The 114,494-nt window shown below is 41.4% G+C and overlaps 2 protein-coding genes across 6 annotated transcripts; one reads left to right on the top strand and one right to left on the bottom strand.

Annotated features, from left to right (window-relative positions):
• The first annotated feature begins 1,808 nt into the window (after nt 1-1,808).
• Nucleotides 1,809-77,658, top strand: CFAP92 (cilia and flagella associated protein 92 (putative)). 5 transcript variants are annotated; one of them, XM_048491771.1, is made up of 21 exons: nt 1,809-1,855; nt 8,563-8,858; nt 14,460-14,650; nt 17,113-17,175; nt 18,283-18,490; nt 20,094-20,225; nt 22,215-22,338; nt 31,896-32,071; nt 37,435-37,596; nt 50,591-50,775; nt 52,460-53,346; nt 58,159-58,353; nt 65,425-65,704; nt 68,628-68,792; nt 69,875-70,087; nt 71,101-71,245; nt 72,168-72,340; nt 72,643-72,806; nt 73,842-73,942; nt 75,985-76,021; nt 76,702-77,658. In XM_048491771.1, exons 1-21 carry the CDS (start codon nt 1,836-1,838, stop codon nt 76,706-76,708), a joined length of 3,924 nt encoding a protein of 1,307 aa, XP_048347728.1. In that variant the 5' UTR covers nt 1,809-1,835; the 3' UTR covers nt 76,709-77,658. The 5 variants fall into 5 exon arrangements, with proteins under 5 accessions (XP_048347728.1, XP_048347730.1, XP_048347726.1 ...); XM_048491773.1 differs by lacking the exon at nt 75,985-76,021; XM_048491769.1 differs by lacking the exons at nt 75,985-76,021; nt 76,702-77,658 and having other exon boundaries at nt 73,842-74,034.
• On the bottom strand, nt 73,775-113,483 carry ACAD9 (acyl-CoA dehydrogenase family member 9). Its single transcript, XM_048491790.1, has 18 exons — nt 113,306-113,483; nt 109,223-109,316; nt 108,405-108,506; nt 107,849-107,955; nt 106,952-107,052; nt 105,977-106,055; nt 105,435-105,609; nt 100,672-100,745; nt 99,130-99,205; nt 95,843-95,913; nt 93,385-93,504; nt 89,738-89,866; nt 84,456-84,535; nt 83,520-83,655; nt 77,959-78,036; nt 77,334-77,462; nt 76,431-76,503; nt 73,775-75,037 (listed from the first exon to the last, which is right to left on the bottom strand). Exons 1-18 carry the CDS (start codon nt 113,429-113,431, stop codon nt 74,937-74,939), a joined length of 1,851 nt encoding a protein of 616 aa, XP_048347747.1. The 5' UTR covers nt 113,432-113,483; the 3' UTR covers nt 73,775-74,936.
• Between the last annotated feature and the right edge of the window lie 1,011 nt (nt 113,484-114,494).

The following is a 114,494-nucleotide window of genomic DNA, read 5'->3' as shown; positions in this document are numbered from 1 at the left end:
CATTGTTTCCAATGGGAGCTAATAGGAGATGGGAGCTACACCTTTGAGGGTCCATAACTTTGGACCCCCTGAACCAAACTTCACCAAACCTGGGTGGTATCATCAGTAGGGTATTACGAAGATACTTTGAAATTTTGGTGCTGCTATCTTAATAATTGCACCCCTGACAGCAGGCACCCCCTAAATTTCCCCAGATTCTCTTTTTAAATCCCCCCCCCCGTCCTGCCAATGCTTGTTTTCTTTCTTTCTTTTATTCTCTCAATGCCTAATAAGGTTATTATTAATATTATTAAATCCATCCCCTTCTGCGTGGATTTAAAGGGAGACTCTGAGGTTTCCAGTTTAAACATTGAAAGTGATGCTGTTTCAGGGTGGGGAAGAATCCATCCCAAAACAGCATCACTTTCAATGTCGTTTAAACGGGGGACCCCAGATTCTCCTTTAATCCTTAAATCCACTGATTTAAAAGGAGAATCTGGGCTCCCTAGTTTAAACACAATTGAAAATAATGCTGTTTGGGGGTGGATTCCAGCATCACTTGTTTAAACTAGGGAGCCCAGATTCTCCTTTTAAATCCACCTTAAAGTGAGAATCTGGGGTGATGCTGTTTTCCCCAATTGGAGGGACTGGATACAACACTATAAAATGTTTTCATAGCAGTAATAAAACATTTCGAAAGTATTTTGAAAATGTTTTCAAAAAAATATTTCTGCTGTGTTCAGATTTGTGAGTTGGGGCATGTTCTATGACGTGACAGTGACTTTGAAACAACCTGGTGGAAAAAATCATTGTTTGGTTACCGTGGGAGAGGTTGGCTGCCCATGGGGGGGGGGGGGCATCAAACTCAGGTTTTGCCCAGGGCTCCAGTTTGCCTAGGTACGCCCCTGATATACCCACTACTGGTTTAAAACATGGCAAAAAGCTCAATGGCAGAACGTGTGCAGGAATTGTTGTTTGAAAATAACAATGTCAAAATATTATAACAAGACAGTGGAGCTAATAAGAGATCCAGTGTATGACACTTAGCTTCTGTAAGTAGAGGACAGTGTTAACAACTCATGTGAGATGGTCTCAATAACTCCAAGTGCTCAAAAACAGTTTCTTTCAGTCCAAGTAATACCTTTAAGCCTCCCTTTGTATTCAGCAGTTGGAAGTGAGTCACATCTTGCCATAAACATTAAATGTCTATGTTTTGGATTTTTTTTATATAGTAACCAAATAACTAGCAACTGTACAGGGTATTTTACAGACTCCTATTTTGTTATTGCTTAAGGACTAACGTTTTGTGTGTAAAGTCTATTTCGGACTGAGCGTTTTTAAAAAGGAGAAAATCTTTATAATGTACAGTACCCTGAATCAACCAATCACATTTTCGCGATCGATCACGATAACAGTCTGAGCGTGCCTTACAAGCTCCAATCATTCTCTGCCCGTGAACAGAACGTGTTTGGAACGCACCGACTGGACATCAGTGAACGTATAACTTTGCAGACTCTCTAGCAATGCAATTCAATGCTGGGGGCCGGAGGGGGGGCGGATAATGCGTCCGTTGATCTTTACATCCTTGAATTGCTCCCTGTTCCCTAGGATCGTCTCCAGTCCCCTCCTCCTTAGCGTCTAGAACACAAGTTGCTATGACTTTTGCCTAGTTCGTCTCAGCAGAAAAGCAAACGATTTCCTTAGCAACTTCTCCCACCGCCTCTCTTGGGATCCCTACGCCAAGAACAATCAAAGAAAGCTCTAGTCGCTCAGTCAGCGCCGCTCGACTGCCAACCAAGTTTCTTGCAGCACTGAAAAAGGGAGCAGGACTCTTTGGAGAGGCGGAAGGAGATGGAATGTTGGTCACAAAGCACAAGTGAGACGAAATTTGTTGCTATTGTGCGCTGGCCGGGGGAAATAGTTTGTGGCCGTGTTCTGTCTTGGCTCCATTTGGTGCAGGTAAAATCGGGGCTTGCTCCTGCTTGTTTTGTGTGTGTGTGTGTGTTCCTTTTTGTACTGGCCATTTGCTTGCTATGAAGGAATCTAGAGGAAACCTTGCTGTGGCATTGCCCCCAAAGCCGAACTCATGCCATGGCAATTGTGCTGCAGCCATAGTCTATGCCCATTTCCTCAGAAATAAGCTGCACAGAGTTCGGAGAAGCTTCCTTCCAGGTAAAGTATGCATTGGATGATAGCTTTCTTGTGTGCCTGCTGGACTTCCTCGAATTTAATACTCACACCTTTCTCCATGTCTGCTCCACTCTAGTCTGGGTACATTTTAATTAAGATTAGATACTCTCCCACCACATGCTTTTGGTCTGTTTTTTCATTTGTCACCACACTTTTTTCCCCTATGGTTTTAATACTGGACTGGAAAAACCAACATGGACATTATCAGACAGCCAGTACAGAAATCAAATATCACATAATTGGAAGCAGAAGATGGAGAAGCTCTATTTTCTCTGCTAAAACAAGACCAGGAGACCATGAATTGTTGATATCGGAAATTAACTAAAGCTGAAGAAAGAGACCAGAGCATTCATAGTGCCAAAATACAAATTAAGCAACATTTCTGAAGGGTTAAAGACCATGTAAAGAACTAATTTGCATTACTAAGTTCAAGTGAACATAAACCAGAAGAACCATGGGTTGAAACTAGAAATATTATGAGGGAAGAATCTTTGTGCAAAAGAAATGAAAAGCCTCCATAGATGACTGAGAAAACTCTTAACATATGACAAATAAAATCAAAAGTCGTAAACCACCGTTCCAGCGACTTGGACACAGAGACAAAGAAAACTATTATAATAACAAGTGCAAAGAAATAGAAGAGAGCAACAAAAGAAGAAGAACAGTCGTGTTCCACAAGATCCAAGAGATCAAAGGAAAATTTAAAGCACAATTAGGCATGAAAGATCAACATGGAAATATATTAACTGAACAGGACAAAATAAAGAAAAGGTGCACTGAAAAACTGTACATTGAAAAACTGTACCAAAAAGGTTGTATTTTAACTCCCTGTCTGTTCAGTGTATATGTAGAACACATAAGGAAAGCTGGATTAGGGTTAGGTGAAGGTGGAGTGAAATTTGTCAAGGAGGAACATTGACAATGTTCCTCCTTGTACTTTACAATGTACTTTACTGGCAGAAAATAGCAAAGACTTTGCTGCTGAAAGTTAAAAGGGAAAGTGCCAAAGCCAAACATCAAGAAGACAAAATTATTGACTACTTGGAAATCACACAACTTTAAGGGTGATGAAGAAATTGTTAAAAAAATTTATTCCTTGGCTCAATCATAAACCAACCAAAAGGGAGACTGCAACCAAGAATTCAGAAGGAGACTGAGACTAGGAAAGGCAGCCATGAAGGAGCTAGAAAAGATTCTTAAGTGTAAGGATGTGTTGTTACTGGTAACCAAGATTAAGTTAATTCATGCCATAGTATTCCCCATTACCATGTATGGGTGTGAAAGTTGGACAGTGAAGATAGCTGACAGGAAGAAAGTAAATTCCTTTAAAATGTGGTATTGAAGGAGATTTTTAAGGATATCACCAACTGCAACCCCCCCTCCCAAATTAATGGAGAATCCAGAATGAATCAAATCAATCCTGAACTGTCATTGGAAACTAGAACGACATATCTGAGGCTGTTGCATTTTGGTCACATAATAAGACTCACTGGAAAAGACAATAATGTTAGGAAAGGTTGCTGGGAAAGTTTAGATTCTCCGTGCCATTTCCATGCCTCTGTCCCTGTGATAGCCATTTCCTTCTATCCGTCACATTTTTGTGTTTTTAATCACTCACTGAACATTGTTATATCATTACAAGTGGTGACTCACAACATTTCCGTGGGGGATCCTATCTTCCCTTCTACTTGCCCACCAGGTCAGTCATTTGCCTGGCAGCCCACCTGCGGGCAGCATAACCACTACCACTCTCCCTTTCTTGCTCACTCACCTGGCTCACCTATTCATGTTCTGGCTCCCGGTGGATGGGCAGTACTGGCAGCTTTTTCTCACCCTTGCCAATGTGTATCTGGACTTCTTCCTTCCCTGACCACCTCACCATTCCCTCAGTGGTGGAAGGGGGAAGCGGAGGCTCCGTCTCCTTCGCTCCACCTCCTGGACTAAAGCAGTTGGAAATGGCAACAGTTTCTGATGCCTGTCTGCAGTGTGACCTCATTGGTGGGAGGAAGGTGGATTCTGTCTTTTCCCCCTGCAAGCCAGCCTTCAGAGAAGAGAGTATTGGGAGGGGGAGGGGAGGTGAGCTGTGTCAGAGTGCACTGATAAAAGTTCATGTTGCCTGCATTTAAATCTCCCTCTATTTTTTAAATCAGACTTTTTTGTAAACTCAGGGTGGAGGTTCCCCTCAAATTGTTAACATATTTCCATTCTCTCGAAATGATTCTGATCCACACATTTAAGTATCTGCAGATGAGATCCTCTGGAGAATTAGATATATTGATGTTTATCAGCATATGTATCAGATTCCCTGAATTCCCAGCTTTCATTCCCAGCCTCTTTTTTGGAGATCTGTGTCTTCATCTGTGTATCAGTGCAATTAAAGGGCCCAGAGACATTTTTTTGTAAAAAAGAAACCTATGAATTCTGGGAATATGATACACAGTTTGTAGCATTATGCTGATACTCAATTGCCATTTTAAAAAAAACCCAAGAAAAATCCTCCAAGATGCAAGGGTTGTTGTTGTTATGGTACTAGGGCATGGAAACCTGCCATGTGGACGTCCTGTTGGTGCTGTATTGCATTGGCAGCCTCATCAAGGTAGTACAGGACAAAATTGTACCACAAGGTGACAGCTTAATGCTGACAAAATAAGGCCTTCTGGAGTGTAATAACTGGAGTGTAATAATAACAACAGACTTTTTACTTATGTTTTACTTATATGGAAATGTACACAAGTTTACAAGTATGTAACAAATCAGCCATCTATACAAGAACAAGCTACCCAGAAATCTAGACTCAATGCCAACCTTGTAATGAAACTTCAAGGCTCATTAAACTGAATAATACTAAGAAACACAACTTGTTACAATGAAATAGGATCAAATCTTGCCATGTTACACGGCGTGATTTACGTGCAAATGTTTTATTTTGCATCCATTGGTAAACATATCCCTTTAAATAACCACTGGAATCCCTATTAAATTTCCATTTTAAAAACTCATGAATGTTATCTTCAAAAGTTTTAATTTCAGCCTCAATTTTACATAATTTTGATTCAAATTCCTCTGATGAAATAGAAATGTTTAATTTAGACAACACAGTATCCAACTCCTTGTCAATAGTAGTCATTTCTCTATTAACAGTAACATCAAAGCATGAGAACATTTATTGAGGGTTGCTGCCCATTTATATTTAAAGACCTCATCCTCACTAAACATAGCAGGACCTTTTTGTATTCATAGCCCTCTTGGTATCATATTGTCATTAACATAGTCATTCAAAATTAAGGCATGTAAGCCACATTGGCAACAGGGAAACTATACAAGCCTGTTGTGTGCAAATCACCTCAGTGTAACTTCAGTTGGCGACTACAGTAGGAATATAAAGGATGGATGTAGAGTGAGAAACATCACATTTTGCCTTCTGAATGGCAAAACTGAGGAAAAATCTATGCTCTCCCTGCACCTATATAGTTTACCAGGTAGTCACACAGTCTTATTTTCTGCACTTGCATATTGGGAATTTGATGATGAATTATTAGGTAATAGTGGTGAATTCACAGGGTGATGGGACTGCTAAATACAGTAGATATCCATACTGGGAGCAGTCCAGGGAAAACCAAGTCAAGTGTGATTCTTATTGAAGCTGGGAGAATTTAAGTCTAACCATTTTGTTAATATCCACTGAGTTCAAATGTAAATGTATTTAGCATTTTCTGGCGTTCATCTAATGTTCATGTTGGCAATATTCAACAGTTCTCTGACTTTTGAGCTTAACATTTAAAATTATGCGAGTCGTGCTACAGAAGTATGTATAGACCTGAGCCTGTGCAGATTTACATTTTGGTAAGGGAAGTAATGGAAGCTTCTTCTCAGTGTGAGTTTCAAAGGTTTAATGACTACTCTATGACCATAAATTGTGTTCCCAATGTCCATGTAGCCTAATGTCTATGTTGATTCCATTGTTTGGAGAACAATTGTGGAATTTTTTAAACATAGCAGATCTGTTCCTTAAAGATGTTAGCTTCATTCTAAGGATACATATTTTATCATTGTGAAGCACCTAGCTGCCCAATAAGTTTTTTGCACTGTCTTCTTTGACAGAGCCAGCATCTAGTTTGCAGGGTAAAAGAAGTCTTGGGTACTAGGTACAGAGCCACAATCTTGAAACTATGTTTGCAGAACCTTTTTGGGTATGCATTTTCTGATAAAATATGGATATCTATATGGAACCTGACTTTAGAAATAGGCATTTCTCTTAGTAGTTTGAGATGCTCAGGTAGAGAGGTCAGCTTGTACAGCTTTTGCCTTTTACTGTTTGGTGGTTCCCTTTCCCTCTTTGCACTGAAATCTTGTAGACTGGTCATCCACTGCACAAATATATACTATGAAGTTTGAAGGTAGAAAGCTAAACGGCTGCAGAGCACTGCCAACTGTGGTAAACTGAAGGGTTTTTTTCTACTCTTGAGCCCATCTTATTTACTTAATTTACTTTATTCATAGCCTGCCTTTTTTTGCTGATACTCAGGGTGGATTACAAAATGTGGAACAGTAAAACAATAAAATAATATAACAATACAATAAAATAAACAGTGTGATAAAAGAGAATAATACATACAGTGAACAATGAAGCAAAACTGCCTAAATTTTTTCACAGTCATTAAAACTGCAACCTTATTAAGCTTCATGAAAATGGACTGCTGAACAATTCCTTTGTACTACAACCCTGTTTCCTTTCAGTAAACTGTCGTAGGCATAAATTGGCAGGTACGCTCATTGCTCACCTGGCTTTACAAAGGCTGGAGTAGCATTGTGGTTTAAAAGTGAGCTGAAAGCCAGGAAGTCCCTAGATCTAATCTTAGCACAATCTGGACCTGTGCTGGCCTTAATCTAATGATATTCATCAAGCAGTGAGCATACTTGGGTGGATTTACCCTTTGATTAGTTGTATGAAGCACTGTAATCACTGAAGGTGCTATGAAAATAACAACAAAATTAGTATTATTAATAATTGAATGCACACATGTCACATTGGTGTTCACCTGGCAAACTGTTCAGTATTATTTCCGGTCAGAGACACAGAACAAAACCAGGCATTCTTGTTTATAAGTGGAGGTGTGAATTGGTGGTTGGTGATATGTCAACTAGCAAGTGAAATGTGGTGGAGGGGGAATACTGGGAAGCAGGGATGTAGGTATAGATTTTTTGTGGGGGGATTCGAGGGTGGGGCCACACACCCACATGCCCCCAGGGGCGTGGCCATGCATCTCCAAGCCATGCCCCCAGCCTCAGTGCTTATAAAAGCAGCCCTCCAAGGCCAGGGACTGCAGACTCCCCTGTCCTGACCCACCCATTGGCTGGGCTCCCAGCCGACAGTCCCTTCTGCCCTCCCCTCCGGGCAGAGGCATAGCTAGGGAAAATGGAGCCCTGTGCAAAATCTGAATTTTGCACCCCTCCCCCCCCATGGCGGCTGCTGTGATGCTGGAATTCACCTCCAAACAGCATCACTTTCAATGGTGTTTAAACTAGGGAGCCCAGATTCTCCTTTTAAATCCACCTTAAAGGGGGGATCTGGGGCCCCCAGTTAAAACAACATTGAAAGTGATGCTGTTTTGGGGTGGATTCTCCCCACAATGAAACAGCATCACTTTCAATGTTTAAACTGGGGATCTCAGATTCTCCCCTTAAATCCATGGCGAAGTGGGTGGATTTAAAAGGAGAACGGGGGGAATTTGGAGGGTGCCTGCTGTCAGGGGTGCAATTGTTAAGCTAGCAGCACCAAACTTTCAGGGTATCTTTAGAAGACTCTCCTGATGATACCACCCAGGTTTGGTGAAGCCCCATCTCTTATTATCTCCCATTGGAAACAATGGTGAATGGGGGCACCTCCTTTGGGAGTCCATAGCTTTGGACCCCCTTGACCAAACTTCACTAAAACTGGGTGGTATCAGTAGGAGACTCTACTGATGATGCCACCCAGGTTTGGAGAAGTTTGGTTCATGGGGGCCAAAGTTACGGACCCTCAAATGTGTAACCCCCATCTCCTATTAGCTCCCATTGGAAACAATGGGGGATGGGGGCACTCCCTTTAGAAGTCCATAACTTTGGAGCCCCTGAACCAAACCTTACCAAAACTGGGTGGTATCATCAGGAGAGTTTCCCAACAAATCCCTGACATTTTGGTGCTGCTAGTCTAAAAACTGTGTTCCCTGCAGGCCAAAAATAAAAAACACAAAAATACAAAAAAACTTACAAACGAGGGGCAGAGCTTTGGACATGTAATGGGGGGGGTTGAACCCAAGGACCCCCCCCTTTACCTACATCCTTGCTAGGAAGTGTTCTTGAACCTCCTTTTTAGGGCAGAAACCCAAATAATAATTAATTGTTCTACCTCAGGATGACAGAGAAAACATCAGCAGATGGAGTTGATGGAGAAACGGAAGAAGAGAGGAAGAGGGAAGAACACCTGACAACACCGGTGAAAACACAAGAGAAAGAAGCAGATTTAAACACTATGGGGCCAGAGAGTCCCAATGAAATTGGTAGCCCAGAGGCAGGTGGAGCTTGTGACCTCTTGCCTGAAGATGAAAGCAGAACAGTCCCTTGTTTAGAGGAAAGTCAGGAATCTGAGCCTGGGCACCCGATCACCTGTATGTTCGCAGTCTCATTGGCTGTCCCACTTCCTCCTTTAAGTAAGTGAAATATATGTTTTATTGGGTTTTTTTCATTTTGGAACATGCCATACAAATTCATGAATTGTCCAACAGAGAAGAGGAAATTTGGCCCAGATTTTTTTTAATTTGATTATGCTGCTTTCCAGGATAGTGACATAAAAATATCTTAATTTCATGCTTACCGACTACAGTGCTAGATTTATGGATTGCTGTTTCATTTAAATGGCAGTGATGCAGACAGAAGTGGGATCCAGCAGGTTCTCACCAGTTCCCGAGAGTGGGTTACTAATTATTTGTGTGTGCCGAGAGGGGGTTACTAATTGGATCCGCTTTTCCGTCTCCTTGCCCTCGCCTCCCCCTCTCTTCTTCTTTCTCGTAGCCCGGAGCTTGCCGGCTAGTAAGAGAAGGGACCCTTTAACTACTGTTGGGTCCAGGGGACTCTTTACTTGCTTGGTAGGCTATTTATTTTGGCACTCTGTCTGTTCATTTTATGATAAATTGTGATTTACCATGATGCTTGGCCACTTAAAAGCTCTGTATTCCTGTATGTGAGAATGTTATGCTAATCTGTGTCTCTAATCCTGGATTAATTAATGTGAAATATTTGCAGAATATACAGTATGGATTGCGAATTCTAGTTCACAATGGATGATGTTCTGGTTTATTTTTTACTTTAAACAGAAGAAGAAGGAGAGTTTGGATTTATATCCCTCCTTTCTCTCCTGCAGGAGACTCAAAGGCGCTTACAATCTCCTTGCCCTTGCCCCCTCACAACAAACACCCTGTGAGGTGGGTGGGGCTGAAAGCTGTGACTAGCCCAAGGTCACCCAGGAATAAAAAGGGAGTGTTAATGACTGATTTTAGGTATTTATGGGGCTAAAGGATTACAAAGCATTTTGTATAAGTGAAAGGTTAAAGGTACTAACTACTAATGCTTACTCAATTTTTAAAAAAGTCATGACCTGTGTATCCTGGCAGTAGCCTTGATATCTAGCTCTTGAATATGCCTATGCCGTAGGAATGGTCCATTAGATCCATGTTTTAATGAATTTGTGTCTTAATCTAAAGTGCAAATTATTTTGAGTATTGAATGTATTAGCCCTTCAGAATATAGTTAACAAACAGTGGTGATGGTGAATCTTCACTAAACTGTAGTGACCACTCATGATTTCATAGTTGGCATAAAGTCCTGTTGTTTTTTATGTGGCTGGTTAGCGAAAGTAGAAAACGGGATAATTCTCCCTGTTGGGCTGTTTTGAAAACATGTTTTAGAAATATGGTAAAGTTCCTTGTTTAAGGAAAGTATCCTTCTTTTGATTTCTAGAAACAAAATAAAGTATTTGAAAGCATTAAGTATTTGACAGGCAGTCAATTAGAGGAGAAGTAGTTGTTTCTGTTGGCAGTAGACGATAGGACTTGCTATAATGAGTTTAAATTATGGACAGAAAGATACCAGCTGGAAATTAGGAACTTTTTTTTTTACAGTAAGAGTTTTTGCAGTAACAAAGAAATTTTTAATGCCCCACCCCCGGAATGCCCGGCCACGCCCCCGTCGTGCCCCGCCCAGCCCCATTGGCGCTACACCACTGTTTGAATCTCACCACCATGGGAACCTGTTACTAAAATTTTTGGATCCCACCACTGGATGCAGACCCTTTTCCACTTTTAAGTGCTTGCAATCTTTTGGTGCAGGGATGGGCACCTAGTTTGTGATGGGCCTACTATGGCCTGTTTACAAATGTGTGCTGAATAATTCCCAACAAAAATCAAAGCATAGGATACTGCAGTTTAACTAGAGTGGCAAAACTGTTAATGGAACACAGGGTAATTTCTTTGGTGGAACAAAAGGATAAAGGAGCAGTTAGTCACAGTGGAAGGAGTCTGAGGGGCTTACTCTGGTTCCATTCCTTGGGTGCACCCTAGCTTTCCACTGAGGCCCAGTCCTGGAGGCAGGAACTGTGGTTGGAGGCTGCCTGGACAGGGTGGAGTGACCCCCAGGAGCCCCCATCTTTAGAGACCCAAGGACCCAGCTGGATCTAGCAATGGAGTGGCAGTGGAAGCTCTGGCATGCCTCCTGTTCACCCTTGGGTGGTGCTGCTAATGAGGGGCCAACCCCAGAGCGGAAGCTCGAGTGCTGAGGAGTGCTGTATTGTGGACTTGCCCCCTGGAGCTCATGCTGACCTGTAGCATACCCCGGAAGTACCCCTATTCATCCCATTTTCAGGGGTGGGAGCCTTTAATTTCTGTGGTGTGGCAAGCCACTGTTTCCACCCTGCCACTGCCTTTTTGGAGCCACGCCTGCTTGCCGAAAACAAGCAAATGACTGCCCCCTCAAGTACATTGATGCAGTGGCTAATGCCACCCTGAAAAGAAGGGGGGTTGTAGTTAGCCCAGACCTGCAACGCCTGCAGCTCGCCTGGAAAGCATCCCCTCTCCCAGCCAGGGGTTACTCAAGCTACTCTGTTACCACAAGGGCCTGCAAATGTAGATCCCTGACACCTGCTGCTACTGCCTGAGATCTGGAAGGAAATGTTTTTGTAGCTCCACCCTGTTGCCCACAGCCTCAGCATGCTGGCAGAGCAAATAGTTGAGCCGCAAGGGTCCCGACCAAAAAGCACATGTCGCTACTGCTGCTCTTCCCCACTCAGTTCTCAATTAGGAGCAAAGATATTCACTACCACCACCACTGCTTCCACCATCTCCTCATCCTGGTCCTGCTTCGGGGGCTGAGAAGGAGCACTGAACCGTTGAGTTGCCAAGCTGAGTCTCTGAAACCACCGCTGGTGTTTTCTGAAGAACAGGCTGAACAATGAATGGGGCCTCCTTTTAAACCTTACCCAGCCTGAGCCCCACCTTTCTGGTTTGATGTGATGATGTGCTCAACACCTAGCTGGCCTTCCCAACAGTTCTGCCCTGAAGGAGCCATGCAGCCAGCTTTGGCAGGAGCTCTTCATCCATCACTGCCTCCTGGATGGCAATGTTGTCTCTGGAGATGAGTCAGAGCCGTATTTGCCCATCATTCTTTCAGTACCCATTGGTCACCCATGAGGCTAACAAACAAAGGTTCAGCTCCAAACTATCCAGAAAGTAAACTGAAATGGATTCTAATAGTATCATCCCAAAATATCTGGACCTGAGTGCCATCAACTGCTCAAGCATCTGGTTCAAATCAAGAGCTTTGGAGCAAGCAGTAGAGTCCAAGGAGAGTTTCCTTCTGGTTTCAGTTGTCAATACCACTTTCTTCTTTAAATAGAGAGCTACTGCCATGATGTTACAAGTCAGAAAGGGTAAGTATTGAGCATCACTAAACATTTTATTTACTGCCTTAGGCAGCAGTAACCAAGGTAACATAATGTGACACAATGATGTTCCAAGTGACATCTACAAGATTTCACCTGCAAAACAGTCATTCACTAAATTGCAGAAGACTGCTGAATGTTCATTAGAAACACTTTGGGGACACACCAGCAGTAGGCACCTCACCACTCAAAAATAGGACAAGACTGTGCAGATGAACTAGTGGTAGGAAAATTTTCCTTCTTTACTTCTATGGTAGTAAAGAGAAATGCCCAAAATACTTTCTAGCCTGAGTTTGGTCAGTTTTTTCCTTTTATACCCTTGACCGAAGAATTGTACTATCTGGAATAAGCATCCTCTTTCACCGATCAAGCAGCTTTGGGGGGGAGGGGAGAGAACGCACATGGAGCAGTAAGAGAGGCAGGGGACACCCACCTAGCCAGCCAAATCAGGTGAATCAACCCTGGCGATCAGTGGGGTGACAAATGTCACAGACAGATTGCCCTCACATCCATATAGTGTTTAGTTACTGGGGAGGTGAAAGGACGTTCTTCAGTGGGAGAAATTGCTTGAGATCTTGAAGGTGAAGCATGCAAACTAGATTAAATAGTTCATGTAAAAAGAACTTTATTCTCCTATATTTTGTTGTGATGATAAATTTTTAAAATAATTTATTTTTCATTGAAAATGTAGGTTTTTCCTGTTAAAAGAAAATAAATGAATAATATTCCAGCTTTTCTTTGACAGTAGGCAGTATTTTTAATTGTTTGTTTTTCTGTGTAATGATACAAATGTTAAGTCTGCTGGATGATTTTATGGACCAGCAGGGGGAGGGTGTGAATCCCCCTGTGCCCAATCCAGGGGGAGGATATGAATCCCCCCGTGGAGCCAGCTCATGCCTGTTCCAGCAGAAATACCCTTTCCGCCAGTGCAAGGGGCAAATTCACCAGTTGGGGGCAACTTACTTGGGTTGCTGGGCACTGTATGTCTCCACAGTGACTGACCCAGAAGCTGGCTCCATTACCTAGGCTCCATTACCACCGGTGCAAATGCTGCACTGGCATGAATTGGGATGGACTGGGGGGCATGTTTCCAGAGCTCGATTGGCCATTTTTTGTGGCATAGCTCTGTTCCCCACTGTGGGGGATTTTTGCTTCTTTTTTACTTTTTAGGACTTCCTGGGCTGCAAGAAAGCCCTCTGGAGCGGCAGAGCAGTCCCAGAATGATGCCATTCCTGCCTTCCCGCCAGCTTTGGATTGCACTGCAGTAGAAGATAAAAGAAAGATCTTTTGTGAATTTAAAACAATTTGAAAACAAATTTGAGTGAAAGATTGTTAACATATGTGATAGGGCATAGTTATGTCTAAAGTGATGTGTATATATATAAAAATCTTTGAAAATCTTAAAAATCTTTAAAAATGTTTAAAAATCTTATTTCTGTTTCATATATATACATATATGTTTCATGTATACATAATATTATATATATATATATATATATATATATATATATATATATATATATATATATATATATATATATATATATATATATATATATATATATATATATCATATAATTATATAATTATAATTTTTATGGAGGTGGTTTTAAGCAGGTGGTTAGATTACCTGTTTTTCATTCAGATTTGTTTGTTCTTTGATGCCACCTTAACTCTGAGAAGATAAGGTGGAGCATAAATATTTTAAATGAATAGACAAAATTGACAGATACCTGAATAATCTTATGCTTTTAACAGCCCAATCCTGAGAGCTCCAGGGGATGGGGATATTGCCGCCGCTGCACCCCCTCCAGAGGACTTCCAAGAAGCAAAGGGAAGCAAACAGCAGAAACTCCCTGGCTGACTGAAAGTAGTCCAAAACAGACTTACACCACCCTTTTTGGTGGTGTAAGGCCAACACCCATGTTGGGGGTGTTCCTAACTCCAAAGCCTAGTGGTAGCCAACTAAAGTAACTTCTACTCCCAGCCATACCAGCATTCAACTTCAGGCCAGGACAACTCTGCGGTGAGCAGGCATTTCCAGGTAGAGTGCTGCTAAGTTCTATGGCACCCTCCCACCTCCCAATGTGCCCTCCCCACCAGCATGTGCTTCTTATGCTGGCAGGGTGGGCAAACAAACCAGCGTAGCCCCACACTGGCTCCAAAGTCAGATTTAGAAGTATCCTCTCACTATGGTCTCTCTCTGGAGTGAACATGTATCTTTATAGTAAGTGTGAGTCTTGGAACATTTGGTTATGTAAAATAGAGAAAATGATCTGTATTGTTTAAAAATCTTATTTCAGTTTCAATATTTGTCTAGGGAAATCTTACTCTACTTCAGGATATGATATCTCAAGAACTGCATCTAAAACGAAAGTAGGACCAATTCCAAAAATGCATCGTTTTTATCATGTGGAGTATTTTCTTCTACCAGATGATGCAGAGCCTCGAAAAGTAGATTTGGTGATGTTTGGTTCAATAGCTAAGATATTTCTGGACAGTGATAAGGAGGTAATAATGAAAAACACTTCTGTTTTCTGTCATTGTACTGCAATCTAATAAATGCAAAATATTCCTTAGACATAACGAGTCTAGAACTGTAGTAGTCTAGCACTATATTCTTAACTATATTAAATACTGCCTTGCATTCACAGGGTGATTGAAAGTGTTTGTTTTGTTTCTTCTAAAGCTTACACAAGACTATTTATAGATGGCTTGTATTAAAAAAATGAATATTGTTCCCATTATCAGTACATTTCCTTGGACTATATATGGGTATCATGGTTTCCAAATTGATCTTGTTTGAAGTCCTAGGAAAGTGGGAATCCTAGTGCTATCCACTTATAGCTTCCATCTAGCTTCCTTACACTTGTTGCCAAACTAATTTCAGAGTGTTCAGTTGAAGTTTGCAAGAATGCATTGTCTTGCACCTTCTCTGACACAGACTGAAAGGAGAAAGTTTGTTTCCAGGCATTTTTAGGTCACTTAATACATTAGTTTCATTCATCTTCCGGGGAGCTCTGAGTGGCTTATGTGGAAATCTCTCAGACAGACCAAACCTGCCATAAATCTCATCCATTTTCTAATTTAACTGGTATATTAGCTGGAGTATACGAAGTATTCTACGGCTAGTGAAGTAGCTGCATAACAAGAGCAGCTTGAGAAACATTCTAATAGTGCTTTATTTCTATTATTTCTAATTTACACTGGTACATCTGTTATACAGCTTGGGGAGAGCAATATTATCATCTATCTAAAGCAGTGGTTCTCAACCTTCCTAATGCCGCAATCCTTTAATATAGTTACTCATGTTGTGGTGACCCCCAACGCTAACATTTATCCATTTTACAGATGGAGAACACTGATGCAGAGAGTCTTAGGCAACCTCTGTGAAATGGTCGTTCGACTCCCAAAGGGGTCCCAACCCACAGGTTGAGAACCACTGATCTAAAGTTATAAAACATTACGATTCTATTGCTTATAAAACAGATATAATTTGTCACATCAGTGTGAAATTTGATGAGGAATATATCTTTGGTGGGTCATGGAAGCTATCTAAACCTTAGAAAGCAGATGGTGACACTTTAAACAACTTGGCTGAAGGATTGGTTTTCAGTGTTTCTGAAAATATTTTGCCAGTGAAGTACTCACTGCCTACTTTACAAAAGCTCAAGCAGAGATGTCATCAGCTTTGCAAGGAAAATAAGATGTTTTGAAAAGAATCTCTTTTATTGATGTCATGATTTTATTTTTTGCCCATTTAACCTAGAGTAAATATTGTGTTGCATTATTCTAAATTAGCTGGTTGGATAACTAGTTGTCTATTAAACTGACTGCATAAGTTATTTCATTACTATTATCCAAGGCCCTTTCCGCATGGGCAGAAAGCAACAACTGCAGCCCAGTAAAACACTGTTCCTGCCAAAACTGTGTTTTCAAAACTCGCTCAGGGAGCGAGGTTTTCTGCAAACTCCAGCTTCCATCCACTGCCATGCGAACGGCAGCGGGTGGAAGCCGGCGTATTCCCCTCCCCTCCCCGGCCCCAAATGCCTCCTTACCTCCTGCTGGCTGCCGTCGCTCTGAAGAGCCCAGGGGACAGCCCTGGCCTCCGTGGCCTGGCCCGTCCTCTCTGGCCATAGGGGGGGGCATGTCCCCTGGCCTCCTCGGGCAACAGCAGAGCCAGGCTGCCAGCAGGAGATGCGGGGCTGTGGGCTGTCTTGGCCTGCTCAACAGCTGGCCCATGGAGACGTTTGTGTGCGAATGGCCCCAGAGCCTGCATCGGCATGATTAATGCTGATGCAGGCTCTCTCCCTTGACTGTGCGGAAAGGGCCTTAATTTTTTTTAAAAAATCAAAGCTTTCCTTTTTATTAGGGAACTTCGTTTTTACTTACCATGTTAGGTTTGATTCCCCCCCCCCCCCACTACTGTTAACTTGTTCTTGAACCCTGTGGGAATTCTGGGTAACAATTCTGTTGAAATCAAGAGTATTTGGAAAAGCCCATTTGGGGCGAGAAAGAGAGGACCCAGTGGAGGAAAGTGGGTAAAGTTGTGGGCAATAGTCTGTGGCTAGGACATGGCTGTTGGTCCAAGAAAAGTGGGAAAGCAATGTATGCTGAGATATAATGAGGGGAAATGTTCTGTTTAAAGCTGTAAATGGTTATCTGGACAAAAGAAGTATCACTAGCTGGAATGATGTCTTAAACATTTTGCTTTTGGTCCTATCATGCCAGAAGTCTTAAGAGCTGGTGATACGTCTTGAAAGCTTATTATACTTGGGAATTAAGAAGATTTTACATAAAGTATAAAATTATTCTGTACTAAAATAATGATACGTTAATAGTTGGAAAGTTACTGAATTATTAGTTTGTATGAAATGTTGGCCTGTCACTTTACCTCTTTTCAATTTTCTGTTTTCTCTGTTGATTTGTTTTTTCTCTTTTGCCCTTGCTTTTTTTCTTCTATTTGCCATCAGTCAGGAACTCCAAAGGAGAATGAGCGCCTCAAGTTGAAAAGGCATAGCAACCTGCACACCTCAGTGAGTGATAAGATCTTAAGAGAATGGTAGTGATACATTATATCACAGATGTAATGGATGACATGGATGCCCACTATCAAATGTTTTTAAAAGTGGGTGGGACCAGATGAGGATCTCGCCCTGCAGGATATTTATTTGACTGCTGGAGATTTGAGTGGCCATGCACATTAAAATAATGTTGTTAAAGCAGCCACTGCTACTATAGTGTTAATTTTATTGTCTTTCATTCCTATTTCCCAGAACATTTTTAAAATTACCCCTCTTCTCCCTTGCCGATTCGATTCGAAAGCTTTTATTGGCATACAAAACAGACTAATTTAAAATACAATTAAAATAATAAAGATAACTTCACATTGATCAAGAGTTCAATTTACAGACCTCGGACAGGAACTTTGCCACTGTGAGACATCCATTAAAATCACTACAGTTTAAAAGAAGAATTACTTTATCTGACTCTGGTAGGGCCTCGATAGGATCGATGACCTGGGTGTTCTCCCTTGCACTTGGGCTTCCTTTGGATGTGTGGCTCTGCCTCCTGATGTGGCCATTTTTGAAAAGCTCTGATTCAAGCAGCAGTCATTGTATGGCTGCACACACGATCTTTTGTCAAAATTCCAAAGGTGCTCACAGGCTCAAAATGATCGGCGAACGCTGAGCTACATGGTGAGTTCTGTGTCTTGACAAACCAGAAAGTGCAGGCTCGGATGCTGCTAGCCTGGGCTCATAGATTGTTGCCTGTGATGTCCCTGACTAATACAGAGGTTGCCACTCAGTGACAGGTGATATGTGGATGGTTTGAAAGAATGTGACCATCAAGAACCTTTCTCTCTGTGTGTTTTATCAGTGTGAAAGACTGAGGCAAATGTTTTTGATTTCTTAACTCTGGTCTGCTTTTCTAGTGATCTTGTAAACCCTGCCCTTGTATTAATTATCCTATTGTTTCTTTGAGCTTGCACAGTGTCTTGTTCTAAAACCTAAGGAGAATGTACTTGTAATTTATATATTTATCTGTGGCGTTTTAGAAAAACCACCGCAAGTATAAACCTTGCTGTAAGAATATGTTATGTCAGTACTTCTAATTTTGGAAAATATTCTGTTTTAAAATAGGCTGTAAAACCATGGCTTGAAAATGACAGACTATGGGTGTCATGGAGTCATAATATTGAAATTAATGTCACCAAAGACTTTCTAGTGAAACTGAAAGATCACAAAATAAAGTTCCGAATATGGGATAACAGGGAAAAATTATGTGCAAAAGCCAGGTTTTGTAAACCAAAGGTATTTGGAGCATCACATTCAGAACAAATTGATGATGGTAAGTTGATATTTAAGACCAAAGTAATCAAATACTTTATAAGCTCTTTATGAAGATAAAAGCATTACAGTCCCTACTCCATGCAGTACATTGATAATTCATCAACTTGCTAAAAATGCTAATTTAACTGCCATTTTCCCAGGGTTTTTTCCTAAGTGAATAACTGAGGAATACCTGAGGTAATATGTAATATTATTACTTTGTTAAATGCCCAGATAGGATAGGAGGATACTTGGAGGCCCTCTCTATGGCCCCTTCCGCACACGCAAAATAATGCGTTTTCAAACCACTTTCACAACTGTTTGCAAGTGGATTTTGCCATTCCGCACAGCTTCAAAGAGCACTGAAAGCAGTTTGAAAGTGCATTATTCTGCATGTGCGGAATGAGCCAATGCCAGTCAGAGTTACAATATTCCCACCAGATTTTGTCAGTTTTATCTGAAATTTCCAGGGAAGGAGATTCCAGAGTCATTGCAGGTAACATGTTATAATGCTCTGTCATCTGAGAAATTCTTCCGATTTGTATGCCAAAATCTCTTTTTACCTTTTTAATGCTGTTGGATCTGTACTGTCTTTTAAATACAGTGTGAGAGATTGTGCTGAGCTCTCTAGTGGAACAATGCTGTTATTGCTTCCTGAATCCAAGGCCCTTTCTGCACGGGGCCAAAAACAGTGGCCCAAGGACAGAAAAACACCGGTCCCTGGGGAGCTGTTCTCACAGGCAGTCCTGTGCGGCCCCGAGTGGCGTGAAGGCGCCGCTTTCCACCTCCCTTCCTGCTGTGCGGAAAGGGCCCTAGTGTAATGATCATGTTGTCTTTAATAGATGAAAACCCACAGATCTCTCTACGGACAGTCAAATTTTGTGTGGTAGCGTATAAAATACTTTGGTAGATTAAATATGAAATACTTTAGATGGGGAAAGGTTTTAACTATGAATTGCTGTTAGTTGTATTATGCATAAAGCATTATGCAAAATATTCCGCTTATGTAGGTTATTGCTATGTTGTCATGGGAACTCTTTGGTCAATGACCATATTAATACATTGATTGCTTGTCATGAGCCATAATCATACCAGCCTTTTAGATCAACAACATTTCAGTGGAATAAAAAGTGTGTAACTCTGTTTAGAACTGTGTTGCCAGTGGGCTGGGTGTGAATATTCTCTGAGAATGGAATGACTCATTGCTGCAAGTACTTCTGTGAGTCTTTTTCCGAAATTCAGCAGCTGTAATTGCAGTTTGGAGGCAGGCTTAGGGTGAAAGGATCTTAAATATTTTCCCTTATCCTGATTTCTTGCTGAAAATGGTTGCTCCAAACCTGGTTTCACTCCAATTCCATATTTGAACCCAACTGCAATTTGACACAAAGAAAACCTCACCGGATTGGTTGCATGTGTGTTTCTTTGTGAACTCAGAGAACACATCTGGCAGAAAGGAAGAACATAAAGTAGATCAAAAACATTGCTTCCCTATAAGCATCTATTCTAAGAACTGATTAAGGAAATTATGTGGTAATAGGAAAATATAATTATACTGTAAAATATAATTATTATGTAAGGCAGAGCCTTGAGCCTTAAATGTACTTTTTTGTTCCTTTCTCAAGATTGGGTAAAACGTATCGTTTTGTTTCAAAGAGAACACCTACAACGTACACAACCAAAACCCAGTAAAACAAAAGTTAGAACTGCAGAAGTACTCCCAGTACAAGAAAAATCAGCAGTCAAAGATATGTCAGGTAAGAGCACAAAGGCACTCATCTTTTATACCTTCTGTTCCCTCCAAAATTCTCTTTGTGACTTTTAAAAAGCTGATAATTGTAGTCAGGAGATCCTCATGGACAACATTACACAGAATACAAATGTCATTTGTGACGAGAGGCCAAAATTTTGTTTGCCTTGTTAGCAGATGTTGCATTTGTGTGAGAGACTCCTGGCACAAGTAAGTGGAGGTGACTTTGTTTAGGTACCCGTCCCATTACAGCTGATTAGTTAATCATAAAAAGGGCAAATTTAATTTTACAAGCCTGTCGTGTTACTAAATTGTGACTATATGGTTCTGACAGGGACTTTGACAGACAGACTGAAAGGGCTCTTATCTAAATACTTGAACAGATTACAGACAATTTGTGTAAGGAAAGAAACTGCCAGGCGATATTTGATGAGCAATAAATATAATATATAAAAGCATTATAAAGGGATATTTTATCAATACAGACAAGGCATTTAATAGAGCTGAGTAGTCATACATAGTAAAAGTCATGAAATATTTTTATTTGGCCATTAATTTTATAAAATTGAATGAATAATCTGCATAGATCTAAAGGTTATATTAGCTGTCAATGGAAATATATCTGATTAATTCTCCATAATCAGATGAATGTATAAAGGACCACAAATGGGAGGAGGCTGCAGGGGAAAGATAAAACCACACACACACACTAGCCTTTGTGTGAGTTCCTTCTGTGTGCCAGAGTTCACACAAGATGGAAGCGTATTCTGTGTTATGCATGTGCATTTCCTGCTGATTTTCCCTTCTTGACTGTCAAAAGAGTAGTAGTCTCTGCTCTCGAGCATGAATAAAGAATGTGCTGGTGAGAGGGACTGCAGACCTAATCTGGACACAATCTGATGTTTGTGGATTATTTGTGAAACCTTTTATATGTAGAAAAAGAAAGAAAATGCAATCTATTGTTGAGATATATGTAACCAGGAGAAGAGAAGAGTTTGGATTTATGCCCTGCCTTTCTCTCCCAGGCGGCCAGGTGCTCTTGACCCTGCCCATGTTGATGATCAAGGGTGCCCGAAGACGATAAGGCAGCAGGAAGTCCTGCTGTCTTACTGGTCATGTGGGGGGCAGGGACAAAGCCATCTTCCTGGTCACGTGGGGGCCAATTTTGTGCTGACCATGCACTTCAGTTATCGCCAGGGGGACACATGAGGTACCCCCATGTCACCAGGCAGATATGCCTCTGACAGTAATCCTCACAGGTTGAGGATTAAGGGCAGATAAGCAGATGGCCAGTGATTTCTGGGTATAGCTGGAAGGAAAATGGAGGCAGGACCTGGTAATGCAGGGGTAGGGAACCTGCGGCTCTCCAGATGTTCAGGAACTACAATTCCCATCAGCCCCTACCAGCATGGCCAATTGGCCATGCTGAAAGGGGCTGATGGGAATTGTAGTTACTGAACATCTGGAGAGCCGCAGGTTCCCTATCCCTGTGGTAATGAGAATAGCTGAGATGGAGTCAGACCAACTGTAAAAAATAGAGTGCTTGTGAGATGTGAGGACTAACTGCATTGGGCGGCTTGTGTAACATGCTATGCTGCCTTTAAAAAGAGCCAGGGAGCAGGTTGAAGAAGAGTTTTCTGGATCACTCCACTAGCAGCAAAGAGAAGGATGTATAAGGTGCTAGCTACTCCTTCCCCAGTTCAATCTGAGGCCTTACAGGCTTCTCCTGCAACACAGCAAGGGGGCAGACAAATACTCATTGGCCCCATATTTGTTTGTTTGTTTGGTACTTGAGAGAATTTTTGAAATAAATGTTGCAACTGTGATTCAATTTTTTTCAGATTCTTCCCTGCAAATTTAGATTTTGATTAAATCTTGCCAGTTAGTAACTGAAAAAAAGTCACTACAATTTTTCCATCTTTCTTGTTGCCAGTAGCTTTATTTTGTTTTCTTTATCATGACAAGGGAATACATATAAATATCAGGTGTCTGTCAGGTCTTATTTCAGCCACCAGCAAAGACCAGGAAGAAGAAGGTGATGCTACTGAAGTACAAATGTCTGCAGTTGGAGGTGATTCCTCTCCACCAGCTTCAAAGTTTGAAGAGTTAAAATCTTTGAGGTAAACTTCTCTACATCCATTGAGGGTATTTCTGCTTGTCCTGAGGCATGTATGACTGAAGGCAGCTGTTTCTTCAAGGAAGTACCATGATTCAACTTTCTTGTCAATTCTGACCTTTACGTCTATTGAAGTTGTTTGGAAGTAAAGGCAATTTCAAATTCAAGGCCATTAGTAAGCATGGGTGGCATATTTGGGGGGAAGCTAATTTGTCTTGCTTGCAGAATTATGGCCAACTATTGGCAGACTTTGTTACTTTTCAACTTATGACATTAGTTCACAACATTTTTCTGTGAGCACATTAAGCTGTTGAATTTAGCTACTCTCTGATTATATTGGTTTAAAAATACAAGGGGGGGGATTAGATTATGAATCAGCCAGTGTATTAGAGCATGGAATTATTGGCCTGTTAGTGAAAATTGCATCAAGTACAGGAATAAAAGGGTAAAATAACCTGCTAATCTTGTGTGTCAAGATAATCTTTCCAGAAGAAAGACAAAAGGGGCAGGGGTTTTTCTTTGATTTGCTGTTTTTTTCAATGACAGTTGTATCTTTTGTTGAAAGATTGTAGTGGGTGGGTGTCTGACATATCAGTAATTAAGAAGCACATTGCTAGTAGAAAACAGCAAGTTCAGACTGTTTTGATTAATCACCTCTCTTTCTCTGGCTTTGATATATTCAACTTGGAGTAATAGTTAAGAGTGTTGAACTAGAATCTGGTAGACCTGGGTTCAAATTTCCACTCTGCCATGGAAACCCTCGGGTGACTTTGAGCCAGACACCATCTCTCAGATTCACCTATCTCACAGGGTTGCTGTGAAGCTTAAATGAGCAAGGGAAAGCCATAGGTGCCACACTGATCTTGTTGGAGAAAAGATAGGATAAAATGCATTATTGATATCGATCACTGGGTCATGAGCAGAGGTGGGATCCAACCAGTTCTCACCACGTCTCTAGAAGTGGTTACTAATTTTTTCTGAGTGCTGAAAAGGGGTTACTAAAGCAACCTCCCTGCCCAATAGGGACTGGAGGTGCGTGTGTGCGGCAGCGCCACTGTTTGAATCCCACCACCATCGGAACCTGTTATTAAAATTTTTGGATCCCACCACTGGTCATGAGGCATGCTTTGCTGACATCAACCAGCTTGGCAGCTAAATACCCTGGTAGTGGATAATCCCTGCCTTCTTGCTTGGTACTCAGCTCCTCATGCTTCTCACCCCAGCTGCTCTCATAGGTTTGGAAGCCAGGGAGTGAGCAAGGCTGCCAGTTGCTGTTGGCATACTTTTCTTCTCTGCTGTTAAAGACTAAGATGGCTGCTCTCAAGTCTCTTCTCACTTCTTGTAGGCTAAACAGAGAAGGAAGCCAGAACAGGGTAGACTTCTCTCTAAATCATCTGTGACTTTCTTCTGCAGGAAAGAGACGGAGAAAGGCAAACACAACAGCCACAGCTTTTAAATTATTGCTGCTGCTAGATTACAGAGCCCTTAAACATTTGTTCCTTTCTCTCTTTGAACGTAATTATATGATATTGTTCAAGTGATCTTAATTTTTTTAATAAACAAAGAAAATTGAATTTCTTAAAATGCTCTCTCCATTTCAGGCATGTTCTGAGCCTTAAATTATTGTACTGTAATCATGTCTGCATGTTCGTAGAATCAGCTCATCACTGGGATACTGTAAATACAGCAGGCTAATAGACCTAGAGAAAAAGGAGTCTGGATGGTTTTATTTCAAAGATTTTTTTTTAATTTGGAGACATTCAGAACATCAGAATGATTTTTTATATTTGTGCAGACTTGCTGCTTCATCTAAATATACGGGCTCAAATCCAGAGGAGCACTTAACATGCACACAAGAGGTCATGCACACACCCTGGGACTTTTGTAAAGATATATCTCATTACACAGTGTGTAACAGACTTCCCTCTGTGATACACCTCTGAAGATGCCAGCCACAGATGCAGGCGAAACGTTAGGAACAAGATCCACCAGACCACGGCCGCACAGCCCAGAAAACCCACCACAACCAGTTGAATCAGACCGTGAAAGCCTCCTTTTAACTGTTTTAGTTCATACTTTGTAGGGTAAATGGACATTTATTTTGAAATTTTTGCCAGTGTAACAATTTCCTCCTATTTGTTAACTCCTTACTAGGAAAACACTCACGTAATGATAAAATGCAAATCTTAAGAGCTTCAGAATTATAGTCTGTGGGCATTTTACTGTATAATGTTCCCCAAACAGGTATTATAAACAGACCATTAATTAGAAAATCATTTGCAGACGGAGGGTCTGTATCCAAAGTTACAGTCATAAGGCTTGGCAGCCACAGCATGGGCAACATCCAAAAGCATGTTATTTCAACTGGACGCTGCAGGAATGTTGTCTTGTAATTGTGAACAAGTTTACTGACAGAGATGTTAAGAACAGAGTGCCAGAAATTAAACTTGAATTAAATTTCAATTCTTAGACTATGGATGCTATTTTAGCTTGAAAGATGCACTGGTTGAATTGTATATTCTAATAGCCAAGTTGGCAGCATCTTTGGATACTTAACTCAGGTGACTAGAGCTGTAACTTGGCAAGACAGATTTTTCTACAAATATGAAAAGGGACCTTTGTTTTCAGAAAAAGTATGAAGTCAAAACAAAAATATATTGGAGGATTTAAAAACCCGAAAATGATAAAAAGAATATTTGTAGCTTTAAGCAAGATATTGCATCAGTGGCTTTTGCTAGGCAACCCAATTATTCCAGGCTTCAGTTTCTGTGTAATAGGCCGGAGCGGGCATGGCCCTTTCCAGGTCTATTTTGGCCTTTGAGGGAGGACTTAGGACCCGTCTGCATGGGCCAATAAACACGGGACACTAAAAAAAAGTTTTGGGGAGTGTGGTGAAGCCTCGCCTCTGCCCTAGGGTCAGGGCCTCCTGCCATCACTCCTTCCCCTGCCTGGGCGGTGTTCTGCCCATCCTTGGTCCTGCTATCCTGGAACCAAGTGTTTCCTAATAATTTTTTGATCCACAGTTTGCGGGGGGGGGGGGCACTAACACTACTGTCCCCTCCTCTTCGCTAAGACTTCCAGCTTCACCACCCTCCTGCCCTCAGCTACCTCTCTCTCCTCCCAGCTCTTAACGTTCTACCTCCTTCGTCTCTCCTCCTCTCTGCTCTTTCCTCTCTCCCTCTACCATCCATACCACCACCCTTTCCCTTCCCTCCTCCCTCCCTTTTATCCCTTCTCCTCTGTGCTCCACCCTTCCCTGGCTTTTTCCCCCAATCAGGCCTCCTGCCCCTTCCCCTCGGACATGCTCACCCGACCCCCCAGCTGGGCTCCACCCTCCCCGACACATCTGCCTCTGGGGTGGGTGGCCCTTCTTGCTTCTACTTCCGGGTCTTCCCTGGTGTGTCAGGGCATGGCTGGCTCTGCTGGCACCCACCTTGACTCAGGTTGGGCGTCTGCTGTCATAGGGTATCCCCTCCCTCTGTCTCTTTCACCCGCTCTGCTGCGGGCCAGAGGCTAGCAGGATCACCTGGCATCAGCTCCAGCAAGGGCCGTACATCTCGGGCTGCGCCCTGACCCCCAGTCAGCCGCGCCCCCTCGCCGGGTTTTGCCACAGCTGGGGATTGCCGGTGTCAGGTGGAGAAAGCCTCACCAGCTGTCCCTCCTTTGGCCATCTGCCACAGGGCCATGATGGCTTCGAATGGCTGACCAGGACTTTGGCCGAGGAAGCCGTTAGGTCCGGGGAGGAGCGGCAACCCCAACCCCAGACAGGAAGGTACTTTGCACAGATCCCGTCCCCAAAATGAGTCTGCCCTGTGTTATTTCCCTCAACCCTGGTTTTTTGAAAATTACTAAACAAGTGATGTTCTGTTCTCCAAGCCAACTAAAAATCAGGTGTCTTGCACTTGGCCAGAACAGAGTGTAAGACCCACAGGCAAATAAGTAACAGTTCAAAAACGGTTTAATAATAACTCCTCCCATGAAGTCTATCTAAATAAAGAATACTTGCAATGCTGGAAACATTTGGAGATGGTTTGAAGAATTTGCAGACATCAACTCTTTCCTTAACTGCTTCTAAGGAAGTCTGTGCTGCTTGCTTCTTCTTCTGCATTCTCCCAGTGTCCTCTAACTGTTTCCTTGCAATTCTGTTGGAACTGGATTACTTAAAATATCATGGATCTTTTACATCTTAAACATTTGAGATATTGCTGTCTCCAGCCTTCCTAGACACCTGAACTAAAACAAACTGTAAAGCAGGAACTGTTAACCAATAAGAATGCTATAGTGCTTTGCCTCTAGAAGGCTTCATAAAGGGACAGGTTCTAACTAAGGTTCCCTCCCACAGAAAACTGTACAAAAGGCAACTAAACCCATTCTAACGCAGGGTACAACTGAGGCTGAAATAAGGAAAATAGTGAGTGCGTCTCTGGAGCATGACAAGCGATCCTTTTCAAAAATTGTGGGTTGCAGCTTCTCGCGAGTTAATGGCCAGGCAGGAGGCGCTTTATTTGCCCCCCTTTTCCTTTTTGTGACTTGCACATTGTGTTACACACTAGACACAGTGTGTAACAGACTTCTCTCCATGATACACCTTTGAAGATGCAGGCGAAACATTAGGAACAAGATCCACCAGACCACAGCCCGGAAAACCCACATATTTTGTTCATTTTACCTGTTTTGTTAGCTTCAAGAAAAATCTTAATAGGGTTGTAAACTCCTACAGAGATGGTCTTGCATCTCTTAATCTGTGACCTGTGTTTTTCATAATAACATTGCTCACATAGGTATTATAAGTTCTTGTGTGAGTTTCTCTTCTCAGGGACATGGCAAGATAAGATGTATACTTCCCGTGCTCACACTGGTGCAATATCACCATGCAAAAATGGCCAAGGTCTACTGAATTCTTTCTTCCAAGTAGATGGGCATAGTTTTGCAGCTCAGAATTGTTCATTACAAATGTCTTTACAACAGGTATAACATTAGTGTAAGGAGGAGCTAAAATATGTCAATGGCGCTTTCCAACTGCAATCAGTAGTAGTAAAAGAACTTGATTTTGATTGGGTCATTCACATTGTGAATTGTGAACAGAATTTTTCATGTGTGTCTGTGTTTCTATACATGCTACAGTGGTGGTGGTGGTGGTGGGGTGCTGCAGCATTGTGTACACTATCATTTTCTGCATTCAGCCGACAGTCTGCATGAAGTCTAGATATGTACTTCTTCTAGTATCTAAATCCTTCTCAGCATAGTTTAGATTTTGATTTTACCAATCTTCTTCCTTGTAGAGACAACCCTGTACTCATGTAGTTGTGCCCATATAGCCTTGATTCAGATACTTTATTGAACTCACGGAGGACAGTGTATCTGAATCAAGGCTATACGGGCACAACTACATGAGTACAGGGTTGTCTCTACAAGGAAGAAGATTGGTAAAATCAAAATCTAAACTATGCTGACCCGCCCCCATGTTCATAGTGCTTTTATAATAGGGGTTATGTCTTCATTTTCCAAAGAAGCATATTTTAGTGCACCTTGGCAATCTCAAAGTCATTGTAAAAAGCATTGATTATCAGCATATTTATGGAGGTCCCTATTTCTTCAACCTGGCAGCTAGATTTTCATCTTCCTTCAGAAAATTACCCTTATCATTGTTTAATTTTACAGCCAGTTGAACCTGCATATTTGTGCCTCTACTGTCAGAAACTGAAAAGTTTAAAATTTGCCTCTTCTGATGATTGTTTGGACGTATTGAAGGAATAATTTGCTAGATTCCAATATTGGGTCAGTGCTGGTTGTCCTGATAAGCTACTATTTTTTCATTCGTTTTTGGCTGTTCCACACATTGTGTGACACAATTATTAGCTTGACTGACATTAATATAACTCAGTTTTACTTGATTAGTTGATGTGTCATGTTCTGCAAAATCTCATTGCACTGGTCATTTTTCATCTATATTATAAAGCTGTTCTATTTAATGTCATAAGCCACTGTTCAGTGATGATTAATTACATAGTAAATTTTAGCCAATAAATAATATAGCTCCTAGGTCTCTTTTGCCAGAATCTTTAAAATAATCCTTTGCCTATGGCTGCCACAAAATATTATAAAGTGATATTTAAAAGTAAGCCTTCCTTGTTATGCATGATTTATCTCATAGATAAATTAGAAACCCAGCTTTAAAAAAAATACTTTATTAGTTTTTTTTCAAAAGCTATGCATTTTCCGAAAGGCAAGAAAAGAGTTATTTTTTAAAATGTAACAGCTTTGAACACAATGGCACCTTTAATTAAAGTAAACACCATGCCTTGTATCTCTTCATTTATTAATACCCTGTTTCCCCTAATATAAGACATCCCTGAAAAATAAGACATAGTAGAGGTTTTGCTGAAGTGCGAAATATAAGGCATCCCCCGAAAGTAAGACATAGCAAAGTTTTTGTTTGGAAGCATGCCCGACGAACAGAACACAGGAAAAATAAGACATCCCCTGAAAATAAGACATGGCACATCTTTTGGAGCAAAAATTAATATAAGACACTGTCTTATATTCGGGGAAACACGGTAGTAATCTGTATTAGATAGATTCATGGAACAGTTACAGGTTATTAGTCCTTGATATTCTTTTCAATTTGATGTTTCTATTAGTGAAGCATTCAAGATCAACCTAGCAAGATGACATATATTCAAACTATTGTATTACAAAGTTACACTGGTGACTGCTTGTGGGTTCCATAGGGTTCAGTCTGTATGGGAGAAAAAATTATTTGTTGAATGTTGTCCTTGGTGCAGTTTCATGTACACTAGGTGTGCACCATTTTTTGAGTGGGGCACGATTTGGGTTTAATAAGTCTGAAAACAGAAAGAAGGGGGAGAGCTGGGGGGAGAGGGAGTAAGAGAGCCGGGATAAGTGGGCAGAAAGAGAGCATTGGGTAGTGGGGCAGAAAGACAGTTGGGGTAGGGACAGAAAGAGCTGGATAGGGAGAGGGAAAGAGAATTGGAGTAGGGGGGCAGAAAAAGAGAACTAGGCAGATGTGGGATCCAACCAGTTCTCACCACTTCTCTAGAAGTGGTTACTAATTTTTTCTGAGTGCCGAGAAGGGGTTACTAAAGCAACTTCCCTGCCCAATAGGGACTGGAGGTGCGTGTGGGCAGCGGCACCACTCTTTGAATCCCACCACCATCGGAACCTGTTATTAAAATTTTTGGATCCCACCACTGGAACTATGTTAAGTGGGCAAAAAGAGAGCATTAGGTTAGAGGGGCAGAAATAATTGAAGGGTGAAAATAAAAAGAGCTGGGTAGGGGTGGGAAAGAGAAAGTTGTGGTTAGTGGGTGGAAAGAGAGAATTGTTAGTGGGACAAAAAACAATTGGGGGAGGAGGAAGTAAGAGACATGGGCTAGGTAAAGAGGAAAAAGATGAGTAAGAGAAGGGGTGATGGAGAGTGAGAGGCAGAAAAATAGGGAAAGAGGGAGAAAACAAAGGTGGAGGTAATACCCCCTCTCCTCAAGTTTCTTGCATGCCACCTCTTGTCGTATATTTTAATTGTGAAGTCGAATAATTATTTGGATAGTTAATTCCAGTGACTGGAGCTACCTACTTTTGTTTTTAAAGGTCAAAAAGGAAGCTTCACAGTGACAAATGAGTGTTGTGTCCATACTGCTCTCTGTAAAGCAACAGACATATTTCATATTCTTTATGATAGAAAACTCTGCTTCCTCTTTGCTCAGCCACATTCTGTGAGATGTTCAAATGTTATAGTAAGAGTCTGTGCCTGTTTTGCAAATGTGTACTTTCATCTTATTTATTTATTTTTATGCAACTTTATCCCACCCTATACCCGAAGGTCTCAGGGCAGGTTACAACATAAGGTAAACTCATAAAATACTAATAACCTAAAACCAATTGCAATCTCTAACAATAAAACCTATTTAAAGTCCATAAAACCTATTGCCAACAGAGGGAAGGATTTGAGACACCTGGAGTAAATGAGACCCCCTATCTGCATTAAGCATGACAAGACAACTTTATTGTGGTGAATAAAAATTGGCCATAGCTGATAGTTTTATTGGCACAAGGAACAGAAGCGTAAGGTGCAGCAGGGGGTCTGATCCCAGCACCCAATTTTCTCAAACCCCCCTATTTGAGGAAAAACCCATAAAACCACAGCAGCAACAGGGGAGAGTTCCAGATGGGCAGTGCGCCACTGCCTGAAGGTTCCTCATTGCTGGGGGTGCAAGCCTACTTAGCCCACGTCTGGGCATCCTGACCCCAGGCTTGCTCCACCCCAAACCTCATAAGGAGGTTCCATCAAAAGGATTAGCACGCAGCTACCCTCACCAAAGGATCAGTCCCCCATTCGCAACCCGTCCTCCTGGCTATGACTAAGCAAACAAATAAATAAACAAACCATAAAACAGGGAGAGGTAGATAGGGAACATCTCAAGCACAGCGATGCAAGAAGGCCTCGATTAGCCTGGTCCCGCCTTTTAAGGCACCATCGGGCCTTTGTGACATCAGGACGTTGCATCCTGGTGCCCAGCACCAACCAATTAGCAGCACCGAGCCACACATGCTCAGAAGGGCTCCCAAACCCCATGCTTCTCAGAGGGGGGAAGAGACAAAGAGGTGCCATCCCTTTCCCCAGTCAGCAAGGGCAGCTGTGTTAAGTTGCAGTCACTCCTTTAAAATTCATAAAACCTCTTTAACAATTCATCTGTAAAATACATATTATAAGAAGGGGGAAACCATCTCTTAAGCCAAGGGCCTGGAAAAATTGGTGTGTCTGTACCAGTTTTCTGAATGCATATAAAGAAGATGCTTGATGCATGTCAGTGAGGTGACTGTTCCACAGTTTTGGGGATACTACTGAAAAAGCCTTGTTTTGGGGTCTCCAACTTACTTTGAGTTTGATATCATCAGCACCAATCCTCAAGTGCAATTCAAAAATTTTGTACGACCTCAGGTGTTTATGGCCACCTCAGGCATTGCTTTGATAATCTTGACCACAGTGCATCTCTCATTACTCATACTAAGACATTCATCCCTTTCCTTTGTTGTTTCTCTCCATCCCTTTCCAACTTTAGATTGCAAGCTCCTTATATATTTGTGGCATTTGTTGGTAGAGCATTAATAATTTCAAGATTCAAAGACCCATGAAATTAGTTCTGTGAACCTGTAGGAGTTTCAGGCTTTGTTATTGATGATCAATCTCCTGACCCATTTTGAAAATTGCTCTTATTTATCTATGTAGTGCAGTGGTTGGATTAAGACCAAGGAGATCTGGGTTCAGAAATTCACCTGCCATGTCCTTGGACCTGGCACTCTCCATTGCCCTCAGCTTCTCAGAGTTGTGAGGTTAAAGTGGAGGAGAAATGGAACCGTGGATGTCATTCTGAGCTTCTTGGAAGTTGGAAGGGATAAAAATATATGGCAGAAATAGAGAGACCAACCCTATATCAAGGAATCTAAGATGGTGTTTGGATCCCACTTGTAATGATATTCATCCAATTATCTTGAATAATAAATTTATTTTAAAAGATTTCAAATCTTGCCTTTTTTAAATAGTGTCGTCAGTTTTTCTGGAAGCATATCCTCATCTCTTCAAGAAAGAACTATCCGGGAGGCTAAACATATAAAGCAGAAATACAATTCTAATAAAACCCCTAAACAGTCAAGTTCAGCAAAATCTGATGGGGAAAAGGATGCAGAACCAGGACACAAGAGGAATAGACTAAATTCAGGTGAGTATAAAAATGGTCAAACTGAAATATTTAATGGGGTGCTGTGTGGTTTCCGGGCTGTATGGCCGTGTTCTAGCAGCATTCTCTCCTGACATTTTGCCTGCATCTGTGGCTGGCATCTTCAGAGGATCTGATAAGAAAGAATGCTGCTAGAACATGGCCATACAGCCCGGAAACCACACAGCACCCCAGTGATTCCGGCCATGAAAGCCTTCGACAATACATTGAAATATTTAAGACAGCAGAAACTTGAAAGATACCTTTAATGTTGACAACATTTTGTGAAATATGTAGATATTAGCTCAGTTTGTTAGAGGAATTTCTGATTCTCTCCTAAATGAAAGCCTGCTCACAGAGCAGAACTGCAGACATCTCTCCTGTGTTCATCTTTTCCCAGTGTGCCAGACTGGAATGTGAGTGTGTAGGATGTTTTGTAAATTCCTTAGGGTCACAACAGACAGGGGTGTAGGGCGAGCCAGGGTTCGTTCGCTGGGCCCCATTTGACTGGGGGTGCCTGGGCCACCCCTTCGTGAGGTAGGAAGACTTGTGTAGGCATTGGGCAGGCAACTGCATCTCTGGGATGCAGCAGAAGAGCAGTAGGCTGTAGTAGGTGCCTGACTGAGAACAAGAGCAGCAAGGCTAGGGTCCAACATTCCTGCCTCCACTGTCAGCTAATCACCGCCCTGTTCTTGCTGCAGTGTAGGGGCTACTTTCCTGGACTTGGGTGCTCACAGGCTGCCTGTGGTACTCCTGCTCAATGGCAGGATAATAGCAGTAAATGTGTTTTTGTCCTGCAAAAGCCAGTCCTCTGAACCTTTGGCCAGGGTGCCATTTTCTACAGATACACCCCTGACATTGGACATTCAGAAATATGGTGCAGGACTCTTAGTACAGATCTCAGTGAACCTGTGAGAATCTCAGATATAAAGGAGGAGATTTATATCCCCCCTTTCTCTCCTGTAAGGAGATTCAAAGGGGCTGATAATCTCCTTTTCCTCCCCCCCTCCACCAAACACCCTGTGAGGCAGGTGGGGCTGAGAGAGCTCAGAAGAACTGTAGCTAGCCCAAGGTCGCCCAGCTGGCGTGTGTTAGAGTTCACAGGCTAATCTGAATTCCCCAGATAAGCCTCCACAGCTCATGTGGCAGAGCAAGAAATCAAGCCCCGTTCCTCCAGATTAGAGTGCACCTGCTGTTAATCACTACGCCACTGCCCCCAGTGTTATAAAAGGAAGAACAGCAGAGCCTTGGTTGGGATATCTATCAGTGCTAAAAGTAGCACTAGAACTAGCAGATAATGTTTCCTGGAGATAGAAACAAACCCTAATTTTAATGGTCAGTCACACAGGAGGACTCTAGAGGAGGGACCCTTCCCAGAAACATTCCTCAAGGTAGAACTGCCCCTCTTCTTAAGCCACTCACAATATATGGGTGGAATACCTGGCATGATTTGCGTGTGTGTGTGTACTGCGTTCAGCATGAATGAGATTCTGGATTAAAATACCAGGGTTGCAGCTGGATCCTTTGTGTGCCCTCTGAGTGAGTTCTTAGTTGCCGGTGTTCATTCTGTTGCTGTGTATTCAATATTCCTTGTGCTCTGTAAATCTAGTTAATTAGACACATGCCAAAGTGGGTCCTTCTTGTCCACATAGAGCCAGCGAGATTCTGTTGCCGCTCAACAACCCACAAGAGCTGATCAATTTTGCAGGCTTTGTTTTTGGCATAAGAATTGGGTGAGCTACAATACGTAATACCCCAAACCCTAGTTCTAACAAGTTTATAAGGATAGATTCAGTGATCTGTGGCAGATTGTTCCACATCCGTAACTAACCTCCCAATATATATATATTGTACAAATTGTCACCATATCATGCTTAATTTACATATTTTATTTGGATTACAGTTTTTTTGAGTGGTCATACAAGATGTGAGAGTTCTTTAGTTTCTTTCAAGGCATATTAGTAAGAAAGGAACAATGGAGCTGTAGGCAGTCAGGGGTCATTAATTGCACAGTGGTTTTAAAATGGGTGACATTAATAGAACTGGGGAAGCTATGCTCCTGAGCATAGAATTCTTGTGTAGTTTCAGAAGTTGCTTCTGCTTTTGCATTTTAAAGTTTCTAAATCCCATGTATTTTTATTGTTTTCTTTAGCTTGATTAAAATGTTCTCTAAGAATATTTTTTTCCCCTTGTAGTTTCTTTCTTGGAAGTTGCTGCTGAAGCCTGCTAGTGTTAGCATACTTCCTGTTGGTGAGGTGTGACCATGACTGTATTTGAAGTAAGGGAGGGGAGCATCAGGGTCTCTCTGAAGCTTGCTCCCATGCATACTGATTAGGAGCTGGCATCCCTGCATGCCGTAAAGGAACATTCCTCCTTGAGGAGCTCCGCTCTTTGCCACACTTGCCCTTCTTGTCTTGCAGCTCTGCTTCAGTGCCTCTTTCTCATAACTCTGGAGACCCGTGACTTATGGGATCAGTTCCACACAGTGGAGCTTAATCTTCAAGTTGCTCTTTTTTTTACAGATGAGGCAGTTGGAACCTTCTCTTCTGTATATTCCTGATAACCGTTTACATACTTAATAGGGACTTTTGCTTGCTTGTTAAAATTTAAGCCTGTTGAGTCGTGGTTGGATTCCTTCCTCACAGAGCTGCTCACTGTGCTATTTTTCCTTGCTTTTGACAAAATAATACTGATAATTCCTGTGATTTGTGAGCTCAACTAGCAGGAAAAGATTAACTTTTTGTTTAATTCAGAACCAATGTACTTCTGAGTCCTTACTTTCTTATATAAACATCTAAGCACTTTTGGTTTATAGGATGAGTTCCCTGGCATTTTGTTTTAAGGTTTCTGAGGGACTGCTCCCATAACATTGGTAACAACCTTTGCAGTAAAGCAATACAGCAATATAAAAATGAGGTAAGAAATCCTACTTTCTGCAAAGAGAAGCTTTGCACATTCCAAGATCCCAAGAACTAGTCAAAATATAAATTTTGACCATCATGGCCTCTAAGTAGGAGTTTCGTGCAGAGGGCCTATTCAGATGCATGCAGGGGTTTGAAAATATGCAATGTGGCATTTGACTTTGACCCCTTCTGCACATGCACTTTAAATCCACTTTCAATGCACTTTGCAGCTGTGTGGAATATCAAAATCCACTGCAAACAATGTGAAAGTGTTGTTGAAAGCTTTCACAGCCGCAATCATCGGGGTGTTGTGTGGTTTCCGGACTGTATGACCATGTTCTAGTAGCATTTTATCCTGTTTCACCTGCTTCTGTGGCTGGCATCTTAAGAGGATCTGATGGTAGTAAAGCAAGTGGAGTATATATACCTGTGGGTATACATGGGAAAACTACACAACACACCAGTGTGAAAGTGGATTGTAAGTGCATTATTCCACATGTGCGGAAGGGGCCTTTGTTTAACAGCAATTCCTCAAGATTGGGAGTATGGGTAGCACTATTTATTCCTGCTCAGGGTTTCCAAGGTGGGTAGTTTGAGCTGGTAATTGGAGCCTGAACTACTGCAAGTACTGCTCTGTTAACCACACAAAGTCAGAAGACCAGCCTCTTGGTATTTATGGTATTTATGCCAAGCCTAGCCAATCCAGAAACTGCATACCATCTGCTGGTGGTTGCTTCAAGCATACCTCTACAGCACCTGAGGTCCACACACACACACACAGTCTATGGTAGCTCACTAAGTGAAGCCTCAGGCTCTGGTTCTGAGGTTCTCACGTCAAGCCCCAGAATCCTAGCAGCATGTGTTCAACAAACCTCAAAGGAAGGAAGAGGCAGTGGATGCAACACCAAAGCCTCACTCTAGGGATGTATGTATAGATTTTTAATGGGGTGGGTTCAGGGGGAGGGGCCATGGCCCCACCCACCCCGGGGGCATGGCCATGCCTCCCCAAGCCCCACCCCCGGCCCCACTGCTTATAAAAGCAGCTCTCTGAGGCCAGGGATGGCAGACTCCCCTGCCCTGCCCTGCCTACCCCACCCTGCCCACTTTCACTGGCTGGGCTCCCAGCCGGCAGCTGGCAGACCCTTCTGCTCTCCCCTCTGGGCAGAGGCTTAGCTAGGGAAGATAGAGCCCAGTGCAAAATCTGAGTTTTGCACACAAACACACAAACCCCCAGGTGGCCACTGTGATACTGGAATCCACCCCAATACAGCATCATTTTCAATGGTGTTTAAACTAGGGACCCCAGATTCTTCTTTTAAATCCACCTTAAAGGGATAATCTGGGGTCCCCAGTTAAAACAAACTTGAAAGTGATACTGTTTGGGGGTGGATTATCCCCCACCCTGAAACAGCATCACTTTCAATGTTTAAACTGGGGACCTCAGATTCTCCCTTAAAATCCATGCCGAAGTGGGTAGATTTAAAAGGAGAATCTGGGGAAATTTTGGGGGTGCCTGCTCTCAGGGGTGCACTTGTTAAGCTATCAGCACCAAACTTTCAGGGTATCTTTAGGAGACTCTCCTGATTATACCATCCAGGATTGGTGAAGTTTGGTTCAGGGGGGTCCAAAGTTATGGACCCTCAAATGTGTAGCCCCCATCTCCTATTAGCTCCCATTGGAAACAATGTGGGAAGGGGCACCCCCTTTGGGAGTCCATAACTTTGAACCCCCTGAACCAAACCACATTTGGGTGTTATCATCAGGAGAGTCTCCTGAAAAATCCCTGAAATTTTGGTTCTGCTAGTCTAAAAACTGCGCTTTGCAGGCCGTAGAAACTGAAAAACACTTAAAATAGTGTAAAAAATCCTGGCTGGAACAAACGGGCGGAGCTTCGGACATGTTATGGGGGGGTTAAACCTGGGGGGGGGAAACCCTTTACCTACGTCCTTGCCTCACTCCCTTAGGATGTAAACTCCTGCCTGGTCTCCCTTTCATTTCAGATATTTCATCATATGTTGCTCAATATTATGTACTTGAACATTTTAAAAAGAGAAATAAAAGCAGAGATTGTTGGGTTAGTTGCACAGTGTGATTGGAGATGTTTATTTATTTAAAACATCTATTTGCCACGCTTTCATCAAAAAAATATTCCCCAAGGTGGAAAATATAAAGTCATTAACATTTGAAACATTTAAACAACGTTTTGTATATACAACAAAATATGCAAGGAGGAAGGATGGCCAATAACAGTTTGCTGGGGGTATGTCAAATGAAGCAAAAAAAGTCTTCGCTTGCTGCTGGAAGAGGATGACAGAGCGAGATTGTGATGGACACTCTCTTTTTTGTTTCATCTTCCTCTTTCATCCCTTTTCTACTACAACTTACCTCTCATTTAATGAAACACACATTTAAAATCGTCACAGTTATTGTTGGGGGTTTTTTGCAAATCTTTTTTTCCTGCAGTAAGTGTACCTGAAAAGAGAAGAAAATCAAAAAGCCTTCCTGTTGCTGTGGAAAAGAAACCGGCACCTCGAAGAACACCCCCTAAAGATATTGCTGGACAAGTCCATTCGAGGAAATTTGGAATAGCGTTTATAGAGCTGAACCTCATGCCCCTCCTGTCAGGTATTTTAATTTTTTGTTCAATATTGGATTTTTTAAAAAAAAAAACTGTTCATTAGGCTTTTTTTTAAAAAAAGTTCTTCAGAAAGCAGAGGGGAAGTTATTGAGAATAATAATTTCTCTGGATGAATAAATATTTCTGGCCAAGAGATTTTGACAATGTAGGAAACTGAAATGGAGACAGATGAGTGGTATGGGTGGTTCCATCTTCTTATGCGACCGCACTTGGAGTATTGTGTCCAGTTCTGGTCGCCGCATCTCAAAAAGGATATTGAGGAGATAGAAAAAGTGCAGAGAAGGGCAACAAAGATGATTGCGGGACTGGAGCACCTTCCCTATGAGGCTGCAGCGTTTGGGACTCTTTAGTTTGGAGAGGAGGCGGCTGAGGGGGGATATGATTGAAGTCTACAAAATTATGCATGGGGTAGAAAATGTTGACAGAGAGAAATTTTTCTCTCTTTCTCACAATACTAGAACCAGGGGGCATTCATTGAAAATGCTGGGGGGGAAGAATTAGGACTAATAAAAGGAAACACTTCTTCACGCAACGTGTGATTGGTGTTTGGAATATGCTGCTGGATAGCTTTAAAAGGGGCTTGGACAGATTTATGGAGGAGAAGTCGATTTATGGCTACCAATCTTGATCCTCTTTGATCTGAGATTGCAAATGCCTTAACAGACCAGGTGATCGGGAGCAACAGCCGCAGAAGGCCATTGCGTTCACATCCTACATGTGAGCTCCCAAAGGCACCTGGTGAGCCACTGCGAGTAGCAGAGAGCTGGACTAGATGGACTTTGGTCTGATCCAGCTGGCTTGTTCTTATGTTCTTATGTTCTTAAATGAAATGGAACAGGCTTGGATATTTTTCTTCAGAATGTGCTGCTCTCTATTCAGTGTAGAATCGATTCTCCGCTGCATAGCTTAATCTGGCACAGAAAGAACGTGCTGCACAGAGGAAGACCACCTCTGACAACAATGCAGACATAAAGTATAAGAGCTAAGTCATAGTCTGCAATCGAATGATGACATATGCAGAACCTCTGCTTTGAGCCGTGTGTGTGGAAGTAAAATTTACTGCACTTGGGGAAATTAATTTACGTCTGCCTAACAAAGTCTATCTTTGCCCATCACTTGTTAGATATCTTGTTAGACTGGTGCAGATGACAAAGTAAGCAGTTAATTTGGGGCTTGAAGGAAGAATGACAACTTTATATTGTATACATTACTGTCAAGGGGGTATCCATCTTGAAGGAATTATCCAGCCCAAGCTACTTTCTGCCTCACTTAGGTACAGAGCACACTTCCACATAGCAGTTTTTCTCAAAGACATGTCCCCAGACAGGCTTAATTAGAATGTTGGCTTCAGTATTTTACTTGGGACAGGGCAATTGATTCATTCCCTAAAGACAGCACTATGATTGGTTGAGAGGAGTCAGCAGGTTAGGGCCAGGTTTATTCATAAGAGTAGCTTATGAATAGCTTCTATTCCTTCCCCCTCCTTCCTGCCAGAAAGGCATTTGTATTTAGCTCTGGAAACTTTATGCCTCAAGAACCAAATATACTGTATTAGGACTGTATTAGTAAGCAGTCATCAAGTTAGCTTTGTTATTTTTCTATGCATCCTGTCATCACTGAACTGTATGCTTTGTTTTAACATCTTTTTTTCTAATGTTGTCTAATAGTCAGCAAGTTAGTTTTGTTGTTTTTCTTTGCATCCTATTATCACCAAACAATATGCTTTATTTTAGCATCTTTTTTTCTAATTTTCTCTAGTAAAGTTCTTTTTAGCTTTTTATGGTTTGAGTTTACTGGTACTAAACCCAGGTGAGTTAAATTACATTACCGACCATACAGCAGCTGACCTGCCACCACAACTACATTTTTCTCTGTTGGTAATTCTGCACTGCCAAAACATCACATTGTTGAATTTATTGATGATTGTCTAACACTCATTCTCAATACTTCTGGACCTTCATTCTGTACCAGGAGTGTGCCAGTTTCTGTACAGAATACAGAAGCAACATTGTACATATTCAGTGGTCCAAATGAAAAAGATAGGACAAAGGTAAAGGCTGAGGTGATGCTCTGGTAGGTAATGAGGAAAGAGTGAGATTCAGATGGCTATTTCCTAATGAGCAGATTTCTCTCTGAGATCTGTGTGTGAAAGCAGTGAGCCATTGACCCCCACCATGAATGGGCTTCAGATCAGAACTTAAGGACAAGTGTGTGGGGGAAGATCAGAAATGGAGATCAGAACAGGGTGACATGGTTCTCACAGAAATGAGGACTATAATTAGGTTGGTTAAAGTTAATTGGATGATGCTCTAGTGTGCCAAGTGAGAGAATATAGAACAATGTTTATAATGAAGGTTGAATAACATATCCATCTCACAGAAAAAAGGTAGAGAAATGGGCCTGTATGGTTAAAATTTACATATCATTACTACAAATAAAGCCACAAAGCTTACCAAGGGAAATTTTAATTCTGGTTCTTCTACTTTAGGAGCAGCAGTGGCGTAGTGGCTAAGAGCAGTGGTTAAGAGCAGGTGCACTCTGATCTGGAGGAACCGGGTTTGATTCCCAGCTCTGCCGCTTGAGTTGTGGAGGCTTATCTGGGGAATTCAGATTAGCCTGTGCACTCCCACACATGTCAGCTGGGTGACCTTGGGCTAGTCACAGCTTATCAGAGCTCTCTCAGCCCCACCCACCTCACAGGGTGTTTGTTGTGAGAGGGGAAGGGCAAGGAGATTGCAAGCCCCTTTGAGTCTCCTATAGGAGAGAAAGGGGGGATATAAACCCAAACTCTTCTTCTTCTTTACGGTATTAGCACTCTTAAATTTCAAACTCAAACACAGTTTGTATCAGGTAACTGGTGCAATAAAGGGAAAGGAAACGTTTTTGTGATCTGAAGCTCTGGAAGAAAACATATGAACATTAAAAAGAGGCTCACAGCACAGTGAAGGCCCTCTGGGCTTTCTTTTTAATGTGTATGTGACTGTACATTATAAGTTAATGAAACATATGTGACTGTACATAAGTTAATAAATAAGTTAATGATAGGCCACTATTTCACTGCCACCTCCTCCACTCCCCACTTCTGTTGACAAATGAAGTGCCCCCTCCGGTCAGTTGCTTGAGTTCCATGGGGCCTGTCTCAGGCAGCCAGCTGAGGAATCCTTAATTTCCCAGCAGGAGGAGGTGAAAGCTGAGGAGTGGCTAACTGCTGGCTGTAGCATATACCAATGTTAGATGCATAGATATACTGCAGCCACACCTACATCTAAAGAAGCACAATGTGCTTTCATAACACTGGGAGTCTAATGCACATCTGTTGTTACTTTGTGTTTTACATGCAGTGAACTAAGGGCAAATCTATGCCACTTAATTTACAGCAGATCCATTTATAAAAAAACACATCCTATATCTTTAAGTAAAAGTGTAGTATATTTTTTTCTGCTGTGTGTGTGTAATATTTTGTGGGGGGTTGTTTAGTGCCATGTTCTCTTTTTCTAAAATCTGATTAGGGTAGCACTTTTAATGAAATATCACAACCTTTGATAAAAAAAATGCCTGCTGTGACATAGTTTAAGGGGATTTTTGAAACTTCTTATAAAGCAAAATGATCAGAAATATATGTAACACATCATTCTCAGTGTTTGGACTCCTAGAAATGTAGGGTTTGTTCTGTCTCCTTACTGTGCTGTAAAAGTAATATTGTTTTCAGAGGTGTACTTGTCCTTTTTGACATCTTTGCTGAGCAAACTGTGAGCTCCTGGTAATTTCACTTCTATTAGGAATGCAAGAGTACACAGCAGCAGCAGACCCTTGGGACTGCAAACAGCCTGGGCTGGTCCAGCTGACAGCTTGCATACCAATGATCTCTCCCCTGCATTCTTCCTGATGGTTTCCCTGTAATTGAAGCTGAGTCTTCAAGGGCATTGATACATTAATTGAATGCCTGCCTGGCATATTCAGAGTTTGCTCAAGTTTACTTGTACTTCGTAACTGTTGATAGCAACTCTGTATTGCTGATGACTTTTGTACATTTTAAGTAATGGGCTGACTTTCCGTTTTTCCTCCTCACTGCATTTTGAATTAGTGAACGCTTGTAAAAAGACGTGCTACAGTGAATACTAAAAAAGTTCTCCTTGCCAGATTTTCCCGAATGAAACTGGCATAGATTCATGCTGAAGTCTGTAAAAACCATTGTCTTTCACCTCCACTCCTTTTTAAGTATTGCCTGTTGTGCTGCCCTGGTACTTAATGTAGTTCTGCAGCTGATATGTGGGCTCCTCCTGCTGGTGACCTACACCATGTCCAAGCCAGATGATAATTTCTGAAATGGCCCTTTGCAAATTAGATCCTCTCCTTTTCTATTCCAGTATTTTCTGTCTGATTACTCTGTTCCCCCACATCCTTCATAGGAGGATGAGGGACACCAAAGAGAGAGAAAAAGATCAACATTTCTAAAATATGTAATGTTGGGGAGACTAGTTTTAGAACTCAAAGTATTAATTTTACTGTGAAGGTATATGGAAGCCTCCCGTGAACTGGATTGCTCAGCTTACTCTGATCTGGGAAGCGAACAGGGTTAGTACTTCGTGGGCGACCACAAAGGAAGTCCAGGGTTGCTATTCAGAAGCAAACCAACTCTGTATGTTTCTTGCCTTGAAAACCTTATGGAGTTGCCAGAAATTGATTTGATGGCATTTTACACACACACACACACACACACACACACACACACACACACACACACACACACACACACACACACACACACACACACACACACACACACACACACACACACACACACACACACACACACACACACACACACACACACACACACACACACGGAAACCTTCATAGAGATTAGACACATGCATCCCAACATCATTAGCAAAGTAAATAACAAAGCAACAAAAGCAAAGGCTTGGGTAAAAATTGAAAGTAAATAGGTCAGAGAAGGTCATCTTGCATCAGAAGATAAAAATCATACCTCCAAAAAGGAATATTGACACTCAAAACAAATAGATCAACTTACAATAAAATATTCTGTAACATAAATTTGGGGGAAAGAGAACTAGCATCATGACTTCTCCCCCTCCCCATTTGTGCTTTATCTGTAGGAACTAATAGCCAAATATGACATCTGTATGGATCAAAAATCCACTTGGGAAAGCTAAGATAAATGTTGCTGCAAACCATGGGCAATTCTCAGGTTTGAAGAAAAAATACTAAGGTAACCCTCCCACCATGGAACCATGAAATGTGTACATGTTGGGGGTAACTGTGGGTGGCATTTTGAGTTGTTAAGCATTTTCAGATGCTGTAGCCAAACTGATGGTTTATCTAATTGTGAAGTTGCAGTCTGAATCCATTAACCGCCCCCCCTGCATTTAAATTAGTGAATACTTGTAAAAAGGTGCACGAACATTAATAAAGCCATTGTTTTCCTTGCCTTGTTGTCATTTAATTTAGGGCTACACAGCCACCCAACATGACACTCAGGAAAGTAGTGAGGTGAATGGGGTTGGGCACAAGAATAAGGAGGGAAGGATAGGGGGAGTGTAGGGACTGGCAAGGGAAAAGGGACCATTTGAAAGGAGGTGAGTTCGAGGGGGGAGCAGGTGTGGGAAGAGGACAGAGGGTGAAAAAACTGTGGAAAGACAGAGAGAGTGAGTTAAGCAGCTTTGGAAGAAAAGACTGGATGGGTGATGGGTGGTTGGGCAAGGGGATGGGGAAGAGAATGACAGGGAGGATGAATAATTAGGGAGAGGAACAAAACTGTTTCAGAGGGGAGGAAACCAAGATGGAACAGGGCAGCAAAGCAAGAGAGGGGGATGTGGGAAGCAAGAAGAGGTAATGGAAATTCCACTTCCACCAGAGTTCTCATGGAACTCTTCAACAAAATCTCATATCTTCAACAAAATCTCCATATTTTGTGGAAGGATACGTGACTCTCTCAGATTTCCAGATAATTTGTTTCTCAGTCGTATCAAAAGGATTTTGAGGTGCCCTTTTTGTCATTTGAGTTACCATCTGGCTTAAAGAGTGTAGTGATGGACATGCAATATTGGTGTTCTTCAAAAATGGTATTGTGAATATTAACTAGATTCATAAAATTTGTCATCTATATATTTAATTCCAAAGTGTGCCTCTCTGCCTGTGAATCTGTCCTCCAACAGATGTTTCTGCAGACTTGGAGAACACTCTATGTCTGAAATTTAAAAAGTCAATTTTCTTACCTGTAGAAGTGATGCAGGTGCCACTTCGGGGACTCAGATTGGGTTTGTGCAGTTTGGGGCAAACTGCAGGACTCCCTCACTCATCAGGAGTGGCTTCAGATGGGCGAGGCCTCCCCACACACAAAGCCCCTCTCTCACCATCTTGTCCAAAGCTGCTCTGGGCAAGTGAATGAGACCCCCCCACTCTTGCCAACTTACCTGAAGCCACTCCAGGCAAGCAAGTGAGTAAGGGAGGCCTCCCCCTGACTCTCACCTTGCTCACCCAAAGCCACTCTGGGTTCACAAGGCCTCCCTCCCAGCCCTACTCTAAGATAAGTGGTTGCAGGGAATGGGACCCCCCTGGAGTTTTGAAAAGTGAAAATGAAGCTCTTAAATGGCACTGCATCTCCATGGTGGACTTGGAGCTGCAGTACTGTCTAGTCTGTCCCAGAGATGCACTGAACTGTGGTTTCTTTTTTTACTTCTGTAGAGTATCTGGTTTGCTGTTAAACACAAAGATTATTAGAGTCCTTTATTTCTTCTCGCCAGGTGGTTCTTGCAACATGAAAATTATTTTACAGAAAAGTGAAGTTCCTTTTGATTCCTTTATACAATAGAATGCATAGTAGGTGATAATCATATTCACTGTGTTTTTATCTTGTCTGATTTTCATTATATTAATGAAGGAAGAGCCAAAATTTTTGACAATAATTAATCTGGGTTACTCTCTCTTTGCCTCATTGTTCTTATTATTGAATCATTTCAAATGTAGTTCTACAGTTGTAACAATGACTTTATTCTTTTTTGTTGTTAAAGCTCAAAAGATTCTAACAAGGGCCCCAGAGCATACAATTCTGCCTTGGGGCACTGTAGTGCCTCTGTGATTGTTAGGTCTCAAACCTTAAGCCAATAAACAGACTCTGTGTTGGTTGTTGTGGGTTTTCCGGTCTGTGTGGCCATGGTCTGGTAGATCTTGTTCCTAACGTTTCTCCTGCCCCTGTGACTGGCATCTTCAGAGGTGTATCACAGAGGGAAGTCTATTACACACAGCCTGGAAAACCCACCAGTTGAATCCGGCCATGAAAGCCTTTGACAAGACTCTGTGTTGTTGATCAGTAGTATTTATTGATAAGTGTCAGAGCACCAAAGCTTGAATAAGCCACTTCTGACAAACCTGGCTTTTGCCATCCCTTTTATCCCCTATGGATCCTCCCTCCCAACAAAGAGTGAAAAACAGACTCTGGACCTGAGGTGCCCCAAGATCAGTGGCAGTTAGTAAGAGAAAGCCATCTGGCTTCCTGTCCCCACAAGATAACAGATGCAGCTCCATTTCCTATGGGACCTGGGTGTCAGGGAAAAGCCTAGTTATCTACAAAGCTTGTGAAGCCATAAGTAAAGATCAAGGAAAGAATGCCCCAGATGACAGTGGTAACATATAGCAGGCTGGTTACATATATCTTTCAGCAGCAGTGTTTTGTAGCATTAAACAGTTACAATGAAGTAGGAATGCATCTCAAACACCTAGACACGATTCCCCATGACAGTGCTACTCCAAGTGATTTTATAAAATAGTGACAGATTTCCTGAAGATCTTTTTTGATACAATTCAAACTGTGTGCTTGTAGATTTGTAACAATAGAACCTTGAAGCATTGTTAGACAGCTGAAAATCCAAAAGTATTCATTAATTGAATTAAAAGGCTTAGGCCTTCATGCATGTAAGACCATTGCACTGTGTGAAATCAAACAAATCTTTTTATTGTCAGACTTCTTGCAGTTGCTTTGTGCACCAAAGTGTAATTGATGGAATGAGACAGGAAGTGCAATTCATGGAGGGGGGAGGTTTTTTGGCAGCTCTCCTGCCAGCATGGTGTAATGGTTAAGATCAGGTGGATTCTAATCTAGAGAACCAGCTTTGATTCCCCACTCCTCCACCTGAGTGGCAGAGGCTGATCTGGTGGGTGGAAGAGGCTTATTCCTGCTGGGTTACCTTGGGCTAGTCACAGTTCTTTAGAACTCTCTCTCTCTCTGTTGTGAGGAGAGGAAAGGAAAGGAACTTGTAAGCCACCTTGAGTCTCCTTACAGGAGAGAAAGGTGGGCTACAAATCCAAACTCTTCTCTTCCTTGCACTGGCATCCCCTCCTGCCACTCCCACTATGCTTTTGCCCCCCACTCCCTTAGTTTGCACTGTTACTGTCCAAGGAGTAGGTTGCTGTTCAAATCAAATAGATCACCCAGTGAGTCCCTTCTTGGGGTACCTCCACCTGGAACTCCTTTCCCAGAAAAAACTTGCTTGGTGCCTTCTCTTTAGGCTAGCACAAGAAGGCCAACTTTTGTCCAAATGTTTTAAGATTCAGCTGTTTTAATACTGTTGCTTTTAATTATTCTTTACTAGATTGATTTTATTGTTAGCTGCTGACTTTTCTTGCTGAAATTACTAGATTTTATTAGTTAGCCACTTTGGACATTATGTGGGGCTGCAAGATGAGGTATAAACACAGAGCATATAAAACCAGTAAGTAACACTTATTTAGATTTAGATACATGTCTGATTACCATTTGTAGCCTTAGAAGTTCCCTCTTTGCCTTTGAACCATGTTTCAGTGGTATAAGTTTTTGATTAAAGTATTTAAAACTGCTATTGTAGATTAAAATTATTTTTTCTTTTCTCAAACTACTGATCCACTGATATAAAATTGATAATATAATTTCGTACACCCACAAATTCCACAAAAGTGACTAGATCAACAATATAAAAAGACTGGCTTGGTGGGCAGTTGTTAATATAGTAGCTTTGAAATTTAGTTCTCTAGACCATGGGATGAAAAGGATGGAGTATATTGCAACTCTCCAAGACATCTGCTGCAAATGATTTACTCATTAATAAATTGAGTTAGTGCCAATAAAAGATTCTGTCGGTTACAATAACAGAGGCTCATTCCGCACATGCAGAATAATGCACTTTCAAACTGCTTTCAGTGCTCTTTGAAGCTGTGCGGAATAGCAAAATCCACTTGCAAACAATTGTGAAAGTGGTTTGAAAACGCATTATCTTGCATGTGTGGAAGGGGCCAGAGTTATCAGTTATAAGGCTGGTAACATCTCTCAGGTCATCTCTGCAGGAATAAATGGAAAACCAGTACTACAGTAGCATAGAGACATTTTATCTTAAGAACAAGCATACAGATATATTTAAGGTAAGACAGGGTTTCTAAGCACTTGGTTGTGAGGGAATGTTATATAAGAATGCGTAACATGGTTTTGTTTTTGCAGTTCTGTAAACTAACCACTGGGGAGATGTAAAACATTCCTGTGCTGCCTTTATGAAGTGCAGACCTAAAGACTTAACTAAATCTTTTGCAATTGTAGTGTTTTCAGAATCTTACACATCTCTGGTGTGGCAAGAAGGTAACATACCATACACATGCCTGTTGTATGTATTTGTCCAGAAGATATCAAGATGGTGCCCGGAGCTGGTCATTAAGGATAATCTCCGGTATTTTTAGACCTAGTTAATTGGATAGACATAGATGGAATTTTAGTGAACTTTTAGTGAACTTCTAAACAATTTTTAGTACCTGCCTTGGTGTTGGAGCCTGCAGCAAAGTTGATACTGTGGCAAATCAGGAATGCTTGGAGTGCTGAGCTGTGGAATGTCTTCGACCTTGCTTTGCTGAGCTGTTGTGCTGCTGAGCCACAGCGTTACTGCCGAGAGTCGACGCTGACTCCAAGGACTGATAACTGGCCCCAAATTCCATCTAAGGGGAGCCCGGTTGGAGGATGGCTAGTGGAAGGCCTCCCCACCCAGCGGACTGGGCGGACTGGGCAGTGGGGAGTTAGTGGCAGAAACTCCTTCAAGGCACTGGATGTGAGGAGATAGTGGTGGCAGTCGCATTGGTGAGCTGAATGGGAGGGGGTCAGTGGCAGAGTCCCCCTGCAGCAACTAATGCGAGATCCATCAGAGTGGTATGAGCGAGTGCAAGCCAGTAGGAGGTCCACCCTGTTACACCGAGGAACGAGGAGCCAAACGACGGGGAACCAGTGGCAGAGGTTTTCCCGCAGAAATAAACTTGGACCTTCAATAATAGTGGAGATTGCCAGCAGTGGACTAAGTTACAGGAGATGGTATCAGGAATCCCCAGCAGTTTGGTTGAGGGAGAAGAGACAGTGGCCTTTTTCGTCCTGAGTTTTTACATTATTACTCTTCATTACTCTCCATTGGCCCTTGTTTAAGGTAGTTTATTTTAGGAGTATAGGCTACTAGGAGTTGTTAGCAAGTAGCTAGTTGTTAGTTTTGTACTTGTGAATTAGTCAGTTTCCCCTGTGTAAGTATTCTTTTGTACATTGCTAGGTGTAGAGGTAGGAGTAGCCAAATCCTTTAACTAGGTAGTTTTGTTAGGTTTTTCAGCAGTATAGTTTAATGTGGGGTAGTCTCAGTTATTGCTAATGATTTCATTGCACTGTTTAATGTATTGCATTAGTTGATTGTTATGTATTGTTTGTTGAGTTAATGTATTGATGCATTGGAAACATATGGTTGTAAATGTATCAACATATTTTGATTTAATTGTTATATACTGTTATTCTGATGTTTTTTATTATTGCTATGTAGTTATGTATTATTGCTACTGTATTGACTTCTGATCAATATCGTGGGTATTATGGATTTAGTGGTATACCATATATACTCAAGTATAAATTGACCTGCATATAAGTTGAGGCACCTAATTTTGCCTTGAGGAACTGGGAAACCTTATTGACTCGCGTATAAGTCGAGGTTGGGAAAGATCCATGGGGAGGTGGGGCACTGAGCTGGCAAAGGAGCCTCAGTTGGGGGAAAGGAGCACCCCAGAAGCCTTTAAGAGGGTTTTTTAAGAAGGGCAAGGTGGGTCTGGGGAGAGGGAATAAGCTAGGGGCTGTGGAGGGTGAACGGGATGGGAGGTGGTGGTGGAGGAAAAGTCAGAGGAGAATGAGGCACAGAAAGCGGCTGAAAGGGGGTGGCAGAAAAGAAGGCTGGAGACAGTGAAGCAGAGAAAGCAGTCACTAACTCACCCTTTCTTTCCTTTCCCCCGCAGGGTCTAAGGCTTGGTTTCAGAGAAGCTGCCTGTTAGGCAGCCTGTCTCTATGGTTTTCTTAAAAGGGCAATGCTGCAAAGGTTGCTTATACTCGTGTATAAGCCGACCCGCATAAAAGCTGAGGCACCCAATTTTACCTCAAAAAACTGGGAAATTTTATTGACTCACGTATAAGCCAAGGGTGGGAAAGATCCATCAGGAGGCAGGGTGCTGAGCTGGCAAAGGAACCACAGCTGGAGGAAAGGAGCGCCCCAGAAGCCTTTGGGAGGCTTTTTAAGGAGGGGCTTGTGAAATCTACATATTTGATCTGCTCACCTTGCTCTGCTTTGTAATAGAGTGTGACAGTGTTGGTAAACAGAGCATTTCTGGGGTTCAGGGGCTCAGGGTTTTGGGTTGTTTTCATGAAGCCTATCACCCCCTCGTCTGTCCTTTGTCGTGTTTTCTCACTCATGTTCCCAAATTTCCCTAACGTGAAACCCTAGCTGCCTCAGTTCGTCAGCCCTCCACCTTGTTGCGGAGTACAGGGTGCCAAACATTTTGCCAGCAACTTTATTGAATGACTGCAAGTTATAACAATTTTAATACCCGTGGAAATAACACCCTTGGAATTCATACGCTATTTTTTCCCATCCTGCACCACATAGCCATCTATGTAATCATTTCCCTCTCTTAATTCCCTACCCCTTATAGCGTGTTTGATTTGGATGTTTTCTGACTGCTCAATATAGCTCAACCATTGGATAGATGCTGTCGAGAACCTCTTTGTTTGGCTATGATAGAGGTCCAGTGGTGGAATAGCTATAGACGGGCGGAATAGCTATAGCGGGCAGAGATAATTGAAATGGTACATTGCTAGGCATATGCTGGCGACTGTGATATATTGTAAAGGATCTATAGAGAGAGAGTCATCCTTAACGGTCATGTCTATGATTTCCTGCCTGTAAAGAATGCAGACATTTTCTAGAATGTCAACTCTTTCTGTAGATCAAAAGTCACATCTTTGTTTTCCTCATACCATTCCTGGAAGGCTGCTCTTTCTTTAGCACCCATGGTGTTTGGACTGTAAAAATTTTGGTTGGGCATGGGTCCTACATAACACTGATTTTCACTTGTGTTGAAAAAGTGTCCAAAATGCCCCTTTTGCTCTTCAAACCCAAGAGCCGATAGAAGCTTAGCTAACACTAGAGGTAGATGATTTAAAGAATCTAAAAATTTTATACCGAATGCCTTGATGCCTATTAATAGGGTTATAGTATAAGGATAAAATGGGAGGCTTGTATGTCCACCTGAGCTTCTTTCAGATTCATTTTCCATGTTAATTCTTGGATTGTGGCTCTTTCTCCTTTTATAATTCTAAAATTGGGGTTAGCCAAGCTGAAAGCTTCAGTAGTCTTTGTCTCTTTTCCTTTAAACTCTTGGCATTTTGTATAGATGTTAGAAGTGTTTGCATCATGATGTTGATGATGATGATGATGATGATGATGATGATGATGATGATGATGATGATGATGATTATCATCAGACTTATATGCCGCTCTCCCTCATAGGGCTTTAGTGAGGGCCACCTGGAGGATTAAGGGATTAAGCATTGAAACTACACATCATATATCTTTAGTATATCTCTTTGAATACATGCTCATAAAAGTATAATGACAAACTAATCTATTTCCATTCCCTTCTTGTTTTCAGGAGAACCTTGTGTGACCAATCAACTGGAAGAACAATCCTCCAAAATTTCTGAATTGTACCTAAGTTTTTCTTTGGAGGGACCTCTCATGACTGACAAACAGAAACAAGATTTAAATCCACTGGTCATTAAAATTATGAGTGCAAAATGTTTACCAGACACCCCAGTTTCCATTGAAGAGTTGCAGGTAATTCAGTGTTTCTCTCTTGGTTCTTCACATAAGACTACCAAGGATTACTTTCTTGGGGAAAACAAAACATAGTTGTAAAGGTCTTGTTTTACATTTTTTATTTACAGGATGCTGGTAAGAAACAGGCTTTCATAAATGAATATTAAATCTTTCTATTTACATGATGAATAATGATGGACTTGGGAATGCCATCACATTTAGACTGGCTCTTAGTCTCAGCCCAAACCTGTTATATGGGGTTGTTGTGAGGATGCAGTGAAGGAGAGGAGACATACCAGTCTCCTTTGGGTTGCACTGGGGAGAAAGGTGTGGTAGAAATGAATAAATGAGAATTTGTTAATGCTAAGGAAGGATAAAGGACATGCTTGCTTCATGCACAAATACAGGAAGGTTACTGTCTCACTTCATATTTGGTAAGAAAGATTCATTATTACTGCATGAGCAAAATGTGACTAGCCATTTATTTATTCGTTTACATTTTAGATTTAAATTCCACCCTCTCTCACTACAATGGGTCTCAGGGTGGGTAACAACAAGACAACAGTGGCTGAGATAGCTTTGGTATTAATATGGCTTCAAAGGCCATAAAATTATGATATCAGAGCATTTTGAACTATAATCAAGAGCAGCCCCTCTCCTCTTTTGATCATAAAATTCTCTAAAGTGGACATATATTATCAGCCAGTGGAAGTCTGACCAATTTATCTGCTTGTTTTCAGAATTACTCTGAAAAATATTGGAAGCGTACAAAATGCTGCTCAAAGCTTTGTAATCATTGTACTGATGAAGGCTTTCATGGCTGAAATCAACAGGCTGTGTGGCTGTGGTCTGATAGTTTTAGCTCTTAACATTTCGTTCACATCTATGGCTGGCATGTTCAGACGCATGTCATGGTAAGATGGGTTTCTCTCCATGGCACAGTGTGGAGTATTTGTTTCGACCATCTCTGAGGTAGGAAGGGGTGAAGATCATTTGCATGTGTCTAAGAGTTCATGTCCAGTTGCATTTGTATGTGTATGTCCTGGTGATTTGAATGTGTGTGACCAAAACCCAAAAAACTTTTCAAACACCATTCAATAATCCACCAGATGCTACAAAACTCCTTTTCTTCTCCCTCCCCCTAACTCTTCCTCAGCTCACTCCAAAGTCTGAGATGTGTCACAAATGTCAAATCATCAGGAGATACACATACAATCCAGTCTCATGCGAATGATTCTCATGATCCTCCCACTTCAGAGATAGACAAAGGAAATACCCAGCTACACAAAGTACTCCACACTGCTATGGAGAGAAACACATCTTACCATGACATGTCTCTGAAGACTCCAGCCATAGATGCGAGCGAAATGTTAGGAGCTAAAATTACAAGCGTGCTGCTCCACAGCAGCCAGCTTTGTAATCATGTTATATTGTGCCAGCAATGTAATGCCATTGCTTTCAGCTCTCAGTCAAGTTCCCAAGCTTTGTCAGGAAAGTTGGCCTGTGCTCTGTGATGATGCCATTAACCATATGTTCTTGAAATCCTGTCCTTCACCCCTAAGGAATTAGAGTAGTAATTTTTCCTCCATGTAAGTTTTGTTGAGAGACTTTTTCTTGAAGCCACCCAGTGACTAAATAAAGAGATATGTTGGAATGCCTTTAAGAAGGATCCTCTGGCACCTTTTTCTTTTTCTTCTGATAGCGTTGGTGTGATCCTGTGTACTGCAAGTACGCATTCCACAACTTGCCTCCCCATCAAACACGAGGTTGCAGTCATGGAACTAATGTCTTCTTTATGGACATCTATGTGATTCTGGCAGGGACAATGGAAACTCAAGAATTGCGTGAATATCTAAGAGGACCTCCATTGGAGATTGAAGTTCATGACCGAGACAAGAAAATAGAAACGATCACAAAAAAGCCTTCACTGTTTGGCGATGAGCTAGGTGACAGTAGGCTAGCTCATTTACATTCTCCCACTATGGTCCAGAACTCTGTGACAGGCAAGGAGAAAATATGGCATCCATATGGGGTAGCTAAAATCAGCTTGACAGAATTATTGCTGGGTGAAAAGCATTTGAATATCTGTGTACCAATTCACTGTTGTTCAGTTCAAGATACAAGCATCTGCCCAACAGAAAATGCTAACGCGAAGTCCAGAGCAACTGGTGGCTCTTGGCCTGCTCAGCTACCAATGGGACATTATTTAGATACAGAAGCTCATCTTAAAGTGAGAGTTGATATCAGTATACCCTTAGATTCTGAAGATGAAATTGTTGACACAGGATATTGTCCTTATGGTATCATCATCTATATTTTTGACTACAAAAACAAGTCACTGCTCAATTATTTGCTGCAAGAGATCACAGAAATTAATGCAAAAGCTTTGCAACTTGATTCTTATCCCCTCCATATAATTCAAAAATCTCTTAATACATTAAAACTGGCTGGCAAGTTTTCTCCAGAAGAGATTTTACAAATGGACATTATTACTGGATTTCACATGATGGATGAATCCATTCACCTACTTGTTGTGGAAGGTTTGAAGGACAAAGCACTTGAGAAGATGTGGAATAAAAGAATAGATAGGTAATGGAAACCATTTGAGTTCTTAAACCTACATTCCTTTTGCAGTATTCCCACAAAGGTGTTTAGTGGACTCACCCTCCATATGTTAAAAAGAGAGATATCATATATAGAAAAATACAGTAGTCACTCTTGGTTTCTTGCTAGGACCTCTACCTACAGGGGGATTTGCACACCACAACCTGAGAGCATAACAAACATATGGTGGGACTTCTACTGGGCTGTCAGTTCTGCCTATTAATAGAGATTTTCTGTTGAATGCTCTTCCCAGATTTTTTAAAAAAGTTCCATATGCAAGTTTATTATGTCAAGGAGAGCATGAGGCTAGAATTCTTTCCTAAATTGAATAGTACCCCTACATTGTGATAATCAGCAACTTTCTTCCTGGTATATCCTCTGTCCTGCTTGTTCATATGCGAATAGGGGACAGGATTTTCATGCCTGATATCCAACTGTCCTGCTTCAGACAGGATAGCTCTCCATTTTTAAGAGTTGTGCCTCAGAAAAAACAAAATCATCCCCTTCTTAAATCAGTAGCTCAGTTTATTTATTTATTGAGGTCTGAAACTCAGTGATGCAGTAGAACTGAAAAAAGGAGTTTCCCAAAAGTGTATATGAACTTTACAATTTTGGTGCCAAAAAAATTACAAAATTACAATTTTGGTGCCAAAAAACATAAAATTTGGTCACCTAATTATAAAAGTTTTCATTGAATTAAGCAAAGAAATGAGCATAAAAACATTCTTTTAAATGCATTTGAATGTTTTTTCCTGTCCCCAGGAGTAATATTTCAGGGGGTGTTTTGGGCTGTGGCAGGAGGAGGAATCCGATAAAAGTCCTTGTGCTCTTCCTTGTCACATAGACCTGTAGGTGAGATTCAAGCCGCTATTTATTTAGGGAATTGTGATTCTACCTCTCCACTCCACATATAGTCCTCAGGGGCTGCCTTAAAGAATGAGGTCAAATTGTTATTCTATCAAAAGAACTGTGGTGATGGAAACCCTTGCACAACCCAAGTGGCTATTGATCCCTGTGGGCCTCAGCTTTGAGCACTAATGAAAAACCCTTTGGTGATTTTGTTATTAGTACTTACTGTACAGTGGATAATGAATTCTTCTCTCCAAAGTTTTTGTAATAATTGCATGCCCTGTCATGCTTACATAGCCCTTTTGAAAAGTGTGTATGTGGAGGAGTGGGAGTAATATTTCCTATAGAAGTTGCTGTTTACTTGACTAGAAGTTTTGTGCAATTTGTTCTAGTCAATTTGTTGTGTCCTTTGAAATGTGTAGTAACTATTAGTAACATGGTAAGCATACAGCTGCCATGTGGAAGCCTGCTAACTCTACTTTTCTCACTCTATATAGAGACAGCAGCAATTAGAAGCCAGGAAAGTAGAGCAAACAGGCTTCCATGTGGTACTTGTATGCTTACCATGTTACTAATACTTAGATGGTGGTGTTGTAGTAATAAATGAGAAATTATATAGGTTCTTTAGATCAGTTCATAAGATTGGCACATTATTTACCTGCAAGAGGAAAATTACATGTTGTATCTAAAAATACAGCTTCAACAAATACTGCTTCGACAAATCTGCCTTGAGGCTTCTTTAATTGTATGATTCCCTTAGAACTATAAACATTTGGCATTTCAATCTTGTTCAGATAATAACCGTAATGAAAGGATAATTGCCTTGTCCTGAGCAAGATAAGTACATGTAATTCCCATTGATCATTATGGGTTAGATAATGAGACAGGTATTTTACTTGCCAAATAATGTGGTTGGGTTGTTCTACCAGGACTGAGACTCCAATTCATGCTCCAATGAATTTCTGCCTCTAAGGAACAGAACATTTTCTTTTTCATGCTCTATGGCATAGATGCATGTTAACATATATATCCTGTTTTTGTTTTGTTTTTATTTTTTGCTGTCAAGTTACAGCTGATTTATGGCAACCCCTAGTGGGGTTTTCAAGGCAAGAGACATTCATAGGCCACCTATAACCCTGGACTTCCACATCATAACCCTGGACTTCCTTGGAGGTTTCCCATCCAAATACTAACCAGTGCCAACTCTGCTTTATTTCTGAGATCGGATGAGATCAGTCCAACCTGGGCATATATTCTGTAAAGATTTTTAGTAATTGATTTATTATATTCTGTAAAGATTTTTAGTAATTGATTTATTATATTTATTTAAAGCCCTCTGTCCTGCCTTTCTTCATCTTACTAGATATCCAAAGTGGTTAATTTTAAAACTTCTTATCAATTTAAAACAGCACAAAATTTCAATTATCTGAAACTTTAAAAAACCCAATAGTATAAAAGCAATCAGTCAGAAATTAGGAAACTACCAAATCTGAACACTGCCTGCAGATTGACTAATTTTGATTAAAAGCTCACTTAGCTTTTTACTTTACTTAAATGGTTGAAAGTAGGGAGAAGTTGAGACTGGAAGCCCATTTCAGAGCTCCAGAGATATCACTGGAAAATTATTTCATAGAATCATAGAGCTGTAAGAGACCCCAAGGGCCATCAAGTCCAACGCCCACAATCAAAGCACTCTCTCCAGCCTCTGTTTAAAAACCCCCAAAGAAGGAGACTTCACACTCTCTGAGGCAGTGAATTCCACTGTCGAGCAGCCCTGATAGAAAGTTCTTCATAATATTTAAGTGGAATCTCTTTTCCTGCACCTTGAATCCATTACTCCGAGTCCTAGTCTCTGAGGCAGCAGAAAACAAGCTTGCTCCCTCTTCAACATGACATTCATTTTTTTTCATTTCATTTCAATTATATTTGTACCCCGCCCTATCCCTGAAGGGCTCAGAGCGGCTGACATGATAAACAATACATTTCAGCAATATAACAATAACAAACAGTAACAGTAATAAAATATATAAGACTAAATAGAATTAATTTCAGATGGCGACTTGGCATTTCAGGCTATACAACGTATAAGAACAAAAACAGCAGCATTAACAGACAATTCAGGTATCAACTAAATCCATACAATATCTAATACATAATATTAGCAACATCAGAGTAGCAACACACAACAATCAAGTAGAAATATATTGAAACATTTCCAACCAAATGTTTTCAACGCATCAATATATAAACTTCATGACAATACATAACCAATAAGCTAAATTAAGCAACAAGGCAAACCAATAACAATACAATATAAAACATTACCAATTAACTAAAATACCCTGTAAGACTAAACTACCCTTCACTATAACTGCTGCAAGAATAACCTAGTCGAGCTACCTAGTTCCTACTCTACTCCTGACAACATACAAGAGAAAACTACAATTCCTAGCTAAATACAAGAGAACTAACCAATTCACAAATACAGACTAACAACTCCTGGTAGCCTATACACCTAATAGTAAACTATACTTAGGCAGGGCCAGCGAAGTAGTGATGTAAAGGTTCAGCACAGGAAAGCCAGCATTTCTTCTGGTATTCCTGCCGCCAACCCTGTTATTTAATCTGTTGTTGGCAAGCTGTTGGGAATCACAGTCAGTATAATGCCCCAAAGCCCCCCCCCCCGACCACAAACAATACAGGCCAATTCAAAAACGTCCACAAAAATGTCCACCATGGGAAATCCAAGTCCATCACTTGGGAAAACCTCTGCCACCGGTTCTTCTTTGCTCAGCCCCTTACTCCTCAATGTGACAGGGTGCACCTTTCACCAACTTGCACCCGCTTGTACCATTTCAGTGGGGCTTGTTCTTGCTGTTGCAGGAGGGTCTCTGCCACCGACCCGCTCCCATTCCACTTGCTATCATCGCCAGCTCCTTGTATCTGCCGCCATGAAGGGAACTGCCGCCGTCATAAAGCTCCTGCCACTAGCTCCCCACTAAAATATTCCTTCAAATATTTAAACATAGCTATTATGTTCCCCCCTTAACATTCGCTTATCTAGACTAAACATCCCCAGCTCCCTAAGTCTCTCTTCACAGGGCATGGATCAGTGGTGTGGGGAGGATGGTAGCCGGGGCCAAAATGGTGCCCAGGCCCTGCCTCCCTGTGGCTCCCCAGTGGTGCCCCACCCCCACACTTCCTTCACTTACCTGAGTTCAGTCTGCTGCAAAAAGCAGCTGGCTGAAAAAGTAGTCTGATGGGAACTACACTTCCCAGGAGACCTTGCGAGCCCTAACTTCTGCAGAGGCCTCCCTGGAGGGACTCGCAAGGTCTCCTGGGAGATATAGTTTCCACTAGGCTACTTTTTCAGTACTCAGGGCTATGAAAACATTAAACACTTGTTTTTACTTTTTTTCTTTACTAGTTACTTCTGCCGAAATCAGCCCAGTTTTTGGTCCAAAAATCCAAAACGAAAACCATAACACAAGCAGCTTAAATGGTTATTTGCAAGAGGAGCATTGTTTCTTTTTTTGCCCCAAGGAAGAAGAGTAAAGCAAAGCAATGGGAAAGGCTTCAGCAAATCAAGGAAAGGACAGATTATAAATCACTTGTTTTTCTTTAGCAGGATATTCAATTCACATTTTAAAACAGGATTGCCTTGAGAAAAAAAGTCCTGTCCAGGTGGTAAACAATATACCATTATGCCTTTGCTAAAGGGTTAACATCAGTGATGTTAGTTACCTCCATGTTATAAAAAGCTTTGGCAGGCCATTTCCACTCACAAAGGCTCTATTAAAGGGGCAGGGTATTTTTCTGCAGGCCTGATGACAACCCTAGAATTAAATATATAATTATTTTAAAAAACTTTATAGGTATTATAGAAATTCAGAAACATGCAATTTAGACATATTTTCCTAACACAGTCTTTTTTCCCTTCTGTTACAGAATGCAGGAAGCTAAGATTGGACAATTAAAAATATTTTATAATTCCCAGCTGCCTTTCCATCAGCGCTTGTATGTAGAACTTGAAGCAATCTTGTTTCATATTCATCTCTGCAAACCACTCTCAAATATCACAAAACAGCCTTTGCTGTATATCAGGGACATGGTTCCTCAGCCCTGCTTCCAAGCTCTGTCCAGGTTAGAAAATTTAAAAAATTTTTTTAGCAGGGAGTATCAGTAGACTTTAAGGTATGTGTTATGGTGTGGGCGACCCAGTTTACTGATTTTCAGAAAGCAGTTTAGTTGCCGTTTGTAAGCACTCATCCTATCAGATACCTCAGTTCCATTTTTTACTTTGTCAATATGGAAATAATTTGTTTCCCTACTCCTTCACATGGAGTCTGCTGGGTGATCTTGGACTAGTTGCAGTTCTATCAGAACTCCCTTAGCTTCACCTGCCTCACCAGGTGTCTGTTATTGGGAAAGGAAAGGCAATTGTAAGCTGCTTTGAGATTTTAAAGGTAGAGAAAAGTGGAGTGTAAAAACTAACTTCTTCTGAAAAAACAATATGTACAGGGATAGAAAATCCCTCCTGACTCTCCTAGTTAATAGGGGGGCCTGCTTCCTTAACCAATGGATTTTTCGTATTTGCAAGAAGCATTTCCTGTGGCTTTTCTGACAGAGAAATAGTCTGCAATGCCATTTTTTCTTTTTACAATTAAACATATATTGATTGGTGTACAACATACTCACATTAGTTCCGTAACATTTTAGTTCTTTTTTTGCCCTAGCCTCTTTGGATAGTGAAAGTTGAAACTATTTTTTAAAAGACACATTACAAATGTCGTGCATTAATATTCTACAAATGTTGTGCTTACTAGTTCCTGTGGCCACTACATCATGATTGTGACTTTTGGTTGTCCAAGAATCCATCCAGACTACAATTTAAGTCAGTTTGGTGCAGTGGTAAGTCTAGAAGAGCCACTAGTTCAATTTTCCACTCAGAAAGAAAATATGGCTGCACTGACATGTAGGAGGAGAAAAAGGAGGAACGAGGGCAAGACAGAACTGCTTATTTGACCTTTTATCTTCCAGTGCATTTTGGGATGAGCTTTGTCAGGGGATCTTAAGTTTCTGATTGAGATTCCCTAACAAAACTTATTGTGGAACATGTTGGGATCTAAAAGTCAAACAAACTGCTCTCCCTTGCACCTTGTTCCTTCCCCCCCCCCCACCATTTAGAAGAAGAAGAAGAGAAGGAGGACTGGTTCTGGTAGGTTTTCCGGGCTGTGTGGCCATGGTCTGGTGGATTTTGTTCCTAACATTTCACCTGCATCTGTGGCTGGCATCTTCAGAGGTGTATCACAGAGAAAAGTCTGTTTCACACTGTGTCTGTGAGAAGGGGAAGTGTAGTGGGGTATATTGTTCATGTCCCAGGGTGGGGAACCAATCATTAAATGTTTGGGTGGAACTTGCTATGCAAAGGTGTGGTTGAGTGCATTGTATTGCGGGTGGGGTTATCAGTCCATTTTTTAAGTACTGGGAGCCAGGCTTTGCTAATTTTTCTCCAATAAAATATTATGTCCAGTTTTGTTTAACACATGTTCTGCAACTGCAGATTTTTCAGGATGGTTAAGCCGACAGTGTCTTTCATGTTCCTTAATACGAGTCTGAATGCTGCGTTTTGTGGTTCCTATGTAGACCTTTCCACAACTACAGGGTATGCGATATACTCCTGCAGAAGTGAGGGGGTCTCTCTTGTCCTTTGCTGAGCGTAGCATTTGCTGTATTTTCCTGGTGGGTTTGAAGATGGTCTATAGGTAATGCTTTTTCATCAGTTTCCCTATTTGATCTGTGATTCCTTTGATGTATGGTAGAAATATTTTTCCGGTGGTTGAGAACACTGAAATTCTGGACAATTCAAAAGCTTACTATGTCAGACTGCACAGGGAGGCCATTGAAATTCACAAACACCAGGACAACTTCAATAAGAAAGAAGAGACGTTAAAAATTAGCAAAGCCTGGCTCCCAGTACTTAAAAAATGGACTGATAACCCCACCTGCAATACAATGCACTCAATCACACCTTTGCATAGCAAGTTCCACCCAAACATTTAATGATTGGTTCCCCACCCTGGGACATGGACAATATGCCCCACTAAACTTTCCCTTCTCACTTAGACACAGTGTGAAACAGACTTTTCTCTGTGATACGTCTCTGAAGATGCCAGCCACAGATGCAGGCGAAACATTAGGAACAAAATCCACCAGACCACGGCCACACAGCCTGGAAAACCCACCAGAACCTGTTGAATCCGGCCGTGAAAGCCTTCGTCAATACAGAAGAAGAGGAGCTTGGATTTATATCCCCCCTTTCTCTCCTGTAGAAGACTCAAAGGGGCTTACAATCTCCTTGCTCTTCCCCCCCAGATAAGCCTCCACAGCTCAAGTGGCAGAGCGGGGAATCAAACCTGGTTCCTCCAAATCAGAGTGCTCCTGTTCTTAGCCACTGGTCTTAGCCACTACGCCACTGCTGCCAGTGTGCCACAGAGTTTGATTGAGATCTTGGGCTCACAGGATTGCTGTGAGAATAAAAATAAAGCAGAGGAGAACTGTAGTCTTTTTGAGAGACTGGGTAGCACATTTTCCTGTACTCAGTCATTCTGAGGGCCTCCTCCCAAATAAATTCAGCAAAGATTTTGTTCCAGAAGTTGGCATATCTCAAGGAGGAACGTAGTCCATTTCTCTTTTTGTTTTAAGTTATCGCTTCCAGGATGAACCATGTTTCTAAAATCCAATTTACTGTTGGCATCCCCCCCGCCCAACCCCCCACAAGTGCCATATCATAAAAATGATGGTGTCATTATTCACCTTTCTATGAGCCCTGTCTCCTTTAACATTTTTGAACAAAAAATTGATTCCCTCCATCATTGATTTATCCTGTATTCTTGATTTTTCTTCCCTTGAATGATAAATGTTTTTTCAAGACTAGCTGTGTTGAAGCTGTGCCAGGACCCCTTCGTCTTATAGTTGGGCAGAAGAAAGAAAAGCACGTAAAGCAAATATACATTTCTATTGGCAGGTTTTTAATTCAGTCCACATTTGCTTCCTTAAAGCAAAATTAGCATGTGTGCATAGAAGGGGGGTTTCATGTGCATAATTCCTGGACCAGGAACAGTGCACAAAGGACCAGTGACACAACCTGTGCTGGAAGGTATGTGTGGATTCATCAGCCTGATCATTGACATTACAAGGTACTGCGGGGCATCCTGAGTTGTTCACACGTATGTGCACACATCCATTACTGCACTCTGTGTCAAAATTTCAAAGATACCAACAGGCTCAAAAGGTTTGGGGACTCCTGCATTACTGCATACACATTGCTCTGGATCAGGGCTATCATGACTAGAAGCCAAGAGAAAACAGAGAGCAGTGTTCAGTTACAAATCTCCTGTTACAGTTAGATAATGTGGTCTGAGGGAAAGGGTGGAATATAAATCAAATGAAATAAAAAATAATACATGGTGTGTCTGGGAAAATATCCATCCTTGTCCCCCCCCCAATCTATCCTGTCAAGGGGATGAGGTGGTGTTCCTTCCCCCAACTGCCAACAGCAGCAATTGACAGCAGCATGCTGGAAAACAGAGGAGCTAGCAGAAACCTGTGAAAGTGAATGGGTACCGGTAGTTGTTGGAGCTGCAGCAGGAAGCAGCATGGCTGCTGGCAGCAGCACAGGGATGGACATGGCCAAAATTCTAGCCTCTTGACCTGTGGGTGGCAGCAGACACTTCTGGTGGTAGGGAGATGGTGGCTGATGGGAAACGGGTAAGGACCCAGCCAACTGAACAGGTGACAAACTCTGGGCCTGAGTCCAGATCATGCTGGGAGGAGGTGGAATATGTAGGGAGAAGTTCTGTCCTTCCTAGGCCTGAATGCACCTGTAGTGCCAGATATTGAAAGTGTGCTGGGTAGAGGCAGAAGGTAAAGATGAGTGTTCCCCCCCGTATCTCATAGGCCCAGGGCCTTGCCAGTTGAGAGGACCCCACCTTAGGGGAGAAAAGAGGGGCAGAGTCTGAGGGTATCCTTGCCCTGGGAGGGCCTTTTAAAGGCAAATTGAATGGGGGAGGCCAAGGAGGAATGGCCAGATAACATCCCAGAAGCATATGGGAAGGTCTTGGAGGAAGCAGGGGCAGGGGAGCTGGGTGAAGTTGAACCCCTTTCCCTGTTTTGCTTTTCTGAGGCACTCTTGTAAACTACTCTAAAGAAAAAAAAATTCTGGAGGGGATCGTGGGCCCAGGCTCATTCTCAGAATATCTAGAAGGGGACCATGTAGAAAAAGATAGGTAATTGCCCAAGGAAATTTGGGAAAAGATAGGTAATTGCCCAAGGAAATTTGTTTGCTGTCTGCTTTCTACATTTATCCATGCAAGACAGAATATTTCTGTCAGGGTTTTTGTTCTTTATTCCTTTACTTCCTTTACTACCTAAAAATATCTTTGTTGCTACTTCCATGCCCTGTTTCAATCAATTATAATAGGACCTTTCCCACTTTCTTCAGAACAAATGGTAGTTGATTTTTTTCCCTAACCAGTTTTAAAGTGTGAAAATACCAGCAAAACTATGGAAAAACAAAGCTAGTGTAACCCCTGTGTAAGAATGGGATGACCCAGAAAGGGGTGGAGTCTGAAAAGAAGCAGAATGCCGCAGAACTCATGAGGTTGGAGGAAGCAAAGCTACGAGGCTGGGACCTTGATTGATTTTATTAAGCCCTTAACACCTTGTTTAAGGGTTTTTGTGTATGTAAATGGTGAGAGTTTTTCTGGGAATCTTCATCATCTTGAAGCCCGTTCACCTAGCCTCTGAAGTCTTCAAAACCAACCACCAGCAAAGAAGAATTGGACTTGGCAATATCAGTAGACTGTAAATATAAGGACTTGAAAATGCAAACTTAACAGGACTGCAAAGTGTAAATGTTAAATGTTTTAAGAGTGTTATTTGTTAAGAGACGTAAACTGTTTTGTTTAAATTTGGTTCTTTGCAACTCCTTTCAAGTACTGCCCCACAGAACCCACAGAAAGAGGTTACACTAGCACACTATGGTACAGAAATTACTCTTCATACATACACCCCCCTAAATAGATGCATCTAGTTAACATGCATTCTCCTAGTGATCCAAGTTGATTTATAAATCATGGATAACATGCCCCCTAAAGCTGATAGAGGGAATAATTTCATTTTCTACAAGGTGAGAACAGGGTAGGATAATGGCTGCACTAGCATCTGAGGCATAGTTATGAGCACATGGCATTTATTAATACTTTCATAAAGCTACATCATTCCCACACATTTGCTGCCAGAGCTGTGGCAAAGGCTTGCAAGTGATTAAAACTATCAAGACTTCCGTCTTAACTGTTGCTTACTGACTGGTGCTAAATGAAACAGTCAACACCACTCCATTTTTTGTTTCCAGAGGGTGTCAGGATCCTGAATGTTGTTCCAAACAACTAAGATTTATGCAATAAGGGGAGGTAGAACTTCATTACTTTTTCCTGTACCTTTTTCTAAAAGGGCTCAGGCAGCTGACTATTTAATAACTGAACTGGTGTTTTCCCCTGATCCCAGGATCAAGAGTTCATCGCTATTTAGAAAACCTGGGCTTATTCTTAAGGGTGTCCAAAGCCGTAACAACTATGAGGCGATTAGGCCATGAATGATAAAGGAGATGTGATCAAGGAGATGTGTGACTGCTGTGAGAAAGGCAAATTCCATGCTGGCCATAATTAGACAAGGAATGGAGAATAAAATTGCAACTGTCATACTGCCCTTATACAAATTTGTGGTGAGACCACATTTGGACTACTATGTACAATTCTGGTCACCACACCTAAAAAGGGATATTACAAAGCCTGAGAAGGTGCAGAAAGGAACAACCAAAATGATCAGGGGGCTATAGCAACTGCCCTATGAGGAGCAGTTAAAATGCTTAGGACTGTTTAGCTTTTAAAAATGGTGGGTAAGGGAAGACATGATAGGTATAAAATTATTCATGGTATGAAGAGCGTAGACAGGGAAATACTAGAACATGTGGTCATCTGCTGAAGCTGAAGAGTGAGGGATTCAAAACAGACAACAGGGAAGTATTTTTTACATACAATGTATATTTACATTGTAGAACTCCCTGCCTCAGGATGTGGTGATGGCTGCCAACTTGGACGGCTTTAAGAGCGGAGTGGACATGTTTCTGGAGGATAGGGCTATCCATGGCTACTAGTCAAAATGTGTACCAGTCATGATGATCCCTGATGCCTCATTTATTCCAGCATCAGAGGAGCATGCCTATTATGTTAGGGGCTATGGAACACAGGCAGGATAATGCTGCTACAGTTGTCTTATTTGTGGGCTTCCTAGAGGTGTTTCGTTGGCCACTGTGTGAACAGACTGTTGGACTTGATGGACTTTGGTCTGATCCAGCGTGGTTTTTCTTACATTCTTATGTGATGAGAAATTTCATTGAGAGGAAACTTTACAACCTGTATCTCCTTGAAAAGATTATGTAACTCAAATGCAACTACTCAACAACACACAAAGGAGTAAGAGATAAACTGTCAGAACTTGCTAAAGAAAAGCTCAAAACCCTCATACTTTGGATTTAAAGAGAAATTGGGCTGACAATAGATACATCTTAGTTCTTTTCTGAAGAAGCATGAGGTTAGAGGTTTTCAGGAACCCAGCAAGTCATTCTGGCTGTTCCCGCTCTAGTCTCTTCTGACAGGCGTAGGGTAAACCTGTGTTTCACTTATGTTCTTATCTCACTCATGTACTTCTGACCTCGAGAAGCAATGTAATCTCAACAGCATAGCTGTCTCTCCCAGAAGACATGATTGTGCTAGTTTGCATGGGTGTTACTTTAGACTTTTTTCATCTTCCCTTTAACCTTGTGTGGGGTTGTATGGCTACAATATGGACTAGGCTGATGACTCTGTACTCCAGTGTCAGCATGGTTAGTCAGGTTTGCTATGGAGATATTGTGTTGTGAAATGTGTGTTTAGTGAGTTGCTTTATTGTTTGACCGAACTGCAAAATTGTGCTGTGGCTTATATTGCTACAAATGTTTGCTGATATACACATTTTAGTCACATTCACTGCTAATTTGACTTAATAGCTGTTATCAGTCTTTATATTTTTCTAATTTGTGATAATCAACAATGCTCCGCTTTTGTGATAACTCATAATTGATTTGATTTCTTCATTTTGTGCCTCATCTTCCAGGCTTGATTACATCTGCCACAGCAAGAAGTTAAGGGATGTGATACATTATGATCTGTTGCCCTCTGCAGAAATGATCATTTCATTGAGTCAGGAATTTGGGATTCCCTTAGCTAAAGATGACCTGATCGTTCAGCAGCCACCAGAAATCTTGGAGATATACAAGCATCCAACAGTCTTTCAGAGAAAACAAAAAAGGCGCTCCCTTTTGGATAACCAGAATCAATTGTACATCCAGAGGAAAAAGGAAATGGAAAGTCAGGCACCACAAGACTATATTCAGGTAGGTCTTCAACAGCGAGAGAGCTAGTCTCATGATTATAGTTCCAGACTGGAGAGACCTTGTTTCAAATTTCCACACTCCCATGAAGGTCTCTGGGAGAACCTGGGCCGGCTGTAAGAACATAAAAATAGCCCTTTTGGATCAGGCTCTGAAAAGTGATTTCTGAGGACCGTTATTACATTTTTTCACAGGTCACACGATCACACAAGCATAGCAAGTTGTGTGTCTGGGAACTTAATCTCAGGCATGTGCAAACTTGATTAGGATCGGGCCCTTGGAGACGGTGGGCTTCAGCTTCCTCCTGTGAAATTAAAAAAAAACCCTGAAATGGCTGAGGGGGCACTGTTGGTCCTCTCAGGCAGATAGTACCTCCTGAAGCCATTTCAGCTGAAGGCTGAAGCTCCTTCTCTTTGCAATGCCACAGTCCTCCTGAACATATAATTTATAATGCACATTTGACCATATGAATCTGAGAAAATTTGACAGGTAATTAGCCCCTCCGAGGACCCTCAGGAATAGCATAAGTAGCAGATTTTTGGCAGATCATACCCCAGTAGAATTAATCTGGAAATATGGAAACAGGAAAGAAAGAAGATAGAGATTATATATTACGTGAAATAGTACATTATTATTACAAAATGAGTGCAAGAGAGATTTGATGGATTATTTTAGAATTAATAATACAATTGAAACAATAGCAGCAACAGTATGGGATGCTAGTAAGGCCATTATCAGATGAACTTTAATATCAGTAGCTGCTAGGCAGAAAAAGGAAAAACAAGGATGAGTAATGAAAATAACAAACAAAATGAAAAGCAATTAGAACAATATCACACAATTACACAGTAATCCATGCAACGGTCACCTCTAGATTAGACTATTGTAATTCGCTCTATTCTGGCCTGCCACTGAAGTTGATCTGGAATTTAAAACTTGTATAGCACGCAGCTGCTAGGCTCCTAACTGGAGCTTCTAGCAGGGACCACATTACAACTGTCCTGAAAGAGCTACGCTGGCTGTCTGTCGAGTACTGGATCACCTTCAAAGTTTTGGTACTAACCTTTAAGGCTGTTAGTGGTCTTGGACCTGCATATCTGCGTCATCGCATCTCCCCATATTGCTCTCAGAGGACCCTCTGGACCGCAGAGGGGAATTTGTTAGTGGTCCTGGGCCCCAGGACTGTTCAGCTGGCTTTGACACAGGCCAGGACTTTTACAGCCCCAGGCTGGTGGAATGCTCTTCCTCGTAAAATCTGGGCCCTGCGGAGGCTGCCTCAGTTCTGCAGGGCCTCCAAACTGAGCTGGGTGGACATTCCCTTTCTTTCTAAACCATCTCTGGTCCTCACTGGATATGGCGCATGCATTTGTTTCTTTTGTGCTCCCATGTTGGAGTTTTTATGCTATCTGTTTGTATTTGGGGTTTAAACTTATGTAATTTTGATGTTTTAAATGTTTTATATATTTGTGATGTTTATTGTATTTATTATGTACGTTTTATTGTGAGCCACCTTGAGTCTTTGGAGATATAGCAGGATACAAATGCAAGAAATAAATAAATAAAATGCTGGTAATGAAAAGACTGAAAGAATTAAAACAACTGAAAAATCAACAGATTTGTTAAGAAGAAAATTAAAAATGAGACATTTTGAATGTGCAAATAAACCTGGAAGATAGCACATTGTCTATGAAGACAAAAAGAAAAAAGGATACCTAGGATCAAAAAAGGAAATCAAGTAGTTTATAATGAATAAGAAATATATGAACAAATAAATAATTGTTTTCTAAATCTTTATAAAAATGATTCTATAGCTGTGGAAGATATAGAGAAATATTTAACAGAAGTGCCAACTGAAAAATTTATATCAGAGTACAGAAGAATTTTAAACCAAGTAATAATATGAGAAATACAAGTCACACTATAAAAAAAATTCAAGAAGGATAAGCACCTGAATAAGATGGGCTGACATCAACATATTATAAATGCTTTGAAAAAAATATTAGTAATATCCTCACAAAGAGTAATGAATTACCCATTATTACCACAATCATATGGATAAATTTAATTTTTAAATGTGGATTACAAAATTATCACAACAGTCATGGCTGAAAGATTAAGAAAATGTATCATAGACTTAATTCATGAAGATCAAATGGGATTTGTCCTAGGGAGACACATGAAAGATAATATCAGGCATTTACTGAACAATTGAAGATTCAAAGAGAAAAGGAGAAAATTTGCATTTACGTTTTTGGATGCAGAGAAAGCTTTTGACAACGTACCTTGGACATTGTTAATGAACATTTCACAAAATATGAACCTTGAAATAGAATTCTTGAATTGGATGCAAAATTTCTATACAAAACAGCAAGTCAGAATTTTAATAAATGGACCCTTCATGGATAAAATTGGCATAGCAAAGGGAGTTTGATATTGTGAGAATATTGAAATGAGTAGATACCTGGGATTTCTTTATTGTGCTGCCTCTCATGAGTTACAACTTGTATATTATCAGTTGTGGCAAGATCATTTATTCATAGCACTTTTTACTTTGGATTGTTCATATTATCTGTGGATCATGTACCTGTCTTGATTTATTTCAAGGCGTTATATCAACCACACATTCCAGATACTATGTGATTTATTAGTCTGCCTTTCATTCCACAGGCTTTGCCTCAGTTGTATTGTAGTGATTAGAGTGTCTGATTAGGATCTGGGAGATCCCCGTCTGAATCTTTATTCTGCCTAAGTATGTCACAGGGTTACTGTGAAAATAAAAAGGGAGAAAATGATTTAAACTGCTTTAGATTGACATTGGAAAGAAAGGAGGGGTGTAAATAAATAATTTTTTCAAAATTGCTTATTTTCCAGAGTGTATTATTTTCATTAATGAATTAACAAGTTACCATGTTAACTTTAATTTCAGAGTAATGTTGAGAATGTGAACCTGCTTAGTAAGATGATACAAAATGAGACCCCTAGTGTTATTAGAGCTTTCCCTTCTGATGGAAAGTCCATCTTTAACTATAGCATTCAGAAATTGAATTCTGCAGAAATTGCAAAGAGCCTGCTTCGTCAAGAGATGGCACAGGTAAGAAAGCAGAATTAGCTACATTCTTGATGCTAGTTGGATGCTATTGTGGGACAGAAACATTTCTAGCATTTTACTGTTCTGTGGAAAGTTTCCCTGGCCTTAACAATCAATGGATGCCATTGCTAATGAAAAATTGGGTAAGCTTGACAGTTCAGAGAATGTTTTTCAGAAGCTTATCCCTAGGCATTTTTTGATAGAACACCTTAATGTTTATTGATCTGTAATGGGGGTGGGGATAAAATTACGAATAGATACAATGAAGTAAAAAAAAATTAAGAGTTCACCAGATTGGCTGTGCAGGTCAAATCAAAATCAAAACTGAAATTCTTATTTATATATGAAACAAATTGTTGAAACATATCCTTTTTGCAAGTGAATTTTATTGTGTGAAATGCCAAGATTCATTTGCAAACTATTTTGAAAGTGCATTTTCAGCACGTGTGCAAACAATAGCTGTGTGGATCCCCTCGGTTTAAAGAGCCTGTCTCAGGTAGGCAGGTTCAGCTAAGGGTGTGTGATTGGCGCAATGTCACCTGGCAAGCTTCCATGGCAGAGTCACTTGCAAAGTGCATTGAAAGTGAATTGGAAGGGTGTTAATCAGTATTTGTGAAAGCACCTGAACTTTGTATGATTTTGGGGAATCAGGATGGTTTTTGAGACATGAAACTTCCCTTCAGTTGCAAGATATTCTTATAGTAGCATATATAAAGGCTTTGGGCTATTCCTGTGAGGAAAGTTTTGTATTAAGCATTAAGAGTGCACAAATAATTGAAGCAGGAGGTTCAACAAAACAAAGAAAATGTATTTATGTCCAGGTTATGTGGTGAATTCTCTTTCACTTGTGATTGCAAATAGGCTTTCACTGACTATTTATATTGTATCTTTATGATTTTTACTATCACCCCCCACCCCACCCCACCCCTCCAAAAGCAAAAGTAGAATCAGGATATATGCACTGAAATAAATTGAAATTTGGATAAGAGTAACCATGTACTTTAGTTTTAAATTCATAGGCCTGTAGTAAACTCAAAGGGATAAGAACTCATACAGAAATACTTAATAACAGTTATCTTCCTTAGGAACCAGGAAAAAGGTATGCTTATTCTCACAAATTTATCTCTGGCATGTTTGACCCAGTGGATAAAGAGTGTGCACAAAAGGAATTCTTTGCCCTTTCCAAGAAGAAGTGGCGAACACCACAAGGGTTTGTATTTCCTGGCTTCAAGAGCAGTTTTGAATCCAATATGCATCATCATATGCCTGATCAGGCACGATTAGAGGAGCTAATGGAGGTAACTGTTAGTTGTAAATTATATCCTTCTTTGGGCTGCTTTAATCTACACATTTTAACATCACAACGCTGTTCAGTGAACATTATACTGAATGTATCTGTCTAAATGTACCTGTCGCCCTACTGCAAGCCCAAAATTCTTTTCTGGTGCAGTTCATGGTGGTTGTAGAAACAGTTGAAAAAGTGACATCAGCACTGGACATTATTTTAATTACACAGATTCAGTGGAAATAGTTAAAATATTGCATGCTTTCATTGTTACTATGAAAAGATTACTTGGCCATCAATACCCTCTGGTGGAACAGATTCCTTAGGGAGATCAGGGCCCTGCGGAACTTGCAGTTTCCGCAGGGCCTGTAAAACAGACCTGTTCCGCCAGGCATACACACTGAGCCTGACCTACCTCACTTGGGAATGGGCATTTGTGGTTTCTTAGTTAGTGCATCACTGATGCAGTGCAGCAGCAGTGGAACTTCCATGTGGCAGGTTTTCCCACATTTCCCCTACCCCAATTCCCAGCAGCAGTCACTACCATCACCACCCCACATTCCATGGGAGACTTTTATAGTCTTGTCTAAAGAAAATATGGTCAATTTAATATAGTTACAGTGTTACTTCATAGGAGCATGTCTGTCAGGTTCCCTGAATTCCCAGCTTGCTTTCTTTTTTTTAAAGTATGGAGTCTCACCCCTGCACTTGAAGAGATATAAGCGAGAAGCATATTTTGGTGGTCTCCCATCCAAGTCCTAACCAGGGCTGACCACACTTACTTTCTGAGATCAGACAAAGTCAGGCTAGCCTGAGCTACCCAGGTTCAGGGCCCTGTTGGTAGATTACATAATGTAAATCAGTCACTATGACTGCACTAACAATATGCAATCTACTTTGAGTCTTAGTGAGAAAGATAGACTATAACATAAGTAAAAAATTAGGATTTTTGTAATTAGTTTTGGTATGTTTTCTGAAGGGCAGTAAAGCAGCTGTACTTTCTAAAAAGCTGATGTTTTCATTTAGAAATGGGAAGAGAACATTCTTCACAGAAGCATTTTAAAGCCAGTGCTGGATCGTGACAGATGGACTTGGGACGAACGGAAATTTGATTTTGACCTTTACTCAAAGCCTTCATATTCCTTTGTGGCCCTTGATACTCATGTTATTGGTAACTGCAGCCTTCCATATGCTTTTTCAATAATATGTTAGATACTTGATAAGCAGCCCATTCTTAAAACTGTAACTCAGATATAAAAATAAGACCAGTATCCTAGCATCCAGAGAACTTTGGCAGATATATATATATACACCTAGGGCCTTGGGTTTTCACAGTGTTACGTTCCTTGACCTATAAACCTTCACACCCCATGCCCAATTTTTTTACAAAGGGTCTCAATGTCAAAAGTGATTTATTATAGCAGCTTCTGTTTTAAAAGCTTAGAGCCCCGTTGGGCATGCAGCACCAGTTATGCAACATTTGGGATCCTAGTCCTTGTTGGAGAGTATCCTGAGAAACAGGTATAAGGTGTGCAAGCAATAATTTTACAGTAAGAACTCACATGGTTTCAACCCTGTAAATATTGGAGCAATCCCATGTGAGCAGTGCTTGGAAAAAGAGGTTCTCACGTGCCTGCTCTCCCGTATAAAGGTCACTTTCATTATTGTTAATTCCCAATATAACGTATTTTGCCAGGAGGCCACAAGAAATGGCGACATGGTTATTGCACGTATTAACCCAGAATAACGAACACCTATTCTCTTGTCGCTCCACGTCCTTGTGTATATTAGTTGTGTATGTTAATAGGATTCATGCCTTTGGTAAGGAGTTAAAGCTAACTAAAACTTAAGGAGCCAGAAACTCAGAAACAATAGCACTGATCAAAGCCATCTCACTGCTCTTTTTATTAATCCCTTCCTGTAGTATTGGCCCCATTCTTGAGGATTTATAGAAACAACTTCAACTGTTTAGGGGTAGAAAGTTTCATTGATAACTAGCTAGCAGTATTGTCTGGTACCAGACTGTTTTGTATATAAAACCTGTTTCATAATTCTGTGCACTGTTTCTCAATGGATGCGTTTATGAATGAAAGAGCATCAAAACGACGCACGTTGCAACACAGCACTCAAAGTTCACAGATGCTGTCCAGCAACAGAGCTTATCTCCCAAGGACCAAAAGCCAGCTGCCAGCTAGCCCGTATCCAAGGCCTCCTCAAAGATAAACCAATGAAATTGGCCTTGAAGAGCCATGTCAGAGCTATACAGGTAAAAATCTTCTTGTTCCTACGCTGTTGTTCCTGAAGTCATTATGATTCAGTGTGTTGAAAAATATGGAACATCGCTTACTCATTAACCTTCAGTCAGAATTCTAATGTATCACATGGCAAACTAAAGAAGAAATATGTTTGTGTTTGTTTTTGGACAAAACAATGGCACACTCAGTGATGAAGTTATTCATGTGAATTTAGTAACCTATGATTGTGAACTTCAAAGAAAAAATGTACTCAGTTTAAAGAGGTTTAGTTCTTGTGTCTAACACAAGAAACCAAATGCTTCTATTTCATCAGGATATACCAGCCGTGGGAAGTATAGACAGGGTAGAGAGTGACATCTGCAGAGGATTCATCCCAGGTGGTGATGATTTTCATAGCTTGAAGTGGAATGGAAATGCGATTCCCTGCCACGACAGGGAATGCAATATGTTTAAAACTTTGAAAGGAGCAGACTTCAGGTAAGTCACATAGCTGCTCTACAACATTCAAGACTAGCAGGAGGGTTGTATAAATTAGAATATGTATGTATATGTGCTTAGTATTGCAAATGGTCTCATTCCTTCCCAATCAACTCCCAGTAAGAATTAGTCCTGGGAACTTTAGAACGGAAGAAAGCTGAGTCTGCCCCTGCATGGCCACTTTAGTGTGAAAAAGGTATTTGATGCAAGTTTGGTTCAGTCATTGCCATTGAAGCAACCATGTTGTGACTCATGGGTGCTGGACTGCAGTCAGTTGGCATTCAGCATAAAAAGTGAAAAATGAGCTACTGAGGAATCCATCCCAATCAGTCTTCTCTGCCTTATCCAGGGGAAATAATACACCTGACAAGCTTTCCTATTCCACCTGGAATGCTGAATGGTACAATAGGACCTATAGTTCGACCAAACCATTTGAATTAAATACACATTACTTATTATTGGGGGCAGAGGGTGCTGATTGCAAGACCAGGGAAGGCTGCTTTGAGCTATGGAGCTGAACTGTCTTTAAATCAAGGCTTTGTCTTTCTCTTTCTCTTTAATGGAAAAGAATAGCTAGCTGGAGAGATTTGTTTGTGAATATGTGAGTGTGTGCAGCTTCAAGATGCAGCTCTTCTTAAGCTTTGTGCAATACTCCACCTAAATTATTGTTGAAGGCTGTCACGGCCAGAATCACTCGGGTGTTGTGTGGTTTCCGGGTTGTATGGCCGTGTTTTAGTAGCATTTTCTCCTGATGTTTTGCCTGCATCTGTGGCTGCCAGAGGATCTGAAGATGCCAGCCACAGATGCAGGTGAAATGCCAGCCATCCTCTGAAGAATGCTAGCCACAGATGCAAGCGAAACATCAGGAGAAAATGCTACTAGAACATGGCCATACACCCCAGAAACCACACAACACCACAGATTTGAATTATCATGATGGCAACAAAAAATTATAATGAATATTCAACTTCTTAAACTCCGGATGATTTTATTCAGTGGTTACTTGCAATTTTCAATAGTCTTCCTGTTTTCCAGATTGCATTTTGACAACCATTCATTTAACTACAAGAGGAAACATCCACAGAGATGGCTTTTGACTAATGAAATGTTAACATCAGCTGTTAAGGAGGATAAAGGTAAATTGGGGAAGGTTCAGTCAAGTTATGGTAAATTGACTGATAGTGTACGTACAAAACTCACACAAGTCGTCACCTGTGCCTTGATTTAAAAGTTTATATGAGGTATCTAAAAGACAGAATCTCCAGGTAAAACTTGTGAATACTGACGCTGAGAAAATACTTTTGGCACCATGACTTACTGCTATAGAGACATTATTGACTCCATTTCCATATGCAGGTCAAGTGTGTAGTTTGGGGAGAGCCTGAAACAGACAATATTAATTAGGAACTAGTAATCTAGAAACAAGTAAATATGGGGATTAGAGTGGGAAGAGGCAACTTAAGTGTTGCTTTATTAGTACTTTGTGTTTTATTCCTCAAGAATTATTTCTATACTTAGGTTAGCAACCCACCCCAGCAGGTTTTTATAGGAACCTTACACTGTTGTTGAGTTTATTAACTTGTAATTCTAAATATTTCTCAGCATTAGAAAAATTACAAATTACAAATTGATGCCCCTTTGGGTTAGTATGATGAAGTCCCAGGCCATATCTGAAATTGAAGCATCTAGATCTGGGGTCTCCAACCTAAGCCCCCCCAGATGTTCATGGACGATGATTCCCATCCACCCCTGCCAGCATGGTCAATTGGCAGAGCTGTTGGAAATCAAAGTCCATGATTGGAGAGCCTTGATCCAGATAAATCAAGAAATGACCAGATGTGGCATTAGAAATATTATTCAGCTGATGAGGATCATGTTTCTAAAATGAAGCAAAGAAACAAGACACTTTTTTCTCCATCCTATGATCTGGTTCTTAGTTTGGAATTTTCAGTTGGGTATCACCTGAACGTTACTTATACAAGTTGTACTACAGCTTGCAAAAATGTTCTTCATATCCAAACTGTCAGTGCTCTGCTTCATAACCACGAGCAAAAGAAGGGCCTGGTAATATATATGATGAGGTCTTTGGCCATTATGTAATAACCAATAATTCTATCATCTTTTCCACCTTCAGAATGTTCTGTCAAGTGGATGGGAACAGATATAGGATCTCTTTTCCAGCACCTGCTTTGCCACTTTTTTAATGCTGTCATCCATGTTTTCAGGAGCATCTACAGATAATAGAAACATAATTAACAGTTTGTTTAGAGCCAGTGCTGAAAGAACAAAATGTTTAAAATCCAAACCTGTAAACACAAGCTGTTCAGCTGATACTAGCATCTGCCACATTAGCACTAATTATGGGAACGAGCAACTTATTATGTCTTGCCTTGGCAGCTAGATCCTTAATGGATACTGGAAGACTCTCTTACCCAAACAGAGACAAACACTGGATGTCTTGTGATAACAGACATATAGGTTCCTCTGCCCAGTCTCTTCCACAGGTAGGGCTATAGTAGTTAGCTTTACTTGGTCTTCATATGAGAGGAAGCCCCTGTATTTCCAGGATGTTTGCATAGTGAAGAGAATTCCAGACACAATAAAAAGAAAACCCCATTGCTCGAAGAACTGAAACTCATGGCAGCAGAACACAGTTCTGTACACACAGGAGAAAGAGAGTAGGTGAGGACTCCAAGTATATTAATTGAACACGCTTCAAGTTGGAGACCTTTCCCACAATCCTCAACAGGAAGCCTTTCCTAACAAAACCCAGGTAGGATACTCTGCATTAAAGAACAAACTTATGATAAATCTTGTATTCTTTTGTTTTCAAGGGAGTAGCATATGCGTGTGTAGGAACAAGCTGTATTAATCCCAGAGTGGGGATGTCTCATTGTTTGAACAGCCTGCTGTAAAACCCACTTTCCAGAGGCTGTTTTTACAAAGACAATGGAACTCTGTTTATGACTGCCAAAATGGATACAGATAACAATGCCTGGTAGAACTTTTGTGCCCAGAATAGAAAATATATGTGTGTGTGTGTGTGTGTGTGTGTGTGTGTGTGTGTGTGTGTGTGTGTGTGTGTGTGTGTGTGAATAACACACCTCACATGATAGTGTGATACAATTCTGAGCACATCTAGTGTGGGTACTTTTAGAACTTTTCTTTCCTCCTACAGCATTGACAGGATGTGGAGAGACATTAAGAACTTCAAGGTATGTCGTTCTGGTGCTCTAGATTGAAACACAGAGGGCATGATCAGATTCTCAGTAAGATAAACTTCTGGAAGAAAAACGATCAAGTCTTCCTACTGCATTGTCTCATAAAACAGAAAGAGTTCTCCTTTCATAGACACCTCTCTCCTGCAGGAAGTATAATGAGAGTGGCTTCTTGTCACATGATGACCAAGTAAAGCTAATCAGCATAGCGGTATCACTGAAACATATGTTGTAGTTATCTGCACAACAATGCCTTCTTCAACCCAAGGAAAGGGAACTGTGGCCAAAGTACTAAATGGCTGCTATGTTATGCTCCTTAACCTTTTAGTTAGTTTACCAAAGTTTTAATTAGTTACCAAAGCTGGAAACTGAAAATATTGGTAATTGGCAACATTGTAACACTTACATTTCTCTAGTTCCACCATTGCATAATTATTCTGGAAGCCAGCTTCAGTACAGAAAATATTTGCAAGTAGCACCTAGAAAGCAAGTTAAATCATTAACAGCTTGAATAGCACTATGTATAAATTGTTAAAATGAAACTCTCTGTAATATCATCAGTTCATAATCAGGGCATGCAAATCAAGAACCAGCTCTACCATTCAGCTTCCGTCCTTGACCAAACTTGATATTTGTGCCTAGTAAACTGAAATTAACCATGTCTCTTTCATTCACAGATTTTGACTGATGTTTGTCAAAGGAGAGCAAACTGATTTTAAGCACTTGTCTTCAGTGCTGTTAGAGCCTGATTATGCCACAATACTTAACGACGGTGGACTTTTTAAAGAAGTCTCCCATAATTTACACTTACCTATCCACTATTTTATAGTGTAAAACTTTTAACAACTTACTTTCTATGTTGTGCATTGGCATGCATGTGTTAGTATTTATACATGTTTGTTCTGGGTTCTGCTAGGAGAACATAAAATTGTGCATTTGTGACAGCTCCAAAGTCAGGCCTGATGGTAGTAGACCTCCTCTGTTTAGCATCATCCTATCACATACTCAGCACACACAGTCTTTGGATTATGGGCACCATTTACACGATTTATGGCCCTATTACATTTTCTCTGAACTGAGATAATAACAGAATCTGACTGTTCATAGGATGCTTTCGCAACACAACACATGCTACATATAAAAAAGTACACATGCAAAAATATCTGGCTGATGTCAAGAGTCAAAAAGTATTCCAGAACTCACAAAAGGAATTCTAAATTTCTCCACATCTGCTTAATACACTGTCATTCATGCTGAAAAGTTTGATTACCACATTAGTCACAGTTAGAGAAACCACAGGCGAGCTCACCTCGTGATCATGATTCCGCAAACCAATACTGATGGATCGGCTAGCTCTAGAAATAACAGCTGTCATTGCATACAGATTAATGAGGATGTCTGCCACTCTTTTTAGAACCATCTGCTCATCCACAATACTCTGGCAACAAAAACAATGTACACCCAATAGTTTAGTCAGGTATTATTCTGAATCGCTGCATTGTCCAGTGAACAAACAGTACAGCAGGCTTCAAAAAATCAATGAGCAAAAGTCATTGTATTATTTCATTTACAATTTACACTGCTCTACCATTCAGATTGCTGAATAAATATGAATTGATTTTCTCTTTCTGACACATGATCTTTAAGTATGTTTTTTTCCATGGTGCCCTGAATGTTGAAAGGTCATTTACTGGGTTAGAAGAGAGTTTTTCAAGCATACACTTCACACCTTGGGTTATTGTAAGACAAAAGTGGAACATTATTTTTGAGAGACATTTTAGAAGGGTAATCATATTGGCACCTTTAAGAAGACCAAGAGCCCCATTGAAAGTGTGTGTGTGTGGGGGGGGGGGGGGAATCCACCCTTGGAAGCAGCATGCTGGCAATGCTGGTGGATTCAGCCTTATTTCTTCAGTACAAGGGATTCAGGTTACCTTGCCAAATCTTCTCAGCAAGCCTTCTACTGTAACTCCGAAATAGTACACGTTTTGTTCAAGCTTTTTGGCACTTTCCTGCAAAAAGAAACAAAGTAATGCTCAGCAAGTTTGAATTCTCAAATATTTCCCTATCTCCTCTTGCCTATAAATCAACAACTTAGGGAAGAATGAGGAGAGCCTGATAGTAGTTGAATTTAACTGTGGAGCTTCCAGTTGGTCCACAGTCTCAGGAGTTGGAATGCTGTTTTACCAAAACATGCAGTACGAGATTTCCATGTGTGCAAATGATAATTTAGCATTCTGCTTGATTCATATTATGCTTTAGTAGATTTCAATAAGCATGCTATCCTTTTAAAATGGGTGGGGGAGGAAAACAGAATAGTAAAGTGTAACTTAAATTTTAAATTTATTTTAAATTTATACCCCACCTGTCTTCCCACTAAAGTGGCTTACATTCTCCTCTCTTCCATTTTATCTGCAGAACAACCCTATGAGATAGTGTGAGAGGCAGACAGTCCAGTCCGGAGTGGGTGGGTGGGTGGGAGTGCAGGGTGCCTGAGGATTGTGCCACAGTCCCATTGCCTTCAAAGAGGTTCTATGTTGCGCACAAAGGGTGAAAACAGAGAAAAAGTCCTGCCGTCCAGAAACCCAATCAAAGCAACAGAGTTACAATATGCTTTTTCATGTCATAATTCTGCCACCAACATGGGGGCCATTTCTTGGCTGAAAGCCCTTTCGAAAATGACTACAGCCGGCTCTGCCTTTGGAAATGCCCCTGGACAGCCCCCACCCTCTGGCACGAGATCTTGTCCCCTCCAGATGCTGTCAAAGCCTGGAGGTCTGGGCACTGTGGAGCCGTGCAGTGCCCCCTTGCCTGCGTATTTGCCTCTTATGCCGGCTCAACGTAAGTACTGCCTTTTACAAAAAGAAGATTTAGAAGTCTCAAAAGGGAAACTGCCATTGGGAAATAGATTATGTTACAAACACCTTTGTTAAAAACAAATGTACAGGTTTCAAAAGAACCATTAGCTATAATGTACAGGTTTCAAAAGAACCATTAGCTATAATGTACTGATACTATAGCTAGTTAAGTTCCAATTTCCAGCGATATTTATTTGTAACATTTCTATGCTGCTTTTCCACCTAAATGTTGTTCCCAAGGCAGTGAACATCAAAACCTTAAAACAGTTCAACCTTAAAACAACCTTTAAAATATATATCAAAATAATTTGATAAAAACATCTAAAAAGATAATCACACATAAGGCAATAAGGAAGGAGGGCCAACAGTTACTGGAGTGCATAAAAAAGAACAAAAAAAAGGCCTTCATCCACTGGTGGAAGACAATAATGGTGGGAGTTAGATTAATCTCCCTGGGAAGGAAGTTCAAAGTTTTGGCACCAACACCAAGAAGACCCTTTCTCAGGTTGCCACCTGTCAAGCATGACCTGGCAGGAGCACCCAAAGAAGGATGTCTGAAGATGACTGGGGTGGAGGGGTAAGTATGGGAGCAAACGGTTCTCAAAGTATGCTTGCGCATACAACACGCCACATAGAGTTCTAAAGGTCAATTCCAGCAACTTGAATTGGGCCTGAGAGCAAACTGGGAGCCAGTGCAGATGGAATAAGACTAAAGTGATATAGTCCCTACAAACCATTCCAGCCAACATTCTAACCACAGCATTCTGTATCAAACATACCCTCTGGGCAGATTTCAAGGACATCTTCATACAGAGCACACTTCAGTAATCTAATCTAGATGTTACCAGGGCATGTATCACAGTAGCAAGATTTTCCCTACCATGGAAGGGCCACAGCTGGAGTTGGTGGAAAGCATGCCTGCCACCATTGTTATCTGTTTATCTAACAGGAGGCCCAGGTTCAATAGCACCACCAAGCTACAAACCTGCTCCTTTGGGGGGAGTGTTAACACCAGTCAGAACAGAAGATATCCCAATCCCTGGGTCAAATCTCCCCGCGCCCTTCTCCAGTAACGGCCATTTGGTTGAGAGTACATTTCAGTTTGTTAGTCTTCATGTTTTAGGACCCTGTTTATGGTTTCCAGAGCCTCCACTGTATCTTCTGGGAGCGCAAGATAGAGCTGTTTTTCCTGCATATTAAGGGCAACTCAGCCCAAATCTCTGGATGATGTCTCCCAGTGGCTTTACATAGACGTTGAAAAGCATAGGGGCAAGACGGAACCTTGTGGGAGTCTGGAGGCTAGGGGCCAAGGGGCAGAGCAGAAATCCCCAGCACTACCCTCTAGAACTTACTTTTTAGGTAGGGCTAAAACCACTACAGAACAGTGCTTCCAAGTTCCAATCCTGAAAAGCGATCCAGAAGGATACCATGACTGATAGTATCAAAAGCCACAGAAAAACCCAGGAGAACTGACAGGGTTGCACTCTCCCGTCTATCTCGCAGTGCTGGTTATCCACCAGGGCAACCAGGCCATTTCATTTCTGTGACCAAGTCCCAAACCAGATTGAAGCCCACTTCAAGGCAGGGGTGACCACCCTCTGTCTCAGGGAGGCATTTACTGTCTCCTGGACTCCAGTACACCAGTACCCCCTCCCAGCAGATATAAGCAGCCAGGAGGAACAGGAATCATAAACAGGTGGTAGATCTTAAACTTCCAGGAATCCTGTCCACACCCTCAGACTGCACATGTTGAAAGGCATCTTACACAACCAGACAAAGTGACACCCAAGGACATCTGAACCTGTCACTGCTAATATGGAATTCAAGTTGGAACAGATGCTGCAGATTTTACCCACAAAGTGATTAGTTAAATGATCAGAGTGGGTTGTACAACAGGTCACACTTCCTCCTGCAGGCTGCAACCCAACAGGCCCTGACAAAAATTGTGTTGTATTGCAATGAATTAGCAGAGTAAATAATACAGCAGAGAGCATGTTGTTTTATAGATCTTTACTGGATAACAAAGTTACACTAAATGTAGGAACAGCAAACTCTATCTATGCAAGTGCTCAGTCTGGATATCTGTTCAGTCTATCTGTGCCTGTCTCTCCTCTTCAGCTGCAAGAGGAAGCAGAGAGATCTTTCCAGAAGCTCATGTAATTCTAGTCATGTGAATTCAACAGTTAACTCCTGTTTGACTGAAAGAAGAAGGCACTTGTAAAATCCTAACAAAATGCAATGGTGATAGAGAAATATTCTTTCTACACCATCATCACCGCTACAGAGTAGACTTTAAAATAAGTTCTAGCTTGTTCATTGTCAGATTTGTTCCCAGACTTTCTCCGCTGTTGCTCTAGCCACTTCCATTGTCTTTTCATCATCCACAGTAAATGAACTGTCTGAGCTTTTAAATCTGGGAGAGGGCGCCCAGGAGTGATAGTTTCAATTGCCCAGGTCATTTCCTCATTCCAGCAGTCAATTGGCATTGACAGAATCCTAGCCATACCAGCAGGAAAATTTCCTTTATTGATCCCCCACCCCTGCAGAGTCTTGGTAACCATTTAAGTCTAAACCCCAATAAGTGATCTGACCATGACCACAAGACCATCTTTAACTTCCCTACCATCAGATTACCTTCTTCCTTCCTAGAGCCGAACCCCAAACAAAGGGTGACCTGCATAGCATGTGGGGCCTGTTGTTACCTGATACAGGTCCATGGTTGTCATGAAGAACATGAAATTCTGAGTTGTCCCCAACAGGACAGTCTCACCATGAACGCTGAAGACCACCTGGAAAACTAGCCTAACAGTCTTTAATATCACTTCCAAAACTAACACCAGCTCAGGTAAGGAAACAGTAGGGCAGAAGGGTGGGTAGTAAACCAACAAAATCCCAACCCTTTCTCACATTCCCAGCACTAGATAAACACTAGCAAAATCAGCAGAGTTCTGGACAGGGATCGAGCCACGAGGGCAGAATCCCAAGATACTACAGCAAGAACATAAGAAACAGCCTGTTGGATCAGACCAGAGTCTATCTAGTCCAGCACTCTGCTACTTGCAGTGGCCCACCAGATGCCTATGGGAGCTCACATGCAGGATGTGAAAGCAATGGCCTTCTGCTGCTGCTGCTGCTGCTGCTGTTGCTGCTGCTGCTCCTGCTCCAGAGCACCTGGTCTGCTAAGGCATTTGCAATCTCAGATCAAGGATGATCAAGGTTGGTAGCCATAGATTAACTTCTCCTCCGTAAATCTGTCCAAGCCCCTTTTACAGTTATCCAGGTTAGTGGCCATCACCACCTCCTGTGGTAGCATATTCCAAACACCAATCATGCGATGTGTGAAGAAATGTTTCCTTTTATTAGTCCTAATTGTTCCCCCCAGCATTTTCCATGTAAGACCTCCTCTATGTCCACTAAGCCTATGCTGATGCATCACTGAGTACCCTGAAGAGCTCAGTTGGGATAGGTTAACTCCTTCTCCTTCCCCAGTCAAGTTTTAGTGATATATGCCAAGTCAGTCATCTCATCAAGAATTAAACTGGATTACTGCTGTTTTGCCTGCAATTGACCAAGCATTTAAAAAAGTGTTGTTGTAGCCCAGCAGGATGTTGTAGCCCAGCAGGAGGTCAGCAACATCACCGCAGCTGGATGAAGAACCGAAAGGGCAAAAGTCTGCAAATGTCTGATGTTCCTCCCCTTTCCCTGTACTTTTTCTTTCATCTCAATATTTGCCTCTTTCCCAAATCCTATTCACTGTGGCATGATTCTTGCCCTATTCTACTCTGCCAAATACATCCCTAGCCAGCAGGTGACACAAAGACAAACAACCACACTTAAACATGCAGTCTGGATCCCAGCTCTCACTTGGATCTGAACAGAACAAAAATGTAACTATCAGTATCATAGCTGAAGAAGAAATCTCAAGGTCACTTGTTCATCAAACCTTGTGCCAGTGTGAATGATACAGTTCAGAGCAGATAAAGCAGAAGGTAGGAGTGAGGAATAGGAAGTATGCCAAGAGGCAAAATGACAGAACAACTTAAATGATACAGTGCTTAGGGGAACAGCATCAGGACTTATTCTGAAGGCATGTGTGACAAAAGGATGCACGCTAAAGGAGTAGTTATGGGAAATCAAAAGACTAATAGATTTTGCCCCATTGCACTGAGTGCTGCACGCTGATCTTATGTTAGGATAACTTGGAAAAAGGAAGGGAAAACTGGAAAAACACAGACCACATTTTAACAGAAGAAAAAAAAATACTGGATGGCGATTTAAGGTAAAGGAAAACAAACCTCAAGTGGAGGCAGTTCCTCTGGACAGATCAGCTGTCATACCATGGAGGCTAGAAAAATAGGCTCTGGTTTCAAACTCCAAGGGTAACTTGACAGTGACAAATTCCACCATGTGATATACAATCCTGTGAAAGAATGCAGATAGATGTGCAGGGGAGCTACACATAGTGTGCCCAGCCTAGTTCTCACCAGCATTCATCAATCCAGGCACAACCTGCATCCCATGGAGGAATTTCACACTGAACTGGCACTAAAAAATCAAACCCCAGAATTTTAAGAAACACTGTTTCAGAAAATAAAAACCAGCCATTAAATATTACAATACCTGCATGTATTACTTACTTCCAGACTGGGATGTACTACTCCACTTTTACCATCTTTACCCAGAAGTCCTAAATCTACTTTTCGGCCCAAGCTGTCACGGATCCTCTTCACAAACATTCCCAATGCCACTCCCACATCTCCCTTCTTGATTTCCCTGTGGGATTAAAATATACAGGCTGCTTCAAGTTTAGACAGTTACTGCAAAGTTAATCTGTCTCTTCTGGACATAGTTAATTTGCACAGTTAATGGCAAAGTCATTTCTCAATTCTCGTCGCCCCACTCCCATTACCCAATTTTATTCCAACTACCTTTCATATGTACAAAATTATCTACATATAAAGCTTCTCACTCATCATACACCAATGGCAACAATGGCTCATTCAACTCATCAACTGGGCTAAGGTGTTTTGCACAGCATTACTGTTTGCACATTAACAATGCACAAGAGCCACATGGTCAGGCCTGATGCGCTTCTTCCAACTACTGCCATATTTATTTGTTGGCCTCTTGCTTTCCTAGTTCCTTTTCTTTTTGTATTGTGTACATTATAGTATAGGGAGCTGAACTTAAACCATCCACAATGCAATAACAGAAAGGAACTACATATATGTATGAAATACAACAGGAATCTATACAATGCTTTACTCTATCAAAATGAGAGAATGATTATTTGCATTAGAAATAATCTTTTGAGAAAATCTTACTCCAACCCTCCCTTCCACATCTGTTCCCACCTAATAATTTTCATTTTTCCTCCTCTCCCTTGCATGCCAGCCCTCCCTCCCCTTCCCTTGCATGCCACCCCTCCCCCTCCTTCCTCTCCACTAGGATGGGTGGGCCATGTACAGGGAACATTCTCAGGGTTAGAATCAGGGGCAGAATCAACTAGCTGCTGTAGGTTTCCTGGGCTGTGTGGCATTGGTCTATGAGCTTTGTTTCCAAACTCGACTTACTTGATTTTTTCGGTTAAATGTTTGCCTGCATGCTGCATTCCTGTCAGAGCAATATACATTCGTAGAACTTCATTTGTTCCCTGAAAAAGGAAACATTTTCTTAGGCCATCTGAACATGAAATTGCCAAACAGTTATTTACATGGAACTGTTACAACTACGTGAAGAACGAATTGCAGTTAGATAACTTAAAGAATGAAAATATTAATTGTCATAGAACCATGGTAGATGTCCTATAGTTAAGACATGAAACATTCTTAGATAAAATCGGTTTAATTACTTATATTGATACAGTATGCCTTATCAACATGAAACATGGCATGTAAAATCTATGGGGCTTGAGTTGTACACACACATTTGAAAAAAAACTGCATGAGGAAGGCTGACTTTAGGTAACAGTAATTTTTCTGGCAGACTGAATTTTTCCTGTTATTACTGAAATCCATTTGAAGATGTAGGTATTTTCAGAATTTCACTAATGAGACAAAGCATACCTTTGTTTACATTTTGTAAAAAGCCACTCAGCTGAAAGGTGGAGCGAAATGGTACAAGTCATACATAGAAAGTGGTAGATGCTACTAGGGGGTACAACAATAGGAGTCTTGCAGCACTTCAAAGACGAACAAGATTTTATTCCAGCATGGAGTACAGCCTGTTTGTCAGATGCATGTATTGGATCCCCACTAGGCAGACATTTATATATGAGGTTAAGAGAAAAAACAAACAAAACAAAAGTGTCAAAAGGCCATGAAATGCAGGAAGTATCAGATGAAAGGCCTTGTCAGAACTGATATTGATGTAATCAATAAATAAAGTCAGCCTGTTAGACTGTGGAAAAATTCTTATATGACAGCAGTATGACAGCCACTTCTTGCACAGCAGTTTTTAAATCTAATTAGCCATTCACATTACTGTGCTTCTGTGTAGCCATGGCAAGTTGGAAACAAGAACGTGCTCCATGGTAAGGTCACATTTTCAACCTATCTTCCTCAGCAAATAAATAGCTCTTGCCAATGTTACCTTCAAGGGGTATAAAAGATGGAACAATTCTCTAATCCCCTATTCAGCTACAAAGCACTAGCCATTTTGTGCTGTAAATTAACAGCAAGAGCTATTAATTTATTGAGGAAGATTTATTGAAAACATTACCTTACTATTACCTTACATTACCTTTTAGTTGCCAACTTACTGGGAGAACCAATTTACTGGGAGAACCCATTTGGATTCTTATGTTGCCAACTTACTGGGAGAATCCATTTGGATTCATATGTTGCCAACTTACTGGGGACCAAGGAAGTTTGTAGCCACATGTGTCAATTAGATTTTCGTATGGAAGACTAATAAACTCAGAGGGATGATGAGAGTTATTCCATGGGCAAGACTGCTGGAAGGGAAAGTGAAGGTTGGGCTCTCCTAAAACAAGAGCTCAATCAATCACTATTCCAGTAAGTTTGCAAGGAAACATGGTAAGGAAACATGCTTGCAGGACGGGCGAAGATGGGTCCGGCGGCTCGGCCTGGCCGGCCGCCGGGAGAGCGCCCGCCTCGCAACCAGCGGGGCGGGCAGGAGGCGAAGCCCGCAGCGCGGCCTGGCTGGCCGCGGGTGAGTGATGCGCCCGCCCTGCTGCTTGCAGGGCGGGCGAAGAAGGGCTCGGCCTGGCCGGCCGCCGGGAGAACGCCCGCCTCACAACCAGCGGGGTGGGCAGGGAATGGCTGCGTATCGACGCCGCTGGCGAATGTCATACTGCTGCTGCTTGCAGGGCGGGCGAAGATGGGTCTGGTGGCTCGGCCTGGCTGGCCGCCGGGAGAGTACCCGCCTCGCAACCAGCGGGGCGGGCAGGAGGGGAAGCCAGCGGCGCGGCCTAGATGGCTGCGGGCGAGTGATGCGCCCGCCCTGCTGCTTGCAGGGCGGGCGAAGATGGGCCCAGCGTCTCGGCTCATGGAGCCGCAGAACAGCGGCGGAAGAGCCGCATGCGGCTCGCGAGCCGCGGGTTCCCGACCCCTGGTTTAGACAAATATGAAGTGTACTACATTTCGCACATTTAGTAGGAAGCTACAGAGAAGTTCCAATTTTAAAAAAACTCTTCCCTGCCCACATTTGAAACACAGTTAATTGTCCATCAACATTTCTTATTAAACTTCTAAACAGACATGTTGTTTAAAAGATCTGCATCTCAAATTTAGCAGTCTACAGGAGTGTCCCTATTGGTGTCCTCTGGTATTCTCTCACAGCTTCTTTCCCCCATCAGAACAGCATGGGGAACCTTGTCAAAACCAATTTTCTTCTTTCTCAGATATAAATGGGAAGAGTAATGAATGTTGGCACTACTACAAGACTTTGAATTCAGTGTATTTCTTGGGGATTTTTTTAATAGAAATTCTAGGATTAAAAACATCTTTTTGCAAATTCACTCATGCTGTCCTCAAAAATGGGAACTGAAAAATTAAAAAAAAACTTGTTTAGCATGTAACAGAAATTCAAACATCCACAACATCAAAGGTGGAAAAAGCAGACAAATAACTTTACCGACTGCATCAGATTTTTTTTTAACAGGGGTGGAAGTCTGCCTCCTGTTCATGTAGCTTGGATGTGGCCAGAGACACAAATCCTTGGGCACAGAACAAAGGATGACAAAAGAGCTCTTGGTCTTAGCACCACTGGCTCACAGAGCAAGCCTCTGAAGGAGCAGTATACGAATCCAGGAACATCCCTGGATGAACGCTGCTGTTCCTGTCTTTTTTTTTTTTGGGTTGCAAGTCATTTGGGGGTCACATAACTGAGAAAACAGAAGCAGTATGTCTTTTAATTCCTCCTTATAATCATGCCTCCCCTCTCACATGCCACATTCTACATCAATCTTGGGGATCCCCTAATTTTCAGGAGTACTTCTTTTAGTAAGTATAGAGGAACTGCAGTGGAAAGGGACAAAGATCCACCCCCCCCCCCGCCAACTACCTCATTTTGTGGTTGATTGAATCTAATCCATTGTAAGCAGAAAAGGTGTTCTGTTATAGGCATGAGCACCCATAAAAATTATCCGTGAATTTTGTTTTCGGGTTTCTTTAACCCAGAAATTTCCCATAAAGTAGGGGAGAGAGTTCCATGCCATGCTGAGCTTGCCCAGAGGTGGCAGCAGGGATTTAAAAAGATGCAAAAGTTGGATGCTATTCAGCTTTTTCAGCTCCAGGTATATTTGTCTAGGTATATAACTGGGGGTTTTTTTTTTTTGGTTTGGTAAAGAAAAAATCTGAAAAAAGCCTGAAACCAAATCTAGTTCTGTATTTTTCTTTATTGAGCTCCCTTTAAATTTCAACTCCAGAAACTACCTTTCAGTTCTAATTCTTCTTCAAGATGGAAGTAACACAGAAGTTATATTTAATAAGACTTTGAAATATTGAAATTAATGACACAGAACACCATTTTGGAAGGAACAGCAATACTGATTTGGAAATTAGTCCTTTCATCAAACACGAAATCTGCTAAGTGGTTGTGGCACACTAACAATTCTCTGTTTGCAATTATCTGGCAAGGAAAGGGAAAGCTCACAGTAGTTTTGCTAAATTGCATTTTCTTTTCATGGTATACCTCCAGAAGTCTTGTAAGTTATGCATAAAGCAGGCAACACCAATGTTCCAAAACTTTCCTTAGAGTCTGAAAGAACAATCAGACACCTGCACAAAGTCTTAGTAGCAAAGCACATTTTAATAGTGTTCAGTTCTAAACGATATAATAAAATTCTGACAAAGAGAAAACTATACTTTTAGCAGGTGTTGCTATAGCAATTAAACCTTTCAAAGTGAACAGATGGCTGAATAACTAGCTAACTAAAATTATTATATACATTGACTGAGAATGCCAAGCAGAACTGATGCACTTTACATATTCACTTTTAATCATAAACAATATTATGCTCAGCAGCAAATGCACTTGAGAGCATTCAGAGCCAGGCTGGAATTGTCAGTGCTAACTAATCGAATAAGGTGGATTATCTGATGGTCTGTTGAACCTGATGGCCAAACACTGTTTAACAGAGGGCTTTTGTGCACTTAACCCTTCTTGACAGCTGTGTACTTCGCAGTGGGTTTGTCCTGTGGTTTGCCGGTTGCAGCATCCCCCAGCCATGCAGATTTGCCCATTTTTGCCTACCCCCACTTCCTTGCTATATCCCTGATGGAAGAACTGCTGATGGGTGGGAGAGGAAAGCCGGGAGGACAAAGAAAGCCCAGGGGAAAGTGAAACTCATACTGATTCCTTTCATTTTCCCTGTGAACCAGGAGGAAAAGTTGGGCTTTACTAGGTTTTGGAAACCTTGACAAGAGTCTGACCCATGGTGCAGGGGATCTAAAGAGGCTAAAACATGCACGATAGAAAGAATCAGTCCTGAAGGGAATGAACCCTCACTGCAAAGCTTGTCATGAGTACATAATTGGCCAGAGGCTCCACATGTAATCAGCCTTCCTGGATAGCTTCTCCAGGTTTCAGTTCCAGTTACTAGTAAATACAAAAATATGAAAACTTCACGGTCTACAGAGTATTTGACATCTTTCCCTTCTGCTATTCAACTATTCTTACAGAAGGAAAGTTGGAAATGAGGCAGAAGCTGAGGAAACTAAACTGAGAGAGCTTAGCACTGGTTCTCTATCATATCAGAATTCTCTATTAACTGTTAATGTCTCCGAACTGCAATCACAAGCCTTCACTAAAGGATCGATCTCATTATGTGAAGCTATAGCTTACAAAATTCTTCAGATTAAGTCTTTGCACAAAATCAGTTTAGTCCATGGGCTTATGTATTTTTCTTGCTCCTAACTCTGTTCTGCAGCTATGAATTCAACTGAGTTGGTAAGCAAAACACCTTCTAAACAGGGGTCCCTACTGCAACAATTATTATTTCTGTTCTGACAAGCAAGAGAAAATGCTCCCAAGGTGAATGGGCCAACATAGGTGACTGGAAGGAAATGCGCAGATATCATTTTGGAAATACCAGACAGACCAGTCCAAATGTTGTGCTCTGGCTGCTGTGACAAAGCAAGCACTAATTTACAGAGCAGCTGTTACCCTGGCATCCTATGCATGGCCAGTGGGGTACAGCCAGGTTCCACAATCTATATGCCATGAAGACTACCTTATAATGAAAAGTATCAAATGCAGGACAGTATCTGGAATGGGGGAGAGATCCAGTGACACTCAAGAGGCCACAAGGCATCACGTTCTTCTTCCCCAGCTTTATGCTAGTAATCTAAAACTGGATTTGAATTTATAAAATAGGAGTAGTAATACTTGCCTCAAAAATCAGAAGTATTCTGCAATCCCGGAGATAGCGCTCATATGGATAATCTTTCATGTAGCCAAGGCCACCGAGGATTTGTAAAGCTTCACTGACACAAACCCATGCACTTTCAGAACTAAACACCTGCCAGTAACAAAATAATCCAAATTATTATTGCAAAAATAACTACCATATTCTCTTTAACTAGAAGAAGAAGAGTAGTAGTAGTTTGGATTTATACCCCGCCTTGCTTTCCTGCAAGGAGACTCAAGGCAGTTTACAAACTTCTTTCCCTTCCTCTCCCCACAACAGACACCTTTGTGGTAGGTGGGGCTGAGAGCGTTCTGTGAGAACTGTGACTAGCCCAAGGTCTCCAGGTAGGCTTCACAAAGTTATTTTAAAGTTATTGTTCAGGGGCCAGATAATTACTCCCCTACTATAGTAGGACAGCTGAACAAAGAAACAAATTGGAGCATTTCATTACAACTTTATTCTTGCCAGTACTGTACTGGGATGAGGGGGGGGGGAAGCATGAAACCCAACTTAAAGTCTTTGTCAAAGGTAGGCCTACATAAAAAAATAATAGCCATTTATACACCTTAACTCTACACCAGATCACAACTCTTACAAGAATATACTGCCTTATCCACCAGATCAAATACACGGCAACACCACTATAAATCTTCAGGGCTACTGCTGTTCTGACTTGGAAATTTCAAATCAGGACAAGGAACGACTCTCATGATCTTAAATACCACAAGTTTCTTGCTGAACTTCAGGATTCATTTTCACTTCAAGCAAATATCTTCATGGATGGACAAAATACACATAACAGTCATATCCACATAGGAGGAAGCCACAGAGGGAAAAGCAGACCAATAAAACAAGCACATACCCTTCTGCTGACATCCTTTGTTAATTATCACATAAATCCTCATATTAGGAGCTGGTCATGGGGTACACATTACACTCATTCTGAAGTCACTCCATTGGCAGACATCAGGTACCAGATTAAATCCAAAGTTACAACTATCTATATATATAAAAATCTAAACGTGTGTTTGTCCCTGATGGTCCCTGATGGTCTCTCTCAGAAGCTGCTGGACGGATCGCCCCCAAATTTTCACATGACGTTCCTCCCTGTTGCGGGCAGGTAATCGGACCTTCAAATAGCCGAAAGTCCATACCTGAGCCAGGTAAAACTTCTTTTTCCTGGCGCACCAGGCCAGGAAGCTGGCTGTATTTAACTGTCACCCTTAGAATGTTCGTGCAGCATGTCTGTGGCCTGAGAGGTTGATATGCCCTTACAATGTTCGCACAGATGGCCAGAGATGAGCACTGAAAATAGTAAATAGGTCCGTGGTGGCGAACCTTTGGCACTCAGATGTTATGGACTACAATTCCCATCAGCCCCTGCCAGCATAGCCAATTGGGGCTGTGTGGCGCTTTCCCTCCCTGCGCAGGGCCCTTGGGCAATGGAACCTTCCCTCCCTCCCTGTCCTGGGGGTTGTCCTCCCCAGAGATGTTCTTTTCCAATTGGCCCGAGGGGCCAAGAAACAATTTAGCCCACAGGGCGCCTGGTGTTGAAGGCTGCCCCCTCTGGCTTCTCCAGCTGTCTTTTCCCTAACCCCCCCCCCCCCCCGCGTGTCAGGCCCAGCCCCGCCGCAGTTGCCTCACTAACAGCCGGAGTTGGCTAGACAGCTGACGTGCCACACCCAGTTGCCTCACTGGATGAGCAACTGCTGCCTGACGGGAGGTGGCCCTGGCACACCCTCCCAACGCACCCTCCTCACGAGCTGTCTGGCCCTTCCACCACTCCACACCCCTCCCACGTCACCCTGCTGCAGCGGCAGCTCCTGAGCTTCCCTTTGCTCTCCCTTAAATCCCCTTCCCAGACTCAAAACCCTCCCCCTGCCCAGCTGCAGCGCGTCCCTGCCGAGCCGATCGGGCTCAGCTGCGCTCCGGGCACGGCCGGAGCTACGGAGCTTCGTTTCTTTGAAGCATCCTCGCGTCGAAACTTTGACGCGTTTCCACGCCGGTCCCGAGGAACCCCCCTGCCCAGCTGGCCTCAGGATCGCCGGCTTCAGTCCGGGCGCGGGGGCGGCTACTATCGCTCCACCCGCGCCCGGACAGGCTGATGGGAATTGTAGTCCATAACATCTGGAGTTCCAAAGGTTCGCCACCACTGAAATAGGTAATACTGTTAGGTAATACGACTGGAAGTGAAACACATACACACTTTGCTGTGTGAGACGTCAGGTGCGGTTCCCCCCCCCTCACACGCAGGTAACTTTCACTCTCTGTGCCTCACCCACTGCTACCACACAACACACATACTCTCATACAGATCCAGCTCATCCTCACACACCTCACTCAGCCCTGCCTCACATCCAACCACCACTTACCCACTTCCTCACCCATATTCACCACAGCTCTCTTTTACTAAAAGCGAGCTGGAGTTTGCCTTTTTCTTCTAAGAAAATCTGCGGGGTGGGGGCAAACCAACACTACCGGCTCCACTTCTTTGGCACATGGCCCTTTAAGAACGCAGGGAGCTGGCCTTGATCTGAGCGCCTCACCACCCTGCCTCTGCTGCCTGACTGGGACAGTCTGCTTGGCCCAGTTCTGCCTTACCCAAGCCAGGACTGTGCATGTCAACCAGCCTCATGGGACAGCGGAATTCGCACTCTGGACAGTTCTGCTGTGGAATGGAAAGGGTTACCTTATACTAAAAAAAAAGACAGCACCATATAACGATGTACATTGAAAAGGGAAAGAGAGATTCCATTTGACCACCCCAAAAGGCTATGCTGGGGATCATTGGACCTGCATGGACATTTGTGTGGGTTGCGGACTATGATGAGAGGACAATTGCCACAGCAATGCGTAGCCAGGCCCACTAGTCATGCATAAAGCCCTGCATGGCCTCAAATCTTCGTATCTCCAAGACCATCTCCCCTTCTATGTTCAGCACCACTCACCTGTTCAGAGAATTAAGCAGGTGCCACCTGGCAAATGGACAAGATCAAGAACTTCCCATATACATGCTTTACCTGTCGTGCCGCCCACCTTGTGGAATGGCCTAACTGGAAAGTCAGGAAGGTCCCACATTACTGTTATTCTGCAAATTATGTTGTTCGGGAAAGCTTACCTAGAAAGTTAACAGGGCTAAGCTTTAACAGCGCAGTTTCGGGAAGGTGCTTTATAAAGGGAAAGGGACTGTGGATTATACCAATGTGCACAGGACATACTATCCATTTTGCTGCATGTATTATCTTGTTATTTCATTGTTTTCCACTGACGTAACAGCATTTTTCTGCATTACATCCACACTCTGTATAGTGCCTAATAACCTACTATGTTCATTCAAGTTTTTGTAATCCTAGTACATTGCTCATCTGATGTCTACTCATATTGATCACATCAATCTACTCTTTGCTTTTTAGATTTCTCTACGTATGGATGTTGTAAATTTGCAGTGTTTAATCTACTCTGAGTCTCAGTGAGAAATCCAAACTGTAAGTAAAGTAAATAAATTAGTACAGATGCCTGTAGCTAGATACCAGTATTTCAGAAAAATAAGCATAAGCATAAGCATTTTATTGTCATTGTGCACGCACAACGAAATTTACAATTGTTGTGCACGCACAACAAAAACGTACCTTAACCATGGCTGCTTCAATTGAGCAATCTGGAATCCCTGGTTTGTCCATCATCCCTGCAGTCAAGTATGCCATGCTCTCCATTACGTATGCTTTTCGAGCCATAAGGGCAATTTTTTCCTGATAAAAGAGAAACAATTCAATGAAATGCCCTTTCATCTCTAAACCTTCTGGAAAACTGGCAACAGCAATTCAGAAATCAATAATTTCAGAAATCAACATCGTTTTATATAATGCACACACACACACACGGTATTTAGTGACATATATATAGAGCAGCTCTGGAAAAAGCCATCACTGGATCCACTGGCTCCTTCCAACTACCACCCAGTGTCCCACTTTCCATTCCAGGGTAAGGTGGTAGAGAGGGCAGTTGCAGAGCAGATCTAGGTTTCCTCAAGGACACATTGGTCTTGGACCCATTTCAATCTGGCCCTGGCTGTGGAATGGAGATGACTCTGGTTGCCCTCACAGATGATGTCTGGAGGAAGCTGGACCAAGATGGGTCAGCCCTGCTGTTATCACTTGATCTGACAGCAGTTTTTAACCTAGTCAATCACAATCTTTTGACTCATCATCTCACCAATGCTGAGGTATGCAGGTCAGCCCTTGAAGTGGTAGTGCTCATTTTTCCAGGGTTAGGGACAGAGGGTGGTAATTTGGGAGAAAACCTCGTAACATCATTTGTTGGTGTGTGGGATTCCACAAGGGAGAATTTGCTCGCCAATGTTATTTAACATTTATATGTGCTATCTTGCCAAGTTGGTCCGGAGCTTCAGGCTGGGTTGTGATCAGTCCACTGATGACACCCAGCTATATTTGTTGATGGGTAGCCAGCAAGATGCCCCCCCTTCCCAGATATTCTGGCCAGCTGTATAGGGGTCATGGTATAATAGCTATAGCAGAGTCGGCTGAAACTAAATCCATTTAAGATGGCCTATGGCTGGGCAAGGGAAGTGCAGATGGGGATAGCCAACTTCCAACTCTTCACAGGGTGCAGTTAACCCATATGCTGACCGTCAAAAGTCTAGGAGTGATCCTGGATGCCTTCCTGTCAATGGAGGCACATGTCACAAATGTAACCCACCAGGTGTTTTACCATCTTCACCAGACTAGGTAGTTGGCACCATACATGACCCAACCTGACAGCCACAGTGATCCATGCAATGGTCACCTCTAGACTGGATTACTGCAATTCACTATATGCAGGACTGCCCTTCAGGCTGCTTTGGAAGCTCCAGTTGGTGCAAAATGCAGTTGTCCAGGACCAATAGTGGACAGATATCCAGTTAGTGCACTGGCTTAAGGTGGAGCAATGAATCAGATTCAAGGTTTTGGTGCTAGCCTTCAAAGCCATAAATTGTCTGGGGTCTTTGTATCTACAGGACCATCTCTATCAATACGTTCCCCAGAGATCATTACTCTCCACAAATAACAACTTCTTGGTGATTCCTGGCCTGAAAGCTGTCCAGCTGGCCTCAACCAGAACCAGATCCTTTTTGGCCAGGAACCCAGCCCAGTGGAATGCTCTATCTAGTAAGACCTGCGCCCTGTGAGACTTTGGGCAGTTCTGCCAGCCAGTGGCTGAGGCAGTAATGCTTTTTATTCATTCAACTGGCCTTCCTTTCCTCTTCCTTTTTTCCTTCCCTATACGAATGTGAATTTTGGGGGAGGGAACATTCTTGATTGAATTGTTTATCCCTCTGAAGTGATTATGGTGCTGGTATATAGATGTCAGGGGGATGTTATCCAGGTGATTGAGATGCATTCATAGAAACACATAACTGCTTAAAACAACAAATTGCTGCTGCTATTAAGATATATGTAACCAGCCTGCTATATATATCCACTTCCATCTAAGCATTTTTCCTTGATCTTCACTTTATGGCTTCATGTACTTGTAGACTACTAGGCTTTCCCTGGCCCTCCTGTCCAATGGGAACAATGTTACATTGTTATCTCATGGGGCAGGAAGCCAGGTGGTTTTTTCTTGCCATCTGCTGGCAACCTTGGGGGGCCGTAGCTCCAAAGGCTGTTTTTCACAAATTCTTGGGAAAACGGGAGGGGGGGGGGTTTCGCTTGGGGGAATAAAGGGCACTGTGGATGCCAGCTTCATCAGAACTGGGTTTACCAGTGTGGTGCTTCGATGCCTATTCAATAAACGCTACTAATCAATACTTCAGAGTTCGTTTATTGGCTTAAGGGTCCAAGACCTAACAATAGATAACCATATTTTATTGATCTTACTGTTATATTTTAATGCTGTAAGCTGCTCTGAGCCTATATGGGGAAGAGCGGCCAATAAATCTAAATACACACATACATACCTTCAAGGATATGTAGATTTTATACAGTTTTAAACCAGGTCTACACACTTTTATATAAATATAACCCATTTTTTAAAAAAAGATTTAAAAACGTTTATTTTGAAATAAACAAGCCACAGTTTCTCAGTTACCTGAATTAATCCAAATTCACTTAGCTTCTTATTAAACTGTTTTCTTGTGCAAGCATACTCTGCAGTCATTTCTTTATAAAAAAGAAAAGAGTAAGAAATTAATCCAGCAATCAAATTCCAAAAATGTAATGCTTTCTTAACTACCTCTAAATTCTGAAAAGTATCTGTTCATTATTTTTATGGGCTGAATGTCATGCCTTCATTAGGACAGACGGTGTCTGTTTCTACCTTTGACTTACTACCATCACTAGAATAACAGCAGTACATATTCTGTGACTTGGAATTTGATGTGAGTTCCTATACTGAAACAGAAATCCTTTGATCAGGCTGAAAAAGTCTTTATGATAAATAAAACAGCATCTATAGTGAATTATGAGAACTGCATTATGCTGTGCTATTCTGCAGATTAAGCAGGGCAAATAAATCACAGAACAATCACACCAACAATGCAACTCTGCACAATGCAACTCTCCACTTATATTAATAAGCACAGGACTGCATTCTAAGTCTGTATTGTATTTATTAGTTTATTAATTTAAACTGGTTTTATGGTTGTAATTGAGTTTTATATTATTGAATTTTACATGTTGTACACCGTCCAGAGCCCTTCGGTGGTGGACGGTATAAGAAATCCAATAAATAAATAAAATAAGCAGTGCTAGGAATTAAACAACACTACCCCTGGAAAAGTATAGTTCAGGATGTAGAGGAGGGCACAATCTACTCCGAACTATCTTTGGGAAATAAAAATGAATTGCATCCACATTTTGTGTGTTACATGTTTTGCTGAATGTTCACTGGTGTTTGCAGCAATAAACATTGCAAAATATGAAACAGAAATACACATTTCTAAAACAGTTACCAATACTGGCCAAATGGGGCTCCCTGACATTGCATCTTTTCAAATTTTAGCCTCCACTTCAAAGTTCCAGTGATTATCACTGCAAACAGCAATGCAATCTAGTGTGTGATTAAGATCAAGACCACTTTGTTACCCAAACTGGTTCTTGAGGAGAGCAATTAGTTCCACTTTCTGGAAGATGTTCCAGAAAAGGATAACACAAAATCTTGTCTGTGTGTTCAAAGTAGATCTCAGTAATGATACCCCAAAATAAAATAAAATAAGAGCAGAGAGAGAGAGAGAGAGAGAACGAGAACGAGAACAAGCAATTGCAAACACAGAAATACCTTTATTGTATACAAAAAAGAATAATGCAGAGAACCTATACAAAGTATCTGAAAACTAATTTCCCAACCACGCACTCATAGACACATAATCACACACACACAGCAGCAAGAGAATCCACCTTATTAGAGGGAGAAGGAAGAAACTGGGAAGATTCAGGAGGGGGCATACAACATTAAATCAGGTTTGAGATTTAAAGAAATCCAGGGTGTGGTTTAGCAGAGGTCTGACAAGTGAAGAAAGAAGCCAGCAAAGCAAGGAGAGATACCGTGGAATGCAGCAGGGGTTTCCAGCCAGAGTTCTAACCAGCAGAGATCTGGACTGGAGATCTGAGGAACAGTTTACTAGGGCTTAGAACAGTTTACTAGGGCTTTTTTTATGGATGGAAGGTCCTGGGTCTGGTGGAGGGTTTGGCAGTTCCAATTTTGAATTGGGTCAGGATAAGAAGTCTGAATCGTACTAGCAAGTTTAAAGTTAACTGTTGTCATGCTTTGACAGGCAGAATTAGGAAAATTACCTCAACTAGGCTACTGTGGACCAGATGTGCATGGGCACAAAGACTAGGAAGAGGTAAAACAATTAATGGCATTAATGGTGGAGGGCAACTTAATATCTCAATTGCCTTCCTTCAGTGAGTCAATGACCCTGGGCGGGGCAGATATCTTTTGCTATGTGAATACACTGGGTAATGTCCTCAATATAGAAAGGTCTTTTGTTCTTGAGAAATGTTTGTCATGAAACTGGGGAAGACTGCACTTAATCCACTTTAATTCCAGCAACGTATTATCTCATTCCTGGGACTCTTCAGTGTCATGGCTGAACTCAGGTGTCTTTCTGACACTTCCCAGGTTTTTGATACCTTGCGCTTAGGCTCAAAAAAGGCTGTACATTAAAACAACTAAATCCAAAGAAAAAATGGGGGGCTTTTTTTCTGAGGGGTCTCATCTGTAGGAGGGGGGGGGGGTCCTTACAATAAATCTGTTTTAAAAAGCTCATTGGTTAATCTTCAGCCAGTTAACTCTCTTTCTACCTAAGCCACTGTACAAGGTTATTGTGGGGAAAAATGCAGAGCCATGTATGCTGCCCTGTGTTCCTTGAAGAATGGGCAGAATAAGTGTAACGTAAATATCAATGTATGCTCAAGTAGGATTTTTGCCATACAAGTGTGTACGAGCTCGCAGAGAAAGGGAAATGTATGTATCTATTTACTTAATGATCCAGAGGCTAATGGTCCACAGTAAGTTGTGCCCTCCCTGCCCAACTTCTTGCTTCTGGCAATAGCTGCTTTTGTTTAATATATTCCTTGGAGCAGTTACTTACAGAAAACATGTTTCTCTCCCCTTGGGAAGATTTATGTAGATTCCACCACCCATCCCCTTATCTATGCTGCCCCTTTCCACCTACATTTTAGATATCTAGAATTCATTCAAGTAACATTTTACACAAGAAATCAGTACACAGTTTATCAATCATGCAGTTGCAATTATATAAATCTATCATGATATATCCATGCAACGATGTGGACAACCTAATATTGCCTTTCATGATCCATGAAAAATCTCTTTAAATGTTTTTAAGAAATTTAAAAAGGAAAACCCCAAGAGCTATAGTATACATAAATTTATTGTCAACTGACTGTATTGTAATGGGATTCATTTCCTCTACACCACTTTTAGTTATCTACATTCCAAGTTCCTCCATTTTGGAAAATACTCTAGAAACAGGGAAACAGCATCATCTTCCAAGTTCAGAGCAAGATGCTATGTGACATATACACTAATGCCTGTTTTTTACTCTTATTGAGTGATGTATGTTACGAAAAATCTTGACTTGAAACATGGAAGGTAATGGTATGGAAAGTTTTTGTACAATTTCTCTGTGATGCAGCTAAGAATGAATTGTAGCATTTTATCTAAGTTTCCTACATGGAATTAGGGTGCTTTACATGGCTTTCATCTCCTCCTTTTCATCCTGACAACCACTCTGTGAGGTAGGTTAATCTGTGCACATAATACAAATTATTTTCTGTAGACAGTTCTGTAGACACAGAACCAATACAGACACAGAACCCTATCCAGGAACATATCATGCTTAGTCTTACCTATCAGTTTCTTGAGCATTCCAGCAGATGCACTGCCCATGCTGAATCGTCCACTATTTAAGATATTCATAGCGACCTGTAGAGAAGATAAGCAGCCTTTATTCAAGAAACAATGCTTGGGATTTTTTTTTAAACCAAGCTGGCTTTCTTTTATTTGAGGCCCAGCTGTCAATGTGTTGTTTAGCTACATGCAAAGCCCTTTATCTGCTGCACACAGCATTCACCAAACAATACCAAGAACAATCTGATTATTTTCTCCTGAAAGATTCCTATACTTCATTATCGAATCACTGCAGTCATTTGGGTGGGTGGGTGGGTGTGTCTGCGTTCTCAGTCTTAGAACATGAGGTGGAAAGCAACAACAGGCAACTAACAAACCCCATTATAAATACATGCCAATTTCTTCTAAATAATGTAATTGCGGTCAATGTAGAAGACAAAATTGACTCAGCTGATTAAACTTTAACCTGATCAAGTTACAACACTGCAAAGGAGATGATGAATTTAAGGTCAATGACCAATATTATTCAATTTAATTTGTACTTAACTGGTTGACTGACAAAATAAATAGTGCTGAACATCTTACAATAACAGACTAAGATGTTTTATGTTTTGGACAGCATAAGGATATTATTATTATTATTATTATTATTATTATTATTATTATTATTATTATTATTATTATTATTATTATTATTATTATTATTATTATTATTATTATTTAAATTTAGTGTACCGCAATTGCTGGAATTCATTAATGATCATTGTGACATTTTGGGGGGGGTTAATGCCAGCAATTGACATTTCTGCCCTACTACATCTTGAAGACAAATAGTCTATCCACTTAGGAAAAAAACATGAGAGAGATGCAGGAAACTCCCAGCTGCCTTAGTCCCAGGGCTTCCAAGGGATTCTTAGGCTCTGGTGAGTCCTTATGGAAAAAAGGTTGAGTAGCTGGGGATGGCCACTGAAGAGGTTGTTACACAGCTTCACTGTTTTAACTAGACAGAAATATATCCCTGGTGAGTCACATACAGCCGAGAGGCAGAGAATCAGAAGTTAACAACCTCCAGTTACCTGAATAAGGAAGTCTCAGAAGTCTAACCATCTTCAAAAAAGGTCAGATACAAAAAAACACATATCAGTCAAATTCCTGTGTTGATTATGCTGGGACATTCAAAGCTGACTATATTTTCTACAGATCTATGAATTCTGACTATCAGCAATTACCCTTCACATGAGCATTCAAGTGTGGAAGTTGTGTGCAATTTCTTTACTTTCAATGGGATAAATCTTCAAATTGATATTTTTCTACTAATAGAAAATGGTAAAATTAAGAAAAACAATTCTGGGGAAAATTTTATGTTGTAAGATGGTGACCACTTTTTTAAGTATTCAAGGTCATGGTTGGCAAACAAACCACTTTTTAAAGCAGTTTGCTTTGGATGATTACCCACTCAAATTCTAACCTCCATGAAATTCCAGTTTACCACAACTTAACTACTCTACAGTCTGTGCATTCAGTTATTTCCTGCACCTTACCTTAAATCCTCCTCCTATCTCTCCAACAACATTCTCTATCGGAACTTTTGTATTTTCAAAGTGAACTTCACAAGCTGTAAAATAAAGAAGACTATACTAATATTGCTGTATTTTAGGCATCAGTGTTTAAAGCATGACACAATTTCATTTCTAGCACCAGATGTGACTAGAAGTCTGTTTGTATTAACTTAATATTTTAATGTTAAAATATTTACACTCTGCCTTTCCTTGCATTTTAGGGCAGCTTAAAATAATAATAATACATTTCAAGTTCAACCAGAATAAAATAACAGTGAGACTCAACCTTTACTGTTAACTGAATTCCCTGGATTTTTTCAATCTATGCAGTTTCGCCTGCTCCTCCTCTACCCAATTTTGTTTTTAACTATAACAGAAATCAACTTATATTAAAATGAAGCAGGTTATGCTCCTAAATTCCCTGCAATTCTAAGCACACTCAACTGAACAGCACAGGAGTTACCTCTGGCCTGGCCTGCTTAGGAATGTTCTCTGTATCACTTTGAGAAACTGAATTTTAACTGGATAGAAAGAAGCGGGCAAGAGTCATGCAGTTCCCTGGTCTGCTCTTGAAACTAAGTCCTTCCTACAAGGTTAAGTTGATCTACTTTGCTTAGAAGATTAAATTGACAGGTTAGAGACAATATTCTGTAAGGGGAATAAATATTACTATGTCCACAGTGTGCTATGCAAAGTAGATGCATGGCCCCTTCATTAAGGTGCCATATAGAAAAATATGAGTTAACTATCACATGAAATGATCCTCCACTGTATCAGCAATCATTCTAAAGCTATAGGGAAAATGAGACCAGAGAGATCCATTAGTTCCCACTCACCACCATGGGTAATGCTTACAGAACTCCAAATTGGAAGACTGCCAAGAAATGGGAACAAAATTTTCTTCTGAAGTTGAATAATACTGAAACATATTTACTTGTATTACCCTTTTCTTTCTTGTTTTCACAGTTTTACACAAATGAAGGAATGTACAAGGACTTGTAGGGACATCTCACATGCCCCTTCCCTGAAAGCCCCCATAGCCTCTCCCTTTCCTCTACTTCCTTCTATCATTCGCATCTACTAGCCAGACTAACTTTATCTGCCCTCTCTATCTTCAACTTTTCCTCCTTCTAGCACCCTCTTCCCAGGAAAAATCTGTCCAACTGCACATTGGAAAACCTGCAAGGCCTTGCAGGTGATACCTTTCCCTTGGATCTCCTCTCCACACTATCTCCTCTTTCCTTCCTCCTAGCAGCTCCCATATCCTTTCCTTTCCCTGCTTCATTATATCCGCCCCACAAACCAAACTGCTTTTTATCTGCCCTCCACCTTCAGTTATATTTATTTATTTAACACTATTATTATTATTGTAGATTTCACAGCTGCCAGATCTTTAGCTGGTTGTTGGCCTTCATTACAATTCGAGCCTCACCCAGAGGCCTAGGAAGTTGCAATGTATCGGCCTAGAATTCGTGCGGATCCCAGCAGGGCTGCTTTCTGAATTTGACAGATGTTAATTTTGTCAGTTCGAAGATGTTTCAAGTGCTGCCCTAGTGTTTTCGGGATGGCGCCCAGCGTGCCGATTACCACTGGGACGACCTCAGCTGGTTTGTGCCATAGAGGCTGAAGCTCGATTTTCAAATCGTGGCATCTAGTGACTTTCTTGTGTTCTTTTTTAATGACCCTGCTGTCATAGGGGACTGCTATGTTGATGGTGCCCACTTTCTTGTCCTCGATCACAGTGATGTCTGGTGTATTGTGTTTCAACACTTTGTCCATTTGGATTCGAAACTCTCACAGGATCTTGACCTTCTCATTTTCCGTTACTTTCTTTGGACAATGTTTCCACCAGTTCTTATCTGTTCTTATGTTGTTATTCTTGCATAAACTCCAGTGGATCATCTTGGCCACTGAGTTGTGCCTCTGTTTGTACTCAGTCTGGGCAATCTTGTCCTTGATCTTCTCCAGAAATTGGTTGTGCAGTGCTTTGTTGTGCCAGCTTTCAGTCCTCATTCTAATCACATTTTTTCTGTATTCTTGTTTGGTTTTCTGGGTCTTCAGCAAATGTCTGTTCTTTACTTCAATCAATGCCTGTTCTTGACTTTCATTCACATAATCGGCCAGCACATGCTTCTCCTCTTCCACTGTTTGCTGTACTTGCAGTAAGCCTCTGCCACCAGATCTCCAGGGAAGGTATAATCTATCGGTATCACTGAGTAGGTGTAAAGCATGGTGCACTGTCATAAGCTTCTGAGTTTCTATCCAATGCATCCAACTCAGCCTGTGTCTAGTTGATGATTCCCGCAGTGTACCTGATGAAGGGTATGGCCCAGGTGTTGATGACCTTGATGGTATTCTCGCCATTTAATTTAGATTTCAAAATTTTCCTGACCCTCTGGGCGTATTCTCTGCTGACCACAGTCTTCATTTGCCTGTGTTTGATGTTATCTAGCTGCAAAATGCTCAGGAATTTATAAGCTGCCTCGCGGTTGCACTTGATGAGTTGGTCGTCAGGCATTTCTATGCCATCACTCTCGGTGATCTTGCCCCTATTTATTGCCACAGTAGCGCTCTTTTCCAGGCCAAACTCCATTGAAATGTCTTTGCTGAATATTTGGACTGTGTTCACTAGTGACTGGATTTCTGTGTCTGATTTCCCATACAGCTTCAAATCATCCGTGTACAGCAAATGTGAGATTTTTTTCCAACTCTTTGGCCATTTGATATCCCAACTTTGTTTTCTTTAAAATTACTGTTAGTGGGATCATGGCAATGATAAATAGTAAAGGTGGTAGTGAATCACCTTGGAAAATTCCTTGCTTAATGTTGACTGTTTCGAAGTTTTCATTTCCGACTGTCAGTTCAGTTTTCCACTGTCTCATCGCTTTTTCAGTGAATACTTAAATGTTTTTGCTGATGCCAATGGTTTCCAAGCATTTCATGATCCAACTATGGGGCAGTGAGTCAAATGCCTTCTTATAATCGATCCAGACCATATGCAAATTCGTTCTTCAATTCTTGCAGTTCTCCATTATCATTTTGTCTATCAGGAGTTGATCTTTTGTACCCCTGCTCCTTCTTTTGTTCCCCTTTTGCTCCTCTGGCTATCTGCTATTTGCTTCCAAGAAGTCCATGATGTTATCTGCTATTATGTCGGTGAGCAGGGAGAAGTTTGAGCATCGTGGTGTTGCTCCTTTGGCTGGATCTTTCTGAATCAAGTATGTCTTCCCAGTTGTTCGACATTTATCGATTTCACCATTTTGCATGGCTTCACTGAACTGCTTGGGTATTGTTGGATGCAAACTGGTTAGGTAATTGAGCCAGAAGCCATGCAATTGATCATGTCCTGGTGCTGTCCAGTTTTTCACTTTCTTGCTTTGATTTGTTATTATATCAGTTGTTATTTCCAGCTCTTGAATTTGTTTTTGGCCAACATCTTTCTCAAAATCTTTTATCCATTGCACATTCCTGTTGTAATCCTTCTCACTTTCCCACAGATCTTTCCAAAATTGAAGTGTTGCATTTTTCTCTGGTTTTTTGCTTTCAACATTGATTTTTGTGTTGAGGCTTTGGTAGAAATGCTTACTACTACTACGACGACGACGACGTTAATTAATTAGTTAATTAATTAAGTATATCGCCCCATCCCCAAAGGGCTCTGGGCAGTTTAAAACAACAATGATAATACAATAAAAGCAACATACAACTTGAATAAATACATTAAACTCTTATAATATTCACCTCTTCTGCATCTTATTTTCACAACAAGCCTGTGAGGTATGTTAGGCAAATAGTGTGTGACTGGTCCAAAGTCATCCAAAGAAATTCTATAGCTGAGTAGGGGTTCAAACCAGTGGTGGGATCCAAAAAATTTAATAACAGATTCCGATGGTAGTGGGATTCAAACAGTGGTGCTGCCGCACACACGCACCTCCAGTCACTATTGGGCAGGAAGGTTGCTTTAGTAACCCCTTCTCAGCACTCAGAAAAAAATTAGTAACCACTTCTAGAGAAGTGGTGAGAACTGGTTGGATCCCACCTCTGGTTCAAACCTTGGCCTACCAAACCCAAGTGTGAAATTTCAAGAAGTGGCTACTATTGAACTGTGAGGGTAATTAATACAAGTTATGTGATAACAACTTAACCAGTGGTAACTAACAGGCTTGACTCCCAATGAGTCATCCCTCAAAGGTCAAAATGGAAAGAACCTTGTCCCTCCCCCTGGCTTTACTAACAGAAATAACACCTGAATGATGGCAATTCTGTTGTGGTTGCTTAGCAACAGACAACGAAGGCTCTCATTTCTTCAAAACACAAATGCTCTTTTTATCATTCTGTGTAAGTTCACCCCCCCACCCTTTTTGGTTTTTATTTTTTAGATATTAGATGTTTCTGGATTTTTCTTAGTTTTTAGAAAGATCTGTGTTGTCTGCCCAGAGTCCCAATCTGTAGATTTAAATATCCATGGATGAGACCAAATTGAGATTTAGACATATTGATGGAAATCTGAAGTCGATATAGCAGCAAAGACAGTCCTTTAACTAAGCAACTTTAGAAACAAAGATTTATAACCACAACTGGTTAGCAATCATTACAATATGCAATGTTACCAACAGGTAACAGAGAAAGAAGTCCCTCTCAAACATCTGACAAAATGCAGCTGACAAGAAGAACCTAGATTTCTTCATATATTCCCCAGGTCATAATTCTGCATCTTCTCCAAGCACTTTTAATGTGGCTCTTACTGTTAGATCCTCGAATGCCTAGTTTATCCTCTGGTTTTCCATTAGTGATCCCACCAAAAGCTCTTTCCACGATGAAAGCAGTAATTTTGTCTTTGGTTGAACCATCTTTGTCAACCACCTCTGTCCTTGCAAAGACGGTAAAGATATCTGCAATACCACCATTTGATATCCATATCTGCAATTGAACAAGAAAGAGGCCCTTCTGCAATGCTTTTAATTATGTCACAAAATATATGAGTTGAGTGACAGATTCTCCGCCCCCTCCAACCCATACTCTTTAGTACAGACTGCTTTTGAACAAGCCTTGAGCTGAAAAAAGGAAAACACCACTCAGAGAACAGATCCCACATCCAGGCAGAAAACTTCACTTCTTCACTCGTTAACCTTAGCAAGCAGTTATCCCTCCAAATTATGATAGTTTTTTTAAAAATTTGGATCTTGTTCTCTTACTAGCTTTCCCTTTAGTACAACTGGATTAGGCAAAACTATGAGATCAAACTGACAAGCAGAAAAAATAATCTCTCTTTTCAGCAGATAAGTACCTTGGAACCATTTAATAAAAAGCTCTTGCCATCTTCGCTCAAAGCTGCTCTAGTCTGAATAGATGCAGCATCACTTCCACTAAAATATAACAAAAAAAGAGTTTAGTATTTGAAATGAGCAAAAGAACTCAATCAAATAGGCAATAGCCCAGATCCCAGGAAATAAACAAAAGACTTATATTTTCGCCACAAGGAGTTAAATATCCCAACAATTATTTACGCAAACAATTTTCTGAACAGTCTCCTATATTGCTTTTGCAAACAGTCACGACAAACGCTTTCAAAAATTTCATTGTCTGCAAGTACCCCCCCCCCCCCAAACTTGCAAGCTTAAAGGGGATGACAAGGTTTTTCTTCTGATGCATACACATTCAGCCATAATCAAAAGGATTGTCTAGGATGAGATATCCGCAGCTATCATCTGTGATTAAGAAATGTAAATAGTCATCTTCCAGTATCAGCTTGGTGCAGAGTGGTAAGCTACAGTACTACATTCAAAGATCTGCTCCCAAAATGAGTTTGATCCCAACGAAGTCAGTTTCAAGTAGCCAGTTCAAGGTTGAATCAGCCTTCTATCCATCCATGTTTGATAAAATGAGTTCTCAGCTTGCTGGAGATAAAGTGTAGATGACTGGGGAAGACAATGGCAAACTACCCCATAAACATAATCTGCCTAGTAAACATTGTGATGTGATGTCTCTCTATGGGACAGTAATGACCCGATGCTTGCACAGGGACTACCTTTGATATCAGCTTACTTCTTGTTAATGAAACTCTTGCTGGAAGTGATAATACAAATTAACATTTCTACCATGTTTTAAAGTATTCAATTACCTTATCTTTCTGATAAGCACCATACAGAAAAAAGTGAGATGAAGTGGAATATGACCACCAACTGAGATCACATTAGAGAGACCTGGTTTGTAGCTCAGTTCCTAACCAATACTGGCAGCTCTTTTAAAAAAAACATCTTACCTTCCTGGCTCTGTGAGACAAAATGCTGCAATGTGTTCCCCAGACGCCAATTTAGGTAGATACTTTTTCTTTTGCTCTTCAGTGCCTGCAATAAGGATCCCCTGCAATAAAACCAAAGCAGGCCACTTACTGCTACACACCAGGACATACACAAGCAAGTCCTCTTGCATTTTTCTTGATTTAAAATAGGTTAAAAAGCAACGGTTATTTTTCAGGTCTGTAATTAATGAATGAGCACTAACTATATGTACATACATTGAGTTGAACTGTTGTATCACCTTCATTCAGGTCAGAGGTCCAGGGTACCAAGGTAACATTCCTTCATGTTCCTTTCAGTGGCTAAGCAGTGAGGATCATAAGTCAGTCTTAACCTTTTTGTAACCACCTCCAGCATCTTGGCTACTTGTTGCTTGTACTCACCCACGTTCATTTTAAGCATTTCTCATTGGACACAGAATTCTGAACAATTTGGTTGTTACAATGATTCAGATGCTTAGATAGGCTTTCCTTTTGAGCACAATCAAAACAATTTACACCAGTAAAAAGTTCATATCAGTTCATCAAGAATTGAACAATTAATATGTAAGATGCTTATCAGTTTACAAGACCTGCTATCTTTAATACTGTTTGCAACAGTACTTTATTTACACCACCACACCTGGAGAAATATAAAAAGAGGCTCAGCAAATTTCACCTTTATTGTTCAACTTCTGTTCACATTTTATTCCACTGACACCTTATCAATACACCTGTTGTCCACTTGGTTCAAGGGTTTTCCCTGTTACTGAACAGCAACAACTCTGGTAATATCTTGGGGGGGCGGGATGCAAGTGTAGCCTTGAAACACTAATACTGCAGAGCTTAGCATAAGAATGATCCTAAGAACTGGAAAGTTACCTTTAGTCCTATAGCTTGGTGAGCTGCTAACGTTACTGCAATAGCGCCATCTTGAGAAGTAATTTCTCCCAAACGTGCATACATAGTATTTGAAAGACCAAGGCCACCTGTTAAAAGGAATCACATCTAACTAACTGCTCACACAAGAAGCTGTATTGAAGTCAATTGCATTTATTATACATTTTTCAAAAAATGCATATGCCTGTGGCATTCCAGCTAAACATGTGAAACCCACCCAGATTAAAGGGTTGTGTTGAGATCAACTGCTGCTTCATTGTGCCAGTATTAAAAGGTATTTTTCGAGATAGAAGACCAAATAAAAAGATCCACATACGTCAACTAACTGGAGGTACATATAGATTTTTTTCCCACTTGCAAAAACAACATGCCCCAGAAACAGATTACTTGCACCCTTTAAAGAATTTGAAGCTTTATACAACTTGGCGGAAGGAGTACTCTGAACAAAAACACAGTTTAAGGAACAAGGTTGGTAATATAATACTTGTGATGGGGCATGGCAGAAGATAGGGTTGAATGTGAAAGATATTTAACTCACCATATTCCTCTGGAATCTGTATGCCAAAGAGTCCCAGGTTTTTTAGTCCATTAAGTGTCTCCTGAGGAATTTTAGCATCCTGGTCGATTTTCTTAGAATCCACTGAAAAAGAATAAGTATTAACTGAACAGCATAGCTGTACTCTGTTAATTTAGCTAAAACTTATTGATGGAGATAAACCCTGACAGGAGTCAGATGATTTTTTAAAACGGTTTGCTACTAAGAAGCCAGCAAGCACCAGAAGAGGTCTAAGCTACTCAGTTAAATTGCTTTTCATATGATCAAATCCCAATGCTAACCCATAAATCAACCAAAGTATTGACCTTCCATAAAGTGGAGCACAGCCAGGCAACACCATTTAAGCAAATTATTTTAGCACCCAACTGCATCATGACAGAAAGACATCTGGGCAATCATCTCTTCTACACCACCACGAGAAAAATGCATCGAATGCTCAACATAACAAAGCAAATGAACATATTTTAAGAAAAAATCTCAGGAGCTGCTTACACATGATAGTAAAACTTCTTACTCCTGAAATATGTCATACTTTCTTCTTTTGGCTGACTGTTATGATGATTATTAACGTCATTTACACCCTACATTTCCCACTAACACTAACCATAATACTAATAACAGATTACAAAATATGAAAAGAATTTCAATCGGACAGAAAAGATCTCCATTAAACAATGCAGCAGGACAGGGATTACAGGTCCTGGAACACAATGTAATACAAGCTGCAAAGTTTTATCGTTAATAACATGGCTTACATAAGAATACACATAAAGTCTTTATGAGAAGAAAAGATAAAATACCTTCTTCACTGAAGAATTTTTCTACAGGCTCTACGAACTGGTTAATTTCCTCCAATTCTTCATTGCTAATCTCAGGATAAGGAAAAACCTCCTCCTACAATGACAGATTTTAACAGGATTTTAAAAAAAACTTTTTAAAAAGGTTCACATGTTGGATTTAATCCACAGGGAGCTTTACCAAACAAACTGTGCTGTCGCTCAGTTCCAGGCATTTCCCAAAGAGCTGCTCCTAAAGCCTATGTCTTCTGTTATTAGCTAATCTCAAGGGAGAAAATATCAATGAGGACAGCATTTCTTAATGGTAAAATAAGCACACTTCTCACATAGAAAGATTATCTCAGTCTAGGATTGGTAGTGGCATTTGCAGCGATAATTTTAGGTATACCATCTGACTTCATTCTCATGTTTATATTATCAAAGTCCCATTCACAACTCCTGATGCTGATCCCCTGATCTCTTTTTTATTGACAGCATTTCTGAATAAGGATGAGAAGGAAAAAGTTGCTATCCCAATTTTATTTCCAAGGAAGTTAAGCAGGAGGGAGGGAAAGAGAAGACAGCCAAGTTACTCCAGCAGGTGTACAGACGGAGTTAATTTGGACAGAAGTTAGCAACTGCTTTCCACATTTCCAGTAAGACTTGGGTGCAGTTTCTGCCCCACCTCCTTCTGATCTGTTTATTCCTTCTACAAGGTAGGACAATAAGCTACTTTTTACCAGAGGTGTAGGGGTGGGGGAAATGACGCCCAGGGCAAAATGGTGCCTGCCCCCCCCTTACCTTAGTTTAAAAGCAGCCTGGTGGGAACTACACTTCCCAGGAGACCTTGCGAGCCCCAACTCCTGCAAAGCTCACAAGGTCTCCTGGTGTGTGTGTGTGTGGGTGATTTTCCATCCCCACCAGCACATGCATGATGACCCCCCTGTCCCCTTAAAGCTATGCCTCTGCTTTTTACCCAATGTGTAGGTGTCACAGTGATTTGAGGGAGAGATGAAAAGGCCAACCACAAATCATGTCAAAAGGACAACAACAGAAGCTCTACAACAGCTAAAAAGTAATGAGGGTACTGCATGCTCCCCTCATGAAGATTAGGTATCTTTCTAGGTGCAGAAATATATATTGAATTTAAGAGTCGTGTATGTCTACAGCTTGCAAGACTTGAGCAAGGCTGTTAACAGGACATTTTGGAGAACACTTATTCATAGGGTTGCCTGAGTCAGACATTTTAACATACACATGTCTTTAAAAACATTTCATTCAATCTAAGAGAAAATATTTCACAGGAGTTTTTTCAGTACTCTCAAAATTTTATCAGAAAAATTGGAAGAAGGGGAAAGGCCTTGGAAAATCCCTGAAATCAACTGTTCCACCACCCCTCAAATTTTCTGCCCCCCCCCCCGCCTTCCCTGCCCTGCTGCTGGGGGGGGGGTGTGTGTGTGTGCTTTTTTTTTTACAGCTCAGCAATTGAATATCATCTAAGTTTGTAACAATATTTATATTTTTTGTTATTTACAGTCCACCTTTCTCACTGAGACTCAAGGCAGATTACAAAATTTAATCAGCGCAATCAATAGGATGAATCACCTAATAAGCAATTTAATAAGTCAAAGAATTGCAGACATTTGACATCTGAACAAGCATAAGTATGGTGTAGTCACCAATACAGAACACAGTATTACATCAGTTGAAACACAGTGCACTTTCCTGGAGCAATATGTTGTGATGTAGCCCTATTTCCTTTCTAAAAATGCCCTTCTAACCAATTCTGTTTTACATAGTTTGATAAATGTCAGGGCCACAGGACCCTTCCTGACCTCCTCCAGCAGGCCATTCCACAGAATTAGGGACCATTACAGAGAAGGTGCATGTTCCGACAGTTGTTGATCTTGTCCATCTGCAGAACCTGCAGAAAGTCCTGTCAGATATTGCAGTAGGACATAGGTGGGGTGGTGGTCCTGCTGACATGAGGATTCAGGGTTCCGTATGTGATAACCAACAGCTTGATTTGAACTTGGTGACTGATGGTCAATGGAGTGGCCCCACTATTGATACAATATGGAACTTTTGCCTAGCCCCCAATATCATATGAGATGCAGCATTCTGCACCAACAGAGTCTCTGAGTTAATTTAGAGGGCAAGACTATGGAGGATGCATTACAGTAGTCGTCTACTAGTTCACATAAATACAGGTGGCCAGATTAGCTGAATCAAGGTTTGGGCTATCAATATCATCACCAACAACTTTATTAGGCATTTATTGCACCAGTTATAAAACATGTTTACAAAAAACCCCCAAACAGTTTATAAAAGCATGAAAATAACATTGTCAGTGGCATTACCTAGGGCAGTGGTTCCTAACCTGGGGTATGCGTACCTTTGCTACTATGGGGGTACAGTTTTAGGAAAATGGATTGCCAAGGGGTACGCATGTGAAAAAAGGTTCGGAACCACTGATCTAGGAATATGTTTGCAAATCCTTAATTAAGCTTGTAGGCATCTGGTTACTTGTTGAGTAATAAAATAATTCCTATCAGATAAAAGATAAACCACCATCTGCTGAGGTTTAGTACTATCTTCCAGGATAAACTAATTTGGAAAAATGCACTTACATAGCTGATTTAACTTGTTTCTCCAAAGGTAATACTGGTTTCAGCAAAACCCCTAGGCTTAATTGAGCCAGTAAGGGTCACCCGAACCCCAACAAAAAAGGGAAGAGCTCAGACTTTCCTATCAGTATTACTTCATTTTGCCTAGGTTCAACTTCGTTTTGCTTACCTTCAGTTATTTAACCAGGCAGGCTGTGTCTCAACATGAATAATTTCTTCTGAATTCCCAGCTTCCATTATTAAAAGAAGCCTACACTCTTCTGTTGCAGAGGTTACTATTTTCTAATGAAAGGTGATAATTCAGAGAATTTGTAACTCATGATAACTGTATAAGAACACTGAATGCTAGTTAACTAACTCCACCCCCTGAAAACTATGGAGAGTCTGGGGTGAGGGGAAGAAATGACTGCTGCTAAGGAATCAGGGCAAGGAAATCTGCCATGTGGAAGCCAAGTTGCCACTGTGCTGTGTTGGCATTTGCAGCAGCAACAGATACATTACATATGCTTGTCGTGGTGTGGAAGACTCCAGTGTGTTAAAGATCATGCCACAATCATCAGCCAAGAAGCATTAGTGACACAAAAGAGAAAGCGTGGCATCTTCACAACAGGAATGTAAGTTTTACAAGAGAAATGTGAACTAGGAATGACATGTTTATATGTTTTCTATTTAGTACAACACCGTAAAAATTACTCTACATTATAATGGAACAAAGGAAACAAAATCATGTTCTACAAAACATATATAAGAACAGTATCACTATTCAATTGCTTAAGAACAAGTACAAACTCATGCTTAAAAAACAACAACCCCAAAACCTCTATCAGAGAAGAAAATATTGGATGCTTTAACTACATAAACTTCCAATCCCTCAAAATCTTGGTGGTGGAAAGTGTTGTCAAGTCATTGCCAACCTATGGTAAAGCCACAGGGTTTCCTAGGAAACAGATGTTCAGAGGTGGTTGGCCATTGCCTGCCTCCGCACCATGGCCCTGGGCTTCCTTGGTAGTGTCCCATGCAAACACTAACTAGGAACAATCAGATTAGCTTCCAAGATTTAACAATATCAAGGTAGCCTAGACTATCCGGGTAGGGCCTCAAAATCCTACCTTTACTTAAAAAAAAAATCTTTTAAACAAAAGATTATTTATCACTTTGTTATTCCACCATTACTTCAAGGAGCTTGGGTGGTATACACGTTTCGACTCTTCTGCATTTTATTATCCTCACAAGAACCCACAAAAGGCTGAAGCATGTGACTGGCCCCAGGCCACCCAGCGAGCTCCATGACACAATGACGATGTGGGAATGGCTCTCGCTGATCCCAGCCAACACTCAAAAGGTAAAGCCATGTTGCCTCCTGAGAACACAGAAGGTCGGCGGCGACTGCGCGTTATAACCGCGCTGGGCGGAAAGTGCCACGGCAGCCTGTGGAGCTTTCAGGAAGGACCAGACTGACGAGCCGCCCGACCAGCCTCACCTTCCGAAAGTTGCCCAGGAAAAGTTCCTTGGCGAAGGAAGGCCGAGGATAGGCGGTGCGGAACTGGCGGGCTCCGGCAGGGAAAGCGGCGCGCGCCACTCGAAGGATAGCGCCAAGCCCACTCATGCCTGTCACTGACTCGCTCTCTCCTCGCTTCGGTTGTCGCCGACTTCAGCATGAAGCTGGCGCAGTCCGATGACGTAAACATCGGGTGTAATGGACTACTCTTCTCCACCTGGCCGTTGCCATAGCAGTTGAAGGGGCAGGCTTCTGAGCGAGCGCGCGACCCCTGCCGGATGGCTGAGCGGCCTCCGGCTATTGCCCATCCCCTTTCCCCGGGCTCCTTTCCCCGCTGTGCTCTGCAATATGAAACGTGATTTGATCTGCGATGTGAGTAGGTGGGGAAGCGGAGGGATTCGCGCCCCTTTCCCTCAAGTAGACCCCGTTTGCCGCTCACCGAATTGCGTCCGGTCCAAGTAGGAGTGCAACGTAATCAAAGTTCACTGAAGAGTACATTCATAGAGTCAAGGCATTTGCGTTAAAGGCTGAAAAGAGCAGAAAGAGGATGGAGGTGAGGGACCTCTTCCAATAGTCTCAACGGTACCCTTCTGCTTTACCTTGGACAGACTACATACATGCACACAAGAACAGATGGACACAAATCTGACATTAAAAATCACAGTAGTCAATTAAAAAAAAATCTTCAAGGGTGTTTGATTACTGTTTTCTGAGGAAACAACTTCAAAGGGAGAATCCAGTATGAAATTGCTGTATTAATCTTGACAAGAACTTTGTGGTTTCACTCCTTATCAGCACTAAGTGCCAAATGTTAATTTGTTCCACTTAAAAGCCTAGAACGTTCTGATTGGATGTGCTATTCAGGTTCCATCCTGCACTTTCCTAGATCTGGTTACTTTAACCCTACTTTGCCTATCTATCAATATTTGGAATTGGTTCCCATCCATTCAGAGTGGACTGAATACTCTTTTGATGGGATCTTTTATTAAACTGGTTTCTCCTTTTGACATCTACCCCCACCCCCAGCCTTTCTGTTGTTTACAGAGTTTAATACAAATTTACCAGTCTTATGGATGCCTCTAGTCTAGTGAAATGAGTAAAGACTCAAAACAGCTTCTGCAGGAATATATGTTGTTAGTCCCAGAAGTGCAACTGGACTCCTGGTTTTATT

The sequence above is a fragment of the Sphaerodactylus townsendi genome, linkage group LG03, assembly GCF_021028975.2.
Source record: "Sphaerodactylus townsendi isolate TG3544 linkage group LG03, MPM_Stown_v2.3, whole genome shotgun sequence".
NCBI lineage: Eukaryota > Metazoa > Chordata > Lepidosauria > Squamata > Sphaerodactylidae > Sphaerodactylus > Sphaerodactylus townsendi.
The sequence above is the reverse complement of the archived record's forward strand: the minus strand, read 5'-3'. Positions and strand labels throughout refer to the sequence as shown.

What these genes read in the sequence shown, in the direction of transcription:
- CFAP92 (XM_048491769.1), top strand. Translation starts at nt 1,836, where the DNA reads ATGTTGGTCACAAAGCACAA. An exon ending in TTTCCATTGAAGAGTTGCAG is followed by an intron (nt 50,776 to 52,459) that starts GTAATTCAGTGT and finishes TTCTTCTGATAG; the next exon opens with CGTTGGTGTGATCCTGTGTA. An exon ending in CACCACAAGACTATATTCAG is followed by an intron (nt 65,705 to 68,627) that starts GTAGGTCTTCAA and finishes CTTTAATTTCAG; the next exon opens with AGTAATGTTGAGAATGTGAA.
- ACAD9 (XM_048491790.1), bottom strand. Translation starts at nt 113,431, where the DNA reads ATGAGTGGGCTTGGCGCTATCCTTCGAGTGGCGCGCGCCGCTTTCCCT. An exon ending in TTTTATTAAATGGTTCCAAG is followed by an intron (nt 105,610 to 105,976) that starts GTACTTATCTGC and finishes GTTCAATTGCAG; the next exon opens with ATATGGATATCAAATGGTGG. An exon ending in GTGAATTTGGATTAATTCAG is followed by an intron (nt 93,505 to 95,842) that starts GTAACTGAGAAA and finishes CTCTTTTATCAG; the next exon opens with GAAAAAATTGCCCTTATGGC.